The following is a 144,179-nucleotide window of genomic DNA, read 5'->3' on the forward strand; positions in this document are numbered from 1 at the left end:
AAATGCAAAACCATTAGTCAAATGGAAGGACCTCCTCTCAGGACAATGAAAGGGTCCTGACCCATTATTAACTAGCGGTCGAGGATGTGCTTGTATTTTTCCACAAGATGCAGATTCTCCAATTTAGATCCTGGACAGGCTGATTCACCATGTTGTAGACCCCCAGACATCCAGTTCCCCCATTCCTTCGATCACAAAAGAGGAGCCCGCTGGAAGGGGAGGCAAGATCAACATCGAGATCCCAGCGAGACCGACGGGGCTGCTGCAGTGCGAACTCCAACCAGAAAATAATTCTACTTATTCTGTTTTGGCTTGTCTACCCTCTCCTTATGTTTTTCTCTTTACCAACGATTCTGGAAAACTTAATGTACATATGACTTTCACTGGTGGAACCAATGTAGTGACTTGTGAACAATGCATGCTCTCATCTTGTTTAAACCCTCAATATAATGTTTGCTCCTTTGTAGTGTTACAATGTCCACCTTATCTTATGATGTAACCACTTATTGATATAACTATAGTCTTGCTGTGTTACAACAACTACAGGATTTAATGTGATCGCGATGATTTGTGGGCTTATTTATTTTAGGAATATCAGCTTTAATAGCAGCAATTACTTCTGTTACTGTGGCAGCAATATCATTAACTCAACAAGTGCATACTGCCCAATATGTTGATACCATGTCTAAAAATGTTTATTTAACTCTAGCAACACAGGAAGCTATAGATAGGAAATTAGAGATGAGAGTAGACGCCTTAAAAGAGGCAATAATGCATATTGGGACTGAGTTACAGGCTTTAAAAGTGAAAATGGCCCTGTCCTGCCACGCTGATTACCGGTGGATATGTGTGACATCTTTAAAGGTAAACGAGACATATTATGAATGGGAGAAAATCAAAAATCATATCTCAGGTGTTTGGAACAGCTCTGACATTGGCCTGGACTTAGGGAAACTTCATAATCAAATACAGACTCTGGAGCACTCTTGACTGGATTTTACCACCGCTGGAGCAGCTAATGACCTTTTTCACACTTTCTCTAACTTCATTTCAGGAAAAAACATTCTGTCTAATATCCTTGGATATGTCACTGCTGGTGCTTTAATTTTGCTTCTCATAATCATTCTTCCTTGTATTGTCAGGATTCTTCGGCAGAACATTCAGAAGCTCGTGACTGAGCTGCATCTGGCTGTTTTAAGAAATAAAAAAGGGGGAGATGCCGGGAGCCGGCATATTGCATATTGCATAATGCATATTGAGTGCAACACTTTCCACAGCATCATCTTTCAGGATCTGGAATAGCTCAACTGGAATTCTATCACTGCCGGGAGCCAGTGTGAGGAGCTCCACCCATGACAAAGGTCATGAGGAAGGAGGCTTGGCATACGCAAAGGCGAGATTGAGCCTCAGGGGTCCCCCTGGAAATTCCCGAGCATTTACCCCCAAAACCAGAGCCTGCCTACTTTCTGCTTTGTGCTTTCACCTACACCTCTGACTTTATGGGGGGCTGTCCCCCACTACCTCTCTGAAAAAAGAGTTAGCTTACAGCTTCAGTTAATAATTCCTGGATGTGACAGTGTTTCAACCTACAAACTCCTTTGGAAATCCTCTAGCCTGCCTGAATAGGTTTTTCTGGCCACATGTGATTGCTCAGAGCCTCCCAGCTGTGAGAGGCATGAAATGTTCTAAACTGTCTAAATACAGATTCCTTTGAGCAGTTGAAAGATTGATTAGAAATTGTATTGGTGAAGGGTTTTTCACTTGTTGGGCCAATGTTTGCTGCTAAGTCTCCATATCCCTTACCTGCTGTGTCCCTGGCAGTGTATTGATTAATATAATTGGTGTAAATAGTAGCTTTAATGTTTGTAACCTGGGACCCTTGAGTTAATTCTTTTTCTTGTTATAGCCCACCACACCTTTGCTCTGTAGGAATGCAACTTTATCTAATGCTTTTGAAGGGTGGCTCCTGACCAATCACCTTTAGAGAAAAATAAGTGTTCTGAAGAAAGGGTCTTAAAATGTTAACAGGCCTCTGGGCCAGAAGATAATGCAAATCACCTAAACTTTTGCATATGAAAAGTTTGCAGGAAGAAAGCCTGGCTTACTGCATGACTCTACCCCTTCCCCCATTATCCTCTATGCATAACTTAAGGTATAAAAACTACTTTGGAAAATAAAGTGCGGGCCTTGTTCACCGAAACTTGGTCTCCCCATGTCGCTCTCTCTCCCAAATTCTGGCTGAGTCTCCATCTGGAGCGCGGAACCCGCCATGCTTGCTAATTATGCCTGGGCTTCTAAGATCCGACCAGGGAGGCCTCAGTGTCTCCTCTCCTTCGGGAGAACGGAAGGATGCCTGCGGCTTACGTAAGTGGTGCAAACTTCTTGTCTTGAAGTTTTATTGGTCTCCCGCATAAACCAAGCTACTCAGCCTCTTTTCTCCACTGAATTTTCCTACTGAGCTATCCTCATCCTATTACTCTTTATATCTGTGACAAAATATTTAAATAAATAGGTCGCCGACGCCGTCCCCACTTCCAATACCCTGGATCAGCTGGGGCTGGTCCTCGGCAAGTGTGGAGATTCCTTAAAAAACTGGAAATAGAACTGCCTTATGATCCAGCAATCCCACTGCTGGGCATACACACTGAGGAAACCAGAAGGAAAAGAGACACGTGTACCGCAATGTTCATCACAGCACTGTTTATAATAGCCAGGACATGGAAGCAACCTAGATGTCCATCAGTAGATGAATGGATAAGAAAGCTGTGTTACATATACACAGTGGAGTATTACTCAGCCATTAAAAAGAATTCATTTGAATCAGTTCTAATGAGGTGGATGAAACTGGAGCCTATTATACAGAGTGAAGTAAGCCAGAAAGAAAAACACCACACAGTATACTAATGCATATATATGGAATTTAGAAAGATGGTAACAATAACCCTGTGTACGAGACAGCAAAAGAGACACTGATGTATAGAACAGTCTTTTGGACTCTGTGGGAGAGGGAGAGGGTGGGGAGATTTGGGAGAATGGCATTGAAACATGTATAATATCATGTATGAAACGAGTCACCAGTCCAGATTCGATGCATGATACTGGATGCTTGGGGCTGGTGCACTGGGACAACCCAGAGGGATGGTATGGAGAGGGAGGAGGGAAGAGAATTCAGGATGGGGAACACATGTATGCCTGTGGCGGATTCATTTCAATATATGGCAGAACCAATAAAATATTGTAAAGTTTAAAAAAAAAAAAAAAACAAACCTAAAAAGACAAATACTTCATGTTAAAAAAATGGGTAAAGGAGTTAAATAGACATATTTCTGGAGAAAATATACAAATGGTCAATATATATATTAAAAATGCTGAACATTATTAGCTATCAGTTCAATTCAGTTGCTCAGTTGTGTCCGACTCTTGGTGACCCCATGAATTGCAGCACGCCAGGCCTCCCTGTCCATCACCAACTCCTGGAGTTCACTCAGACTCACATCCATTGAGTCAGTGATGCCATCCAGCCGTCTCGTCCTCTGTCATTCCCTTGTCCTACTGCCCCCAATCCCTCCCAGCATCAGAGTATTTTCCAATCAGTCAACTCTTCACATAAGGCGGTCAAAGTACTAGAGTTTCAGCTTTAACATCATTCCTTCCAAAGAAATCCCAGGGCTGATCTCCTTCAGCATGGACCGGTTGGATCTCCTTGCAGTCCAAGGGACTCTCAAGAGTCTTCTCCAACACCACAGTTCAAAAGTATCAATTCTTCAGCACTCAGCTTTCTTCCAGTCCAAATCTCACATCCATACGTGACTACTGGAAAAACCATAGCTTTGACTAGATGAACCTTTGTTGGCAAAGTAATGTCTCTGCTTTTCAATATGCTATCTAGGTTGGTCATAACTTTCCTTCCAAGGAGTAAGTGTCTTTTAATTTCATGGCTGCAGTCACCATCTGCAGTGATTTTGGAGCTCCCAAAAATAAGTCTGACACTGTTTCCACTCTTTCCCCATATATTTCCCATAAAGTGATGGGACTGGATGCCATGATCCTAGTTTTCTGAATGTTGAGTTTTAAGCCAACTTTTCTACTCTCCTCTTTCACTTTCCTCAAGAGGCTTTTTAGTTCCTCTTCACTTTCTGCCATAGGGATGGTGTCATCTGCATATCTGAGGTTATTGATATTTCTCCCAGCAATCTTGATTCCAGCTTGTGCTTCTTCCAGCCCAACATTTCTCATGATGTACTCTGCATATAAGTTAAGTAAGCAGGGTGACAGTATACAGCCTTGACGTACTCCTTTTCCTCTTTGGAACCAGACTGTTGTTCCATGTCCAGTTCTAAGTTTTGCTTCCTGACCTGCATATAGGTTTCCCAAGAGGCAGATCAGGTGATCTGGTATTCCCGTCTCTTTCAGAATTTTCCACAGTTTATTGTGATCCACACAGTCAGGGAAATGCAAATCAAAATCATGAAATAATAGGATGATTATAATCAAAGATGGACAATTACAAATGTTAATAAGAATTTAGAGAAATTAGAACCTTTTTAAATTGCTGGTGAAAATTTAAAATGCTGTAGCCAATACAGAAAAGTTTTTTGCTTCCTCAAAAAGCTAAAATAAAATCACCAGTAATTCTAGTCCTAGACTTATACCCTCCCCCAAATTGAAAAGAGGAACTTGAACTTGTACAAAAATATTTATTGAAGCATTATTCAACCTTTGGGAGATACAACTCACTTTTCCATTAGATGAAGTGCTGTGCTTAGTTGCTCAGTCATGTCCGACTCTTTCTGACCCCATGGACTGTACCCCACCAGGCTCCTCTGTTTATAGGGATTCTCCAGGCAAGATGCTGAAATGGGTTGCCATGCCCTCCTCGAGGGGATCTTCCCAACCCAGGATCAAACCCAGGTCTCTCGCATTGCAGGCAGATTATTTACCATCTGAGCCCCCAGGGAAGGGATAAACATAATGTGATGTGCACATGCTAAGGAATATTGCTGCTGCTGCTGCTAAGTCACTTCAGTCGTGTCCGACTCTTTGCGACCCCATAGACCACAGCCCACAAGGCTCCCACATCCCTGGGATTTTCCAGGCAAGAACACTGGAATGGGTTCCATTTACTTCTCCAATGCATAAAGTGAAAAGTGAAAGTGAAGTCACTCAGTTGTGTCTGACTCTTAGCAACCCCATGGACTGTAGCCTACCAGGCTCCTCTGTCCATGGCATTTTCCAGGCAAGAGTACTGGAGTGGGGTGCCATTGTTTTCTTCGCTATGGGATATTACTCAGTTTTAAAAAGAAAGTTCATTCTGATATATGTGACAACACTGATGAACCTTGAAAATACAATGCTAAATGAAATCAACTATAAATGAAAGGATAAATATTTTATGATCCCATGTTTGTAGAATTATCTAGAATAGGCAAATGTATAGAGATTTGGAGTAATTAGAGGGTAGTGTTTCATTGAATACACTGAACCCTTTGATTGTGTGGATCACAACAAATTGGAAATTCTTAAACAGATGGGAATTCAAGACCACTTACCTGTCTCCTAAGAAACCTGTATATGTGTGTGTGTGCAGGTCAAGAAGCAACAGAACTGGACATGGAACAACTGACAGGTTCAAAATTGGGAAAGGAATGTGACAGAGCTGTATGTTGTCACTCTACTCATTTAACTTCTATACAGAGTACATGACATCACCCTAATGGCAGAAAGCAAAAGGAAACTAAAGAACTTCCTGATGAAGGTGAAAGAGGACAGTGAAAAAGCTGGCTTAAAACTCAACTTTGAAAAAACTAAGATCATGGCACCAGGTTCAATTATTTAATGGCAAATAGCTGGGGGGGACCAGTGGAAAATGACATAATGTATTTCTTGGGGTCCAAAATCATGCAGACGATGACTACAGCCATGAAATTAAAAGTCACTTGCTCCTTGGAATAAAAAAAACAGGGACAAAGTTAACATATTAAAAAACAGAGGCATCAGTTTGCCTACAAAGATCCATACAGTCAAAACTGGGTTTTTCCAGTAGTCATGTATGGATGTGAAATTGGACCATAAAGAAGACTGAGTGATGAAGAATTGATGCTTTCAAAATTGTGGTGCTGGAGAAGACTCTTGAGAGTCCCTGGACTGCAAGGGGATCAAACCAGTAAATTCTGAAGGATCAACTCTCAATAGTCATTGGAAGAACTGATGCTAACTTGAAGCTCCAATACTTTGGCCACCTGATGCAAAGAGACAACTAATTGGAAAAGACCCTGATGCTGGTAAAGATTGAAGGCAGGAGGAGAAAGGGGCAATAGAGAATGAGATGGTTGGATGCCATCATAAATTCAATGGACATGGTTTAGAGCAAACTCCAGGAGATAGTGAAGGATAGAGAAACCTGGGCATGCTGCAGTCTATGGGGTCACAAAGAGTCAGAGACAACTAAGTGACTGAACAACTACAGCAACAAAAATGCAGAGTATATAATGTGAAATACTGGGTTGGATGAATCACAAGCTGAAATAAAGATGACCTGGATAAATATCAACAACCTCAGATATGCAGATGACCCCACTCTTATGGCAGAAACGGAAGAGGAGCTATCTGCCATGAAGTGATGGGACCAGATGCCATGATCTTCATTTTTTGAATATTGAGTTTAGGCCAGCTTTTTCACTTTCCTCTTTCACCTTCATCAAGAGCCTCCTTAGTTCCTCTTTGCTTTCTGCCATTAGGGTGGTATCATCTGCGTATCTGAGGCTGTTGATACTTCTGGCATCATCTCTTTCCCACTTGCTGAATCTGAATTGGCCACTCGACTTAATTTGGCCAAAAAGGAAATATTTGCACAGTAGGGGTGCCTTTAATTGATGGCATGAGATAAAAGAAAGGATGGCCTGCTAGACACCAGACAGGTGAACAAGGCCATCCTAAATCTTAGTGCTACCAGCTGACTTTCCATCTGACAATAGATGAAGGAGAGAATCCAAAAATGATCATCTGACTGGATCTAGCCCAGAAATATCTTCCTTGGTGGCTCTGTGGTAAAGCATCTGCATCCCAATGCAGGAGACACTGGAGATGCAGGTTTTATCCCTGAATTAGGAAGATCCCTAGTATTAGGAAATAGCAAGCCTCTCCAGGACTTTTGCTTGGACAATCCCATGTACAGTGGAGCCTGGTAAGGTGAGCTACAGTACATAGGCTTGCAAAGAGTTGGACAGGACTGAGTACCACCACCAAAATCAGACCAGAAATACTGGTCAACTAATCCACAGAATCAAAGATTAGTAAATGCTTTTCCTAGCCACAAAGTTTTTGGTATGATTTGAGTGCACAGCAAGCAAATTGATAATAGTGTTCACTACATTTTTTTTTTTTTTAATGTATGGTATATACAATGAAGAAATGAATAATAGTAAATAGCAGGTTAACAGTTATTAAAATTTTCTCATGAAAAGATGGGTAAGGATTTTGAGTATATTAATGATGGTAGGTTGGAGGAAAAAAGAATAGACATGATTCAAAGTTAGACTCACAGGATTCATGATTAATTAGATAGTTTTAAGGAAAGCAAACTGTCAAATGTGACCTGAAGATTTCAGTGTGGGCTAAATTGGCCCAGTTAGATAGTATAAGCAGAGAATCAAAGAAAATAATTTTGATTGAGCTAATGATATTCAAGTTAGTCTTCCTCTCAGAAGACCTTCATAAAACAATTGCTCCATGTGAGCCTAAATATAATTTATTTGGATAAAATAAAGATTTTATGATACTTTATTGAGGAGAATTGAACTTCTCTCTCTCTCTCTCTCTCTCTCTCTCTATATATATATATATATATATATATATATATATTTATATATTTTAGGTGTTTAAGAAGGAAAGACTATTCAGAGTCCTATAATTCACTTAACATATACATTAACACTGAATGGATACAGTGGGCTCTTAATTTATTTGGTCTTGCTTGGAATTTGAATAAAATGGACTTGTCACTTAAGGCTAAAGTTAATCTTAAAAAAAAATACCGAATTTTAAAAAATTTTCCTATTTTACTCCAACTTTATATCCCATGGTTGGGATCAGGAAGAATGCTTTTGTATCTGTTTGTGACACAGAGTAAAATGACTGACATAATTCTGCCATCTTTGACTATACAAGATCTCTTTTAGAGAAAATTACTCAACTTCATGATTAAAATTAGTAACGCTTTCACTGCATGCATTCTTTTTCAAATTTGTCATTCACTCTACCTGGCAAGAGTGAGACCTAAGCCACTCTGCAGGAAATGACTAATGACAGATTAGTGTCAGGAGAATAGTAAAAGGTGTTTATTAACACTGATTTGTGACTGCTGATTGACTAACCAATCATGAGCACATCTAAATGTTAAGTGACTAAAAAAGTCAATTAGAATTATTCCAGACCTATATATGTTCTGTATTTTCATAAAACATATAAAAACCAGGTTATATGCCCTACTGGCTATTCCTTGAAATTTATGAATGTTTTCCCAAAGCTGATCAAAACACCATGTAAACTTTGTATGTATGTGTGTGTTCAGTTACTCAGTTGTGTCTGACTCTCTGTCATTTTGTACTCCAAGGGATCTTCTTGACCCAGAAGTCAAACGTGCATCTCCTACATTGACAAGTTAATTCTTTATCACTGGTGCCATCTTGGAAGCCCAGTTAAACTGACTGGACTTAATCTGTGTCCATGAAGTAAAAATGTTTTCTATTGATTTAGCTATCATACTTTTCATAAGGCTTTATCAGGAATCCCTGAAAACTAGCTATATCATGCAGATGCTTTAAAGAGTGCAAATCCATGTGAGTTGAAAGATATAAATACAGTGGTCACATTAACATTTTTTTTTCCTTCTCATGCAGTGTATGGAACAAAAAAATGGAACTCTCATTGTAATCCTTAATACTTAAAATATGGATAATGGCCTGTCTTACTATGAAGATGTCTTGTGGAATTTAAAAAGTAATTTAAGTGCATGACTGGAAGAATTTCTCATGAAGCTCTTCTTCCAAAAGATATTTTTTGAGACAGGCAATATACTTGTAGCTGGTAAGAAAAATTTAGAGATATTTGTCAGTACACAGCTAATACCTCAGCAGTTAATGAACTTTCTTTTATTTCCTCATAGATATGGAAATGCTGTATTAAAATATCATTTATATTATTTTATAATGAGTTTGGAAAAATCAGCAGTGGCCACAGGATTGGAAAAGGTCAGTTTTCATTCCAATCTCAAAGAAAGGCAACGCCAAAGAATGTTCAAACTACCACACAACTGCACTCATCTCAAACACTAGTAATATAATGCTCAAAATTCTCCAAACCAGGCTTAAACAATACATGAACCATGAATTTTGAGATATTTCAAGCTGGATTTAGAAAAGACAGAGGAACCAGAGATCAAATTGCCAGTATCTGTTGGATCATAGAAAAAACAAGAGAATTCCAGAAAAAACATCTGCTTCTGCTTCATTGACTATGCTGAAGCTTTTTACTGTGTGGATCACAATAAATTATGGAAAATTCTTAAAGAGATGGGAATACCAGACTGCCTTACCTACCTCCTGAGAAACCTGTATGCAGCTCAAGAAGTAACATGTAGAACTGGACATGGAACAACAGACTGGTTCAAAACTGGAAAAGAAGTACATCAAGGCTGTAAATTATCATTCTGTTTATTTAACTTATATGCAGAGTACATCATGCACAATGCCAGGCTGGATGAAACACAAGCTGGAATCAAGATTGCCGGGAGAAATAACAATAACCTTAGATATGCAGGCTATGGCATAAACCACCATTATGGAAGAAAGTGAAGAGGAACTAAAGAGGCTCTTGATGAAAGTGAAAGAGGAGAGTGAAAAAGCTGGCTTAAAATTCAACATTCAGAAAAATAAGATCATGGTATCCGGTCCCATCACTTCATGGCAAATAAATGGGGGAGCAATGGAAACAGTGATCAACTTTATCTTCCCAGGCTCCAAAACCACTGCAGATGTTGACTGCAGCAATGAAATTAAAAAAGGCTTGCTCCTTGGAAGAAAAGCTATGACCAACCTAGACAGTATATTAAAAAGCAGAGATGTTACTCTGACGACAAAAGTCCATCTAGTCAAAGGTATGGTTTTTCCAGTAGTCAAGTAAGGGTGTGAGAGTTGGACCATAAAGAAATCTGAGTGCTGAAAAATTGATGCTTTTGAACCATGGTGTTGGACAAGAAGACTCCTGAGTGTCCCTTGGACTGCAAGGAAATCAAATCAGTCAAGCCTAAAGGAAATCAACGCTGAATATTCATTAGAAGGACTGATGCTGAAGCTGAAGCTACACTACTTCAGCCACCTGATGCTAAGAACTGACTCTTTGAAAAGACCCTGATGCTGGAAAGATTGAAGACAGGAGGAGAAGGGGATGACAGAGGATGAGATGATTGGAAGGCATCACCAACTCGATGGATGTGAGTTTGACCAAGCTCCAATACTTGGTGCTGAGCAGGGAAGCCTGGTGTGCTGCAGTCCATGGGGTCTCAAAGAGTCGGACACGACTGAGCGACTGAACTGAACTGATAATGAGTTACCTTACATAAATTGAGATTTATCAGTGAGGTGATTTTGAATATTAAATATCAGTAAGGAAAATTAAAATAAAGCATTAAATATTATAGTTTGTTATACTTCAATCAGTTTCATATAGTATATAAATGTATTTCAGAGCACAAAAATTTTACTTGAGCATTATTTGAGGGCCATTTTTTTCTTCTACATTCCAAACATCTGAGAATGATGTTTATGAGAAGAGAAAGTTGTGCTTTAAAAAACATTGTATTCATGCTAAATAATTTAAACTTCCCTCTGTTTAATCCATATAAGGTTCTTTATATTATTTGTTTGAGCATCTGTTTAAATTTTCATGCTTCATTTTACTACCATTATTTTGAAAATTATAATCCCTTTTTTCCTAAATGAAAACATGTATTACATATTCTTCAGGAGTACTCTTTGGAGTAATGCTTTGCTTTCACAGAGTCATTCTGTTACTGACTTAGCAAATTATCTCTGAACATCCAATTTTCTGCTTTGAAAATGTGTACAGTGATCATTTAAAATATTCCATAATTATGCATCTTTAAAATGATGTCATTAATTGCCTTACTATATGATAATCATTTAGAGAAACATGTGAAGTATTTTGGTCAACTTTATTCTACTTCAGTTTTAGAATACAATATTTTGTTGTTTTTTTTTTATAGTTGAATATTTCTAATTAATGTGTTTGAGACTCTGAACACTCTTAAGTTCTTTCTCAATGAGACCTGATCAACAGCTTTGTTTGTGTGCAAGGTTTAAACACATTGCTGGACAGCCCAAGTGTTTGCTAAATGTTTTCCAAGAGAGAGAAGAAAGGGGAAAAAAAATCATCATTTTTAATTTTATGTTTAATGAACTTTGATAAGCCTCTATTCTTTTAGGAGAGTTAAAATACAAGAGATTACACAGTAACACATTACTCCAAAATGAACACTTTCAATCTGAAAAAAAGTTCTGATATAAAAGGGAAACCTTAAAATCACACCTAAATCTATCTGTACTAAGGTCTGTGCTTTTCTGGAGAAGGAAATGGCAACCCACTCCAGTATTCTTGCCTGGAAAATTCCATGAACAGAGGAACCTGTCAGGCTACAGTCCATGGGGTCTCAAAGAGTCAGACACAACTGGGTGACTTTCATTTAACTTCACTATGCTTTTCGTACATCAATTATTTATATTGTTATCATATACAATTTTAAAAGGGATTAAATATGGCCAATCAAAAGATGTATCATCCAAAAATTCATCTGTTTCACTCTTTAAGGACATGTTTTAGGAAATCAGTTGTATTTTGATTGTGATTATAACTTATCACTGACATAACAATATACATGAATGAAAGAATTAGTGAAAGGAAATGTTAACTATTGACTTATGTATAATTTTGAATATTTAACTGAACACCACATCTGAAAAATCACAGTTCATCTAAAATGTGATGGATATTGGAAATATATTAGGAGGTTATGCTAAGTCGCTTCAGTTGTGTCCGACTCTTTGTGACCATATCTAGTGTCACCCACTAGGCTCCTCAGTCCATGGGATTCTTCAGGCAGGAATACTGGAGTGAGTTGTCATTTCTTTCTCCAGGGATCTTCCTGACCCAAGGATTGAATCCATGTCTCTTATATCTCCTGCCTTGTAGGAGAGTTCATACCACGAGAGATTATGAGGTATTACTTAATGGAATTACATGAAGAAGCTTGAAGTCTTTTTAGGGTGCTTCAGTTAATAATTTTGATAGTTATAGGAAAGTATGTATATAATAAATGGCTCAAATGCATCTCACAAATAAATCTATTTTACTGTATGAATTAATATAAGCTAAAATCTTCCATACCAGCCTTGGATAGCCTACCTCCAATTACTCTTCTACTTGTTAGAATAAACCTTTTGTATTTAAACTACAAAAGTATATTATAAGCTAAACAGATTTAGGCCTTTTTGTCTTCCTAAATACCTAGTTTAATGGAATATTTTGGGAAAATCAGTGCTAAAATTTAAGAGTTCTTATTATGTGATGATAGTATAAAAAAAAGTACAATTTGTGACACTATTGTTTATAGTTCCAGCATTACATTTTGAATAAAAATTGTAATTTTTGCTGTCTCGTATACAGGGGTATTGTTACCATCTTTCTAAATTCCATATATATGTGTTAGTATACTTATTGGTGTTTTTCTTTCTGGCTTACTTCACTCTGTAGAATAGGCTCCAGTTTCATCCACCTCATTAGAACTGATTCAAATGAATTCTTTTTAATGGCTGAGTAATACTCCATTGTGTATATGTACCACTGCTTTCTTATCCATTCATCTGCTGATGGACATCTAGGTTGCTTCCATGTCCTGGCTATTATAAACAGTGCTGCGATGAACGTTGGGGTACACATGTCTCTTTCCCTTCTGGTTTCCTCAGTGTGTATGCCCAGCAGTGGGATTGCTGGATCCTAAGGCAGTTCTATTTCCAGTTTTTTAAGGAATCTCCACACTGTTCTCCATAGTGGCTGTACTAGTTTGCATTCCCACCAACAGTGTAAGAGGGTTCCCTTTTCTCCACACCCTCTCCAGCATTTATTGCTTGTAGACTTTTGGATCACAGCCATTCTGACTGGCGTGAAATGGTACCTCATAGTGGTTTTGATTTGCATTTCTCTGATAACGAGTGATGTTGAGCATCTTTTCATGTGTTTGTTAGCCATCTGTATGTCTTCTTTGGAGAAATGTCTATTTAGTTCTTTGGCCCATTTTTTGATTGGGTCATTTATTTTTCTGAAATTGATCTGTAGGTGTTGCTTGTATATTTTTGAGATTAGTTGTTTGTCTGTTGCTTCATTTGCTATTATTTTCTCAGTCTTTTGGACTCTGTAGGAGAGGGAGAGGGTGGGATGATTTGGGAGAATGGCATTGAAATATGTATAATATCATATATGAAACGAGTCGCCAGTCCAGGTTCAATGCATGATACTGGATGCTTGGGGCTGGTGCACTGGGACAACCCAGAGGGATGGTATGGGAAGGGAGGAGGTAGGAGGGTTCAGGATGGGGAACACATGTATGCCTGTGGCAGATTCATTTTGATATATTGCAAAACCAATACAATACTATAAATTTAAATAAAATAAAATTTTAAAAAAAGGAAAAAATCTGCAAAAAGATAAAAAAATTGTAATTTTTGTGAAAATCAAATTTCAGCTTTATATAAATTAGACAGTTTATAGTCACTCAAATTAACATAAAATGTACCACGTAATGTTCTCATTATCACTTGCCATAACTTATATTCACTAATTCACCAGCAAAATGAGCTACATCACATTATTAGAATAATCGAAGTTGTTTTTATTTTAACTGACTGATTTACAGTGTTTACTAGAATAAGCTACATAGGACCATCATTCCCTGTCCCATTCAGTAGAAGCTTCTCCTGAAAGCCTTTGACTATTACTTCTATTTTAAGATAAAATCTAGTTCAATTCCTTCTAAACTTTAGATAGGATAAAACTGATGTTTAGAGGACCTACATGATGTTTCTATAGATAACAGAGCCATTTAGTGGCAGAGAGAGGAAATTTTCCAAAGTCTAACATGCTCAGAGTTTATAGTTTTCAATCCTAAATAGACCACTTCAGGAAGGGAAGAATCAAAGTATTAAAACAAACACGTTATACTCATTAAAAAGGAAGGAGGATGAAAAATAGTTGAGTGAAGTGTTTAAGAATATTTAGTTTTGTATCTCTCTTTAATTTTACATATAAGTACATTCTCAGCACATACATATAAGTACACTCTAAGGTAACCATATGAACAAAGTAGGTGGTTAAACATAACCTCTGCTTTGACAGATCTGTTTGAATACCCTGTGGCCCCCCACTTGCCTAAGAAGAGGATGTGAAAGTTTCCCCAGGCCAAGGCCTTTCCACAGTGCTTTTTCACTCAGGATTACCAGGCAATTCTAAGTGACTCCCAGTTGTGTGCAACCCAGAAAGAGCTAAGGAAGAGGGCACAGTTAGCTTGGGGACACTGTGCCTGAACACATATTTGGGGTGAATCAAGGCTGCCAGTTTGAGCCAAAGCAGCAATTCCTGCTCTGCTATCCCCCAGCAAATGCCAGACACAAAATGGGCTCATAATTGCTCTCCTCTGGCCTGAGACCCACATCAGACATGCTCTCCCCAATCCTATCCATATTCCAATATTCTTGTTTGGTTAGCCAGGGGTAGGGGAAATTTATAAAACAGTGATACATAAACTGTTTTGTTGGAACAGTGTTTGCACTAAGTGAAGTATCCGAAAGCCCTGACCCTGTGCCTTGCATCTTTTATCCAGATCTAAGGATATTTATGAAATGGCCTTTGAGAAAATCCTCCAGTTTAGAAACCACAGGAATTATTTGGAAATAATTCCTTAAATTATTTGGAAATATTTCCTTAAATACATTACTTGTTGTTTAGTCTCTAAGTTGCGTCCAACTCCTTATGATCCCATGAACTATAGCCTGCCAGGCTCCTCTTTCTGTGGAATTTTCCAGACTAGAATACTAGAGTGGGTTGCCATTTCCTTTTCCAGGGGACCTTTTTGACCCAGAATCAAACCCGCATCTCCTGCATTGGCAGGAGGATAATTTACCACTGAGCCATTATGGAACCTAAATACGTTACTGACATTTGCTAAATTTACTTCATGCTACTTTCCTGATCTAATGACTAAAACAAAAGATCTTACTGATTCATAGTTTGCTTGTTTTATTTTGCTTTTTTCCCTTTTTAGGGTATCCCAACTTGGGAATTTCTATGTCTTAGAAACAAGTCTTAGTGCTTGTCCACTCTTTAATCTTAATGGTGTCCAACTTATTCTCTGCCTTAATGCAATTTGAAACATAACCTGGAAGGACAAACCCTTGTTATCTTGCCAAGTAGCAGTTTTTTTTTTTTTTTTTAATTAATTTTTATTGCAGTAGAGTTGCTTTACAATGTATACATGTATCCTCTAATATTTAGATTTCTTTTTGATTTAGGTCACCACAGAACACTGAGTAGAGATCACTGTGCTATACAGTAGGTTCTCATTAGTTATTTATTTTATGCATAATAGTGTACATATGTCAATCCCAGTCTCTCAATTCATCACATCCCCCTACCCCTTTAGTATCTGTTAGGTTTTTTTCTCTACATATGGGTCTCTACTTCTGCTTTGCAAATAAATTCATCTGTACCTTTTTTTTCTAAATTCCACATAAAAGTAATAGTATACAACATTTGTTTTACTCTTTCTGACTTCAGTTGAGTTCAGTTGCTCAGTCATATCTGGCTTGTTGTGACCCCATGGACTGCAGCACTCCAGGCTTCCCTGTTCAGCACCAACTGCCAGAGCTTGGTCAAACTCATGTCTATCGAGTTGGTGATGCCATCCAACCATCTCATCTGCTATAGTCCCCTTCTCCTCCTGCCTTCAATCTTTTCCAGCATCAGGGTCTTTTCAAATGAGGCAGTTCTTCACATCAGGTCACCTAAGTATTGGAGCTTAAGCTTCACCATTTGTCCTTCCAATGAATATTCAGGACTGGTTTCCTTTAGGATTGACTGGTTTGATCTCCTTGCAGTCCAAGGGACTCTAAAGTGTCTTCTCCAAAGCCACAGTTCAAAAGCATTGATTCTTCAGCACTCAACTTTCTTTATGGTCCAACTCTCACATCCATACATAACTACTGGAAGAAAACATATCTTTGAAGAGATAGACCTTTGTCAGCAAAGTAATTTCTCTGCTTTTCAATATGCTGCCTAATTTGGTCATAGCTTTTCTTCCAAGGAGCAAGTATCTAATTTCTTGGCTGCAGTCACCATGTGCAGTGATTTTGGAACCTAAGAAAATAAAGTTGATCACTGTTTTCATTGCTCCGCCATTTATTTGCCATGAAGTGATGGGGCTGGATGCTATGATCTTGGTTTTATGAATGTTGAGTTTTAAGCTAGCATTTTCACTCTCCTCTTTCACTTTCATCAAGAGGCTCTTTAGTTCCTCTTTGCTTTCTGCCATAAGGGTGGTGTCATCTGCATATCTGAGGTTATTGATATTTCTCCCTTCAACCTTGATTCCAGCTTGTGCTTCATCCAGCCTGGCATTTCTCATGATGTACTCTGCAGATAAATTAAACAAGCAGGGTGCCAATAAGCTTTGATATATTCCTTCCCCAGTTTTGAACCAGTTCGTTGTTCCATGTCCAGTTCTAAGTGTTGCTTCTTGAACTGCATACAGATTTCTCAGGAGGCAGGTAAGGTGGTCTGATATTCCCATCTCTAAGAATTTTTCACAATTTGTTGTGATCCACCAAGTCAAAGGCTTTGCAATAATCAATAAAGCAGAAGATGTTTTTTCTGGCACTCTCTTGCTTTTTCAACTATCCAATGAATGTTGGCAATTTGATCTCTGGTCCCTCTGCCTTTTCTAAATTCAGATTGAACATCTGGGAGTTCTTGGTTCATGTTCTAATGAAGCCTGGTTTGGACAGTTTTGAGTATTACTTTGCTAATGTGTCAGATGAATGCAATTGCGCAATAGTTTGAACATTCTTTGGCATTGCCTTTCTTTGGGATTGGAATGAAAACTGACCTTTTCCAGTTCTGTGGCCACTGTTGAGTTTTCTAAATTTGCTGGCATATTGAGTGCAGCACTTTCACTGCACCATCTTTTAGGATTTGAATTAGCTTAACTGGAATTCCATCACCTTGACTAGTTTTGTTCATAATGATGCTTCCTGAGGCCCACTTGACTTTGCAGTCCAGGATATGTGGCTCTAGGTGAGTGACCAGACCACTGTGGTTATCTATAATTAAGATATTTTTTCACTGACTTACTTCATTCCATATAACAATTTCTAGGTCTATCCATATCTCTCCAAATGGCACTATTTCATTCTTTTTTATGGCTGAATAATATTCCATCACATGCTTGTACCACATCATCTTTGAGCATTCCTCTGTTGATGGACATTTAGATCCAGCAACAGCTTTTCGGAGAAGAACTTTGTCAAAGAGAAGAAGTTTGCAGAGAAGAAATCTGTAATCTGTAAGTTTATTTAAGTAAGCATTTATGACCAGCCTAGGAATCAGGTTCTCCCAGATTCCATTTCATCTCTTATTCTTCTCTTAAGCTTTGATTTGGCTGACATTGTTTTTAGTTGGGATTTCAGTGAGAGTCTAGCTCTTTCAGTCCAAAGTGATCAGTCCATGGACTGAAAGAAAAGACGGGGAGGTTTGTATCTGCCAAATCTTCATTTATCTCTGCTTCTAAGGAATCAATTTCAATTTAAACCCATGTCTTAATTTTGTGACATCTCTGAAAGTATTGAAACTTTTCTATACCATGATTTCCATTGAAAAACACACAGTAAGATAATGCCTGAGTTAGAAGGTAAAAGATCATGGTTTAGACTTTGTAGGCTTTCATTATGATTACTAAACTTACCTCAGCACAGTGGGTCTTTATTCTTTCTGTTCATCATTCCAGCAATTTAATCTTTAATTATTCTCAGTTCAGTTTAGACACTCAGTCATGTCCGACTCTATGCGACCCCATGAACCAAGCACGCCAGGCCTCCCTGTCCATCACCAACTCCCGGAGTCCACCCAAACCCATGCCATTGAGTTGGTGATACCATCCAACCATCTCATCCTCTGTCACCCCCTTCTCTTCCTGCCCTCAGTCATTCCCAGCATCAGGGTATTTTCCAGTGAGTCAGCTCTTCACATAAGGTGGCTAAAGTATTGGAGTTTCAGCTTCAACATCAGTCCTTCCAATGAACACCCGGGACTGATCTCCTTTAGGATGGACTGGATGGATTTCCTTGCAGTCCAAGGCATTCCCAAGAGTCTTATCCAACACCACAGTTCAAAAGCATCAATTCTTCAGCTCTCAGCTTTCTTTATAGTCCAACTCTCACATCCATATATGACCACTGGAAAAACCATAGCCTTGACTAGACTGACTTTGTGGACAAAGTAGTGTCTCTGCTTTTTAATATGTTGTCTAGGTTGGTCATAACTTTCCTTCCAAGGAGTAAGTGTCTTCTAATTTCATGGCCTGAATCACCATCTGCAGTGATTTTGGAGCCCAGAAAAATAAAGTCATCCACTGTTTCCACTGTTTCCCCATTTATTTGTCATGAAGTGATGGGACTGGACGCTATGATCTTAGTGTTCTGAATGTTGAGCTTTAAGCCAATATTTTCACTCTCCTCTTTCACTTTCATCAAAAGGCTCCTGAGTTCTTCTTCACTTTCTGCCGTAAAAGTGGCGTCATCTGCATATCTGAGGTTATTGATATGTCTCTGGCAATCTTGATTCCAACTTGTGCTTCCTCCAGCCTAGTGTTTCTCATGATGTACTCTGCATATAAGTTAAAAACTGGGATGACCCAGAGGGATGGTATGGGGAGGGAGGTGGGAGGGAGGTTCAGGATGGGGAACACGTGTACACCCATGGTGGATGCATGTTGATGTATGGCAAAACCAATACAATATTGTACAGTAAAAATAATAATAATGATAATAAATTAATTAAATAAAAAAAAAAGAAACAAAAAATAAAAATAAAATAAAGACAATAAACGTATTAAAAAAAAAAAAAAAAAGCAGGGTGACAATATACTGCCTTGACGTACTCCTTTTCCTATTTGGAACCAGTCTGTTGTTCCAGTTCTAACTGTTGCTTCCTGAGGTTTCTCAAGAGGAAGGTCAGGTGATGTGGTATTCCCATGTTTTTCAGAATTTTCCACAGTTCATTGTGATCCACACAGTCAAAGGCTTTGGCATAGTCAATAAAGCAGAAATAGATGTTTTTCTGGAACTCTCTTGCTTTTTCGATGATCCAGCAGATGTTGGCAATTTGATCTCTGGTTCCTCTTCCTTTTCTAAAATCAGTTTGAACATCTGGAAGTTCACTTTTCATGTATTGCTGAAGCCTGCCTGGAGAATTTTAAGAATCACTTTACCAGCGCGTGAGATGAATGCAATTGTGTGGTAGTTTGACCATTCTTTGGCATTGCCTTTCTTGGGGATGGAATTAAAACTGACCTTTTCCAGTCCTGTGGCCAATGTTGAGCTTTCCGAATTTGCTGGCTTATTGAGTGCAACACTTTCACAGCATCATCCTTCAGGATTTGAAATAGCTCAACTGGAATTCCATCACCTCCACTAGCTTTGTTCGTAGTGATGCTTCCTAAGGCCCACTTGACTTCACATTCCAGGATGTCTTGCTCTAGGTGAGTGATCACACCATTGTCATTATCTGGGTCATGAAGATCTTTTTTGTACAGCTCTTCTGGGTATTCTTGCCACCTCTTCTTAATATCTTCTGCTTCTGTTAGTTCCATGTAATTTCTGTCCTTTACTGAGACCATCTTTGCATGAAATATTCCCTTGATATCTCTAATTTTCCTGAAGAGATCTCTAGGCTTTCCCATTCTTTTGTTTTCCTCTATTTCTTTGCATTGATTGCTGAGGAAGGCTTTCTTATCTCTCCTTGCTATTCTTTGGAACTCTGCATTCAAGTGGATATATCTTTCCTTTTCTCCTTTGCTTTTCCCTTCCCTTGTTTTTACAGCTATTTGTAAGGCCTCCTCAGACAGCCGTTTTGCTTTTTTGCATTTCTTTTTCCTGGGGATGGTCTTGATTTCTGTCTCCTGTACAATGTCATGAACCTCCGTGCATAGTTCATCAGGCACTCTGTCTATCAGATCTAGTTCCTTAAATCTATTTCTCACTTCCACTGTATATTCATAAGGGATTTGATTTCGGTCATACCTGAATGGTAGTGTCTGTCTTGTTGGGACCCCAAAGACAGTAACCCACCAAGCATCTTTTTCCATAGTATTCTCCATGCAAGAATAATGGAGTGGGTAGCCATTCCCTTCTCCAGGGTATTTTCCTGATCAAGGGATCAAATCCACATCTCCTGCATTTCAGGCAAATTCTTTACCATCTGAACTACCAGATATTTAAGCTATGCTCACTCTCAAAAATAAAGCATTTAAGGTTAAATTCCAAGGGTATATTATCTAGGAATTCAGATGATAAGCTAAGATGTCTCTCACTCATGCTCTGAACTCTGGTTCTCTGATCCTGATTAGTTTGCAAACAGGCTTTTTTTTTTTTTTTTTTTAAGTGAAATTGTGTAAAGAAACATGATACCCGGTGAAGGAAAAATAAATTCTGAACAAGCAAATACAACAGCTGCCACTGCAGATGCAACATCCCCTTACATGCTCTTGTCTTGTTCTTTTCACATTTTTATCTACCCTCATAAACTCATTAAAACAAGGTATCAGTCATTGTAGGTGACAAATATTTCCCTTAAAACATATTTTTTTCTGACTAGTGGAATAATTGATTTTGGGGTTATTTCTTTCTTGTTATTTTACTTAGAAAATAAAGAATTGCCAATTCATGTCTTTTGCCCATTTAAATGTTTTTATCTTTGTAATAGATGAGAGGAGAAAAAGGAGAAATATCAATAGACTCAGATATGCAGATGACACTACCCTTATGACAGAAAATGGAGAGGAACTAAAGAGCCTCTTGATGAAAGTGCAAGAGGAGAGGGGAAAAGTTGGCTTAAAACTCAACATTCAGAAAACTAAGATCATGGCATCTGGTCCCATCATATCATGCCAAACAGAAGGGGAAACAGTGGAAACAGTGACAGACTTTATCTTCTTGGGCTCCAAAATCACTGCAGAAAGTAACTGCAGCCAATAAATTAAAAGATGCTTGCTCCTTGGAAGGAAAGCTATGACCAATATAGACAGCATATTAAGAAGCAGAGACATTACGTTGCTGACAAAGGTCATCTAGTGAAAGGTATGGTTTTACCAGTAGTCATTTATGGATGTGAGAGTTGGACCATAAAGAAGGCTGACTGCTGAAGAATTGACGCTTTGGAACTGTGGTGTTGAGGAAGACTGGTGAGAGTCCCTTGGACTGCAAGGAGATCAAACCAATCCATCCTAAAGGAAATCAACCCTTAAAATTCATTAGAAGGACTGATGCTGAAGCTGAAGCTCCAATACTTCGGCAATCTGATGTGAAGTGTTGACTCATTGGAAAAGACCCTGATGCTGGGAAAGATTGAAGGCAGGAGGAGAAAGGAACGATTGAGAATGAGATGGCTGGATGGCATCACTGACTCAATGGATATGTGTTAGAGCAAGCTCTGGGAGATGGTGGAGGACAGGGAAGTCTGGCGTCCTGCAGTCCATGGGGTTTCAAAGAACCAGACACAACTGAGCAACTGAACAGCAACAACAAGATATACAATAGATACTTTTCCTGAATTTTTGTCTGCTACTATTTATTTTATGCTGGAAGTTTTATCTTTGTCAATCATATTCATGTATATCAATATATTTGTTCATATTGTTTCTGTCTTTTTAAAGTCCTGTACTTTTATATCATGAAAGAATTCAATTTGATATACTTCCAATGTTCTTATGTTTTTTAACATATTCATTTTTCGTGTTAAAATTTATATTGGCTTGTGGAATGATATATGAATATGATTTTTCTCAAGCCTCTTAATCAATATTATGCACTTAATAGTCTCCTTATTTCTATCAATTGTACATGCTACTTTATGATCAAATAAATAATATATGTAAGTTTTATTTAACCTCATCTTACATTTTTGTCAGTTTGCCAGAAACACAAGTTTTTAATTACGTCAGCTTTAAAATTCCTTAAAATATCTATGTAAATATTTCCAGGAATTATTATATTAGTAAGAAAAGTTTTTGTTTAGCATTCTAGCTGGAATATTATTAGATTTATATCTTAATAAAGAGTAAATGATATCTTTAAAATAGTTTCATTTTAAGTCCAGAAATATGAGTAAGTGTCTTTTTAAGTTCATCTGCAAACTTCTCTACTTTCTTTATGTTGATATCGCACGTGTCTTAAAAATCATTCGCAGACATTTTATGAATTACTTTTTATTATAAATAATTTACTCTTTTAGCTGAAAGACAAGTCTTTTCAAGCCAAAAGATTTTTGTTACCTAACCTTTTACTTTTTAATTAAGGACTGACATTTCTATGTTCACAATACTGTCACTTGCTTTCCTCTATCAGGTATGAAAGACAAAAGTTCCTCAGGTTGAATGTCAATCCTATGCACTTACTTTAAACTCAATTCAAATGCTCTTGATTCTTGTTTTTTAGTATTGAATTTGCATTAATATATATTGCAGTTCATTTTATTCATATTCTAATCAACGCATCAAATTTCTGCCTGTTATTTGGACTCTATTTGAGATTCTATTCCCCAATGAAGCCATTGAAACAGATGAGAAGAATTTATATTTAATTTCACATTTGTGGTAAATCATAATAGTGCCAGTTGATATCCTCACATGTCCTGTCTGTTGCCCCTGTGTCATTTTATTGCCCTACTAATGTTGTGAAGCAAACAATCACAAAACCCCAGTGGCATATGATTATAAGTACTGATTTTGCTCACAAATGTGTTCTGATCTGGGCTGGGCTTGACTAATCTCTAGCTCATGTGTCTACAGACAGATGCAGGTCTTTGAGGTGACTCCCTTGACCTAGATAGTGGGTTCATGAACATATCTGGTGGTGGGCCAGTCTTCCTGAAGCTGGCCTTCCTCAAATGGATCAGCTAAAGTGACTCACCTCTCCTCCATGTGCTTCATTCTCCAATGGGCTTGTCTGTACCCATATTGAAAGTAGTAATGAATTTTAGTCATTGTCATTAATCTACCACATCTTAGGATATAAAAAGGCAAAGCTTTATTGTTAAGACAGGTTAGTAATCCAGTTTTTTGCCCTGAGAACAGTTTAGATGATCTGAGTGAGATCATATCTTCTAGTTCACATGCAGAAAAGCAGTCTCCTACTGATGTGTTTTATTGTTTCATCACCAGTGAGACTGAAGAAGTTCTTAGGAAAGGACTGATTGTTATGTATCCATGGTAACATGTAGCACCCATGTAGTTTAATAAATAATGACAACTTGCCTCAGTGAATATACTTTGCAGTGTCAGTCCCTCACTTTTGAATGTCAGTCAGTCAGCAGTAGAGTCACACCCATGAACAAGTCTCTGAATACCAATCAGTGAACAAGAACAATCTTACCAGAATAACCACACATCTAGAGATGAGGCCAACTCACATCTCCAAAAGTAAACCAACCCATAAACTCCATATGTGCCAAAATTCATATATAAAAATGCCGTCTGCTCTGCTTAGAGTAGCATTACTCTTCCTGAGTAAGCAATGCATTCATCATTGTCTTTTTTTACATGTTGAGTGGGGATCTTGTCAACATGGTTGAGAAGTAGCTATGTGGTACCACTATACTTCTGGCTGTAGTGGTCATCAGTCTCCTACGACATCTATACTGCAATTGACTGTATGAATTTGAAGACAGAATTTTACTAAATAATATTTTTCAATATAGACAATATAAGAAGTGATTTAATGACATTTAATAGCTCAATATTATATTTAGTATAGTAAGTATATTCCTGATGTTCAAGCTGGTTTTAGAAAAGGCAGAGGAACCAGAGATCAAATTGCCAGCATTCACTGGATCATAGAAAAAGCAAGAGAGTTCCAGAAAAACATCAATTTCTGCTCTATTGACTATGCCAAAGCCTTTGACTGTGGATCACAATAAACTGTGGAAAATTCTTCAGGAGATGGTAATACCAGACCACCTGATCTGCCTCTTGGGAAATTTGTATGCAGGTCAGGAAGCAGCAGTTGGAACTGGACATGGAACAACAGACTGGTTCCAAATAGGAAAAGGAGTTTGTTAAGGCTGTATATTGTCACCCTGTTTATTTAACTTATATGCAGAGTACATCATGAGAAACGCTGGACTGGAAGAAACACAAGCTGTAATCAAGATTGCTGGGAGAAATATCAATATCTTCAGAATATGCAGATGACACCACCCTTATGGCAGAAAGTGAAGAGGAACTCAAAAGCCTCTTGATGAAAGTGAAAGTGGAGAGTGAAAAAGTTGGCTTAAAGCTCAACATTGAGAAAACGAAGATCATGGCATCCGGTCCCACCAATTCATGGGAAAGATGGTGAAACAGTGCAAACAGTGTCAGACTTTATTCTTCTGGGCTCCAAAATCACTACAGATGGTGACTGCAGCCATGAAATTAAAAGACGCTTACTCCTTGGAAGGAAAGTTATGACCAACCTAGATAGCATATTTAAAAGCAGAGACACTGATGTATAGATCAGTCTTATGGACTCTGTTGGAGAGGGAGAGGGTGGGGAGATTTGGGAGAATGACATTGAAACATGTATAATATCATCTATGAAACGAGTCGCCAGTCTAGGTTTGATGCACGATACTGGATGCTTGGGGCTGGTGCACTGGGACGACCCAGAGGAAGGGTATGGGGAGGGAGGAGGGAGGAGGGTTCAAGATGGGGAACACAGGTATATCTGTGGCGGATTCATTTCGGTATTTGGCAAAACTAATACAATACTGTAAAGTTTAAAAAAAAAAAAAAAAAGCAGAGACATTACTTTGCCAACAAAGATTCGTCTAGTCAAGGCTATGGTTTTTCCTGTGGTCATGTATGGATGTGAGAGTTGGACTGTGAAGAAGGCTGAGCACCAAAGAATTGATGCTTTTGGACTGTGGTGTTGGAGAAGACTCTTGAGAGTCCCTTGGACTGCAAGGAGATCCTACCAGTCCATTCTGAAGGAGATCACCCGTGGGATTTCTTTGGAAGGAATGATACTAAAGCTGAAACTCCAGTACTTTGGCCACCTCATTCAAAGAGTTGACTCATTGGAAAAGACTCTGATGCTGGGAGGGATTGGGGGCAGGAGGAGAAGGGGACGACAGAGGATGAGATGGCTGGATGGCACCACTGACTCAATGGATGTGAGTCTGAATGAACTCTGGGAGTTGGTGATGGACAGGGAGGCCTAGTGTGCTGTGATTCATGGGGTCGCAAAGAGTCGGACACGACTGAGCGACTGATCTGATCTGATCTGATATTAAGTGTAGTATATAGTAAGTAGTATAGTAAGTTTATAGTAATAATATAGTAAGTAAATACAGTATATAGTAAGTAATGAATATTCATTATATTCATTTCACATATTTTAACTAAAATTGTTAACTTTACATTCAAATAAAAAGAGTATTTTTTGTGACTTTATTGTCTTTTTGCATTTCATCACAGGTAACCAGATTTTTTTTAGGGGTCCTACATTCTATATCTATTAAAAATAAAGTAAACTATGGCTTTGTAATAGAGCCTGAAGTCAGGTAGGTTGATTCCTCCAGTTTCATTCTTCTTTCTCAAGATAGCTTTGGCTATTCGAGGTTTTTTGTATTTCCATACAAATTGTGAAATTATTTTTGCTAGCTCTGTGAAGAATACCGTTGGTACCTTGATGGGGATTGCATTGAATCTATAAATTGCTTTGGGTAGTATACTCATTTTCACTATATTGATTCTTCCAATCCATGAACATGACATATTTCTCCATCTATTAGTGTCCTCTTTGATTTCTTTCACCAGTGTTTTATAGTTTTCTATATATAGGTCTTTAGTTTCTTTAGGTAGATATAGTCCTAAGTATTTTATTCTTTCCATTGCAATGGTGAATGGAATTGTTTCCTTAATTTCTCTTTCAGTTTTCTCATTATTAGTGTATAGGAATGCAAGGGATTTCTGTATGTTGATTTTATATCCTGCAACTTTACTATAATCATTGATTAGTTCTAGTAATTTTCTGGTGGAGTCTTTAGGGTTTTCTATGTAGAGGATCATGTCATCTGCAAATAGTGAGAGTTTTACTTCTTCTTTTCCAATTTGGATTCCTTTTATTTCTTTTTCTGCTCTGATTGCTGTGGCCAAAACTTCCAAAACTATGTTGAATAGTAATGGTGAAAGTGGGCACCCTTGTCTTGTTCCTGACTTTAGAGGAAATGCTTTCAATTTTTCACCATTGAGGATAATGTTTGCTGTGGGTTTGTCATATATAGCTTTTATTATGTTGAGGTATGTTCCTTCTATTCCTGCTTTCTGGAGAGTTCTTATCATAAATGGATGTTGAATTTTGTCAAAGGCTTTCTCTGCATCTATTGAGATAATCATATGGTTTTTATTTTTCAATTTGTTAATGTGGTGTATTACATTGATTGATTTGCAGATATTGAAGAATCCTTGCATCCCTGGGATAAAGCCCACTTGGTCATGGTGTATGATCTTTTTAATGTGTTGTTGGATTCTGATTGCTAGAATTTTGTTAAGGATTTTTGTATCTATGTTCATCAGTGATATTGGCCTGTAGTTTTCTTTTTTTGTGGCATCTTTGTCAGGTTTTGGTATTAGGGTGATGATGGCCTCATAGAATGAGTTTGGAAGTTTACCTTTCTCTGCAATTTTCTGGAAGAGTTTGAGCAGAATGGGTGTTAGCGCTTCTCTAAATTTTTGGTAGAATTCAGAAAGCCCAGAGATAAATCCACGCACATATGGACACCTTATTTTTAACAAAGGAGGCAAGAATATACAATGGATTAAAGACAATCTCTTTAACAAGTGGTGCTGGGAAATCTGGTCAACCACTTGTAAAAGACTGAAACTAGAACACTTTCTAACACCATACACAAAAATAAACTCAAAATGGATTAAAGATCTAAACATAAGACCAGAAACTATAAAACTCCTAGAGGAGAACATAGGCAAAACACTCTCTGACATACATAACAGCAGGATCCTCTAAGACCCACCTCCCAGAATATTGGAAGTAAAAGCAAAAATAAACAAATGGGACCTAATTAAACTTAAAACCTTCTGCACAACAAAGGAAACTATTAGCAAGGTGAAAAGACAGCCTTCAGAATGGGAGAAAATAATAGCAAATGAAGCAACGGACAAACAACTAATCTCAAAAATATACAAGCAACTCCTACAGCTCGACTCCAGAAAAATAAATGACCCAATCAAAAAATGGGCCAAAGAACTAAATAGACATTTCTCCAAAGAAGACATACAGATGGCTAACAAACACATGAAAAGATGCTCAACATCACTCATTATCAGAGAAATGCAAATCAAAACCACTATGAGGTACCATTTCACACCAGTCAGAATGGCTGCGATCCAAAAGTTTACAAGCAATAAATGCTGGAGAGGGTGTGGAGAAAAGGGAACCCTCTTACACTGTTGGTGGGAATGCAAACTAGTACAGCCACTATGGAGAATAGTGTGGAGATTCCTTAAAAAACTGGAAATAGAACTGCCTTAGGATCCAGCAATCCCACTGCTGGGCATACACACTGAGGAAACCAGAAGGGAAAGAGACACATGTACTCCAATGTTCATCGCAGCACTGTTTATAATAGCCAGGACATGGAAGCAACCTAGATGTCCATCAGCAGATGAATGGATAAGAAAGCAGTGGTACATATACACAATGGAGTATTACTCAGCCATTAAAAAGAATACATTTGAATCAGTTCTAATGAGGTGGATGAAACTGGAATCTATTCTACAGAGTGAAGTAAGCCAGAAAGAAAAACACCAAAATATATACTAACACATATATATGGAATTTAGAAAGATGGTAACAATAACCCTGTGTACGAGATAGCAAAAGAGACATTGATGTATAGATCAGTCTTATGGACTCTGTAGGAGAGGGAGAGGGTGGGGAGATTTGGGAGAATGGCATTGAAACATGTATAATATCATGTATGAAACGAGTCGCCAGTCCAGGTTCGATGCACGATACTGGATGCTTGAGGCTGGTGCACTGGGACGCCCCAGAGGGAGGGTATGGGTAGGGAGGAGGGAGGAGGGTTCAGGATGGAGAACACAGGTATACCTGTGGCAGATTCATTTCGGTATTTGGCAAAACTAATACAATATTGTAAAGTTTAAAAATAAAATAAAATTTAAAAAAAATAAATACTTTACTTTTCTTCAGTTAGACTTTATCTTATCCAGATCTAAGAACCTTATCTAAAATCCCAGCATGAACTTTAAAATGCTTTATCCTAAACTAGAAATGCATGTATCCTGGTTTGATTTGGTGAAATTTCTGAAAGGCAATCTGCAGTGATCACTGTCTCATACTTTCATTGGGATATTTAAATAATGTTATCTGTTGTAAGAAGAAATGATTGTCATTTCATTCATATAGACTTGATTGATGGGTCAAATATTATTTTTACTTTTTATTTGATAGCTACTATTTATCTTTGCTCCTTTTCCTTTTCTATTTTTAAATCTATCTTTCAAAAGATTCTCCTAGTCAGTCTTCCCTTAAAATCAAGAAGACAATAAGAATGCCTTCTTGTTGAATGTCCTAGCTTGCAGCCTCACACAAGTTAAGCCCTGTTATTTAAGACATCCAAGATCAGAATTAAGAAGCAAGTTACAGGTTCTCTCCCTCAATCTCATAAATGAATGATATTATCTGTATAATTCTAGTCTACTTAATGCACATAAGTAATAATATATAATAATAATAGAAACAAAATTAAATAAATATGTTGACTGCACAACTCAATTCTAATCCTTATATGATATGAGAAAGAAACTTCATGATTAATATTTGCCCTAATGTAAATTAGGAGGCTTACCTGGTGGCAATGTGGTAAAGAAATGGCCTGCCAATGCAGGAGACATAGATTTGATCCCTGGATTAGGAAGATACCCTGGAGAAGGAGATGGCAACCGGCTCCAGTATTCTTGCCTAGAACATCCCATGGACAGAGGAGCCTGGCAGGCTACAGTCTAAGGGGTCCCAAAAGAGTTAGACTAAACAACAACCACAACAAAATAAATTAATGCCTAGCATGTCTTTTTGTTGAATTGCAATTCCTCTGGATTTTCAGGCTAGTTTTACTACTACATGGATGCTTCTATACTAGAAGAGCCTCAATTAACTATGATTTTTAAAATTAAGACATACATTTTGTATCTCTCAAAGATGCTATAAACATGAACTTATTATTATTTGATCTTAAATGAGATCTCTTATGACCATAAGGCATAGTTTCTTTTATATTTTTTTAAAAACAAAATGTAAGGTACCAATGTTCTCTCACCTGTTAACCTATAGATAAAAATTAACAAATATGTAAATATTCATAAATGTGTAAATACAGAGTTGTAGCAAATTGTCCACTCTGAATCCTTGCTTTAAATTCAAATAAAATGTGATACCTAAACATATTTTCTTATTTTTTATGATTTTGAGAAAATGATATCAATATGTCATTTTGATACAGTCATTGCCCATAAAATGTAATCAGTTGGCCTCTGGTAATGCCATTGTAAGCTGCATTGGGGTCAGGAAAAAGTAACTGAAAATGGTAACTATCTTTGTCCATGTCACACTGAAGGATTGATCAGTGGCAAAGTACAAGGCTGAGTCTTTCTCTGTTTACAAAGCAGGAAAAGCATTGTCCTTTGGCCCTAGAGGCAGGAGGAGCAGCAACCTTAAGTGGGGAAGCTAAAAAACAGACAGATGCATGTTGTGCGATCCTAAAAGTCCAGAAACTAACAACAGCAACATGGCAGTTTGGTTGGAGAGAAAATGTGCTGTGAAGTCCCTCTTAGGCAGAGCCTGCTTTAGTTTTCTGGGAGCAGATCTAAACTATGCTCTGGAAACTGACAGATCCAATAAATTACATTTCTGGCACCAGGGACTGGTTTTGTGGAAGACACTTTGTACATGGACCTGGGGTGGGGGAATGGTTTCAGAGTGATTGAAGTGTGTTACATGTACTGTGCACTTTATTTTTATTCTTATTACATCAGCTCTACCTCAGATCATCAGGCATTAGATCCCAGAGGCTGGGGACCCCTGCAGTAAGTAGGAAAATATTTGACCCCAGAAATGACAAATACTAGACTAATTTAAGGTATTCTCTATTTATAAAGGGAAAAATAAATGACTACTACAAGTGGTAATTATGAAAACATGAAGGTTTTCAGAAGGTAATATACTGGTGAACTCCTAATAGCAACATCATCAGTGCCATGGAGTTTTGTATTGCAAAGTGGACAGTTATTAATACAGTTATTAAAATTGAATCATGGCAATTGTTTGATACTTGGTTAGACCACATCCATGGTAATAGATTGTGTTGTTATTATTTACATTCTGTAAAAGGGGGTATTACATTAAGTTTTCTATTCTGTCTTGAGCAGCTGATGAGTCTTAATTTTAATCAGTGTCTCTTATGAAAATAAGTAAAAAGATGGCAGGTTACTGAGAGAACACAGAATGGGCAATTAAAGCCCGCGCCAAGCAATTTACTATTGACAGAGGCATTTAGCCCTTAAGATCTTTGGGTAGCAATTTCACTACAAGAAGAGACGTTAGAACTAGAGCACATGTGTTATTTCTATTTAAGTCAAGTTTAATGTTTTCAATCAAAAGTTGAATCCCATATAATAGGATATTTTTTTAAGCTGGTGGTGTTGAGCCAGATACTGTGCTGTGCATTTTCTAGCCATTACCTTATTGACTCATCATATCAGTTCTATGGAAGTTGTAACCAGAATTACATTTACTTTTCAGTGAAGAGTGTGATGCACAGAGACATTTTCTAACTTGCCTAAAGTAACACTTGCTAAAAGACAGAATCAGAATTTAACCCACACAGCATCCAGGATTTCTGTTCTTGTGGAATATTCTATAGTTGCTCAAAATATTCACCTATTCTCTGTCCTTTACTATTTAGGAGAGGTCCAGTAACTTGCCTTGGTTAAGGAATTTGAGTAAAAATCACATATGCCACTTACATTCAAAAATTTTAAGTACTAGCCTAGGGACAGCCATGCATAATTTATTTTCTCTTTCCATGAGACCATGAGATTATAAATAAAGGTTATTCAGTCAGCCTGAATCCCAACATGAAGACAGTGGGGAGTGGAATTAGTGCCAGTCTGAGATGAACTTGTTTTCATAAGATGAAAACATTCAGGGTTATAAACCACACTACAAATTTTTACTGTTTATTACTGCAACATAGTCTAGGTCAACTCAACTGACACAATCAAAACCATCAACTATTTGGCTTTTTTATTATACAGAATGCGTATACCTAATGCCAAATCACATTTAAGATTGTATTAATCAATACCGGTATCAAATAAGAAGGACACTCACTATTTAATAACATGAAGGATAATGTATATTAACTAGGATAAATGTCAAGACTCTTCCGCTTGATCTACTGATCTGAATTAGAGAAAGTCAAATAAATGGACTAAGCCCAAAGAAGAGAATCTTGATGTTACACGGTAAAATAAAGAATATTTAAACAACTCCAATAAATCAGATTTTTGCAGCTGAGTTTCAGGAACAAATGTCCTCAATGTATATCAAGTTGATTCTCTTTTATCTGGACATGTATTACCTGCATGCACTATGATTTTAATCCCCAGGAGGAGAAGGACTTGCTTTATTGGTTATAATTTGAAAAACTCTTCAAATGTTCTAGTACAGGACACTGGATCATGCAACTGTGCTACTGAGGATGAGGTGGTCTAGGCAACTCATTTAATGAAAGTTCTTCTCACCTCCAACACACACACAGAACAGCCCACTGTGCCCAGAGAGAGGGGTCCACATGAAGATGCTGCAGCCCTCACAGCAGCGCTGTAAACAGTGATGAAGTTCCAGTTGCCAGGTGAGGAAAAGATAGATCCTTAAGCAAGTAATTCATCATTGTGTGGCTCCATCAAAGGATAATTTTGAAAAGACTCTCAGGAATATAGAGGTCTTCTCATTACAGTAATGAATGATCATTTATAAAAGTGTTGTCATTAATTTGAACTCAATGATTTCATTTTCTTAATAGGCAATTATGACAGTTATGAATAGATTTCTGATATTAATAAATTGTCATTCCCTATTTCCCATTTGCTTACTTAAAAAAACTTAATTTATGCATTGTAATGTTTGTAGTTAATCAATATATTTCCAGATTCTACATGAAACTAGAGACGATCTTATGATACAGCTCTGGCCAACCTACAGAAGTGTAAAAGTTACAAAGAGGAGCTTTGAAGAAAATAACTTTAAGACTGTATATTTCGCATAGACTCTGGATTGTGGCAATTTCATTTCTCTTCTTCCTGGAATGTAGATACAAAACTGGGGAAACTGAGCATCTCTTAATACTTTGAGAATGGGAATTATCTGATAGGATTGTAGTGGAGACCTAGACCGTTAATAACAAACTCTTATTAAAGAACCAGACCTGATATGGTTTTCATCTAATCAGTTCAGTACAGTTCAGTTGCTGAGTCAGGTCCAACTTTTTGTGACCCCATGGACCACAGCACCCCAGGCTTCCCTGTTCAGCACCAACTCCAGTAGCTTGCTCAAACTCATGTCCATTGAGTCGGTGAGGCCATCCAACCTTCTCATCCTCTGTCGTTCCCTTCTCCTCCAGCCCTCAATCTTTCCCAGCATCAGGGTGTTTTCCAATGAGTCAGTTCTTCACCCAAGGTGGCCAAAATATTGGAGCTTCAGCTTCAGCATCAGTCCTTCTAATGAATATTCAGGACTGATTTCCTTTAATATTGACTGGTTTGATCTTACAGTCCAAGGGACTCTCAAGAGTCTTCTGCTACACCACAGTTCAAAAGCATCAATTCTTCAGTGCTCAGCTTTCTTTACAGTTCAACTCCCACATCCATACATGACTACTGGAAAAACCATAGCTTTGATTAGATGCACCTTTGTTGGCAAAGTAATGTCTCTGCTTTTTAATATGCTGTCTAGGTTGGTCAAAGCTATTCTTCCAAGGAGCAAGATTTTTAAAAATCATGGCTGCAGTCACCATCTGCCGTGATTTTGGACCCCCCAAAATAAAGTCTGTCACTGTTTCCACTGTTTCCCCATCTATTTGCCATGAAGTGATGGGACCAGATTCCATGATCTTAGTTTTCTGATTGTGGAGTTTTAAGCCAACTTTTTCACTCTCCTCTTTCACATTCATAAAGAGCCTCTTTAGTTCTTCATTTTCTGACATAAGGGTGGTGTCATCTGCATATCTGAGGTTATTGGTATTTCTCTTGGTAATATTATTCCCACTTGTGCTTCATTCAGCCTGGCATTTTGCATGATGTACTCTGCATATAAGTTAAAAAAGCAGGGTGACAATATAAAACCTTGACTTATCCCTTTCCCAGTTTGGAACAAGTCTGTTGTTCCATGTGTAGTTCTAACTGTTGCTTCTTGACCTGCATACGAATTTCTCAGGAGGCAGGTAAAGTGGTCTGCAATTCCCATCTCTTAAAGACTTTTCCAGTTTGTTGTGATCCACACAATCAAAGGCTTTGGCATAGTCAATAAAGCAGAAGTAGATTTTTTTCTGGAATTCTCTTGCTTTTTGATGATCCAGCGGATGTTGGCAATTTAATCTGTGGTTCCTCCACCTTTTCTAAATCCAGCTTGAACATCAGAAATTCACAGTTCATGTACTGCTGAAGCCTGGCTTGGAGAATTTTGAGCATTACTTTGCTAGCATGTGAGATAAATGCAATTGTGAGGTAGTTTGAAGGTTCTTTTCCACTGTCTTTCTTTGGGATTGGAATGAAAACTGATATTTTCCAGTCCTGTGGCTACTGCCGAGTTTTCCAAATTTTCTGGCATATTGACAGCAGCACACTAACAGCATCATCTTTTAGGATTTCATGTACTCAGTGACTGCTCATTTATATGTAGCCATATAAATACCAATATGTTCTGGTCACCCTTAATGAAAGAAGTTTATTAAACTCTGAAAGAGTTATAGTCTCTTTAATTTAAGGGTGAATTCTAGTTGAAAGAGTTACTTACAAGGAGATTCTTTATAAATTATAAATGTGGCCATGGATCTTGCCTTTACATATCAAACAAGCCTTATTGAAAATACAAGGTGTTATTTTATGCAAATGACAATGTCATATTAAGCCGAGAGTGTGTTCATCTTTTTACCTTTGGGAAAAAATCTAATATCAAAATCCAGTTTTACATCTATAGATGATTATATAAGTCTATTTTTCCCTGAGTTCATAATTTCCAGATGATATTAATTTTTCCTTTCTCACATCTTAATTCCAATTCAGACCTTCCATAGTCTTTATACAAGTATTATGTTTAACAAACTCCAGTACACACAGCACAAAATGAAGGATTAATGAATAATCATAATAAGCATTCTAATTTAAGAAAAGGACAAGTTTTTCACAAAGATGTGCTAAAAGTGAAGAAGAGTACTCCTGACATTCCCAAAGCTGAAAGCAAAAGAAAGGACAAGAAGGCAGTACTCAAAGGCTTTCACAGACACACAAAACTGGAAGCCTACATGTCACCCACCTTCTAGAGACCCAAGTTTGTGCAGCTCTGAAGGCAGTCCAAATATCCTTGGAAGTGCACCCCAAGGAGAAACAGTCTTGTCCATTACACCAGCACGAAGTTCCCCTGATCGCTAGATCAGTTATGTAAAAGGCAGATGACAACAAGAGATAAGATGCATCATGATGGCAACCCCAAGGGCACCCAATCCAGGAGGCTGTGGAGAAGCCCTATGACATGGATGTGGTCAAGATCAGGACCCTTATCAAGCTTGATGGAGAGAAGAAGGCATATGTCCCACTAGATCCTGACTAATGTTTTGGATGTTGCCAATAGAATTAGAAAAGGTATGGACTTTACAAAAGCAGAAGATATTAAGGAGAGGTGGCAAGAATACACAGAAGAACTATACAAAAACGATCTTCATGGCCCAGATAATCACGATGTTGTGGTCACTCACCTAGAGACAGATATCCTGGTATGTGAAGTCAAGTGGGCCTTAGGAAGCATCACTACAAGCAGAGCTAGTGGAGGTGATGGAACTTCAGTTGAGCTATTTCAGATCCTAAAAGATGGTGCTGTTAGGGTGCTGCACTCAATATGCCAACAAATTTAGAAAACTCAGCAGTGGCCAGAGGTCTGGAAGAGGTCAGTTTTCATTCCAATCCCAAAGAAAGGCAATGCCAAAGAATGCTCAAACTACCTCACAATTGCACTCATCTCACAATCTAGCAAAATAATGCTAAAAATTCTCCAAGCCAGGCTTCAATAGTACGTGAACTGTGAACTTCCAGATGTTCAAGCTGGATTTAGAAGACAGAGGAACCAGAGATCAAATTGCCAACATCCATTGGATCATCGAAAAAGCAAGAGAGTTCCAGAAAAACATCTACTTCTGCTTTATTGACTATGCCAAAGCCTTTGACTGTGTGGATCACAACAAAGTGTGGAAAATTCTTCAAGAGATGAGAATACCAGACCATCTGACTTGTCTCCTGAGAAATCTGTATGCAGATCAGGAAGCAACAGTTAGAACTGGACATGGAACAACAAACTGGTTCCAAATAGGAAAAGGAGTACATCAAGACTGCACTTTGCCACCCTGATTATTTAACTTATATGCATTGTGTATCATGTAAAATGCTGGGCTGGATAAGCACAAGCTAGAATTATTATTGCCAAGGAAAAATATCAATAACCTCAGATATGCAGATGACACCAAACTTATGGCAGAAAGCGAACAAGAGCCAAAGAGCCTCTTGAAAGTGAAAGAGGAGAGTGAAAAAGTTGGCTTAAAGCTCAACATTCAGAAAACTAAGATCATGGAATCTGGTCCCATCACTGCATGGCAAATAGATCAGAAAACAATGGAAACAGTGACAGACTTTATCTTTATGGGCTCCAAAATCACTGCAGATGGTGACTGCAGCCATGAAATTAAAACATTCTTGCTCCTTGGAAGAAAAGTTATGACCAACCTAGACAGCATATTAAAAAGCAGAGACATTACTTTGCTAACAAAGGTGCATCTGGTCAAAGCTGTGGTTTTTCCAGTAGCCATGTATGGATGTGAGAGTTGGACTGTGAAGAAAGCTGAGTGTTGAAGAATTGATGCTTTTGAACTGTGGTGTAGGAGAAGACTCTTGAGAGTCCCTTGGACAGCAAGGAGATCCAACCAGTCCATTCTAGAGGAAATCAATCCTGAATATTCATTATAAGGACTGATGCTGAAGCTGAAATTCCATTATTTTGCCACTTGATGCAAATAACTGACTAATTTGAAAAGACCCTGATGCTTGGAAAGACTGAAGGCAGGAGGAGAAGGGGACAACATTGGATGAGATGGTGGGATGGCATCACCGACTCAATGGACATGAGTTTGAGTAGGCTCCAGGAGTTGGTGATGGACAGGGAAGCCTGGTATGCTGCATTCCATGGGGTCAAAAGGAGTCAGACACAACTGTGTGACAGAACTGAACTGAACTGAACAGATTTAGGTACTTCTAAACTTATTTATAACACAGAAGCAGACTCATAGACTTCAAAAATATAGCCACGGCCTCCAAAGGGGAAAGGTAGGGTAGTGAGGGATAAATTAGGTGTTAGGATTAACATGCACACATTATTGTATATAAAACAGATAAGCAACCAAGATCTACTGTATGGCACAGAGAACTATACTCGATATTCTGTAATAAACTATATGGAAAAAGAATCTGAAAAGGAATGGATATATATATATATATATATATACACACACATATACATATGTGTGTGTGAATCACCCTGCTGTACACTTGAAATTAACACAACATTGTAAATCAACTATGTGCATGCTAAGTTGTTTCAAACACGTCAGACTCTTTACAACCCTATGAACTGTAGCCCATCAGGTCCTTCTGTCCATGGAATTCTCCAGGAAAGGATACTTGAGTGGGTTGCCATTTCCTTCTCCAAGGGATCTTCCCAACCCAGGTATTAAACTCATGTCTCTTGCATTTCCTGAATTGGCAGGCAGGTTCTTTACCACTATTGCCACCTGGGAAGCCACTATACTAAGTAAAGTTAAAAAGAAAAAGCCCAAATACAGCTGGCCAATTCTAAATAAATTTTTTTTCATAATAAAATAAACACACACATGCATACAAAAAGTAGGAACAGGGGGTGGGCACAAATCCATAGCATATACTACATATGCCAAGGTCTTCTTGCTGTGAACTGAATACTTTCACCAGAAATTTTTCAGTCTTTAGAATTTTCCCTGACTGCTTTTTTGCCCTTCCCTCATGTTTGTATCTAAAAGAACTTCCCTGTTGGCTTAGACGGTAAAGCATCTGTCTACAATATGGGAGACCTGGGTTCAATCCCTGGGTCGGGAAGTTCCCTGGAGGAGGAAATGGCAACCCACTCCAGTGCTCTTGCCTAGAAAATCCCATGGACAGAGAAGCCTGGTGTCCATGGGGTCACAAAGAGTCAGACACGACTGAGCAACTTCACTTTCACTTTCTTTCTTTAATGTTTGTATCTAAAGGAGTGTAGACGAGGTCTTCATTTTCCTGGGCTGGATGGTACTAATAGTGAGCCTTTCTTTTTCAGTTACAAGAACTGAGTTGTAGTCAGAGGTTAAAAAATTATAGATTCCTGTTTGTCAATTTCTATAGATTTCACTAGGTGTGTAAGTGTCTTTTCAAATAATTCAGAACTAGTAACTGCAATTACAATAGATATCAGTTCATATCTTTAACATGCACCTTATTTGAAAACAAAAACAAAAACCAAACAGCCTTCTCCCTACCATTAGCAGGTGTTTTTCTTCTACAATGGTTAAAGGGAAAAATTAGTGTTTTTTTCTCCTTATCCCAGTCTGAGAATAAAATTTACAATATTTGCAATTGATGGCTATATTACAGAAGAATGAGCACAGTTTAAAACAAGAGCATAACAAAATCTTCACTATCTTCCTTCTGTATTTTAATTCATCCCATTCTAGACTTTATAGTGTGCCATTTAGAATGACCTACTCTGAAATCCAATTTCAGTATTATGAAGAGTTTGTGTATTGTGTGATATAAAAATGACTTTTCATCTATATTAACAGTGGAATATATATTTATGTAACAGAATGTTATGCTAATACCTCATCAGGTATGTCTTGATCTGGGAGCTCAAGTAATTATATTAAAGCTTTACCTCTGTATTTTGTGGGTGCCCTTTGAAGTTCTTGCATTGAATTTGATGATAAATGCTCTTTAAATGGCCATCATGAGCTTAATGTTACCCTCTAGATGGAACTCCTAACCTGAAATAGAAATGACCTTTCACAAAGCCTACACATTAATTCCAAGGAATATTTGGGTTATCTTGGCTTGTAATTTTTTCCTACCTTTGTATAAGGGGTTGGGAATGATCTAATTCATGATCTGTTCAAATTACAGAAAGTATTGCCTCTTTATAATTGAGCCTCAGATAAGGTTAGGAAATGTGATTTTTCTGTTTAGTTTTATTGAGGTTTAATTGACATATAAAACTGTGAGCTATTTAAATTGTACCTCATGGTGACTTGATATATATTGTCAAAAGATTCTTCCCATCTATTTAATAAGTACATTCATTACTCCACTTTTTTTTTTTCTTTCGTGTGTGTGTGTGTGTCAATATTTTAGTAACTAGGAATCAAGAATCACTAGAACAAGGAAAAATATCAAGGCACCAGTCCATAAAAAGGGGGCCAGTGTCTGAATATCTATGTCAGTGGAAATAGCCTTAAAGAGACTGAGAAGGACTGGATCTTTATTTCTTTTAATGTTTAAAATTAATTGTATTGGAATATCGTTGCTTTATAATGTTATGTTCATTTTTATTGAACAGAAAAATGAATCGGCCATACATATGCATATATCCCCTCCCTTTTGGACTTCCTTCCCATTTAGGTTACCACAGAGCGGTAAGTAGAGTTCCCTGTGCTGTGCAGTATATTCTCACTAGTCATCTATGTTCTCATTAATCATCTATGTTGCACATCGTATCAGTAGTGTATGTGTGCCAGTGTCAGCCTTCCAATTCATTCCATCCCCTTTTCCCTGTTGGTATCCATGCATTTGTTTTCTTAATTTGTGTCTCCATTTCTGCTATCAAATAAGATAATCTATACCATTTTTCTGGATTCCCCATGCATGCATAAATATACAATATTTGTATTCTTCTTCTGACTTATTTCACTCAGTATGACATTTGTTAGGTCCATCTATGTCTCCACAAATGATCCAATTCTATTCCTTTTTGTGGCTGTCCATTGTATATATGTACCACATCTTAGTTATCTATTCCTCCATTGGTGGACATTTAGATTGTTTCCACGTCCTGGCTATTGTAAACAGTGCCTTTAAAATCAAAGTTCTTGCTGTCTAAATCATTGTCAGCACATTTTAGCACTCTGACAATGTCATTCTATTGTCTTCTAGACTCTACTTTTCCTGATTTGAAGTCAGCTGTTAATATTTTGCTCCCAACTATATTTTCCTCTTACTATTTTTACTAGTTTCCCTTATTTTTGACTTTTGCCAATTTTACTATGATGTGTATACATATGCATGTTAATTTTCTACTGCTACTTTAATACATTACCACAAACTTAATGGCTGAAAACAACACAAATCAATTATCTTATAGTTCCTGAGGTTATAGTTTTGAAAGGCATCTTACCAGACTGAAATCAATGTGTGGGTGGTGCTCTGTTCCTTCAGGGGAGAATCTATTTCTTTTTTTTTTCCAGTTTATGCAATCCATCTGCAGTCCCTGACTTGTGGTTCTTTCTTTCATCTTCAAAGCAGCTCACTCCAGCTTTACTTCCATTGTCATATGCCATTTTTATTTTTATTTAATTATGTTTTAATTGAAGGATAGTTGCTTTACAGAATTTTGTTGTTTTCTGTCAAACCTCAACAGCCATAGGTATGCATATGTCCTCTCCCTCTTGAACCTCCCTCCCATCTCTCTCCCCATCCCACCCCTGCAGGTTGATACAGAGCCCCTGTTTGAATTCTCTGAGATATACTGCCAATTCCCACTGGTATCTATTTTGCATATGGTAATATAAGTTTCCATGTTACACTATCCATAAATCTCATTATTTCGACCCATCAAGCTCCCTTTTATTGTGTAGGGCCATCGTGGATAATGCAGAATAATCTTTATATTTCAAAATTCTTAATTCAAGTACTTCTGCAATCTCTTTTGCCATGTAAAGTAACTTATTAATGGATTCTGGAGGTTAAGACATGAACATCTTTGGGGAGTACTATATCTAGAGTGCCACAATGTGGTGTGCTGTTTTTATTTTACTTTGAATTTATTGAGTTCATGGGGCTGTAAATCAATGTTTTAAACAAATCTGGACATTTTTAGTCATTATTATTTTGAGTTTTATTTCCACTCCCCACCCCCACTTTTGAAACCATTATTTCACACAAACTTTGGAACACTTAATATATTCTAACAGATTTGTGAGTTTCCATTCATTTTCTTTTCATCTTTATTTCTTTGTTCTTCAGAGTGATAACTAATCTATAATTAAGTTTACTGCTTCTTTCTTCCACAAACTCAGGTTTCCTTTTGATTCTAACTTGTGAAATTTCCATTGCCATTATTATAACTTTTGTCTCTAGAATTTCCATGTGGTTCTTTCTTAAAGTTTTCTGTTAACTTTTTTTATTTATTAATTCAATAATGGAATAATTTTCTTTCCTTCTTTGAACATAATTGTAATGTTTTCTTCAAAGAAATTTCTTCACTAAATTATTGTCTGGACCCATTTAGAATCAGTTTCTGGTCACTGCTTTTCTTCCATTTATGAGTTTCATATTTCAGTTTTGTTTGAAAAATGCAAATTAAAACTACAGTGAGTAACTGCATTAAACAGGTCAGAATGCCATCGACTCATCAGTCCAGGTTTGATGCAGGATACAGGATGCTTGGGGCTGGTGCACTGGGATGACCCAGAGGTATGGTATGGGAAGGGAGGTGGGAGGGGGGCTCAGGATTGGGAACATGTGTACACCCGTGGTGGATTCATATTGATGCATGGCAAAACCAATACAATATTGTAAAGTACTTAGACTCTAATTAAAATAAATAAATTTTTTAAAAGTCTACAAATAACAAGTGCTGGAGAGGGTGTGGAGAGACGGGAACCCTCCTTCACTGTAGGAGGGAATGTAAGTTGGTACAGCTATTATGGAAAACAGTATGGAGATTTTTTTTTTTTGGAGATTCTTCAGTAAACTAAAAATAGAATTACAATATGATACAGCAATCCCACTTCTGGCAGATAAACAAACATAACTATAATCCAAAAAGACATAAGTACACTTATGTTCATAGCAGCACTATTGACAGTACCCGAAACATGGAAACAATCTAAATTCCATTGACAGATAAATGGATAAAGTAGATATGGTACAAATATACAATGGAATACTGCTCAGCTATAAAAAAGAATGAAATAATGCCATTTATTGAAACATGGATGGACCCAGAGATTGTCATACTGAGTGAAATAAGTCAGAAAGAGAAAGAGAAGTATTATACAATATTACTTATATGTGGAATCTAAAATATGGTGCAAATGAACTTATCTGCAAAACAGAAATAGATTCATAGACACAAAGAACAGAATTGTGGTTGCCAAGGGTAGGGGGAAAGGGAGAGGATGGACTGGGAGTTTGGTATTGGGAATAGATGTGAACTATTACATTTAGAATGGACAAAGAGCAAAGGCCTAACGTGTAGCACTATACTCTCCATCCTGTGATAAACTATAATGGAAAAAAAAATAGTTAAAAAGATTGTATATATATGTATAACTGAGGCACTTTCCTATATAGTACAGGACAATGTACAACGTTGTAAGTCACCTATACATCAATAAAAAAAGAAAAATAATAGAGTATAATTTGCTACCTACCTTAAAAGGTAAATAATAAAAATATTATGAAATTAAATGTATAAATGAACATTTGGAGTAATGGCATATCTGACTGCAGATAAATCATCACTAAAATTGAGGTAAGTTATTACAGATTAATATTATTATTGGCTTATTATCCCCTTACATTATTTAAGGAAATGATAATAATATTATCTTTTTTTTTAATTTTATTTTATTTTTTAACTTTACAATATTGTATTGGTTTTGCCATATATTGAAATGAATCCGCCACAGGTATACATGTGTTCCCCATCCTGAACCCTTCTCCCTCCTCCCTCCACATACTATCCCTCTGGGTCATCCCATTGCACCAGCCCCAAGCATCCAGTATCGTGTATCGAACCTGGACTGGCGACTCGTTTCATATATGATATTATACATATTTCAATGCCATTCTCCCAAATCATCCCACCCTCTCCCTCTCCCTCTCCCACAGAGCCCAAAAGACTGTTCTATACATCAGTGTCTCTTTTGCTGTCTCATATACAGGGTTATTGTTACCATCTTTCTAAATTCCACATATATGCGGTAGTATATTGTATTGGTGTTTTTCTTTCTGGCTTACTTCACTCTGTATAATAGGCTCCAGTTATTATCTTGATTTCTATTTTATTTTTATTGGACCATTCACTGGGCATTTGTATAGTAAATTTAATAAAGCTCTGATCATTAGCAGTCATTTGCTTTAGTAACAATAATTTACACTCAGGGTGTCTCTTAAGTAATGAAATAATATAAATTAGACACAGAAACCAGGAAAAACATAACATATCTATAGTGAAATAGTTAGCTTAGAATATCTCAAGCTAAAAAAAAAAATAATATCTCAAGCTAACCATTATCAGAACACTATTAGTTTAGCTTATTATTATTATTATTATTTTTGGAATTCCTTTGTTTATCATGCTGGCAAGTGCTGTGACAGCCACAAGTAGGTTTAGTACTTAAGGACACATGAAAACCCAACAGTGTACAGCAATAGGTTCTCAGAAAAATCTCAGGGGATATCATTTCTAATCATGACTCCATCACTGACAGTTCATCTATTTGATTATGAACAGGTCTGTTTCTCTCCCAATATTTTCTTTTGAAACATTATACATCAGAAGTAATGGTAAACTATAAATAATCACTCCAAGAAAAATCACATATGTTGTTCAACTTGTTTCTACAATTTTTATTTAAACAATTATATTTAAATTGCACAATTAAAACTTACCACAGAATTTGAATCAATGAGAAAAATGGTTACTATATAGTATATAAAATATAAAGAGTATAACCTCTTTCATTTGATCCTCCATAGACATTTTATACACTAATAGAGAGAAGAAATCCCATGATCTATTTTATGCAGTTCCACCAAAGACTTAATTTTAAATTCTCTAAACACTGAGTCCTCAGGGCCTTTTGGAGAGTTTAATTATTTGAGGGACTATATCTGAGATAATTTTACTTGCTCCATTTTACCTCTACAATGAAGAGAAACGAGTACCAGTAAGTATTGCACCTCCCTCTGTGGGATGGCAAATATAAAGTTAAGAAAATAAATTGCCTTCTCTGTGCTATCTGTTGAAGTACTGCTTAATAGTAGGGGGTCTCCCTCTGATCTCTGGTTAACCGCCTTTAGAAACAGTTCACTGCAGTTCTGAAGTGGGGCTCTAGGAATGTTATGATTGGGGCAGAATACAAGGATTCTACTTAGTGTGATAGCTTGAGGAAAACCCAAGAAGATTAGAGTATCAGAGGCTATTTATTATAGGAAAAATAACCAAAAAAGCAGCCCAAATTTATCATATTCTAATACATTTTCCCCTCAGGTATATCATGGATGCAAGCAAACTTCAACAGCAGTTTTTTTTTTTTTTTTTACAATCAAGCTATTATGATTTTCATTTTATTATTCATTTATTTTACATGGAAAGCTGCAAACAAGTTTACTCACAGTTTTTGCATACCCATTAGGCACTGATGAATGATACTGTATTCTTTCCTCACTTTAACCTCAGACCATTTTTCCTCCATAATCAAATCAACTCTGCCACTCATAAATTTGAGAAGAATAATCAGAAAATGATTTTTTTAAAGTACAGGATAAAGAGTTTTGCTCTTAGGTAATAAAATAATTGATATCATATCAATTATTTTTGCTAGGCTCCTGCTGAGATTTTGAATATACTATTTTTCTCACTTTAAACCTCATCTTCTAGTTTAGAAAATCATAGCACAAACAAGTTTGATCAGCTATAATTGCCAAATTCAGGTTTTAAAGCTCAATAAGTCTGACTATAAGATTCATATAATTGTAACATTAAACAAATTACTAACAGGATGAAATATTTTATCATGTACCATCATATAATGATGGGCTGACTAAAAATTAGGGCCTATATATGGATCTTTTTATATCTATCTGTATCTCTATAATTTGGAGACAGATATATATATATAATTTGAAGTCTATCTATATTTATAAATTATAGTTACTATAGTTTAAAAAAATAGGGCTTCCTTGGTGGCTCAGTTAGTAAAGAATCCACCTGGAAAAAAAAAAAAAAATAATAATACTGGAGTGAATTGCCATGCCTTCCTCCAGGGTATCTTCCCAATCCAGGGATCATACCCAGGACTCCCATATTGCAGGCAGATGCTTTAATGTCTGAGCCACCAGGGAAGCCCCTACCTCATTTAAGAAAAAGCATATAGGAGTAACACTGGGATCTAGGGAAGGCATAGATCCTTTTAATCCTCACATTAAACTTGACACAAGAAGTATAGTTTATAAAATTACTGTCATACTGTTCAGTTCAGTTCAGTTGCTCAGGTGTGTCTGAATCTTTGTGACTCCATGAACTGCAGCATGCCAGGCTTCCCTGTCCATCACCGATGGCTGGAGCTTTCTCAAACTCATGGTCACTGAGTCAGTGATGCCATCCAACCATCTTATCCTCTGTCATCCCTTTCTCCTCCTGTCCTCAATCTTACCCAATATCAGGGTCTTTTCCAATGAGTCAGTTCTTCACATCAGGTAATGAAAATATTGGAGTTTCAGCTTCAGCGTCCTTCCAATGAACACTCAGGACTGATTTTTAGGATGGACTGGTTGTATCTCCTTGATGTCCAAGGGACTCTCAAGAGTCTTCTCTAACATCACAGTTCAAAAGCATCAATCCTTTGGCACTCAGTTTTCTTTATGTTTGAACTCTCACATCCATATGACTATTGGAAAAAACATAGCTTAGCTTTCACTAGACAGACTTTTGTTGGTAGAGTAATGTCTCTGCCTTTTTTTAAATTTTATTTTTAAATTTTACAATATTGTGTTAGTTTTGCCAAATATCGAAATGAATCCACCACAGGTATACCTGTGTTCCCCATCCTGAACCCTCCTTCCTCCTCCCTCCCCATACCTTCCCTCTGGGTCGTCCCAGTGCACCAGCCCCAAGCATCCAGTGTCTCTGCTTTTTAATATGCTGTGTAGGTTGGTCCTGCTTTTCTTCCAAGGAGGAACTGTCTTTTCATTTCATGGTTGCAGTCACATCTGCAGTGATTTTGGACCCCCAAAATTTTATAATTTATATGAGTACTGACAAACTGTACTTCCAACTTAAAAGCATTTGGTCTGTGAAAGTACAGTTAAGAGAATGAATATATGTGCAAGCTACACTAATAGAAAATATATAAAAGCTATACATATAATAAAGATAGTATCTATCCTTTGTTAGATTGTGTAAAGTGTTGTCAAAACTCAAGAGGTAAAAATGATCCAATTAGAAAATGAGCAAAGGATAAGAAGGGACATTTCCCCACAGATGATATACAGATGGCAAATGAGTTACATGAAAACATGTTCAACTTTGTTAAACTTTGGGAAAATGCAAATTAAAACCACAACGGATATCACATCCCTATCTCTAGGGCTTCTAAAAAACAGCTAGCAACAATTCTAAATGTTGGTAAGAACAGACAGCAACTCAAACATTGCTGATAGGAATATGAAACGAGGAACTTCTAGAAAACAGTTTAGTTTCTTAAATAACTCAGCATGCAACTACCATACAATCCAATAATCGCAATTTTAGACATTATTCCTAGAGAAATAAAAATATGTATCAACATAAAAACTTGAAAATAAATGTTTATAAAAGCTTTAGTCATAACAGTCAAAAACTGGAAACAACTTAGATCTCTCTCAAAGGATAAATAGTTAAACAAAGTGTCCTACAGCGAGTGATGTCAGCATCAAGACAGTATGAGAGTCCCTCCTATCTGCCCCATCATTTAAGAACTAAAATTCAGCATCCATCTATGAACAAAGGTATCTCTGTTGGAGATACTGAAGCCAACACCATCTTCCAAGGGACCTGGGAGAAGTAAGGACCTGAGAAGAGTATCACCCACCTGTGCACCAGGCAAACAGAACTCAGTAAAGCAGCAAAACTAGTAGGAATCTGTGAACCTGATCAATCTTTTTTGGCCACAGTCATGGAAAACTGGAGAGTGCTAACTTGGTCACATACCTGCAGACAAAGGAAACTTTGTAGAAGTCCAAGTTACTAAGGACAGCTTCCAGCACTTCACTGCAATAAAAAAGATATATACAAGTTTGGACACACTGGAGAGGGTAAGGAGAACTTTGTCATCATCACCTGTCCCCCAGGAGGTGCAGTGTGCAGTTGAACTAGTCAATGGTGACTTTTCCCCTGGGAGATGGGAGAGCATAAGTGAGCTCCTGACTTCCCTAGTTTGCAGGACACTGCTATAAAAACTCATTTCTCTCCCATAGCACCAAGTATGAAGGTGGAATCCCCAGGACTAGGAGGAGGAAGGGGTTCCTGAGAGAGGAAGATAAGAATACTATTGTTTGTTAAATGGATGTGGTCCCTCTTGTGTTCTGACCTCTAGCAGGAAACCCATCCATGAGTCACTGGAAAATCCTCACACAAGGATGACCCTTACCAGGCCTGCATGGCAACAGTGATGTGCTAACTGTCAACCCAAACGGCCTCCCACTCTGAGACCAGCTCCTTGTGTTTTCTTCTGTGGGCTGCAGGGAGAACGAGTTTTGGTAGAAAGGGAGTACACACAGAAAAAAGGCCAGGGTCTGTGGTCAAAGAAGAAACATACAAATGAACTGAAGTGCTGCCTTTAAGAAAACAAGAGATAGGTTTTTCAGCAGCTGGTCTGGTAAGTAGTAAGATCTAGAGAAAATATAAAAGCTTAAGAATTCTTTCACAAGAGGGAGCAAGAAGCATGGAATAGGTGTATCCAAACAAGGTAGGAGAAAGACCTAGATATAAATTGGACCAATGGCAAGTATTAATATCTCCCACCTGAAGAAAACTAGTAAAGATCAGAGAAGGTCACAGAGAGGACTGAAGGACTGAATGATAAAAGACCCACTTCAACTTTAAAGAAACAGAGAAATAAACCATGCAGACGGAAAAACTTATTCAGTGCAGTTCAACTCATCAAAAATGTAACAACTGTAAATATATATACACCCAACATTAGAACACCTGTTTATAGTAAGTAAATATTAATAGAACTGAAACGATAGGCAATGATACATGAATAGTAGGGGATTTGAATATCTCCCTTTCAACAATCAATAGATCATCCATACAGAAAATCAACAAGTAAATGTTGGACTCGAACTGTACTTTAAGTGGATCATATATACATCATATATATATTACACATATATGTATATTCATCCAACAGCAGCAGAATACATATTATTCTCAAGTGCACATGGAACAGTCTCCATGATAGATCCTGAGATTGGGCAAAAAAGTCATAGAAAGTTTAGAAATATTAAAATCAAATCAAGTGTCTTCTCTGATCACAATGGTATGAAACTAGAAATCAACATTAAGAGGAAAAGTTGGAAAATTTACAGACATGTTGAAATTAAACAACACACATTGAAACTAAACAACACGCTCCTGAAAAACCAGTGGATCAAAGAAGAAATCAAAAAGGGAACTCAGATAATACTGAGAAAGAAATGAAAATGGACACACCACACACCAAAACCTAAGAAACACTGCAAAAGTAGTTCTTAGCAAAAGTTTATAGCAATAAATGCATATATTAAGAAAACAGAGATAACTCAAACCACCTAAGTAAGTTGCTGACTGCTGATCTCCATCCCAATAGGGCACTGCCTGTGACATTACAGTCATTAAATATCCTGAATACCATTCCTGCACAAACTTTATAACAGAAAGTCCAGGTGAATATCTGTGAAGTCTTGTCATTGTCTAAAGTAGAGTCATGGGCTAACTTGACTCACAAAAATACCATAGGTTATGTGGCTTGTAAACAACAGACTTTATTTCTTATAATTCTGGAGGCTAGCAGTCCAGTATCAGGGTGCCAGTATGGTGAGAGTCTGGTGAGAACTGAATTCCTGGTTTGTAGAAAGCAGCTTCTAGTTGTAACCTCACAAGGTGGAAGGGAGGAAGGAGATCTTTCAGAATTTACCTACAAAGGCACTATTCAAGCCCTCCTATTCATGAGGGCTTCCCATTCACACCCTAATCAAATCCCAAACTTCATTTCCTATAGCATCATCTTGAGGGTTAGGATATCAATATAAGAATTTTGGGAAGACACAAATATTGCAACATGTAGACATGTCCAAAAATAATTACAGTAGTTTTTGGAAAAGATAATAGCAAACCCTGGAAACAAAGAATTATTTATAAAATAACAGATTAATTAAATTACTATGAATTTATATGCTGTTATACTATATAAAAGAAAAAGTCACAGAAAAAAAATGTAGTGTGATATTTATATGAAAGGCCTTAACATGGAATGCATTCCTTAGAGTATGAAATGGCAACCCACTCCAGTATTCTTGTCTGAGAAATCCCATGGACAGAGGAGCCTGGTGAGCTACAGTCCATGAAGTCACAGAGTTGGACACAGCTGAGCGACTGAGCACACAACACGGAATGCAGTCTGATACATTTAAAATTCTACCATGGGTGCCAGTGTCCTCCATCATATGATATTTTTTTTCTAAATTAAGAACAACTCTTGATAAAGATTCAGGTCAAAGTACAAACTTTGATAAACTTGATAAAGATTTGATAAAACTTGCTAAAGATTCAGGTCAAAGTACAATGTAAATGCATTCCTGGAAAATTCAGTGAAAAGAATTAAAGCTGTGCAAAAGCATGTTTTCATAGGTTATATTACATTAGGATTTATTGTTGTTTCATCACTTCAATCATGTCAGACTCTTTTTAACCCCACGGATTGTAGCCCTCCAGGCATTTTCAAGCCAAGAAGTCTCGAATGAGTTGCCATTTCTTACTCCAGGGGATCTTCCTGATCCAGGGATCAAACCCAAGTGTCTTGCCTCTTCTACATTGGCAGGGGGATTCTTTAACACTGAGATACCAGGGAAGCCCAAATTAAGATTTAGGATCAGAAAATTATAAACTATTTTTTCACAAAATGTTCATATTTTCTACACAAGTGAATATATGACTCTCCTGATCATTTCAGGAAGGCTAGAGTTAGAACTTCTGGTTCTTGACAACTGACTATCAATAAGGATCCCCAATCATTATAATAACCAAAGGACACCTAACTTTTCCAACATGACCTCAGGTGATTATCAGCTGCAAGGAGGACCACTTCACTAGTTACCAAGTAAAATCTAAGTGATGTAGGTTTTTTTTAATGAACAGAATATGGCAAATAGTGATGCAGCTAGAGTGAAACATTGATAGATAAGTAAAGACCTATGGACAGGCTAAATGTTAGACATCTTTCCTTGGGAAATTTTTATTTTGGGGTTGCCATGGGAATAAAATTGGAGAAAATACTTTATAGTTAAAAAAATATCTTCATAAGCTTGTCTCCCTGAGACTAATTTGTTCTGGGCATTGCTTGACATCCATGGTTTGGTAGCTTGAAATGTAGGCAATAACACATCCTGAAGCTGTTTGAACCAAATCATGTCCTCTCTACTCTATACTATCCTGAGATATAAGGTTGCCAGGATTAATGTCAAGATGAGCACTTCTGGCAACAGCTGGGGTTTCCATCCCCTGGTATCCAGTAAATCTGGTCTAATGGTTCGAAGAAATGGTATGTAGAAGAAGAAACGGGCTCAGAATGCATCAGACATGACTGAACGGCTGAACAACAACAGTCTACATTAGAAATGAGACACTTAAATAAAAATATATGGCATTAACTTAGTAGACATCAAATACTTAAATTTGCAAGTGGACAAAGCAATAATCTTTATTGCACTGTAGATAAATATTTTATCAAAACTTAAGTAAACAGAACCATGGTGCTCTGGTCTTAGTGTCGGTTGCTTCTATTCTAGTTTTGGAAATCGTAGAAATAGCTTGTAAACAGAAATGAAAGGAATATATCTGCTCAGGGTGATCTGTTTTCTACGATCTGGGTATGGTTTGCTGTTTTAAAACCACCTATATCACAAAAAGAAACAATGATAAAGAGGTGCTCATAATGGTGTCATTAACATGAGTGCTCCATGAAAACTTTTAAGCACCTCCACATAGAGTCCTATACCAAGCATCAGGGCCAACACAGCAAAGATCTGAAGAGGAGTGTTATTCACCTCAGATGGCCTCAGAAGAGCTACCAGTCAGTTGTTGGTGGTGGTGGCCATAATACTGAGTCCAGTGAATAAAAGACCAGGGTCTTGAGGCTTTAAGGATGTTTAGCATTTGCCTATGATTGCCTGTTTGCAGAACTGCCCTAATTTTGGGGAATTTATTGCCACAGAGATAAAAAGTCTAATCTGAAATATTCTCTGGTTATTCAATCCCTAAAGAAACTCTTGGGCCCTCAAAAATACCACAACAGGATAGAGGCTGTAAAAGCTTTGTAGCCACCAAGACAGGTGTACACTCAACGCCTGCTTCTGTTTTTGCTGTGGAGGTGACTGAGCTATAGATCATCCCAAAAGCAGAATCAAGGTCTCTGGAGAAAGTTGGCGATGAGATTTCTTCCCCCAAAGGAAGCAGGCAGTACCAAATGGGCTAACGAGGAATTATGTCTCCCGCACAGAAAGATCTGTACTATTTCAGCTTGGTGGAATTTGATCAGGGCTGAGGAGCACTGACTGCTGTTTCCCATAGCAGTCTCCTCCAAATAGGTCTTTTCAGTACAATGTTGATTTTTTAAAAATGTTTATAAGTGTTATAGTGACGGGATATGGAACTCAAAATTATGAAAGTGTACTTTTAAATCAAACTACACTTAATAGAAACAAAAAGTCAGACAATTTTCAGTAGCAAATTCCTCGAGAGAATGGAAATCTTAATGTTTTTAATGCAAGTGATTAGATGCCTTATAGAAACTTGTATTTATGTTTTAAATAAAAATTTATTTTTAATTTACTCATTAATCTTGATAGCTCAGATGGTAAAGAATCTGCCTGCAATACAGGAGACCCGAGTTCGATCCCTGGGTCAAAAGGTCCCCTGGAGAGAGAAACAGCAACCCACTCCAGAATTATTACCTGGAGTATTCTCAGGACAGAGAAGCCTGGTAGGATACAATCCATGGAACTGCAAAGAGGTGGACATGACTGAGCAACTTTCATACACATTAACCTTGCAATTTTCAACAAGGTTAAAAATTAATTGGTTGAAAATTACAATAATAACTTGTAATAACTGTATCAACCAATAACATATTTCTCATATTATCTTGGTATTGGAAAAATCCTTACTGCCATTCTACCAAGGACCTATTGTAGTGAAAATTTAAAGTTTTTGACTACAGCAAATATATTTTTAAAAGACCATACAGACCTTCCATTATTGCTTCATAAATGGAGACGTAGGACCCATCACTTCATGGCAAATAGATGGGGAAACAGTGGAAAACTTAATTTGGGGGACTCCAAAATCACTGCAGATAGAGACTGAAGCCATGAAATTAAAAGATACTTAATCCTTGGAAGGAAAATTATGACCAACTTAGACAGCATATTAAAAAGCAGAGACATCCCTTTGCCAACAAAGGTCCGTCTAGTCAAGGCTATGGTTTTTCCAGTAGTCATGTATGGATATTGCTGCTGCTGCTATGTTGCTTCAGTCATGTCCAACTCTGTGCCACCCTATAGATGGCAGCCCACCAGGCTGCCCCGTCCCTGGGATTCTCCAGGCAAGAACACTGGAGCGGGTTGCCATTTCCTTCTCCAATGCATGAAAGTGAAAAGTGAAAGTGAAGTCGCTCAGTCGTGTCCGACTCCTAGCGACCCCATGGACTGCAGCCTACCAGGCTTCTCCGTCCATGGGATTTTCCAGGCAAGAGTACTGGAGTGGGGTGCCATTGCCTTCTCCAGTATAGATATTAGAGTTGGACTATAAGGAAAGCTGAGCACCGAAGAACTGATGCTTTTGAACTGTGGTGTTGGATAAGACTTTTAAGAGTCCCTTAGACTGCAAGGAGATCCAACCAGTCCATCCTAAAGGTGATCAGACTTGAGTGTTCATTGGAAGGACTGATGTTGAAGCTGAAACTCCAATACTTTGGCCACCTGGTGCAAAGAGCTGACTCATTTGAAAAGACCCTGATGCTGGGAACAATTGAGGGCAGGAGGAAAAGGGGAAGACAGAGAATGAGATCATTGGATGGCATCACTGACTCGATGGACTTTGTTTGGGTGGACTCTGGGAGTTGGTGATGGACAGGGAGGCCCGGCATGCTGCGGTTCATGGGGTCACAGACAGTCAGACACAACTGAATGATGACTGAACTGAACTGAACTGAACTTAAAAGTTCTCTGTGGGCTTCCCAGGTGGCACATTTGTAAAGAATCTGCCTGCCAATGCAGGAGCACAGGTTCAATCCCTGGGGAAGATCCTGGAATAGGAAAAGGAAACCGACAGCAGTATTCTTGACTGAACTGAAGACTCCCTGGAATTTCAGGCTCTCCTTGAAGGAATATTGTAGCATATTATAAACTTAAGCATATTATAAAAATATCTTAAACTTTAAGTTGAGGAGCATGAAAAATGAACATTCTCTGGCAACAACCATACTAACCGATTGAAATTTTTATTTCATAGACTCAAAATCTACATTTGTACAAGCTCTTAAGGTTATCATGAGGTCCATTGAAGTTAGAGAATAATCATATTAAAATGTAAAGTCATCTTTTGTTGCTGTTGCTTTTTTTTAATCTGTCATTTCATTTTCTGAAATTAAAATTAAGCACCGTGGCAAACTCCACTTAAGCACCGTAATAAATTCTAGGAGAAGACAGATTGTGCCGACACTTTGCTACTCATATGCTTTGTTTGCCCCTGTGTTTGTATTTGGAGAAGGCAATGGCACCCCACTCCAGAACTCTTGCCTGGAAAATACCATGGATGGAGGAGCCTGGTAGGCTGCAGTCCATGGGGCCGCTAAGAGTCGGACAAGACTGAGCGACTTCACTTTCACTTTTCACTTTCATGCATTGGAGAAGGAAATGGCAACCCACTCCAGTGTTCTTGCCTGGAGAATCCCAGGGATGGGGCAGCCTGGTGGGCTGCCATCTATGGGGTCACACAGAGTCGAACACGACTGAGGTGACTTAGCAGCAGTAGCAGTGTTTGTTTCCTCTTCTTTATTTCCTCCCCTCTACCTGATATTACAGATTTATTAAGAAACATGATTAAAAATAGGATCTAACTTGACTGTAGCTGGAGGAAATCTCTCTCTTCCTAGGGGCATGACAATCTTTACACACAACAGGAGTATTTGGAGGTGGCAGCTAAAGATGTAGTGTTTTATATCTTATTTCTCTACTCCTAGTATGTTATGTGTGCATTCCCTCATCAAATTTCTTTTTAAAAATATCTTATAGTACCATAAATTGTCATAAAATCTTAAACTTTTCTCTTTTAACATGATTTTTTAACACTGATATATCTTATCTGAATGTTAACGACCTTTAACTTTGGGTCTTTGAGTTAGTTTTAAATTTCATGTTTATATTCTTATTTTTAAACATCTGTTTAATTTATTAAAATATTAATGTGAATAAATTTTATAATTAAAAGGAGCCATACACCCCAATGTTTACTGCAGCACTATTTATGATAGCCATGACATAGAAGCAACCTAAATGTCCATCTACAGAGGAATGGATAAAGATGTGGAATATTACTAGAATATTACTCAGCCACAAAAAATAATGAAATAATACCATTTGCAGCAACATGAATGGATCTAGAGGTTATCACACTATGTGAAGCAAGCCAGACAGGAAAAGACAAATATCATATGGTACTTTATATATAGAATCTAAAAAATAAATACAAATATCATATGGTACTTTACATATAGAATCTAAAAAAGAAATACAAATGTATTTGTTTATAAAGCAGTAAGAGACCCACAGACATAGAAAACAAACTTGTGGCTAAGCAGAAAGAGGGAGAAGGATAAATTAGGAGTTTGGGATTAACATATACACTCTACTATACACAAAATAGATAAGCAATAAGGACCCACCATATAACACAGGGGATTATACTCAATATTTTGTATTATCTATAAGGGAAAAGAATCTGAAAAATTACATATACACACACACATATATAAAGCTGAATTTCTGTGCTGTACACCTAAAGCTAATCAAACATTGTAAATCAACTATACTTTAATAAAAAGGACTAATGTTTTTATAATTAATGCCATTTCCATCCTACATTTCTTTATCTATAATTTTCCAATACTTTACTATCCACTTCTAATTTAAAAATACTTTTCCATCTTTTATGAGGCAAGAATATACAATGGATTAAAGACAATCTCTTTAACAAGTGGTGTTGGGAAATCTGGTCAACCACTTGTAAAAGAATGAAACTAGAACACTTTCTAACACCATATACAAAAATAAACTCAAAATGGATTAAAGATCTCAACGTAAGACCAGAAACTATAAAACTCCTAGAGGAGAACATAGGCAAAACACTCTCTGACATACATCACAGCAGGATCCTCTATGACCCACCTCCCAGAATATTGGAAATAAAAGCAAAAATAAACAAATGGGACCTAATTAAACTTAAAAGCTTCTGCACATCAAAGGAAACTATTAGCAAGGTGAAAAGACAGCCTTCAGAATGGGAGAAAATAATAGCAAATGAAGCAACCGACAAACAACTAATCTCAAAAATATACAAGCAATTCCTACAGCTCAACTCCAGAAAAATAAATGACCCAATTAAAAAATGGGCCAAAGATCTAAATAGACATTTCTCCAAAGAAGACGTACAGATGGCTAACAAACACATGAAAAGATGCTCAACATCACTCATTATCAGAGAAATGCAAATCAAAACCACTATGAGATACCATTTCACACCAGTCAGAATGGCTGCGATCCAAAAGTCTACAAATAATAAATGCTGGAGAGGGTGTGGAGAAAAGGGAACCCTCTTACACTGTTGGTGGGAATGCAAACTAGTACAGCCACTATGGAGAACAGTGTGGAGATTCCTTAAAAAACTGGAAATAGAACTGCCTTATGATCCAGCAATCCCACTGCTGGGCATACACACTGAGGAAACCAGAAGGGAAAGAGACACGTGTACCCCAATGTTCATCGCAGCACTGTTTATGTTTTCCTTTTATGTGTTTACACTAATTTTTTTTCCATGTTTTATACGTTGCTCTGTTTTTAATAAAGGATAGCAAGGAAGAACATGACAGCAGTTGTTGTGAAGAAGATAGCTGACTGTGAATTAGTCTTCTTACTTCAGGTTTTCTTAGCACACAGCTCTTTGGTTTTTCCCTTGGTTTTTTCAATATACTGAAAAATATCACTATGACTCTGGAGACTCACTGTTCATCCCTGCCCTACTGTACTTCTTGAAATTGTAACATCTGTTTATTAAGGGTTTTATTTTCAGATATTTCAGCCTGCCTAATCATTACAAATACAGCAACATAGTTAATCTCTATTCTCATTAATAAGGGCAATGAAGATTATAAAGTTGGCAAAATATCTCCAAAAGGGTCTTACAAGCAAGGTATTTTAAAGATATGTTCTATCAGACATTCAATCAAAGATACAACCAGTGTTATTTAAATGATGTTACCTCTTGAGAGGGAGGAGAGACAAGTCTAGACAATTTTGGTGGTTGGTTTTTCTGCCCATTTTAGTAGTTTAGTGGAGAAACAGTTCAGCAGGTTGAGCTGAATCAAGAAGACAGTAGGCTGATTCCAGTTGCTGAGCTCAGGAGAAATATTCATGAAGATATCTCCTGGATCAGGGACTTCCATTGTCCCATGACTCCTAGTGTCTCCTACCCCTATCTGCATAAATAAGTGGGATGACTATGAGTGTCTCTCAGTTGGGATATTGGCCATGGTACCTGCAGACCATCTTGTGAGTACTGATAATCTGGGACTTCATGTATGCCCTACCAATTTATTACTAGTAATTTTTTTTTTTTTTTTTTGGCAAATAAACTCACTCTGTATTTCCATGATGTAGTGCTAGTGGTACTTGTTCTGATGGCCTAAGTAAGCATGTCAGGAAAGCATTACTTTTTACCTTTGCAAGTGATGTTTCTTAAAGACTATTAAGAACTTGGGATGATCCGGCTTACAAATACACAAATATGCACATGCTTACCCACAAAAACAAGCAGTTTTTCATTTATATACAAACCTAAAGAAGTTTCTAAGCTTTCACTGAATTTATACTTATAGGATTACTGGCATTTGTCATTGTCTTAAAAACTGGCTTTTCTAATCATGATATTTATTTTCAACTGAAATATGTGACCTATGGGAACAGTTTACAAGCAATGAGAGTTAGCATTTCCTTTCTCTGCTTTTACTTCTTACAAAAAGTAAAAATATTTGATTCTGTATCCTTATATCTGGGGCTTCCCTGGTGGTTCAGTGATAAAGAATCTGCCTGCCAAGCCAGATACTCAGGTTCAATTCTTGAGTAGGGAAAATCCCCTGTCGAAGGAACTGGCAACTCACTCCAGTATTCTTGCTTGGGAAATCCCATGGACCAAGGACCCTGACAGGCTATAGTCCGTGGGGTTGCAAAGAGTCAGACACGACTTAATGACTAAACAACAACAAATTCTCATTTCCACATGTCTATGAAACTGACCTTTGTAAACATATTTTAATTTAACAATGAGAAATTAAATTCAGGTTTATGTTCTGAGATAGTCTGCCTACAGAGTATAAGGGGAACTGTTTATGGCTTATCTGCCCAGTTATATCAATGCAAACAGTTATACAGGATAATTTGTACAATTTTCTCTAATGATATGCAGAAACTCATAAATTCTGTGATCTTGAAATGTTTACAACATGGCCCATTTAAAAAGAGCACCTATATTATAAAGGTCATGATAAATTTTAAAAAATTAAATGAGATAATTTAAATGTATTAAAAGACCCACGTTGCTGTCTATATATCTTAACATAGGTGCTGAACTGAATGACTCCTCTTTTTGTGTGTCACAAATGGCAACCCACTCCAGTGTTCTTGCCTGAAGAATCCCAGTGACGGGGGAGCCTGGTGGGCTGCCGTCTATGGGGTCGCACAGAGTTGGACACGACTGAAGCGACTTAGCAGCAGCAGCAGCAGCAGAATTTAATGTTAAGATTTGATTTCCATAATGGCTATACATTTGGCCCTCTGTCAAGTTCTCTCTGCAAAAGGTTGTCTGCTTCATTACTAAAAGTAAAAAAAAAAGGGCAAAAATATACAATGGAAAAAGACAATCTCTTTAACCAGTGGTGCTGGGAAAACTGGTCAACCACCTATAGAAGAATGAAACTAGAACACTTTCTAACACCATACACAAAAAATAAACTCAAAATGGATTAAAGATTTAAATGTAAGATTAGAAACTATAAAACTCTTAGAGGAAAACATAGGCAGAACATTTTCTTACATAAAAGACAGCAAAATCTTCTATGACCCACCTCCCAGAGTAATGGAAATAAAAACAAAAACAAACAAATGGGACCTAATTAAACTTAAAAATTTTTACACAGTGAATGAAACTATAAGCAAGGTGAAAAGACAGCCTTTAGAATAAGAGAAAATAATAGCAAATGAAACAACTGACAAAGAATTATTCTCAAAAATATACAAGCATCTCATGCAGTTCAATACCAGAAAAATAAACGACCCAATCAAAAAGTGGGCCAAAGAACTAAACGTATATTTCTCCAAAGACATACAAATGGATAACAAACAGATGAAAAGATGCTCAACATCACTCATTATCACAGAAATGCAAACCGAAACCACAATGAGGTACCATCTCATGCCTGTCAGAATGGCTGCCATCAAAAAGTTTACAAACAATAAATTCTGGAGAAGGTGTGGAGAAAAGGCAACCCTCTTACACTGTTGTTAGGAATGCAAACTAGTACAGCCACTATGGAGAACAGTGTGGAGATTCCTTTAAAAATTGAAAATAGAACTCCCATACAACCCAGCAATCCCACTGCTGGGCATATACACTGAGGAAAACAGAATTGAAAGAGACACACTGTACTCCAATGTTCATTGAAGCACTGTTTATAATAGCTAGGACATGGAAGCAAGCTAGATGTCAACCAGCAGATGAATGGATAAGGAAGTTGTGATGCATATACACAATGGAATATTCCTCATTGGAACATAAAAAAGAATGCATTTGAATCAGCTCTAATGAGATGGATGAAACTGGGGCCTATTATACAGAGTGAAGTAAGTCAGAAAGAGAAACACCAATATAGTATATTAACACATATATATGGAATTTAGAAAGATGGTAATAACGATCTTATATGCAAGACAGCAAAAGAGACCAGATGCAAACAGACTTTTGGACTATGTGGGAGAAAGCGAGTGTGGGATGATTTGAGAGAATAGCAATGAAACATGTACATTACCATATGTAAAATATGACAAGTTTGATGCATGAAACAGGGCACTCAAAGCCAGTGCTCTGGGACAACCCAGAGGATGGGGTGGGGAGGTAGGTGGGAGGGGTGTTTAGGATGGGAGGACACATATACACCCATAGCTGATTCATGTTGATGTATGGCAAAAACCACTACAATATTGTAAAGTAATTAGCCTCCAATTAAAATAAATAAAATTTTAAAATAACTAGATTACTTTAACGGCAAAAAGTAAAAGTAACTGTTAGCTGTGGTTTTTCAAATAGCTAGGTTTCCAACTCACAGTGATTGATTACTCAACAAGTGTAAGTGTTTTTATATATTATCCCCCTTTTTGTTAATTTTTCATTGTTTTAATGACAAAAATTAAGGAAAATGTATAAGTAGTGACTTTCAAATCTGAGCTTTAATCAAATGTTTAATCAAGCTAGAGTGAACACAATATAATAATAATCAGGATGAATAACTTTATAAGTATAGCCATAGTTATCTTATTTTTATGTAAATTTACATCATATATTTACCAGTCACTCAGTTGTTCCCCACTCTTTGTGACTTCATGGATTGTAACTCACCAGGCTCCTCTGTCTTTGGATTCTCCAGGCAAAATACTGGAGTGGGTAGCCATTCCCTTCTCCAAGGGATCTTCCCGACCCAAGGATCAAACCTGGGTCTCCTGCTGCTGCTGCTGCTAAGTTGCTTCAGTCGTGTCCAACTCTGTGTGACACCATAGATGGCAGCCCACCAGGCTTCCCCGTCCCTGGGATTCTCCAGGCAGTCCAGGCTGATTTTTAACAGTCTGAGCCACCAGGAGAGCCCATATTTACCAGTAGGAACAACTGAAATTAGCTGTAGTCTGTAATAATAAAATCATATTTAGAGAAAAATCTTACAAATCCTAGGCAGAATTTGCTCTCATAGAGGGAAATTTCATTAAATGTATGAATTTTTTTTAATTAATTTTATTTTATTTTTAAACTTTACATAATTGTATTAGTTTTGCCAAATATCAAAATGAATCCACCACAGGTATACATGTGTTGAATTTTTAACCTGCTCTTCATAAAAAAATAGATTCAGTCCTACACCATTGGCTTATTTGTAAGTACATATTGCAAATACTTATTTTCAGTGATTAAGAAGTTTATCATTTACATTAGTATTTATCATATACTTCCTTAGCACACTTACCATACTTCATAAAAGACCTCAGCAAGGTAATTTTTACACCTGAATAGAGGCATCAAGTTTTAACAATGATATTCACTATAGTCAGATATTGAACTGTGTTTATGTTGTGCTGTTACTATCATCATCTTCAGTGCAGCTCTTATTTCAATGTTTTCTCGTGGTCAGTTGTTCCTGCTTTGTGTTCAGGGTAGGGACTGGAGTCCTAGGATTTCTCTCCATTTGACTGCTGCCTGCTCAGCTTTCAGCTATTACTGCTCTCCTGACCACAGGCAGGGTCTCTCTTCATGATGTTGGCCCTCCACCCTGGGTAGCTTCAGGGTTGTTTGTACTTGATGCAAAGTCTGTGATGAGGGCGACAATGTTCTCTATTGACTTGGGTTAGCTACAGTCTTAGAGAGATTCCCATTTTGGGGGGCTGATGTTATTGGAGCCTTCCCTTCCCCCAGTCCATTCTATTTCAATGACATCTCCATCTTTGTAAGACAGGGTATTCCATTGTCCTCTGAAATATGCACTCTGATGTGTTCAAGACAAGGTGAAACCAGAGACAGGCAGGCAAAGAGAAAAGATCACAAGGACACTGCAAGAATGTGGCTGTTTGCCAACCAAAGAGGGAGGCTTCAGAAGAAACCAACCTGACTGACACTTCTATCTGGACTTCTAACTTCCAGAACTGTGAGAAAATACATTTCTGGTATTTAAGCAAAACAAAAAAGATAAGCTATGTTTTTGTAGGTTACATATTTGTGTCTATAGTCTACAGTTAGCTTATTGGAAGCAACATCATTTACAGTGTTGTATGCCTTAAATCTCTGGTTGCTTTTTAGTTTTTTTCTTTTACTTAAATTCTAGAAATGTGATTATGGTGCATCTTCTTCATGTGGCTTTCTTCATGTTTCTTCATCTTAGAGCTATGTTGAACTTAAGATTCTTTACCATCTGAGCCACCAGAGAAGCCCGTATGTTTGACAGTCAGCTTAATGAACCCCCAAAGAGAGCCAAGTCCAAAGCCACAGAAACTGTTAATATGTTACATGGAAAATGAGAATTAAGATGGCAGATGGAACTAAGGAATTAAGGAAAATAATCTGACTTTAAGGCAAGGACATTATCAATGATGATCCAGAAGGTCCAGTGTAATGTTAACATTAAAAACAAAAGGGAGGACAGATTTAAGAAGTTCCTGAGCAGACAAAATTATTTAAGCTACATAAATGAAACTAAGCTGTTTATTTTATGAAAGTAAATGAAACATTATTTTTGTAAATAATGCTTTTTGATAATCATAAAGGCAATTGTAGTTATCTCCCTAAAAATGGTATGCCATAATCACTTTTAACCAATCCCATGAAATCTGGAAACTCTCTTTATAATAGCCAATCATTATGTATTGTATGGATTAAACTAAAGATCCCACATGTTGCAGCTAAGACCCAACACAGTTAAATACATTGTTGCTATTTAGTCTAAGTCATGACCAACTCTTTGCAATGCCTTGGACAAAAGTACTGAATATAGGCAGGAATACTGAAGTAGGTTGCCATTTACTTCTCCAGGGGAATCTTCCTGACCCATGAATTGAACCCACATCTCCTACATTGGCAGATGGGTTCTTTACCACTGAGTCACCATGGAAGCCCAAAATAAATAAATAAATAGTTAAAAAAAAAGAACAAAATTCTTCATTTTCACTTTATACTCATTCTGAAGCTTCATGGTCTTGAGCTCCACATCAGTTTTTATTTTCAGAAGTCCCTATTTTTGAACTGATGTTAAATGCACAATAGATCCTTAATAAATCCTATTTATTAAGTTAGTGGTTTTATTTTTCACTATTTCTATATTTTTGAAAGTAATTTTAAGGGTATTTAAAAATGGAAACTGAAAAAAATAAAAATGGAAACTGAAGATAGAAAAGTCATCAGAATGACACAGTATGAGAAATGTTCAGTGACCAATGATGGCTTTGAAGATGGAAAAGGAGCACCAGCCAAAGAATGAATGCAACTTTTAAGAGCTGGAAAGAGCAAAAAATAACCCAGTTCCTCCCTCACACCTCCACAAGGGAATGTAATACTGCTGACATCTTGATATTAGGCCACTGATACCCAGTTTGGACTTCAGATCATTAGAAATTAAATATAAAACATTTGTGTTATTTTAAGCCACAGATCTGTGATAACTTGCTACAGCAGCAATGAGAAACTAATTCAGCGATTTTTAATTTTTTTCAAAAACAAATGCATTTTTCTTCAAATTGTATATATGCGTGCATGCTAAGTCGCTTCAGTCATGTCTGCTTCTGTGCAACTCTATAGACTGCAGCCTGCCAGGCTCCTCTGTCCATGGAATTCTCCAGGCCAGAATAGTTGGGTGGGAAGCCATGCCCTTCCCCAAAGGATCTTCCTGACCCACCAATAGATCTGAGTCTCTTGTCTCCTGCACTGGCAGGAGGGTTCTTTACCACTAGCGCTACTTGGGAAGCCCTCAAATAGTATAATCGTTATTAATTCAAATATATTTTCCACTTTCCTCCTCCAACACTTCCTCCTCCTCCTCCAACTGTCATCTTCTTCTGGGATTCCAAATGTATGATGTTAGACAACTGATTAACCTACAACTCACTGGTGCTCTGTTCACTGTTCCTTTTTCTGTGTTTTAGTCTGTTATTTCTCTGTCATCTATTTGAATAATCTCTTTTGTAATGTCTTTAAGTACAGTAATATATTTTTCTATAATGCCGTTCAGTGTACTTTTCATTTAAGATATATTTTTCACTACTAGTAGTTTCATGTTGCTCCTCCCAAAGTTTTTTGTCTACTTTGTCTATATTCACAATAAGGGTATTATTACCCAAGTCTGTCTTTCCTATCATCTGAATGGTTTCTCTGTCTGTTCCTGTTGACTGATTTTATTCTGCTTATGAGTCTATTTTTATACTTCTGTGGATGACTGGTGACTTTTTTATTTAGTTCTAGCCATCTTAGATTTTACTCTGGTCGGTGCTAAATTTTGTTATACTTCTTAAAATATAAAAAGTTAATTTAATGTATTTGATTCTTTAAAGAGCTCCTTTTAAGCTTTTTTTAGGAGAGGTCCAGAGCATCCTTTACTCGAGTACTGATTTTACACCTCAAGTAAAACAAAAATATTCTATGAGGTGCCACATGACAGGAGGCTTTTCTTTCTGGTTGATTAGAGTATGAACTATCACCAAGTCATGTTAGTTCCAGGGACTCTCCTGCCTACTTGTTTTCTGTTGTTCCTTCCCCAGCTGAGGAGCTTTCTTTCTATTCATGCACAGGTGAGAACTCTGTGCAGGACCCAAATAGACAGTTAAATGCAGATGTCCTGGGCTCCCCTCTTGTCCCAGCATCCTCCTCTCCACTATGTTGTCATCTAAATGTGACATATCTAAGTCTCCTCAGCTCGGCAAGTCCACCAAGCTCTGTGTGAGTTTCCCCTCTCTGTTTTGTAACACGTAGAACTGTGGTGTTGAAGAAGACTCTTGAGAGTCCCTTGGACTGCAAGGAGATTCAAGTAGTTCATTCTAAAGGAGATCAGCCCTGGGTGTTCTTTGGAAGGACTGATGCTAAAGCTGAAACTCCAGTTCTTTGGCCACTTCATGCAACGAGTTGACTCACTGGAAAAGCCTCTGATGCTGGGAGGAATTAGGGGCAGGAGGAAAAGGGGACGACAGAGGATGAGATGGCTGGATGGCATCACTGATTCGATGGATGTGAGTTTGAGTGAACTCAGGGAGTTGGTGATGGACAGGGAGGCCTGGCGTGCTGCAATTCATGGGGTTGCAAAGAGTTGGACACGACTGAGTGACTGAACTGAACTGAAGTGAACTGAAACCTGTAAAATCTCTCTAGGCAATAACCTGACCAAAGGAGGATTCACCAACTTCATGTCCTTTTGCTACAGAAACAATTTCCTGTGTTTCCTGGTTTCTAGTACTTGAATCTGTTTATCATAATTTTTTAAAAAACAACTTAAAGGGAAAGGGCAATTCTAGGTCCTGCTATTGGAATTGGCACTAGTGGTAAAAATTTGCCTGCCAGTGCAGGAGCTGAAAGAGATGTGGGTTTAATCCCTGGATTGGAAACCTCCTATAGAGAAGGAAATGGCAACTGTTGGGAAGTGTAGTGCAAAATAGCCGTAAAAGGAGAAAGTCCTTGGGAAAATGGCGAAGGGCCAGAAGTACTTAGCTTTGCACTGCGGACAGAAAAACATCTCCTGCCTTTGGTTATGCTCAGTGCCAAGAGTTAATAATAAATAGGGATGTTACTTATGTGAGCGGGTTGTGGGATAAGCCCATGAGTCATTTAGAGCGCACTCTCCTTGAAATGTTTTTACTGATTATGTGTTAACTCCACATGCGCTCTGCTGGCCATATACTTTAAGCTCTTTGTTCCTGCTTCTATGAAAAAGCTTGACTGCAGAAATAAACTTGTCAGTCCTTGCAAGAGACTGTCCGAGTGTCATTCTGTTGCTTCCAAGTCCCGGGGAAAAAATCCCCAACAAGTGGAACCCGAACAGGGACTTGAGAGGAAGGCTGAACAAAGTGACGAGCCCCTGCAGAAAGAGGTAAGCAGGATGGGACAACATAGCAGTAAAATTCCTTTCATTTCTATAATGCATCAGTTTTTGAAACAAAACAGTGTTAATGTTTCAAGAGATCAGTTGAACGACTGCTATCATATTTTACTGGAACAATTCATGGTTCCCAGAAGAGGGGACACTTAATCTAGATATATAGAAAAAGGTTAAAAGTAATGTTTTGCGAGCATGTCAGCAAGGGTTACCTGGTAACTCATATGGGCTATCATAGAACAAATTGAAGGACATAACATTGATTTGGAAGTAAAAACTATTCAATCTTTACATGAATATGAGCTTTAGGAACAAGATATGCAAGGTGCTTTGAAATATAAGAATGTTATGCTCAATCAGACAGAATCCTTAGAAAAACAACTTAGAGACATATATATACAGGATATGTCAAAACTGAAGCCACTTGGAATGGAGGTCATTTCATTCAACGGACAGCCCAAATCTAAGGTTTTTCCTTCTGCTCTGCCTGTAACAGCAATTGCTAACTTTGCTCATACTAATCATTTCACTCCTCCTCGGGAGATGCCTGCTTGCACTTTCGCTTTCCCAATGCAATTTAATCAACCTGCTCAAGACCAAAATACTTGGGCTAATATAGATTTTGGCATGTTGTCTAGCTTTAAGAAAGCATGCACTCTGCATGGACCTACTTCTCCTTACTGTATAGAATCTCTCAGAGGATGGGCTGACCATTGGATGCCATATGATTTTTTTTTTTTTTCAAATAGCAAAGATGGTTTTAAATCCTCAACAATTACTGCAATGGCAAATGTGGGTTAATGAGGAGGCCCGACAGCTGATGATTTACAAGCAATCTCATGGTAACCCTGCCAATTTAACCTATGATATACTCACTGGAACAAGAGCCATGGCCGATATGATTGCACAACTAGCTAATATTACCCCTTAGATGTTACATTTCATTAAAGAAACTGCCTGCAGGGCATAAGCAAAGGTTGATAGCACTAACTCTGATGGTTGATTTATTAAGATTATTCAAGGACATGAAGAGGAATATTCTCAATTTATAGGAGAATTAAAGGATGCGATTGAGAAATCTATTAAGGGTGTGACTTTACAAAATATTATTTTAAAACAACTTGCTTTTGAAAATGCTAATGAGGAATGTCAATCCATGCTTAGACCAATTCGAGAGACTGGCTCTCTTATGGAATATTTGAAAGCATATAAACATATCAGTCCCATAGAATAAAATTGGTGGCATTGGAAATCTTTAATGTACAAAAGACTGCTAATGCCAAATGTTTTAACTGTGGGAAGCCCAGCCATATGAAAAAACAATGCCGCATGCCAACACAGGCCAGAAAAAATAATACTACTTCTAATAAGAAGAGATCCCCAGGAGTATGTCCAAGATGTAAAAGGGAGTTCCATTGGCTGAATGAATGTCATTCTAAATTTGATAAGGATGGAAACACCTTGAATCCCGATGCACAACAACAACAACAAAAAATCAGGGACACTGATAAAGGGGCCATCCTCTAGCCCCACTACAAAAGGAGGATCTAATGTTATGACGCTACAAGCAGCTACATCTAAAAGTGCTTGCATTGATATACCTAGTCCTTATGATATGGAACTAATAGAATTATACAACCCCCACAAAATTCCCACTGGATATTATGGCCCCATTCCACCCGGGAAAATAGGACTGATTTGGGGACATAGTAGCTGCACAATGAGAGGTTTAATGGTATTGACCGGTGTTATGGACAAAGATTATGAAGGGGAAATATATATTATGGTAAATGTTGTGAAAATGGGAAATGTATACTTACAAAAAAGGGAACATTTTGCACAATTATTACTTTTAACATATGTCAAACCAATGAAGGCATCTGATAAAATTCAACAAGGAGGCTTTGGCAATACCAACCTTACTGCTGCACTATCTGCCTTATTAAAGGAACATTGGAAACCCATGCTTACTTTATGCATATGGGGAAAAAATTTCACAGGCATGTTAGAAACCGGAGCTGACATTTCAATCATTAGAGCTGCAGAATGGCCCCTTGATTGGGGTAAGGTTATGGCTCCTTCTAGACTATTAGGAATAAATAAAGCTGATGCCACACAAACTTTTGTCAGTGCATCCTATTTACAAGTGTATGGCCCTAATCAAATTGTAGCTTATCTTAAACCATATATTACTAATATCCCAATCAATTTATGGCGACAAGATTTTCTTGAACAAACGAAAGCCACAACTTCTTTAAATGAACCTTTTAATGGGAGCCATTGAGTTAACAACGCTGCTCCTCGATTGGGAATCTAATACCCCAGTATGGACACCTCAATGGCCCCTAACTAAAGAAAAATTGGCAGCTCTTATGCAATTAGTTAATGAACAGTTACAAAAAGCTCATATAAAACCTTCATTTTCCCCGTGGAATTCCCCTATTTTTATAATAAAAAAGAAATCAAGAAAATGACAAATGTTGATAGATTTAAGAAATGTTAAAAATACCATGTTACCTATGGGGCCCTTATAACCCAGATTGCCCTCCCCTTCTATGGTACCAAAAGGGTGGTCTATAGTTATTATTGACTTACAAGACTGCTTTTTTACTATACCTTTGCACCCTAAAGATAGAAAATATTTTGCCTTTTCAGTTCCTTCTATAAATCACATGGCTCCTGTTAAAAGATTACAGTGGAAGGTGCTACCTCAGGGAATGATGAACTCCCCTACCATTTGCCAATATCTCATATTTGTTTTATTACAACCCATTAGAGATAAATATCCTACTGTGTTTATAATTCATTACATGGATGATATACTTCTTTCTATGGAATCTGAATTCTGTTTGAAACAGTTATATAATGAAGTTACTACTACTTTTCAAAATCATGGTCTGCTTGTAGCACCAGATAAAATTCAATGGAAAGCACCCTTTAATTATTTAGGACATGTTATAGAATAATCTAAAATCAAACTTAAAAAATTCAAATTTCTGTGCAATCTCTATGCACGCTGAATGATTTTCAAAAATTGCTAGGAGATATTAATTGGCTACGGCCATCTGTCAGCATCCCCACCTATGCCTTACAAAATCTATTTAAAATTTTAAAGGGATCCCCCAACCCTAATAGCCCTAGGCAGCTAACAAAAAAAGGCCAAAGAACTGGCCTTAATGGAGAAACACATTCAACAATCTTTTTCAACTTGGCTAGATTATGATCAACCAGTTTCTTTAGATATATATCTTTAGATATATTCCCCATTGAACATTCACCCACTGCAATTATAGCTCAACGTAGCCCAATAGAATGGGTATACTTACACACTAAACAGTTTAAAAAAAATTGTAGCATATATTGAGAAAATAGGGCACTTAATTGTGTCAGGAAGAAGCCATGTACAAACTTTGACTGGATTTGATCCATATGCAATACACGTTCCCTTGACAAAAAAGGAATTGCAAATTGCCTTACAGTGTAACCTGACCATGCAAATGGCATTAAGTGATTTTCAGAATGTTATCTCATTTCATTTACTGAAAGGAAAATTATAGGACTTTCTACAATGTAATAAATTCATTGTAACTAATATCATTGCATCCCAGCCTATTATCAATGCACCCACCTATTTCATTGATGGCAACAAGAAAGGCATAGCAGGGATTGTCAGCCCTGATATCAAAGAGAAATTACCCACTACCTATTCTTCAGTACAAAGAGTTGAGTTATATGCTTTATATGCTCTTTTGTCGCTTCAACCATTATCCTTCAATGTATATACTGATTCCAAATACCTTGCTTCCCTTTTTCCTGATTTTGTTACTGCCCTTTTATACAACCTAGATGAAGAATTATATACTCTCTTTTCACAGACTCAAGCTTTAATTCGCTCATGTATGGAACCTTTCTTTATTAAACATATACATGCTCATTCAGGTTTACCTGGCCTTCTGGTCGCAAGAAATGATGCTTTTAACAGGCTCATAGCTCCTATTTTTACGTCTGCCAATGATGAACATGCTAATCTTCATACCAATGCTAACAGATTGCACTCTAAATACCATATTCCTCTCACTAAAACATGGCATATTATTAAAACCTGTGATGTCTGCCCCCCTCTGCACTTATGAACTATGATTTCAGGAGTTAATCTCCGGGGGCAACAACCTAATTCCCTTTAGCAATCTGACTTCACTCACTGCTCCTTAAAGAAAATTTTCTTTGCTTTTTGTCTCAATAGATACATTTTCCAACTTTATCTGGACAGTACCTGTCTCTTCAGAATCCAGTAAACACACCATTTCCGCACTCTTACTCACCTTCCCCGTTATGGGGATTCCTTCTGTCTTGAAAACAGACAATGGACCTGCATTCACCTTGCATTCATTTCATTCATTTTTATCAGAATGGAACATAACACATATTACAGGAATACCCTATAATCCTCAGGGTCAAGCCATTATTGAAAGAGCCCACCACACCCTAAAAACTCATTTATTAAAACAGAAAGAGGGAATATGGAAGAGGAGATACACTTCTTATCCCATGAACCTTCAATTACTATTATCTTTAACTCTTTATTCCCTGAATTTTTTAAACTTAACAAAAAATAATTCTGATACTCGTGCAGATAGACATTTTGCAGAAGACAAAAACAGCAAATTAGAAATCAATACACCAATATGGTATAAGCAATTTAATCAGTGGCTGCCAGGAATCTTACGACTCCTAGGCAAGGGTTATGGTCTTGTCATTGAAGATGGAGAGGAAATCTGGGTTCCCCTTCGCCATGTCTGCTACCGAGAAGGACTCCAAGACCGGACTCCCTTGGGAAGTGATGAAGTTGACGCGAAGGGTCTCGTCAATGACCCTGGAGGAGCCAATGAGGAAACGCCATCGTCTGAATCCTTACCCAACATGGGCTCAAGTGAAAACCTGACTCGTCAGGCTGAGCAGACACTGAAGAGTACTGGAACTCCTATGACTCCAAATAAGCTGTTTCTGGCAATGTAAACTGTCCTGAAGAGCAGGAGGAACATCATAATTGCTCCTGGTTTAATAGATCAAGCAGTGGAGGCTTTCATAAATCTAAGGCAAGTTTCTGGACTGATAAGGACATATTGCTGAATTGGTATAACGGGGGCTTATTGTTGTCCCCATTGTGGGTCCAAAGCAATGGCATACTTGGAAAATTCCAGCAGCTTTAGAGCACTTTGCTAATGTTTATGGGACTACGGGTGTGTTTCTTCCTTCTAATTATACCTTCCTATACAATAGTACTGGCTATATTCAATCGTGTGTTCACCTTCCGTACTTGTTTATTGTAGGGCATTTTGATATTGACTTATCAGCCAAGATTGTCAATTGTACTGCATGTGCATTGTATACCTGCCTTAATCACATCATTTCATATCACAATGCTAGCATTGCACTAGTTAAACAAAGATCTGAGTTATGGCTTCCCATAAACTTAACTGAGCCTTGGACTGATTCTGTATTTCTTTCTGTACTGTTGAAAACTGGGTTTAGGCAATCTAAGTGCATCCTTGGGTGGATTGTTGCAGGCATCTTAAGCCTTATCTCCATTGTGACTGTAGGAACTTTGTCTGGTATGGCTTTACATAATTCTATACAAAATTATGATTTTATCACTGCTTGGCACAAAGACTCTCATGATCTGTGGACTTGACAAGCTCAAACAGATCAGCAATTACAAACACGAATTAATGAGCTACAAACTGTGGTTATCTACTTAGAAGATCAAATGCAGCAACTGACTTTCTGAATATATATACGCTGTCACTGGAATTTTACTTCTTTTTGTCTGACTAACATGCCCTATACTAGCACTGAATATCCTTGGAAAAAGGTTACGGCGCATTTGCAGGATCTCACAAATAACTCAAGTTTAGACATCAATTTGTTGAAACAACAAGTTGCTAATTTTCAAGTTAGGGTACCTAAGGAATTGTATAGTACTCAATTCTATGATACTTTAACCAAAACCCTATCGTCTCTAGACCCTCGAGCTTGGCTTTCAGGAACCAATATTTTTATATATGTATTAATCACCCTGCTCTTTTTGTCATTGATTATAGGATACAGAAATCTCTACTCAAGACTCCACGCCTCCCACAATGGAGTCCAACTAGCAGCCGCCATGCTTAATTTAAAAACAAAAGGAGGATATGTTGGGAGGCCTAGAGCAAAATAGCCGTAAAAGGAGAACGTCCTTGGGAAAATGGCGAAGGGCCAGAAGTACTCGGCTTTGCACTGCGGACAGAAAAACAGAAAAATCTCCTGCCTTTGGTTATACTCAGCGCTAAGAGTTAATAATAAATAGGGATGTTACTTATGAGAGCGGGTTGTGGGATAAGCCCATGAGTCATTTAGAGCGTGCTCTCCTTGAAATGTTTTTACTGATTATGTGTTAACTCCACATGTGCTCTGCTGGCCGTATACTTTAAGGTTTTGTTCCCGCTTCTATAAAGAAGCTTGACTGCAGAAATAAACTTGTCAGTCCTTACAAGAGACTGTCCAAGTGTCATTCTTTCAGGTTCGTCACTTCCAAGTCCCGGGGAAAAAATCCCCAACAGCAACCCACTCCAATATTCTTGCCTGAGAAATCCCATGGACAGAGGAGCTTGGTGGGCTACAGTCCATGGGGCTGCAAAGAACTGGACATGACTGAGCACTGTTGGAATTGCATGGTGGCCAGAAACACAAATGCAGATTTTTCTTTTATTGTTCATTCAGGAAGTATACACTAGTTTCAAGTAGCCTAAATAGAATGAAATTAAAATAACAAATCTAAATGTTACCAAAAGTCTTAATATATATTAAATCCAATATAATTTCATTTTTTATAAAAGCCTAGATTAGAAACTGGAAAAAAATGTACCACTCTAGAATAACACATATATGCTAACTTATGTTACAGAATATATTAATAAGCCCCAAGAGTACATCTATTTCCCAAGAAGAGCAGAAATGATATACAATGACACATTAAAAAACACTGAATTATGAATGAATGAAGAGTTCATTTAAGAGTTCACTTATTCTCCAAATAATTTAAGCCATGTCTACATAAATAGAAAAAATTTATTAATTTTGATCTATCTAAAAGTATCAAAAAGTAAGATATCTAGTGGGGCCAGTCAGCACAAGTGTATTATTTTGCAATTTTAATTACCATTGTGTATAAGATTAACCTATTACAATAGCTATTTTTACATTATAATAATAACCATATGAATAAAATAAACATCAATTGTAAATTGTGTTCCAAACATCAATTGTAAAACTTTTTCCATTTATAAGGCTATTTTTTTTTTTTTAGGAATAGGGGGGCAAATTAACTACTTAAGAGATATCATTAACAAATAAAGTTAAAAGAAGAACTAAGCATTAGTTTTTAAGTTACATTAAAGACAATTATTGGGGGCTTATCTGGTAGCTCAGCTGGTAAAATATCCACCTGCAATGCAGGAGACCCCAGTTCAGTTCCTGGGTTGGGAAGATCTGTTGGAGAAGGGATAGGCTCTCCACTCCAGTATTCTTGGGCTTTCCTGTTGGCTCAGCTAGTAACAAATCTACCTGCAATGTGGGAGACCTGGGTTTGATCCCCAGGAGAAGGGAATGGCTACCCATTCCAATATAATTATATTGACAAAGGTAGTAATCTACCAGTAAGATAATCTTACAAAAATGACACATAAGCTTTGTAGTTATCTCCTATCTTATCTGACTTGCATAATTATAAGGCTATATAAATTTATAAGCTCAGAAATTAGCAGTGCAGACATAACTGTATATGGGATATTTTTCTAAGAATATTAATATATAAATTGTATCTAAAGATAAAAACATTAAATTGTTTGAATCTCTCTATACTCTTCATGATGACTATTATATGAAGCAAAATGAAGAGATGATCAAATTAACTCACTGGGATTTTAAATCATACTACTTTCTAGCCGCTGGAACTAAAGTAGAGCCAGCTGATTGACTCTTTGAATAAAAAAACACAAAGAACCATGGAATATAATGAAACAAAGTGAATATTTTTTTCTGTAAAGGATTCCAATGTTTTGGCAGTATCTATACCTTTGTCTCGGAGAAGGCAATGGCAACCCACTCCAGTACTCTTGCCTGGAAAATCCCATGGATGGAGGAGCCTGGTAGGCTGCAGTCCATGGGGTCGCTAGGAGTCGGACACGACTGAGCGACTTCACTTTCACTTTTTACTTTCATGCATGGAGAAAGAAATGGCAACCCACTCCAGTGTTCTTGCCTGGAGAATCCCAGGGATGGGGGAGCCTGGTGGGCTGCCGTCTATGGGGGTCACAGAGTCGGACACGACTGAAGCTACTTAGCATACCTTTGTCAAATATTGAATAGTGTTATAAATCAATCATTCGAGTAGGAAAAGGAAATTATTCTAATCATAGATCTTAATGATGAGTAGGATTTTTCTTTTTATATTGTCTCTTTCCTGATCATGATAGTCTGTACTTTCTGGTGAATTCAAAATGTATTCACTAAAGGCAAATATTTGTGCTTTCAGACTGCTTGAAATGAAATCAGTAAAATGAGTTTAGAAATAATGATGGGGAGAGGGAGGAAGAATGAGGAGAAATTATTCCACATAAAAAAAATAGAGTAGTCTCAAGCCTGAATATTCTTTAGAGGGTCAAGTTTGTCTTTTTCTTGTAAATATATGACTTGTGACAGATTCTCTTTTAAATATTACAGTATTTATTAAGACATGGGAATACCAGACCACCTTGCCTGCCTCCTGAGAAACCTGTATGCAGGACAAGAAGCAACAGTAAAAACTGGGCATGGAACAACGGACTGGTTTCAAACTGGAAAATATGCAAGGCTATATATTGTCACCCTGCTTGTTTAGCGTATATGTAGATATATCATGCAAAATGCTGAGCTGAATGACTCACATGCTGGAATCAGATTTGCTGAGAGAAATATCAGCAACCTCAGATATGCAGATGATACCACCTTAATGGGAAAAAATGAAAAGGAACTAAAGATCCTTTTGATAAAGGTGAAAGAGGAGAGTAAAAAAGCTGGCTTAAAACTCAACATTCAAAAACTGAAAAATGGCATCTTGTCCAATCACTTCATGGAAAATACATGGGAAAGAGGGGAAAGGGTAACAGATTTCATTTCCTTGGGCTCCAAAATAACTGCAGATGGTGACTGCAGCCAGGAAATTAAAAGATTCTTGCTTCTTGGATAAAAGCTATGACAAACCTAGACAGTGTATTAAAAAGCAGAGACATCACTTTGCTGACAAAGGTCCATGTAGTCAAAGCTTCGGTTTCTCCAGTAGTCATGTATGGATGTGGAGTTGAACCATAAAGAAAGCTGAGTGCTGAAGATTTTATGCTTTTGAACTGTGGTGCTGGAGAAGCCTCTTGAGAGTCCCTTGGACAGCAAGGAGATCAAATCAGTCGATTCTAAAGGAAATGAACCCTGAATATTCATCGAAAAGACTGATACTGAAGCTGAAGCACCAATATTTTTACCACCTGATGCAATGAGTTGACTCACTGGAAAAGACCATGATGCTGGGAAAGATTGAGGGCAAGAGGAGAAGAGGGTGACAGAGAATGAGATGGTTGGATGGTATCACCAAGTCAGTTGACATGAATTTGAGCAAATTCAGGGAAATAGTGAAGGACAAGGAAACCTGGCATGCTTCAGCTCCTGGAGTTGCAAAGAGTTGGACACAACCTACTGACTGAACAACAACAATGATCAGTTCATAGTTAAATTTATATTCAATTGTATCTGCTTATTTTGGAAATGTCCAAATTGTAGCAGAAATATTCTTGCCTGGAGAATCCTAGGAACGGAGGAGCCTGGTGGGCTGCTGTCTATGGGGTCGCACAGAGTCGGACATGATTGAAGCAACTTAGCAGCAGCAGCAGATTGACTTATTCCAAATACCTTTTTTTCTCTACACTCTCTGTCTGAGATTCAGTGTTAATGTTTTGTTCCTATATTTCAATGTTTGGATTATCAAAGATATTTATACTTAGTTACTTTCCATCATCTTGTTCTTCATTTTTATTCCTTGCACCCAACAATTAATCTGCAGCCTTTTTAAAGCCTCTGTGGGAGAAAAAGTCTGTTTTCTAGGCCACACAATTCCAGATACCCCATGGGCACTAGACATCATGCATGCATGCTCGGTCACTAAGTCATCTCCCACTCTTTGCGACTCTGTGGCTTGTAGTTCACCAGGCTACTCTAAATAGTTCTTTCTCCATAAGACACAGCAAGCTGGTGCATCAGGATTCACTTCTAAATAGTCATCGATTTTACTGGTGTAGATGGGACAAAGATCAGAGAAGGAATGCTCATATAACAATTTTAAAACTAGCAACCTTTACAGGATCATCAAGTTGATGATCAAAGTAATTATTAAAATAAACAAGTTGTTTAGCTACCAACATCAGAATCCATTCTAGCAAGTTTCAGCAGAAAGGGACATGGGAAGGATGTTAGGAGGGTCACAAGATAGTTAAAGACCTTAGAACCAAGCTTGACTATTAAATAGCTAGGAAGAATTTGAGCAAGATTTATGTTGATAAAATATGAATAAAGTGCATAATTTACAATTTTATATCTTGAAGAAATATTACAACATGACTACAACTAGGTAAATACCACTAACATATATTCATCCATGCTCAGTCACTCAGTTGTGTCTGACTCTTTGCAACCCTTTGAACTGTAGCCTGCCAGGCTCCTCTGTCCATGAGATTTACCAAGCAAGAATACTGGAGTGGGTTGCCCATTTTCTCCTCCAGGGGATCTTCCCAAGCCCAGTTCTCTTGTGTTTCCTGCATTGCAAATGGTTTCTTTACCCACTTAGCCCCTGGGGAAGCCCAAATACCACTACAGCATCAAGTATAACTTCTTCATCACCCACAAGACTCATTTTCCCCTCTCCACATTGCAGTTCCATTTCTCCTTCCCAAATTTAACTGCTGCTTTGACTTCTAACTCCATAGTTTCTCATTTTTTAAAACTATATAAAGGGAAACATGGAGAAGGCAAGGGCACCCCACTCAAGTACTCTTGCCTGGAAAATCCCATGGATGGAGGAGCGTGGTAGGCTGCAGTCCATGGGGTCACTAAGAGTCGGACACGACTGAGCGACTTCACTTTCACTTTTTACTTTCCTGCATGGAGAAGGAAATGGCAACCCACTCCAGTGTTCTTGCCTGGAGAATCCCAGGGACGGGGGAGCCTGGTGAGCTGCCATCTATGGGGTCACACAGAGTCAGACACTACTGAAGCAACTTAGCAGCAGCAGCAAAGGGAAACATGCAATATGTAGTGGGGCTTAAAATAAAATAAAATAATTAAACATCATGTTTTGAATGTTTCATCCAGTTTGTTGGATGTAGCTGGAGATTAACCATTTCCATTACTGTGTGTTGCTGCTAGATCATAGAGTCTGCCTACTTGTAACATCAATAGATATTGCAAAATGCAGATTACACCATGAAAAGTAATGTTTTTGCTTTATGTTTGCCTTAGAAAACCATAAATACTAGAGTGGAAATGAGAATGATAAAAGAGTACTCAAGGAATATTGGGCAAGGAATAGTAGTTATGTATTTGTGATCAAGTGGAAACTTTATTTTACTTTGCAAATATTCCCTTTGTTAAACCCAGCACCTTTATAGACTATCAAATTTTAAGCATAATTTCAAGATATATGTGTTGTTAATATTCACAAAAGTAACCACCTTTTCTATCTATTTGAGTTTATTTAAACGCATTAACTCTCATACAATTTATAATCACACACTTCTTCCTTTTTTCAGCAGTATTAATACCAAAATAAAATTTTCTTCTAAGAAAGACTTAAAATTCTGAGCATAGTAATCTCAGTTTCTGTAATAAATCTAATGATGTCTGTTAATTTTAAGGTTTTCAGAAGCAGTCTGAATTAATTGCCCTTCATCTCCCCTGGAATTCTTAGCCAAGGAAGTAAATTTTAACATAACCAAGAGAGTGTTTAGAGAAACTAGGTGATTATGTGAGATTTATTGTTTATCATTTAATTATTGTTTGAATTTAATGACTACTGTTGATATTAATCAGTGTTTAAAATTAAAATACACAGATTTAAAATACTTTTTTTTTAAATTTTATTTTATTTTTAAACTTTACATAATTGTATTAGTTTTGCCAAATATCAGAATGATCCACCACAGGTATACATGTGTTCCCCATCCTGAACCTTCCTCCCTCCTCCCTCCCCATACCATCCCTCTGGGTCATCCCAGTGCACCAGCCCCAAGCATCCAGTATCGTGCATCGAACCTGGACTGGCAACTCGTTTCTTACGTGATATTTTACATGTTTCAATGCCATTCTCCCAAATCTTCCCACCCTCTCCCTCTCCCACAGAGTCCATAAGACTGTTCTATACATCAGTGTCTCTTTTGCTGTCTCGTACACCGGGTTATTGTTACCATCTTTCTAAATTCCATATATATGCGTTAGTATACTGTATAGGTGTTTTTTTTTTCTGGCTTACTTCACTCTGTATAATAGGCTCCAGTTTCATCCACCTCATTAGAACTGATTCAAATGTATTCTTTTTAATGGCTGAGTAATAATCCATTGAGAATATGTACCACAGCTTTCTTATCCATTGATCAAAGTCAATTTTCATAGAATATTATAGGAAATATAAATATGAAAATCACATTTAAAAACATATTTAATAATTTCCTCTATCAGATCATAAATTTGTTATCAGTTACGACTTTCATCTCAAACTTAGTTAGAATTGGGCTGCTGAAGAAATAATTGTGGATAAAACACATAAATAAAGCAGTGTTCTATGCCATATACAATAATAATGCTTCTTTGAATTATTAGAAGCATTCACAAGATTCTACAAAGTAAATGTGTGAAGGATACTTCAGTTCAGTCACTTAGTCATGTCCAACTCTTTGCAGCCTCATGAACCACAGCACGCCAGGCCTCCCTGTCCATCACCAACTCCCAGAGTCCACCCAAACCCATGCCCATTGAGTCAGTGATGCCATCCAACCATCTCATCCTCCGTCATCCCCTTCTTCTCCTGCCCTCAATCTTCCCCAGGATCAGGGTCTTTTCAAATGCGTCAGGTCTTCACAACAGGTGGCTAAAGTATTGGAGTTTAAGCTTCAACATCAGTCCTTCCAATGAACACCGAGGACTGATCTCCTTTAGAATGGACTGGCTGGATCTCCTAGCAGTCCAAGGGACTCTCAAGAGTCTTCTCCAACACCACAGTTCAAAAGCATCAATTCTTCGCTGCTCAGCTTTCTTTATAGTCCAACTCTCACATCCATACATGACTACTAGAAAAACCATAGCCTTGACTAGACAGACCCTTGTTGACAAAGTAATGTCTCTGATTTTTAACATGCTGTCTAGGTTGGTTATAACTTTCCTTCCAAGGAGCAAGCGTCTTTTAATTTCATGGCTGCAATCACCATCTGCAGTGATTTTGGAGCCCAGAAAAATAAAGTCAGCCACTGTTTCCACTGTTTCCACTTCCTCCACTTTAGTAAGCATACTTACTAAATTAAAAATTTTAATTAAAATATCATACACCAAAATATTTTAACAATTATAAATTGATAGTTCTTATGGGGGTGCAATGAAGTGTCTCTTGCTTTACATAAATTAGTTCATATATTTAAAACAACACTGTGATTCAGTTTGTATCATTCCCACTTTAGACAGTTATAGTAGTTTATCAAAGTTTATACAGTTAGTAAGTTAGAAGTGTGACCTACATGTAATTTACATTGAAATTCCTCAACCTTAGATACTTTATGTCCATATTTCTTAAAATGCTTCTGAAAATGAATTTATTTCTTTACCAATGTATTTTTAATCTGTGTAAAGTCATCAATGGCTTGAAAAAAACTTTGTTAAACTGCATTTTATTTTAAATGTAAAAACAAATGTCTTTTTTAGTTTGTGGATTTCTATTGCTCTTAGTTGTTAAACACATCACAGTGTCACAAAAGCTACCTAACCTATGTACCAAAATAAAATGCATGGTGACATCTAGTGACTTCTACATTTTAGGAAGCTGCAGTTTTTTTTTTTTTTAAACTGGAACATAGTGTATGTATTAAAGTACATAATTATTTTTTATTTTTATTTTATTTTTAAACTTTACAGTATTGTGTTAGTTTTGCCAAATATCAAAATTAATTATGTATGTAAAGTACATAATTATTTTTGAAACCATAACATTTAGTAGAATATTTTCTTAACTGATTGTGACTGTTTTAGAGAACTTTTTCTTTCTTTTTTTTTTTTTTAATAAAAACTCATTGTGACTGAAATGGGACATTGCACATAGCACAGTTAACTGGTAGCACTACTAGGGTGGTGATACCCCAAAGAAGTGTGTATCTCCAGATACACACTGGAGAAGCTTAATGCATTTGGAAACCAGAAAGCAAGCTGGTTCTCCACTGATATTTATACTAAGAGTGGACAAACTGAATGAAGAACAAAAGCAAAATGTCAACCTTTATATCATGTTTTCTGATCCTCTCTTGATTTAAAGAGATACAGTGTACCAGTTTTGTGTAATCTTTTCTCTTCATTGTACTTATCCTCTTTATCTCAGCTTGTGTGTGCTTAGTTGCTCAGTCATGTCCAACTCTTTTCTAGCTTGCCTGACAGGTTTATCTAGACTCTTGCAGCTATGCATGTGATTGTTCACAAGCTCCCCACTGTGAGAGACGAGGAAAGCCTAAAACATTCTAAAAATATACAGCCTTTCAAAGGTTTAAAAACTATTAGAGTAGTGCTGATGTAGGATTTCACTGTTAAGCCAATGCTTGCTGCCAAGTTCCCATACCCCTTATCCATTGTGCACCTGGGAGTGCATTAGTTAACATAGTTGGAATGTAAGAAAAACAAGTAGTAGCCTTGGAATTAACCACATCAGACCTATGAGCTAATTGGTTCTTTCTTTGTTGTAACTCACTGCACTTTTGCTCCGTGAGAATGTAACTCTGTTTAGCACTTTCTGAGGCTGACATAGATTAGAAATATAAAGAAAAAACACTTCAAGGGAAAATAAGTTTTCTGGTTGAGTAGCCTTTATCAAAAAAGGGTCATAAAATGTCCACAGGCCTCCAAGGCCAGAAGATTATGTACACAACATTGTTTATGGGAAAGGTATGCATAAAAAAATCCTGGTTTCGATAAAGACAAAACAGATGTAATGTTTGGGCTGACTCTGTATGACTTTACATCTTTCATTTCCCTGTATGTACAAATCAGGGTATAAAAGTTCCTTTTGAAAATAAAGTTATGGGCCTTGCTCACTGAAGCTTGGTCTCCCTGTGTCATTCTTTTTTCCTTTTCTCTCTTTTTCTCTCTCTGTTTTTCTTTCAGGATGATTCCTTGGAACACAGGAGCTTTACTGGCTTTGCGTGTAAACCAAGGAAGATCAAGTCTCTGTTCTCTCCACTTTGCTATCCTTTCGCCTATGCCGTCATCCTGAGGGTACCCCTGGATCCTGCTGGGGCTGGACCCCGGCAAGGGGAAGAGAACGTATTTTCTCATCTAGTTCAATCTCATTCTGATATGCATCTTTTGAAAAAGAAGGAGTTGCATACACACAAAAAAAGTCTTCCTTTTAAAATGTGTTGCATAATCAGTGTCAGTGGATTCATGGGACTTGGTTGGGACTGTTAAGAATATCTTTGGAAAAAAAAATATCCTTGAAGTTCATTAATTTTCAAGGAGCCGTTCAAGTGCTACATGAAGACCTGGGGACCTTGGTGGCCGACTTAACAAAAAGCTGGTATGAAGGGACCACTCAGTTTCCTAGTGAAGCAAAACAGAACTGCTCAGAGGGCAGGATATGCTTATCAAGAGCTGGAGAAAGGAAGAAGAAGAAGATGCTGTACTAAGTTGCTTCAGTCATATCCAACTCTTTGTGACACTATGGGCTGTAGCCTACCATGCTCCTCTGTCCATGGGATACTTCAGGAAGGAATACTGGAGTGGGTCGCTTTGCCCTCTTCCAGGGGATCTTCCAGACCCAGGGTTCAAACTTCCATCTTTTAGTCTGCTGCGTTGTCAGGAGGGTTCTTTACCACTGGAACCCCCTGGAAAGTCTAAGAAGAAGATACTGTGTTCATGTATAGAGACTAATCATAGTGTGATGTGCTCTGTTAATTATAAACTGGAAAGAAAACTGTCCTGGAAACAATATCCCAGTCCTTCTAAACTTGGCAAATGTGAGAAATATGATTTATTTTCTCTCTTCTTAAACAATTTGTATTGGGTCAAAAATTTAAAGTGAGATATTGAATCAAAACTAAGTACTCTTTAGTCTATACATATGCACGTTTAGACAATATGTGGAATGACTAAAAAGATATCAAATTAGGAAATACTATTCTTGGGACTTACTTGCTCCTTGAAACTGTATTTTTTAAATAATATTAGTTCTATAAAAAATAAAAGGTGTGAGGGGTATTTTTTTGCAAAGCAAATTACTTCCATCCTTCATGTTTCTGAAATTTAAACTTAGTTTTCACTGGCATAAACATTTAGGTAAAGAATATCATTAAGGTATGGATATGACTGGTGATAGAAGCAAGGTCTGATGCTGTAAAGAACAATATTGCATAGGAACTTGGAATGTCAGGTCCATGAATAAAGGCAAAATGGAAGTGGTCAAACAAGAGATGGCAAGAGTAAATGTTGACATTCTAGGAATCAGTGAACTAAAATGGACTGGAATGGGTGAATGTAACTCAGATGATCGTTATATCTGCTACTGCAGGCAGGAATCCCTCAGAAGAAATGCAGTAGCCATCATGGTCAACAAAACAGTCTGAAATGCAGTACTTGGATGCAATCTCAAAAAAGACAGCAGGATCTCTGTTTGTTTCCAAGGCAAACCATTCAATATCGCAATAATCCAAGTCTATGCCCCAACCAGTAACGCTGAAGAAGATGAAGTTGAAAGGTTCTATGAAAACCTACAAGACCTTTTATAACTAACACCAAAAAAAGATGTCCTTTTCATTATAGGGGACTGGAATGCAAAAGTAGGAAGTCAAGAAACACCTGGAGTAACAGGCAAATTTAGCCTTGGAATACAGCATGAAGCAGGGCAAAGACTAATAGTTTTGCCAAGAAAATGCACTGGTCATAATAAATACCCTCCTCCAACAACACAAGAGAAGACTCTACACATGGACATCACCAGATGGTCAACACCGAAATCAGATTGATTATATTCTTTGCAGCCAAAGATTGAGAAGCTCTATACAGTCAACAAAAACAATGCCAGGAGCTGACTGTGGCTCAGATCATGAACTCCTTATTACCAAATTTAGACTTAAATTGTAGAAAGTAGGGAAAACCAATAGCTCATTCAGGTATGATCTAAATCAAATCCCTTATGATTATACAGTGGAAGTGAGAAATAGTTTTAAGGACTTAGATCTGATAGATAGAGTACCTGATGAACTGTGGAATGAGGTTCGAGACATTGTACAGGAGACAGGGATCAAGACCATCCCCATGGAAAAGAAATGCGAAAGAGCAAAATGGTTGTCTGTGGAGGCCTTACAAATAGCTATGAAAAGAAGAGAAGTGAAAAGCAAAGGAAAGATATAAACATCTTAATGCAGAGTTCCAAAGAATATCAAGAAGAGATAAGAAAGCCTTCTTCAGTGATCAATGATAAGAAACAGAGGAAAACAACAGAATGGGAAAGACTAGAGATCTCTTCAAGAAAATTAGAGATACCAAGGGAACATTTCATGCAAAGATGGGCTTGATAAAGGACAGAAATGGTATGGACCTAACAGAAGCAGAAGATATCAAGAAGAGGTGGCAAGAATTCACAGAAGAATTGTCCAAAAATATCTTCATGACCCAGATAATCACGATGATGTGATCACTGACCTAGAACCAGACATCCTGGAAAGTGAAGTCAAGTGGGCTTAGAAAGCATAACTACAAACAAAGCTAGTGGAGGTGATGGAATTCCAGTTAAGCTATTTCAAATCCTGAAAGATGATGCTGTGAAAGTGCTGCACTCAATATACCAGCAAATTTGGAAAACTCAGCAGTGGCCACAGGACTGGAAAAGGTCAGTTTTCATTCCAATCCCAAAGAAAGGCAAAGCAAAAGAATGCTTAAACTACTGCACAATTGCACTCATCTCACATGCTAGTAAAGTAATGCTCAAAATTCTCCAAGCCAGGCTTCAGCAATATGTGAACCGTGAACTTCCTGATGTTCAAGCTGGTTTTAGAAAAGGCAGAGGAACCAGAGATAAAATTGCCAACATCCACTGCATAATGGAAAAAGCAAGAGAGTTCCAGAAAACCATCTATTTCTGCTTTATTGACTATGCCAAAGCCTTTGACTTTATGGATCACAATAAACTGTAGAAAATTCCGAAACAGATGGGAATACTAGACCACCTGACCTGCCTCTTGAGAAATTTGTATGCAGGTCAGGAGGTAACAGTTAGAACTGGACATGGAACAACAGACTGGTTCCAAATAGGAAAAGGAGTACGTCAAGGCTGTATATTGTCACCCTGCTTATTTAACTTATACGCAGAATACATCATGAGAAATGCTGGACTGGATGAAACACAAGCTGGAATAAAGATTGCTGGGAGAAATATCAGTAACCTCAGATATGCAGATGACACCACCCTTATGGCAGAAAGTGAAGAGGAACTCAAAAGCCTCTTGATGAAAGTGAAAGAGGAGAGTGAAAAAGTTGGCTTAAAGCTCAACATTCAGAAAACGAAGATCATGGCATCCGGTCCCAACACTTCATGGGAAATAGATGGGGAAACAGTGGAAACTGTGTCAGAATTTATTTTTTTGGGCTCCAAGATCACTGCAGATGGTGACTGCAGCCATTAAATTAAAAGACGCTTACTCCTTGGAAGGAAAGTTATGACCAACCTAGATAGCATATTCAAAAGCAGAAACATTACTTTGCCAACAAAGGTCCGTCTAGTCAAGGCTATGGTTTTTCCTGTGGTCATGTATGGATGTGAGAATTGGTCTGTGAAGAAGGCTGAGCACCGAAGAATTGATGCTTTTGAACAGTGGTGTTGGAGAAGACTCTTGAGAGTCCCTTGGACTGCAAGGAGATCCAACCAGTCCATTCTGAAGGAGATCAGCCCTGGGATTTCTTTGGAAGGAATGATGCTGAAGCTGAACTCCAGTACTTTGGCCACCTCATGCGAAGAGTTGACTCATTGGAAAAGATTCTGATGCTGGGAGGGATTGGGGGCAGGAGGAGAAGGGAATGACAGAGGATGATATAGCTGGATGGCATCACTGACTCGATGGACGTGAGTCTGAGTGAACTTCGGGAGCTGGTGATGGACAGGGAGGCCTGGCATGCTGCGATTCATGGGGTCTCAAAGAGTTGGACACGACTAAGCGACTGAACTGAACTGAACAATGGTATTGGCCCAAAGGACAATTTTTGAGGATTGATAAAATCAGAGTATTAATATTTTTGAGAGAAGTGTTAAGAGTTATGTGGTCCTGTTCACACTCATGCCATCTTCTCTTCTATTATGTCTCCTGAAGTTTGTTATTTAGCTTCTACTTGAGGGCTTTCAAAATGCAGTAGTTTACAATATAGCACATTTCATAATTATTCTTTTCAGAAAATAAAGTTAACATGAAACAGTCGCTCAGTCGTGAAATTTGTAAGTGGAGAGTGAAAAAGTTGGCTTGAAGCTCAACATTCAGAAAAAGAAGTTCATGGCATCTGGTCCCATCACTTCATGGGAAATAGATGGGGAAACAGTAGAAACTGTGTCAGACTTTATTTTGGGGGCTCCAAAGTTACTGAAGATGGTGACTGCAGCCATGAAATTAAAAGACGCTTACTCCTTGGAAGGAAAGTTATGACCAACCTAGATAGCATATTTAAAAGCAGAGACATTACTTTGCCAACAAAAGTCCATCTAGTCAAGGCTATGGTTTTTCCAGTGGTCATGTATGGATGTGAGAGTTGGACTGTGAAAAAAGCTGAGCACCGAAGAATTGATGCTTTTGAATTGTGGTGTTAGAGAAGACTCTTGAGAGTCCCTTGGACTTCAAGGAGATCAGCCCTGCATGTTCTTTGGAAGGAATGATGCTAACGCTGAAACTCCAGTACTTTGGCCACTTTCACTTTCACCAAGAGGCTTTTTAGTTCCTCTTCACTTTCTGCCATAAGGGTGGTGTCATCTGCATATCTGAGGTTATTGATATTTCTCCCGGCAATCTTGATTCCAGCTTGTATTTCTTCCAGCCCAGTGTTTCTCATGATGTACTCTGCATATAAGTTAAATAAGCAGATAATTGGCCCTCCCTCCACACTCTTCAGTTCAGTTCAGTCGCTCAGTCTGACTACCCACAACATTCATGCGAGATTCTAGCTTTCCTGAATGCAGTTTTGAGATATAAGGGCCTCATCAAAGAACACACTGTGTGTGTGATTCATGGGATTGTAAAGAGTCAGACACTCTTTTAGAATTTGTAAGCCTGAGGTGTACATTAACAATAACAGTTATCTTTGGACTCAAGTTCTAAATCAATGTTAGATTTATTTTCCTATGTAGTTGCCTATTTCCCTTTTGTTGTGTTTTCAGTAATATTTCAATGAATATATCAGGTTTCAGTATACCAAAGTAATGTAATTTCACCTAAGTAAGGCTCAGTAGTAAAGAATCTGCCTGCAATCCAGGAAAGGTAGATTTGATCCTTGTGTCAAGAAGATACCCTGGAGGAAGAAATGACAACCCACTCCAGTATTCTTGCCTGAGAAATCCCATGAACAGAGAAGCCTCGTGGCTTACAGTCCATAGGGTCACAAGAGTCAGACGTGACTTAGCGACTAAACCACCACCACTGAGAGTATATTTCTTACCAGTTTTGCCCCACTTTTTCCATCTAGGCATTCTGTGCTCTCTGTTTCTCTTAGTGAAATAATGTCTAATGAAAAGGTACAGAGTGAGGGATATGGAGAGAGATGTGTGGTGTGGAAAAAGAGAGGAAAGTAGTAAAGAGGAAGGGGGAGAAGAGAGGGAAAGAAAAATAGGAATGAGTTCTTGCAACCTAATAATATAACACATTTATTTGCTCAGATGATGGATCTGAAAAATAAACATAAACAACTTTTGCAACAGAAAATCTTTTTTCATACATTATCTGTATTTGGGCTGGAAAGAGAAGAATGCTGAGTGGAAGCAATGAAAGAAAAGGGCTCTAGGCCCAGGCAAGTGAGATAAATTCTGGAAGACTTTGTGGAGAAAAATGGAGAGACTATCATGAGATGACCAGTCCTTAGACCTGTAAGTCCATCCCCAGCACCTGAGAGCCAGGTCAGCTCCCCCAAGGACTCCCTCTTCATGAGAACATGTAAACTACATGAATCCAAGAAGTTCCTCGGATTATTTTACCAGTTGGCTTCTAGTTCAAAGCAGATCCCCTACCACTTGCTGAATGTTTAATCTACACAGCCATTCCCTAAAACCTGAACTTCCTTCCACCTACTCAGTGTATCAAACAATCCTTCCATCACCAGGAACATGTAAAAGTCCCTCAAGAAAGTGAACAGGTACCTAGACATCTACGATTACACTCAGAATAGTGCTCCAAATTCTCAACCAATAATTAAGTCCTCCAAAATCTGGAATGATAATCCCCAGGTACGAGTCTACTTTCAAAGCCAGTATCAGGGTCATATTGATTGGCACTAGCTGAAATCTTTTTCAGAACTGACACAGGGCAAAACCATACCCTTATCATACAAGTTGAGGGAACTGGATATAATCCTGAAAGCAATTGGCAACACTTGCTCTGTTTTAAATAAGAGGCTAGAATAATTTTATTATTATTATTATTTTTAATTTTAAGAATGTTGCTCTGATTCTAGTGTGGAAAATGGAGATAGCAAGTTGAGGTTAAGAGACATTCTAAGTAGAAGAAAGACCTGGAGGAAAAGAGGTTAAAATTTTAATTGACATATGTCACCTAGAATAAGGTACTTAATTTCTTGGAATTTAATCATAAAATGAAAATAATCATTGACACACAATTATGTTTTAAGATTTCATTTGTATGGTTCCTATGACCATCTGACATTGTGCAAACACATAATACAAAACTTCTACCACCAAAGTGTTAATTCTGTAAGGGGAGAGAGTACATGTATGCCCATATTAAGCACATAAATGCTTTTTCAATTAATGATGAATATCTGTATGTACAATATTAATTAATGTATAATACTATTTAAAATAGGATCAATTACCATGAACTTCTAAAATTTATTTAAAAATTTTATTTCCTTGTACAGTTGATCCTTGAACCACACAGGTTTGAACTTCATGGTTCTAGTTTGTATGTTGTTTTTTTCAATAGTAATACTACAATACTACATAATTCACAGCTGGTTGAACCCACAAATGCAAAACCACAGATATGAAAGAGTGAATACTAAGGAACCAGAGACACCAAGGACAGATTACAAATTATGTACAAATTTTGGACTGTGCAGAGGGTTGGCATGCCTCACTGCATGTTGTTCAAGGAACAACAGAGTTTAATGACTTTTCATAAGAATGTATAATCTAGAACACATAGTTGAGTGTATAATTAAAGAATACATGAGGAAGATAGTAGGCTTTTAGTGACTCTTCTTTGGTGCTTAAATACATGATGTGCACAGACTTAAGATAAATGGTAAGATGTATAAATGGAAAGAATCTATTCAATGATAAACATAACTTTCAAAATGTCAATGTCTTGAATGTCATAATTATTTGATTCTAATACATAGCAATTAGTAAATTTTCCCATAAGACTTAATTTTTCATACAGGTAGATAATTAATGACTTTACTATCATCCCCTAAATTAATATTGTTTAATGCTCAATCTTTCAAGCTTGGATGAAAACTTCCTTTTGGAAAAAAGAAACGTTTCAATTAAAAAATGTGGGATTATTATATGTTATGTCTCATTTGAAAACGCAATTTTTCAAGAGTATATTCTTTAATTATATTTTAAAGTATGACTGCATCTATATAGGAAACACAGTGAAACTCATTGCCAATTTATTCCAAAACTCATTTTTTTTTTGCAAATGGATGATAACTTAGAAGTTCATTACCAGTATCCATGACTGTCTGAAAAGAAATTTCCTATATGTAGAATGATATTAATTTCCAAGGATAGAAATTTCTTAAGTCTAAATGATAGCGTACCTCTCTGAAACAATGAACATGTATTCAATTTTATAAAAATAGATATGTACACTAGTGGTGTTATTTTATTCTATGCAAGTCAAATATTCTTTCAAGTAATAAACAAGCCACAGGTATATTTAATAGAAGAAAAATTTCTTAAAATAAAATTAAATATTCATTTTAAATATTTATTAAATAGTTATTAATAAAATAAATTGTTTTTATTATTAAGTATTTATTCTCTAGTTACTGTTTGTATACTTTCTAATAAGGAACCAACATAGTGGTTAAAATTACAGACATATTCAAGGACCCAAGACCTCTAGTAATCTCTGTGCTCATTGCTAAGATGATAATAACAGTACATTTTTCATAAAATTATTAGTAAGATAAAATGTTTGTATATAAATCCTTAAGGGTGCCATATATATGTATAACTCCAGAAATAAACTTATGATTATTATTAATGGTTTATATAATACAATTATATCACTGACATTTTCACAAACCCAGTTATAAAACTAGGGAAAGAGTATGTGAAAACAATGTATTTTAATGTCATGTGCCATGAAAATTAAGCAGACATCTTATGGCAGACAAATGTGCATGCTAATTATTATTAGCATACTCATTAAAGCTTCAATATTCTAGCTAACTCACTGTAAAGGAATTTAATTAGTTTGATCCTGTAAGACATCTTTACTCCCAGAGTGTCACACAAAGACTTTTCCATCACTGCTGTGGAGTAGCTACTAATTTGTTTGGCATAAAGTATGTGGACACCTTATCTTTGACAAAGGAGGCAAGAATATACAATGGATTAAAGACAATCTCTTTAACAAGTGGTGCTGGGAAATCTGTTCAACCACTTGTAAAAGAATGAAACTAGAACACTTTCTAACACCATACACAAAAATAAACTCAAAATGGATTAAAGATCTAAACATAAGACCAGAAACTATAAAACTCCTAGAGGAGAACATAGGCAAAACACTCTCTGACATACATCACAGCAGGATCCTCTATGACCCACCTCCCAGAATATTGGAAATAAAAGCAAAAATAAACAAATGGGACCTAATTAACCTTAAAAGCTTCTGCACATCAAAGGAAACTATTAGCAAGGTGAAAAGACAGCCTTCAGAATGGGAGAAAATAATAGCAAATGAAGCAACTGACAAACAACTAATCTCAAAAATATACAAGCAACTCCTACAGCTCGACTCCAGAAAAATAAATGACCCAATCAAAAAATGGGCCAAAGAACTAAATAAACATTTCTCCAAAGAAGACATACAGAGGGCTAACAAACACATGAAAAGATGCTCAACATCACTCATTATCAGAGAAATGCAAATCAAAACCACTATGAGGTACCATTTCACACCAGTCAGAATGGCTGCTATCCAAAAGTCTACAAATAATAAATGCTGGAGAGGGTGTGGAGAAAAGGGAACCCTCTTACACTGTTGGTGGGAATGCAAACTAGTACAGCCACTATGGAGAACAGTGTGGAAATTCCTTAAAAAACTGGAAATAGAACTGCCTTATGATCCAGCAATCCCACTGCTGGGCATACTCACTGAGGAAACCAGAAGGGAAAGAGACACGTGTACCCCAGTGTTCATCACAGCACTGTTTATAATAGCCAGGACATGGAAGCAACCTAGATGTCCATCAGCAGATGAATGGATAAGAAAGCTGTGGTACATATACACAATGGAGTATTACTCAGCCATTAAAAAGAATACATTTGAATCAGTTCTAATGAGGTGGATGAAACTGGAGCCTATTATACAGAGTGAAGTAAGCCAGAAGGAAAAACATCAATACAGTATACTAACACATATACATGGAATTTAGAAAGATGGTAACAATAACCCTGTGTATGAGACAGCAAAAGAGACACTGATGTATAGAACAGTCTTATGGACTCTGTGGGAGAGGGAGAGGGTGGGAAGATTTGGGAGAATGACATTGAAACATGTAAAATATCATGTAAGAAATGAGTTGCCAGTCCAGGTTTGATGCACGATACTGGATGCTTGGGGCTAGTGCACTGGGACGACCCAGAGGGATGGTATGGGGAGGGAGGAGGGAGGAGGGTTCAGGATGGGGAACACATGTATATCTGTGGCGGATTCATTTTGATATTTGGCAAAACTAATACAATTATGTAAAGTTTAAAAATAAAATCAATCAATGCAAAAAAAAGACAAGAAAAGCTCTTTAAAATTGGCTTTCACTAAACAGAAATTCAGAGCTGAGCTGTGTTCAGAGTTGGGAATTCAGTAACACACTGATGACACCAAGGACCCTGATTATTTTTCACCCAACTTTGTTGCCTTTAAGGTGGCAGCCTTGCCCTCAGCCTGGCTCCTTTCACAGACATAAAGTTTGCTAAGGTCATGCCAGTTCAGTTCAATTCAGTTGCTCAGTTGTGTCCAACTCTTTGCAACCCCATGAATCACAGGATGCCAGGCCTCCCTGCCATCACCAACTCCAGGAATTCACTCAAACTCATGTCCATCGAGTTGGTGATGCCATCCAGCCATCTCATCCTCTGTTGTCCCCTTCTCCTCCTGCCCTCAATCCCTCCCAGCATCAGAGTCTTTTCCAATGAGTCAACTTTTCACATGAGGTGGCCAAAGTTTTAGAGTTTCAGCTTTAGCATCATTCCTTCCAAAGAAATCCCAGGACTGATCTCCTTTAGAATGGACTGGTTGGATCTCCTTGCCATCCAAGGGACTCTCAAGAGTCTTCTCCAACACCACAGTTCAAAAGCATCAATTCTTCAGTGCTTAGCTTTCTTCACTGTCCAACTCTCACATCCATATATGACCACTGGACAGACCATATCCTTGACTAGATGGACTTTTGTTGGCAAAGTAATGTCTTTGGTTTTTAATATGCTATCTAGGTTGGTCATAACTTTCCTTCCAAGGAGTAAGTGTCTTTTAATGTCATGGCTGTAGTCACCATCTGCAGTGATTTTGGAGCCCCCCAAAATAAAGTCTGACACTGTTTCCACTGTTTACCCATCTATTTCCCATGAAGTGATGGGACCAGATGCCATGATCTTTGTTTTCTGAATTTTGAGCTTTAAGCTGACTTTTCACTCTCCTAAGGTCATGCCAAAACACAGTAATTATCTGAGGTATAAAGGGAACTAGTTTTTCTGTGGGTATCCTTAGAAAGAAAGAAGAGAGAAAGAAAAGCATGACCAGAAATACAAGCTGACTTCTCTTTAAATGTCACTGGCCAAAACTGGATCCTAACCCCTCAACCAATTACTGGTGAAGGGAATGGAAACCAATCCAGTCTTACATCCCAAAAAAAGAATGGTGAAAGTATAAACACATTAATAAAAAGATGATTATGTTACTAAAAAGAAACAGTGAACTACATTTGTTAGACAACAGTACCTGCTTACATAATCAGGAACAGCTCTTTCTCCCAAAATCAGATATGACATTGTACATTATCAGTTTTATATTTGATTAGTTAGATAAAAAATGGTAGACTTTGTCAAAGCCATTTGTAATACAATCTATCAAATCGATAAAATAAAATGAGATAAATGCATTAATAATTTATGAAATTAATTATTCATCTTTTTCTTGCCATAAAATTGACAATTACATCCCAGATCTGAGTTAGGTGTTTAATATAATTTGGTAAACAAAACACATATGGTGGACATATGATACTAAGAATCTTATAGTGATAAACCAAACATTAATATACAATAGAGATATAAATAGAGAATATAAATGATATGAAGGATAATTACAGGATACTATGAGAGAGTGAAATATGAGGGAGGGGGAAAGGAGATATGCTAGACTGTGAGATCTGAGGGATTTCAATTGATCTCAAATGAGAAAATGACATTTGAGTCCTGAAAGATGAGTTGTTGTTCAGTTGCTAAGTTATGTTCAACTCTTTGCAGCTCCATAGCGCATTCTCCTCTGTCCTCCACTATCTTCCAGAGTTTGCTTAGATTCATGTCTATTGAGTCAGTGATGCTATGTAACCATGTCATCTTCTGTCACCCACCTTGTCCTCCTGCCCTCAATATTTCCCAGCATCAGGGTCCTTTCCAGTGTGTTGGTTTTTCACATCAAGTGGCCAAAGTATTGGAGCTTCAGCATTGATCCTTCCAATAAATATTCAGGGTTGATTTATTTAAGGATTGACTGGTTTGATCTCCTTGCAGTCCCACGGACTCTCAAGAGTCTTCTATAGCACCACAGCCCAAAAGCATCAATTCCTTGGTGCTCAGCCTTCTTTATAGTCCAACTCTGACAATGGTACATGACTACTGAGAAAACCATAGCTTTGACTATATGGACCTTTGTTGTATAAGTAGGTATTGACATTCCTTTCTTGACCAAACTTTATTCAGGTTCTATAAACTTTTCAAAGGCCCACTTTGTGTCTTTCTCCGTGTCATCCAATCTTCACCAGACTCCTGATAGGTCAGTTTAACCAGAGTTCCCCTCACCCCAAGGCTTCCTCTTAGTTCTATTTTCCATCCACTTACCCCCTTACCCTGCTTCTGGGTTGTAAATCCCCTCTGACCCACAGTGTATTCAGAGTTCAGCCCAAAGTCTACTTAAAATTCCAGCAGTGTCCTACACCTGTCCTGAGAGCTCTTCCCCTTGAGTAAAGTCTGATTTATTGTGCTTTAACTGTGACTCTACTTTTCCTCCACAACTCCAGGTCTAGGCTATAGCTAGTGGGTATCTTAGACCACATCGTTGTTTAGCTTTCCTCACTTACTCTACACTACTTTTCCCTATACCCTTATGCTGAGACCAATCCTTCATTTAAAATTTAAAGGATCAGCTAGAATAGGATCTATACTACTACTGTTCCACTTTCTTCCCTTTTGTTCTCTTAAATCATTTCCAACTAGATTTTTTCTAAAACTATTTGGGTAAATGTCATAAATGATATGCAGATTTCCCCCCAAAATGATCCATCTTGAATTCTCATTTTACTAGAATTTTCAGCACTGCTTAATTCATCACCAATTCTTTCTTTAAATATTTCTTTTTTTCAATTAGCAAAATATTATTCTCCCCCATTTTCTTGCTGCTTCCTCATGCCCACTGCTTCACAAATACCTTGCTTTTCTCTTCCATCTTCTAGACTTCTGTTGGAGTAACTCAGGACTCAAAAAATGGCCTCTTTTCTGCCTCTATTGTTACTGCACAGGAGATTGGAAACAAGCTTTAAATACCTTCTTTAAGCAATTCACTTCCACTTTATATTTCTACTCTTCCCATAAATTATAGAATCCCTGTTTATCATCTTTACTTGGATTTGCAATAATCGTCTAAAAACAAGAAACTCAAATATTCTAAGAAACTTAATTATCTGTCTTCAAATCCACCCTTCTATAAAATGTCCACAACACTGCAATACCACAATTCTCCCACTAGCCAAGGTACAAAATTTGATATTATCCCTGACTGATTCTTTCTCACAGATTTGATAAAAAGTCAGCCAAGAAATGCTGCCTAAATAACTTCATCATCACAAACCCAGGTCAAGCTTTTCTTCTCTCTCATCGTTGAATTTGATTCCTTGTTTCCTCCCCTGGCAGAGACAAGTTACTGTCTACATAGTAACAGGAATGATACTTTATAAGTAAGCTTCATTCACAATTATGGTCAGGACCCTTCCATATAGTTAATTTCACATAGAATAAAACTCAAATGTCTTGAGGTGTTCCATGATTCCTGAGCTCATTTTTGCTCCTCCCTCCCCTCTCTCTCCCCGTTTCCCCTCTCATTTTGTTCTAGAACTCCTCTAAACTTCTTGGCTTTACCCAAACAGTTAAGCCTGATTCCTACCCAACATTTTGCAAATGATATTCTCTCTTTCTTGAAGTGATGTCAAAAGGAAAAGTGAAATTGTGTAAGAAATACAAAGAGAAGGTATTGTTCTTTTACACAAGTGGTCAGGAAAAGATGAACTGATTGGTTGACTTTTAAAATGAAAGAGACGCATTTAAGTGAACACAATACACACATATATATTTACATCGAAACCATCATTGCGGTGTGCCTACTTTTTGCTGTTATTCAGTCACTAAGTTGTGTCTGACTCTTTGTGACTCCATGGACCGCACCATGTCAGGCTTTCCTGTCCTTCACCATTTCCCAGAGTCTGCTCAAACTCATGCCCATCGAGTCGATGATGCCATCCAACAATCTAACACTCTGTTGTCCCCTAATTTTCCTGCCTTCAATCTTTCTCAGCATCAGTCTTTTCCAATGAGACGACTCTTTGCATCACGTAGCCAAAATATTGGAGCTTCAGCACCAGTCCTTCCAGTGAATATTCAGGATTGATGTTTTTTAGCATTGACTGGTTTGACCTCTTTGCTGTCCAAGGGACTCTCAAGAGTCTTCTCCAACACCACAGTTCAGAGACATCAATTCTTCAGCTCTCAGCCTTTTTATTGTCCAGGTCTCACATCCATACATGACTAGAGAAAAACCATAGCTTTGACTAGATGAACCTTTGTCAGCAAAGTAATGTCTCTGCTTTTTAATATGCTGTCTAGGTTGGTCATTGTTTTTTTTTCAAAGGAGCAGATCAGATCAGATCAGTCACTCAGTTGTGTCAGATTCTTTGCCACCCCGTGAATCGCAGCACGCCAGGCCTCCCTGTCCATCACCAACTCACGGAGTTCACTGAGACTCACTTCCATCTAGTCAGTGATGCCATCCAGCAATCTCATCCTCTTGCCCCAATCTCTCCCAGCACCAGAGTCTTTTCCAATGAGTCAACTCTTCGCAGGAGGTGGCCAAAGTACTGGAGCTTCAGCTTTAGCATCATTCCTTCCAAAGAAATCCCAGGGCTGATCTCCTTCAGAATGGAATGGTTGGATCTCCGTGCAGTCCAAGAGACTCTCAAGAGTCTTCTCGAACACCACAGTTCAAAAGCATCAATTCTTCAGCGCTCAGCCTTCTTCACAGTCCAACTCTCACATCCATACATGACCACAGGAAAAACCATAGCCTTGACTGAACGAATCTTTGTTGGCAAAGTAATGTCTCTGCTTTTGAATATGCTATCTAGGTTGGTCATAACTTTCCTTCCAAGGAGTAAGTGTCTTTTAATTTCATGGCTGCAGTCACCATCTGTACTGATTTTGGAGCCCAGAAAAATAAAGTCTGACACTGTTTTCACTGTTTTCCCATCTATTTCCCATGAAGTGATGGGACCGGATGCCATGATCTTCGTTTTTTGAATGTTGAGCTTTAAGTCAACTTTTTCACTCTCCACTTTCACTTTCATTAAGAGGCTTTCAAGTTCCTCTTCACTTTCTGCCATAGGGTGGTGTCATCTGCATATCTGAGGTTATTGATATTTCTCCCGGCAAACTTGATTCCACCTTGTGTTTCTTCTAGCCCAGTGTTTCTCATGATGTACCCTGCATATAAGTTAAATAAGCAGGGTGACAATATACAGCCTTGACGAACTCCTTTTCGTATTTGGAACCAGTCTGTTGTTCCATGTCCAGTTCTAACTGTTGCTTCCTGACCTGCATACAAATTTCTCAAGAGGCAGATCAGGTGGTCTGGTATTCCCATCTCTTTCAGAATTTTCCACAGTTTATTGTGACACACCGTCAAAGGCTTTGGCATAGTCAATAAAGCAGTAATAGATGTTTTTCTGGAACTCCCTTGATTTTTCTATGATCCAGCGGATGTTGGCAATTTGATCTCTGGTTCCTCTGCCTTTTCTAAAACCAGCTTGAACATCAGGAAGTTCACAGTTCACATATTGCTGAAGCCTGGCTTGGAGAATTTTGAGCATTACTTAACTAGTGTGTGAGACGAGTGCAATTGTATAGTAGTTTGAGCATTGTTTGTCATTGCCTTTCTTAGAGATTGGAATGAAAACTGATCTTTTCCAGTCCTGTGTCCACTGCTGAGTTTTCCAAATTTGCTGGCATATTGAGTGCAGCACTTTCACAGCATCATCTTTCAGGATTTGAAATAGCTCAACTGGAATTCCATCACCTCCACTAGCTTTGTTCATAGTGATGCTTTCTAAGGCCCACTTGAATTCACATTCCAGGATGTCTGGCTCTAGGTCAGTGATCACACCATCGTGATTATCTGGGTCGTGAAGATCTTTTTTGTACAATTATTCTGTGTATTCTTGCCATCTCTTCTTAATATCTTCTGCTTCTGTTAGGTCCATACCATTTCTGTCCTTTATCAAGCTCATCTTTGCATGAAATGTTCCTTTGGTATCTCTGATTTTCTTGAAGAGATCCCTAGTCTTTCCCATTTTGTTGTTTTCCTCTATTTCTTTGCATTGATCACTGAAGAAGGCTTTCTTATCTCTTCTTGCTATTCTTTGGAACTCTGCATTCAGATGTTTATATCTTTCCTTTTTCCTTTGCTTTTCATTTCTCTTCTTTTCACAGCTATTGTAAGGCCTCCCAAGACAGCCATTTTGCTTTTTTGCATTTCTTTTCTATGGAAATGGTCTTGATCCCTGTCTCCTGTACAATGTCACGAACCTCATTCCATAGTTCATCAGGCACTCTATCTATCAGATCTAGACCCTTAAATCTATTTCTCGCTTCCATTGTATAATAATAAGGAATTTTATTTAGGTCATACCTGAATGGTCTAGTGGTTTTCCCTACTTTCTTCAATTTCAGTCTGAATTTGGCAATAAGGAGTTCATGATCTGAGCCACAGTCAGCTCCTGGTCTTGTTTTTGCTGACTGTATAGAGCTTCTCAATCTTTGGCTGCAAAGAATATAATCAATCTGATTTCAGTGTTGACCATCTGGTGATGTCCATGTATAGAGTCTTCTCTTCTGTTGTTGGAAGAGGGTGTTTGTTATGACCAGTGCATTTTATTGGCAAAATTCTATTAGTCTTTGCCCTGCTTCATTCTGTATTCTAAGGACAAATTTGCCTGTTGCTCCAGGTGTTTCTTGACTTCCTACCTTTGCATTCCAGTCCCCTATAATGAAAAGGACATCTTTTTTGGGTGTTAGTTCTAAAAGGTCTTGTAGGTCTTCATAGAACCATTCAACTTCAGTTTCTTCAGCATTACTGTTTGGGGCATAGACTTGGATTACTGGGATATTGAATGGTTTGCCTTGGAAATGAACAGAGATCATTCTGTCGTTTTTGAGATTGCATCCAAGTACTGCATTTTGGACTCTTTTGTTGACCATAATGGCCACTCCATTTCTTCTGAGGGATTCCTGCCCGCAGTAGTAGATATAATGGTCATCTGAGTTAAATTCCAGTCCATTTCAGTTCGCTGATTCCTAGAATGTCGACATTCACTCTTGCCATCTCTTGTTTGACCACTTCCAATTTGCCTTGATTCATGGACCTGACATTCCAGGTTCCTATGCAATATTGCTCTTTACAGCATCGGATCTTGCTTCTATCACCAGTCACATCCACAGCTGGGTATTCTTTTTGCTTTGGCTCCATCCCTTCATTCTTTCTGGAGTTATTTCTCCACTGATCTCCAGTAGCATATTTGGCACCTACTGACCTGGCAAGTTCCTCTTTCAGTATCCTATCATTTTGCCTTTTCATACTGTTCATGGGGTTCTCTAGGCAAGAATACTGAAGTGGTTTGCCATTCCCTTCTTCAGTGGACCACATTCTGTCAAATCTCTCCACCATGACCCGCCCGTCTTGGGTTGCCCCACGGGCATGGCTTAGTTTCATTGAGTTAGACAAGGCTGTGGTCCTAGTGTAATTAGATTGACTAGTTTTCTGTGAGTATGGTTTCAGTGTGTTTGCCCTCTGATGCCCTCTTGCAACACCTACTGTCTTACTTGGGTTTCTCTTACCTTGGGCATGGGGTATCTCTTCACAGCTGCTCCAGCAAAGCGCAGCCATTGCTCCTTACCTTGGACGAGGGGTATCTCCTCACCGCTGCTCTTCCTGACCTTCAATGTGGGATAGCTCCTCTAGGCCCTCCTGCGCCCACGCAGCCACAGCTCCTTGTATGTGGAGTTGGTCCTCCCGGCCACTGCCCCTGGCCTCAGTCATGCAGTTGCTCCTCCCTGCTGCTGCCCTTGGCCTCGGGCTTAGGGGCGTGGGGGCATCTTCTAATTTCATGGGTACAGTCACCATTTTCAGTGATGTTGGAGACTGAGGAAATAAATTCTCTCCTTGTTTCCACTGTTTCCCCATCTATTTGGCATGAAGTGATGGGAACAGATGCTATGATCTTGGTGTTTTGAATGTTGAGTTTTAAGGCAGCTTTTTCACTCTCCTCTTTCACTTTCATCACAAGGCTCTTTAATTCCACTCTGCCTTCTGCCATAAGGATAGTGTCATCTGCATATCTGAGGTTATTGATATTTCTCCTGACAATCTTGATGCCAGCTTGTGCTTATCCAGCCCAACATTTAACATGATGTACTCTGCATATAAGATAAATAAGTCGTTTGATAATATACAGCCTAGATGTACTCCTTTCCCAATTTGGAAGCAGTCCATATCTTGTTCTAACTGTTTCTTGTTGATCTGCATATAGGTTTCTCAGGAGGTAGGTCAGGTGGCCTTGTATTCCCATCTGTTCAAGAATTTTCCACAGTTTATTGTGATCTACACAGTCAAAGGCTTTAGCAAAGTCAATGAAACCGAAGTAGGTATTTTTCTGGAACTCTCTAGCTTTTTTTATGATCCAATGGATGTTGGAAATATGATCTCTGGTTTCTCTCCCTTTTCTAAATTCAATTGTACATCTGGAAGGTTTTGGTTCACATACTGTTGGAGCTAGTTTGAAGAATTCTGAGCATTAATTTACTAGTGTATGAAATGAGGGCAATTATGCAGTAGTTTGAACATTTTTTGGCATTGCCCTTCTTTGTGTTTGGATTGAAAACTGGCCTTTTCCAGTCCTGTGGCCACTGCTGAGTTTTCCAAATTTGTTGGCATATTGAGTACAGCTCTTTCACATTATCTTTTAGGATTTGAAATAGCTCTGCTTGAATTCCATCACCTCCACTAGCTTTGTTTGTAGTGATGCTGCCTAAGGCCCACTTTACTTCTCACTCCAGGATGTCTGGCTTTAGGTGACTAGCAAGCTCTGTTTCCATATTTTAAACTCTCTTTTGTGAAAATGAGAAACCTGACTCCCATTTAATATAAATTAAAAATCAGTCCTACTGTATGCAGCAAACCTCCTGTGTCCATAGTCACCTTGCCCACCACACACAGTTCAAACTCCCTGCCCCCACCCCAATCTCCTGTTTACCTGCTTGGCTTCTTCCACCTCTGCCTGGCTGCCTCCATCCTGTCCATGTTCTTTCTACCAGGTTTCCCCCTTCCATGGCATCCTTGCCAGCATGCTTGCATCCTTGGTCTGTGGTCCGTGGTCTCCCACCTCCAGGTAAGGCATGCACTGGCCCTCCTATGAAGGTGTGCTCCTTACCACCCATCTCTAACACCTGCTCTGGGCTGCCTACCATGGCTCCCTGCCCACTCTCCCCATATGTGTGCTATTTTGTGAGTCTTCTCCTAATGGCTTTAACCTGAACTAGATTTTAAATGCTATCATGCAGAGATAATGTTAACCAAAGATGAGCGTGAGCAGTTGTCTTATGCAGAGATAACCCTAACGAAATCTGTTAGGCTCAGAGCTCTCCTCATTTAAAAAGGGAAGGGATACAATAAAAAACACATTATAGGACTGGTGAAAGCAGCTTGAAATATGAAGTAATGGAGAACGTTTTGCTCAAGATGTGATAACAAGGATATGGGTTACACAGTATTTAAAGAAATTACTGAGTATAACTATATTACATATTTGCATTAGGTTCTCTCCAAAATTTGTTTTTTGCATTAGTACATCATGAGAAACGCTGGGCTGGAAGAAACACAAGCTGGAATCAAGATTGCTGGAAGAAATATCAATAACCTCAGATATGCAGATGACACCACCTTGATGGCAGAAAGTGAAGAGAAACTAAAAAGCCTCTTGATGAAGGTGAAATAAGAGAGTGAAAAAGTTGGCTTAAAGCTCAACATTCAGAAAACGAAGATCATGGCATCTGGTCCCATCACTTCATGGCAAATAGATGGGGAAACAGTGGAAACAGTGTCAGACTTTATTTTTCTGGGCTCCAAAATCACTGCAGATGGTGACTGCAGCCATGAAATTAAAAGATGCTTACTCCTTGGAAGGAAAGCTATGACTAACCTAGATAGCATATTCAAAAGCAGAGACATTACTTTGCCAACAAAGGTCCGTCTAGTCAAGGCTATGGTTTTTCCAGTGGTCATGTATGGATGTGAGAGTTGGACTGTGAAGAAGGCTGATGCTTCAAAAGAATTGATGCTTTTGAATTGTGGTGTTGGAGAAGACTCTTGAGAGTCCCTTGGACTGCAAGGAGATCCAACCAGTCCATTCTGAAGGAGATCAGGCCTGGGATTTCTTTGGAAGGAATGATGCTAAAGCTGAAACTCCAGTACTTTGGCCACCTCCTGCGAAGAGTTGACTCATTGGAAAAGACTCTGATGCTGGGAAGGATTGGGGGCAGGAGGAGAAGGGGACGACAGAGGATGAGATGGTTGGATGGCATCACTGACTTGATGGACGTGAGTCTGAGTGAACTCCAGGTGATGGTGATGGACAGGGAGTCCTTGCGTGCTGCGATTCATGGGGTCCCAAAGAGTCGGACACGACTGAATGACTGAACTGAACTGAACTGAACTGTGAAAAAGCTCTCATGTAAGACAACTGACAGATTAATTGAAGAAGAGAAATAATAATAAATGATCATTTAAAAAGTAATTTAAAACAGAAAAAAAGAGAAGGCTGAATGAGATCAAAAGAATGTAATGTACCTAAAACTCTAATGCTTAAAAAAGTAATTAACAGCTGAAACTCAGAAAATTCAATCAATAGTGTATTAAAATTTTTTTGAAAAAAAAAAAAACACTCTCACTCTTCTCAACCCTTCTGATAAAACAGCAGATTTCATTCTTTGGTTTCTCTGCTACAGCTCACCACCCTGTCCCATGAACCCACAGTGATAAGCATCCAGCCTGATCAATCATAATACTGAAGTCTAGCAATAATGAATGTTACAGGTCCTGCACATATCATCCCATGAGTGAAAGGTCTTCCATGGAATTCTCATTTAGAAGTTTAGAGACAAAAAAAAAAAAAAAGACTGCAACTACATTTATTTGTTTAACTTTTAAAAAATTATATATTTTTAGTTATAGGATAATTGCTATACAATATTGTGGTGGTTTATACCATATATTCACATTAATCAGCCATAGATATGCATATGTCCCCTCCCTCTTGAGCCTCTTTCCCACTTCCCTCTCCATCCCACCTCTCTAGGTTGCCAAACAGCATTGAGTTTGAGCTTCCTGCATCATACATCAAATTCCCAGTGGCTATCTATTTTATATATGTTATTATATATATATTTAAATGCTGCTGCTGCTGCTGCTAAGTTGCTTCAGTAGTGTCCAATTCTGTGCGACCCCAGAGACAGCAGCCCTGTCCCTGGGATTCTCCAGGCAAGAACACTGGAGTGGGTTGCCATTTCCTTCTCCACTGAAGAAAAGTGAAAAGTGAAAGTGAAGTCGCTCAGTCGTGTCTGACTCCTAGCAACCCCATGGACTGCAGCCTAGCAGGTTTCTCCACCCATTGGATTTTCCAGGCAAGAGTACTGGAGTGGGGTGCCATTGCCTTCTCTGATTTAAATGCTACTCTCTCAATTTGCCCCACTCTCTTCTTCCCCAGCTGTGTCCACAAATCTGTTCTCTATCCTGCATCTCCATTGTGGAGAACGATATGGATGTTTCTTTTAAAAAAATCTAGGAATAAAACTACTATATAACCCAACAATCCCACTACTGGGCACATACTTGAGAAAACCATAATTGAAAAAGACACACCTATCCCAGTGTTCATGTGGTATATATATATATACTATGTATATATGTATATACTCAGCCATAAAAGGGAACACATTTCAATCAATTCTAATGAAGTGGATGAACCTAGAGCATATAGAGTGAAGTAAGTCAGAGACCAAATTGCCAACATATGCTGGATCATCGAAAAAGCAAGAGAGTTCCAGAAAAAACATCTATTTCTGCTTTATTAACTATGACAAAGCCTTTGACTGTATGGATCACAATAAACTGTGGAAAATTCTTCAAGAGATGGGAATACCAGACCACCTGATCTGCCTCTTGAGAAATTTGTTTGCAGGTCAGGAAGCAACAGTTAGAACTGGACATGGAACAGACTGGTTCCAAATAGGAAAAGGAGTATGTAAGGCTGTATATTGTCAGCCTGCTTATTTAACTTGTATGCAGAGTACATCATGAGAAACACTGGGCTGGAAGAAGCACAAGCTGGAATCAAGATTGCTGCAAGAAATATCAGTAACCTCAGATATGCAGATGACACCACCCTTATGGCAGAAAGTGAAGAGAAACTAAAAAGCCTGTTGATGAAGGTGAAAGTGGAGAGTGAAAAAGTTGGCTTAAAGCTCAACATTCAGAAAACGAAGATCATGGCATCTTGTCCCATCACTCCAAGGGAAATAGATGGGGAAACAGTGTCAGACTTTATTTTTCTGGGCTCCAAAATCACTGCAGACGGTGACTGCAGCCATGAAATTAACAGACATTTACTCCTTGGAAGAAAAGTTATGAGCAACCTAGATAGCATATTCAAAAGCAGAGACATTACTTTGCCAACAAAGGTTCGTCTAGTCAAGGCTATGGTTTTTCCTGTGGTCATGTATGGATGTGAGAGTTGGACTGTGAAGAAAGCTGAGCACTGAAGAACTGATGCTTTTGAACTGTGGTGTTGGAGAAGACACTTGAGAGTCGCTTGGACTGCACGGAGATCCAACCAGTCCATTCTAAAGGAGATCAGCCCTGGGATTTATTTGAAAGGAATTATGCTAAGGCTGAAACTCCAGTACTTTGGCCACCTGATGCGAAGAGTTGACTCATTGGAAAAGACTCTGATGCTGGGAAGGATTGGGGGCAGGAGGAGAAGGGGACGACAGAGGATGAGATGGCTGGATGGCATCACTGACTAGATGGACATGAGTCTGAGTGAACTCAGGGAGATGGTGATAGACAGGGAGGCCTGGCGTGCTGCGATTCATGGGGTCGCAGAGTCGGACACGACTGAGTGACTGAACTGAACTGAAGTCAGAAAGAGAAAAGCAACTATATTTAGATAGTGAAGAAGGTTGCTTCTGGCTCCATTAATTATCACACAATAGTTCTCTACTCTGAGAATAATAATCACGAATGCATGCCAAGAGGTAAAAGACGGATGGAAAGAGAAAAGAGCAAAAGTCATTTCACATGGTAGGTCTAGCCTCCAACTCCTGAACCCCTGACTCCTTAGATGTTCTGAGCCCCCACTGAGTCTATTATATATTCCAATGTGTGCTGTTCCCACCTGCCCTCTGCCTCTTCTCTGTGTCTCCCCAAAATTTTTTCTTGCTCTCAGAACTTGTCTTTCACAAGGCAGGCTGAAGAGAGTAGGCATTTCTGCAGTCTCATTTCAGCTAAGCTATAGACAGAACCCTAGCTTATGGCTTCTGAAGAGAAACCTACTGATAAAATGAGAAAAATGTCAAAATAAAATTCTCCCATTGCTTAAGATTTGCATGTTGAGGGCGGTCCTAAGATGGCTGAGGAATAGGATGGGGAGACCAATTTCTCCCCCACAAATTCATCAAAAAAACATTTAAACACAGTAAACTCCACAAAAGAACTTCTAAATGCTGGCAGAGAACATCAGGCACCCAGAAAAGCAGCCCATTGTCTTTGAAAGGAGGTAGAAAAATATATAAAAGACAAAAAGAGAGACAAAAAGGTAGGGACAGAGCTCCATCCCAAGAAGGGAGTCTTAAAAAGAGAGAAGTCTCCAAACACCAGGAAACACTCTCACTGCCGAGTCTGTGGTGAGCCTTGGAACCACAGAGGGCAACATAACTGGTAGGAAAAATAAATAAATACTTAAAACCCACAAATTACTTGCCCAATGGTAACTCCCCCAGTGGAAAAGCAGCACAGACACCTGCACAGGCCACTAGTAATTGGGGGCTGGGCAGGGAGGCACGGGCTGCATTGCTTAGAGTAAGAATCGGGCCTGAATGCCCTGAGGGCAATCTGAGGGAACTAACTTGGGGTAGCAAACCAGACCTGGGATAACTACCACGTGAAAAGCCCTAACCTAAGGCACCATCAGGCCTACTCACAGAACAAAAGACTGAGTAAAGCTAGCCCCCTGCAGACCATCCCCCTCTGGTGACAGGCAGCCAGAGCCAGAAGAGGCCAATCACAGCCCCAAAGAGGCATTATCTACCAAATTGCAAGCAGGCTTCTTTGCTAACTAAGACTTCTTGGGATTCTGGGCGGTCAACACCTGCCTGAGAAGGTGCGCTCATTGTACACCCAGAAAACCGAGTGGCAGGGACGGAGGAAGCAATAAGTCACAGCGAGCATGCTCGCCAAACACATCACCTGAGCTTCTCAGACCTGGGAAGGGCACAAAATGCAGGCTCAACCGAGTCTGCACCTTTGAGGACTACCCTAGTGCCTGAACCTGAGCAGCTTAGACCTGGGAGGTGCATGCAGCTCAGGGCTGGCCTTGGAAGGTTCCCAGTGGAACACCTTAGAGCCTGAGCAGTGTGGGCAGGGAGGGCACACGTGCCTTGAGCGGGGGCAGGCCCAGTGTGGCTAGGACACTGAGCACACACCAGTGTTATTTGTTTGCAGCATCCCTCCCTCCCCACAGCGAGACTGAACAAGTGAGCCCAAAAAATGTGTCCACCACTGCCCCCTTGTGTCAGGGTGGAAATCAGACACTGAAGAGACCAGTAAACAGAAGAAGCTAAAACAGAGGGAACCGCCTTGGAAGTGACAGGTGCAATAGATGAATACCCTGTAGTTAGTACCGACTACATAGGAAGGGGCCTATAGATCTTGAGAAATATAAACCGGACCAAGGAACTATCCGAAAATGAACTGACCCAACACTGCCCACAACACCAGAGAAAGTCCTAGATATATTTTTACTATCATTTTTTTTAAATTTTTAAGCCCTCTATTACTCCTTTAATTTTCATTTTTATAACCTACTATTACTTTGCAAAAAGAAGAGACCCTATTTTTTTAAAGCAAACTTCATATATATATATATATTATAATTTTTGTGATTTTTTTCTTTCTTTCTTTTCTTTAATATGATATTTTTTAAAATCCAACCTCTACTCTAGATTTTTTAACTTTACTTTTTGGTATTTGTTATAAATTTTGTACCTTTAAGAACCCAATATTCAGTACCCATTTTGACTTGGGAGCGAGATTACTGGCTTGACTGCTCTCTCCCTCTTTGGACTCTCCTTTTTCTGTACCAGGTCGCCTCCCTCTGCCTTCTCTTCTCTACCCAACTCTGTGAATCTCTTTGTGTGTTCCAGACGGTGGAGAAAACTTAGAGAACTGATTACTGGCTGGATCTGTCTCCCTCCTTTTGATTCCCCCCTTTATCCTCCTGGACACCTCTGTTTCCTTCCTCCGTCTTCTCTTCTTTGTATAACTCTGTGAACATCTCTAAGCAACCCAGACTGTGGAGTGCACATAAAGAAGTGATTACTGGCTAGCTTGCTCTCTCCTCTTTTGATCCGACCTCATCTCATCCTGGTCACCTCTATCTCCCTCCTCCCTCTTCTCTTCTCCATGTAAGTTTGTGAACGTCTCTGGGTGTCCCCACTGTGGAGAAACTTTTCATCTTTAACCTAGATGTTTTATCAGCGGTGCTCTATAGATGAAGAAGTCTTGAGGCTACTGTAAAAATAAGACTGAAAACCAGAAGCAAGAGGCTTAAGTCCAAATCCTGAGAATACCAGAGAACTCCTGACTCCAGAGAACATTCATGGATAGAAGCTCATCAAATGCCTCCATACCTACACTGAAACCAAGCACCACCCAAGGGCCAACAAGTTCCAGAGCAAGACATACCACACAAATTCTCCAGCAACACAGGAACATAGCCCTGAGCTTCAATATACAGGCTGCCCAAAGTAACTTCAAACCCACTGACATCTCGTAACACATTACTGGACACTTCATTGCACTCCAGAGAGAATAAATCCAGCTTCACCCACCAGAACACCAACACAAGCTTCCCTAACCAGGAAACCTTGACAAGCCACCCGTACAATGAGGAAACTCCACAATAAAGAGAGCTCCACAAACTGCGAAAATACAGAAAGGTCACCCCAAACACAGCAATATAAACAAGATGAAGAGACAGAGGAATACCTAGCAGGTAAAGAAACAGGATAAATGCCCACCAAACCAAACAAAAGAGGAAGAGATAGGGAATCTACCTGATAAAGAATTCCAAAAAATGAAAGTGAAAATGATCCAAAATCTTGAAATCAAAATGGAATCACAGATAAATAGCCTGGAACAAGGATTGAGAATATGCAAGAAAGTTTTAACAAGGACCTAGAAGAAATAAAAGAGTCAATATATAATGAATAATGCAATAAATGAGATAAAAAACACTCTGGAGGGAACAAATAGTAGAATAACTGAGGCAGATGATAGGATTAGTGAAGTAGAAGATAGAATGGTAGAAATAAATGAATCAGAGAGGAAAAAAGAAAAAACAATTAAAAGAAATAAGGACAATCTGAGAGACCTCCAGGACAATGCTAAACGCTCCAACATTAGAATCATAAGAGTCCCAGAACAAGACAAAAAGAAAGACCATGAGAAAATACTTGAGGAGATAATAGTTGAAAACTTCCCTAAAATGGGGAAGGAAATAATCACCCAAGTCCAAGAAATCCAGAGAGTCCCAAACAGGATAAACCCAAGGTGAAACACCCCAAGACACACATTAATCAAATTAGCAAAGAATAAACACAAAGAACAAATATTAAAAGCAGCAAGAAAAAAGCAACAAGTAACATACAAGGGGATTCCCATAAGGATAACAGATGATCTTTCAACAGAAACTCTTCAGGCCAGAAGAGAATGGCAGGACATAGTTAAAGTGATGAAAAAAAATAACCTACATCCCAGATTACTGTACCCAGCAAGGATCTCATTCAAATATGAAGGATAAATCAAAAGCTTTACAGACAAGCAAAAGCTGAGAGAATTCAGCACCACAAAAACACCTCTCCAACAAATGCTAAAGGATCTTCTCTAGACAGAAAACATGAAAAGGGTGTATAAACTTGAACCCAAAACAATAAAGTAAATGGCAACAGGATCATACTTATCAATAATTACCTTAAACGTAAATGGGTTGAATGCCCCAACCAAAAGACAAAGACTGGCTGAATGGATACAAAAACAAGACCCCTACATATGTTGTCTATGACAGACCCACCTCAAAACAGGGGACACATACAGACTGAAAGTGAAGGCTGGAAAAAGATATACCATGCAAACATAGACAAAAAGAAAGCAGGAGTAGCAATACTCATATCAGATAAAACAGACTTTAAAACAAAGCCTGTGAAAAGAGACAAAGAAGGACACTACATAATGATCAGAGGATCAATCCAAGAAGAAGATATAACAATTATAAATATATATGCACCCAACATAGGAGCACAACAATATGTAAGACAAATGCTAACAAGTATGAAAGGGGAAATTAACAATAACACAATAATAGTGGGAGACTTTAATACCCCACTCACACCTATGGATAGATCAACTAAACAGAAAATTAACAAGAAAATACAAACTTTAAATGATAAAATAGACCAGTTAGACCTAATTGATATCTATAGGACATTTCACCCCCCCAAAAATGAATTTCACCATCTTCTCAAATGCACGTGGAACTTTCTCCAAGATAAATCACATCCTGGGCCATAAATCTAGCCTTGGTAAATTTTAAAAAAATTGAAATCATTCCAAGCATCTTTTCTGACCACAATACAGTTAGATTAGATCTCAATTACAGGAGAAAAACTATTAAAAAATCCAACATATGGAGGCTGAACAACATGCTGCTGAATAACCAACAAATCACAGAAGAAATCAAGAAAGAAATCGGAATATGCACAAAAATGAGTGAAAATGAAACCACAACAACCAAAAACCTGTGGGACACTGTAAAAGCAGTGCTAAGTGGAAAGTTCATAGCAATACAGGCATACTTCAAGAAACAAGTCAAATAAATAAACTAACTTTACACATAAAACAACTAGAAAAGGAAGAAATGAAGGACCCCAGGGTTAGTAGAAGGAAAGAAATCTTAAAAATTAGGGCAAAAATGAATGCAAAAGAAACAAAAGAGACCATAGCAAAAATCAACAAAGCCAAAAGCTGGTTCTTTGAAACGATAAATAAAATTGACAAACCATTAGCCAGACCCATCAAGAAACAAAGGGAGAAAAATCAAATCAACAAAATTAGAAATGAAAATGGAGAGATCACAACAGACAACACAGAAATACAAAGGATCATAAGAGATTACTATCAGCAATTATATGCCAATAAAATGGAAAACTTGAAAGAAATGGACAAATTCTTAGAAAAGTACAACTTTCAAAAACTGAACCAGGAAGAAATAGAAAATCTTAACAGACCCATCACAAGCACAGAAATTGAAACTGTAATCAGAAATCTTTCAGCAAACAAAAGCCCAGGTCCAGACAGCTTCACTGCTGAATTCTACCAAAAATTTAGAGAAGAGCTATGGCAGAAAGTGAAGAGGAACTAAAAAACCTCTTGATGAAAATGAAAGTGCAGAATGAAAAAGTTGGCTTAAAACTCAACATTCAGAGAACGAAGATCATGGCATCCGGTCCCTACACTTTATGGGAAATAGATGAGGAAACAGTGGAAACAGTGTCAGATTTTATTTTTAGGGGCTCCAAAATCAGTACAGATGGTAACTGCAGCCATGAAATTAAAAGACGCTTACTCCTTGGAAGGAAAGTTATGACGAACCTAGATAGCATATTCAAAAGTAGAGACATTACTTTGCCAACAAAGGTTCGTCTAGTCAAGGCTATTGTTTTTCCAGTGGTCATGTATGGACGTGAGAGTTGGACTGTGAAGAAGGCTGAGCGCCGAAGAATTGATGCTTTTGAAGTGTGGTGTTGGAGAAGACTCTTGAGAGTCCCTTGGACTGCAAGGAGATCCAACCAGTCCATTCTGAAGGAGATCAGGCTTGGGATTTCTTCGGAAGGACTGATGCTAAAGCTGAAAGTCCAGTACTTTTGCCACCTCATGCAAAGAGTTGACTCATTGGAAAAGACTCTGATGCTGGGAGGGATTGGGGGCAGGAGGAGAAAGGGACGGCAGAGGATGAGATGGCTGGATGGCATCACTGACTCAATGGACGTGAGTCTGAGTGAACTCCGGGAGTTGGTGATGGACAGGGAGTCCTTGCGTGCTGCAATTCATGGGGTTGCAAAGAGTCAGACACGACTTAGTGACTGAACTGAACTGACTGAACTAACAAATATAAAAATAAAAGTCATATGATCATCTCAATAGATCCAGAGAAAGCCTTTGACAAAATTCAACATCCATTTATGATAAAAACTCTCCAGAAAGCAGGAATAGAAGGAATATCCCTCAATATAACAAAAGCTATATATGACAAACCCACAGCAAACATTATCCTCAATGGTAAGAAATTGAAAGCATTTCTCCTAAAGTCAGAAACAAGACAAGGGTACCCACTTTCACCACTACTATTCAACATAGTTTTGGAAGTTTTGGATACAGCAATCAGAGCAGAAAAAGAAATAAAAGGAATCCAAATTGGAAAATAAGAATTAAAACTCTCACTGTTTGTAGATGACATGATCCTCCACATAAAAAACCCTGAAGACTCCACCAGAAAATTACTAGAGCTAATCAATGAATATAGTAAAGTGGCAGGATATAAAATCAACACACAGAAATCTCTTGCATTCCTATACACTAATAATTAGAAAATAGAAAGAGAAAAAAAAAGGAAAAAAATCCATTCACCATTGCAATGAAAAGACTAAAATACTTAGGAATGCCTCTTGAGAAACCTATATGCAGGTCAAGAAGCAACAGTTAGAACTGGACATGGAACAACAGACTGGTTCCAAATAGGAAAAGGAGTAAATAAAGGCTATATATTGTCACCCTGCTTATTTAAACTATATGAAGAGTACATCATGAAAAACGCTTGGCTGGAAGAACACAAGCTGGAATCAACATTGCCAGGAGAAATATCAATAACCTCAGATATGTAGATGACACCACCCTTATGGCAGAAAGTGAAGAGGAACTAAAAAGCCTCTTGATGAAAGTGAACGAGGAGAGTGAAAAAGTTGGGTTAAAGCTCAATATTCAGAGAACGAAGATCATGGCATCTGGTCCCATCACTTCATGGCAAATAGATGGGGAAACAGTGGAAATAGTATCAGACTTTATTTTTTGGGGCTCTGAAATCACTGAAGATGGTGATTGAAGCCACTAAATTAAAAGACGCTTACTCCTTGAAAGGAAAGTTATGACCAATCTAGATAGCACATTAAAAACCAAAGACATTACTTTGCGAACAAAGGTCCGTCTAGTCAAGGCTATGATTTTCCAGTGGTCATGAATGGATGTGAGAGTTGGACGGTGAAGAAAGATGAGTGCCGAAGAATTGATGCTTTTGAACTGTGGTGTTGGAGAAGGCTCTTGAGAGTCGCTTGGACTGCAAGGAGATCCAACCAGTCCATCCTAAAGGAGATCAGTCCTAGGTGTTCATTGGAAAGCATGATGCTAAAGATGAAACTCCAGTACTTTGGCCACCTGATGCAAAGTGTTGACTCACTGGAAAAGACTCTGATGCTGGGAGGGATTGGGGGCAGGAGGAGAAGGGGACTACAGAGGATGAGACGGCTGGATGGCATCACTGACGTGATGGACGTGAGTTTGAGTGAAATCTGGGAGTTGGTGATGACAGGGAGGCCTGGCGTGCTGCAGTTCATGGGTTGGCAAAGAGTCAGACACGACTCTGCAACTTAACTGAACTGAACTGAACTGAACTGAAAAAAACTAAAGACCTATATATAGAAAACTATAAAACACTGGTGAGAGAAATCAAAGAGGACACTGATAGATGCAGAAATATACCACGTTTATGGATTGGAAGAATCAATATAGTGAAAATGAGTATACTACCCAATGCAATCTATAGACTCAGTGCAATCCCTATCAAGCTACCAACGGTATTTTTCACAGAGCTAAAACAAATAATTTCACAATATGTATGGAAATACAAAAAACCTCGAATATCCAAAGCTATCTTGAGAAAGAAGAATGGAACTGGAGGAATCAACCTGCCTGACTTCAGGCTCTACTACAAAGCCACAGTCATCAAAACAGTATGGTACTGGCACAAAGATAGAAATACAGATCAATGGAACAAAATAGAAAGCCCAGAGATAAATCCACACACCTATGGACACCTTATCTTTGACAAAGGAGACAAGAATATACAGTAGAGAAAAGATAATCTCTTTGACAAGTGGTGCTGGGAAAACTGGTCAACCACTTGTAAAAGAATGAAACTAGAACACTTTTTAACACCATACACACAAATAAACTCAAAATGGATTAAAGATCTAAACATAAGACCAGAAACTGTAAAACTCCTAGAGGAAAACATAGGCAAAACACTCTCTGATATAAATCACAGCAGGATCCTCTGTGACCCACCTCCCAGAATATTGGAAATAAAAACAAAAATAAATAAATGGGACGTAATTAAAATTAAAAGATTATGCACGACAAAGGAATTTATAAGCAAGGTGAAAAGACAGCCTTCAGAATGGGAGAAAATAATAGCAAATGAAGCAACTGACAAAGAACTAATCTCAAAAATACACAAGCAACTTCTGAAGCTCAATTCAAGACAAATAAACGACCCAATCAAAAAATGGATCCAAGAACTAAACAGACATTTCTCCAAAGAAGACATACAGATGGCTAACAAACATATGAAAAGATGCTCAACATCACTCATTATCAGAGAAATGCAAATCAAAACCACAATGAGGTATCATTTCACGCCAGTCAGAATGGCTGCTATCCAAAAGTCTACAACCAATAAATGCTGGAGAGGGTGTGGAGAAAATGGAACCCTCTTACACTGTTGGTGGGAATGCAAACTAGTACAGCCACTATGGAGAACATTGTGGAGATTCCTTAAAAAACTGGAAATAGAACTGCCTTATGACCCAGCAATCCCACTGCTGGGCGTACACACTGAGGAAACCAGAATCGAAAGAGACACGTGTACCCCAATGTTCATCACAGAACTGTTTATAATAGCCAGGCCATGGAAGCAACCTAGATGTCCATCAGCAGATGAATGGATAAGAAAGCAGTGGTACATATACACAATGGATTATTACTTAGTCATTAAAAAGAATACATTTGAATCAGTTCTAATGAGGTGGATGAACTGGAGCCTATTATAGAGTGAAGTAAGCCAGAAAGAAAAACACCAATACAGTATACTAAAGCATATATATGGAATTTAGGAAGATGGTAATGATAACCCTGTATGCGAGACAGCAAAAGAGACACAGATGTATAGAACAGTCTTTTGGACTCTGTGGGAAAAGGAGAGGGTGAGATGATTTGGGAAAATGACATTGATACATCTATAATATCATATATGAAACAAATCGCCAGTCCAGGTTTGATGCAGGATACAGGATGCTTGGGGCTGGTTCACTGGGATGACCCAGAGGGATGGTATGGGGAGGGAGGTGGGAGGGGGTTCAGGATGGGGAACACGTGTACACCTGTGGTGGATTCATGTTGATATATGGCAAAACCAATACAATACTGCAAAGTAATTAGCCTTCAATTAAAATAAATAAATTTATATTAAAAAAAAGAGAGAAAAAAAAGATTTGCATGTTGTTAATAATGATTGAATGCTAATAAAGACCTACTGTTTAGCACAGTGAACTCTACCCAATACGCTGTAATGACCTATATGGGAAAAAATCTAAAAAAGAAAGGATGTGCATATATATTAATGCTTCACTTTGCTGTTTGGCAGAAATAAATGCAACATTATAACTCAACTATACTTCAATCAAAATTTAAACAAAAAGAAAAGAATTATTGGGTGCTAGAGACAGGAATGAAGAGATAGAATCACAAAAATGTTGACTTTTGAGCCTCAATACCATGGAACTTCTCAGATCATCTAATCTGAATATTATGTTCAATTTAAGAAAATGAAACCTCCATTATTTAAGCATTTTTAAATACATATCTTATTACATATAGCTATTTGAATGCTAAATGATATGTCTCTTCATTAATTTTAGCCTAAAAATAGAAGCCTACCAAAAATATAAAATTATGGCAGGAAAAGCAGTTTGTCTACAAAGATGTTACTAGGTAGCAAGGTGTGAACAAGAAAACTTAAGAGATATAGCATTGCCACAATGTAAAGCACCCAAAGGAGAAATTAACAATAAAGGTGGAGGAATGGGGACATTTCAAAACAATACAGATCCTACCACATAATTTGTAGATTTCCCCAAAATTGTGGGTGCCCATGTTAAACATGGGGAAATCTTGTCTAAAAATGAAAACATTTTTTTAATTACAAAATTATATATATATATATATATTTTTTTCCTTTCCTCTGAAGTTACTGTCTCAAATTGGGAGGATGCATTTTATTAACAATATGCTTATTAAAAAAAAAAATATGCTATAGACTATTTGCATCCCCCTAAATTCATTTGTTGAAGTTTAATCCTGGATGTGAGTAACTGGAGGTGACGCCTTTGGAAGGTGATTAGGTCATGAGCATGGACACCTCAAGACTGGGATAAGTGGCCTTATAAAAACAGGAGTAAGCTCTCCCTCATTCTGCAATGTGAAGACACAAGAAATGCCTACTATATCTGAACCAGGAAGGGGGTTTTCACTAGACTCCAAATCTGCCAATGCCTTGATCTTGGACTTCCCAAGTTTCAGAACTGTGAGGTAAGTCACTGTTGTATATACTATGGTACATGGTTGTTATTGTTATTCAGTCATTCAACCATGTCTGGAACTCTTTGTGACCCCATGGACTGCAGCACACCAACCTTCACTATCCTTCACTATCTCCTGGAGTTTGCTCAAACTCATGTCCATTGAGTTGGTGATGCTATCTAACCATCTCATCCTCTGTCACCCCCTTTTCTTCCAGCCCTCACTCTTTTCCAGCATCAGGGTCTTTTCCAATGAGTCAGCTATTTACATCAGGTGGCCAAAGTGTTGGAGCTTCAACTTCAGCATCAGTCCTTCTAGTGAAAATTCAGGGTTAATTTCATTTAGGATTTATTGGTTTGATCTATTTGCTGCCCAAGAGATTCTCAAGAGTCTTCTCCAGAACTACAGTTCAAAAGCATCAGTTCTTTGACACTCAGCCTTCTTTATGGTTCAACTCTCTATGGGGCATATAAATATAAATTTAAGACATTATTTAATATTGTCCTAGGAAAAGAAAATTTAAATTTTAAACATTTGTATGTATTATATTCTTCATCTTTACATTGTGTAATGAGGAGTTTAAAGGCAAATTACAATGCTGAATGACTTTCACTTTTTTTATTAGAGCATCCAACTTGTATGCAGAATTACAAATTGCACAATTTATGTTTTCTAGCTACTCCCAAGGGTAATTCCAGAAGGCCTGAAGAGACAAATGGAAGCCAGATCAGGAAGGTTGGACAAGGGAAAAAATATCATTCCAGACATGGAACGTGCTGAGAGAATACAGTTTAAGGAAGCATAATTATTCTTTGGCCAATAAGACTATCACAGACTTCGAGAGCCCCTCAACTGGCTTGACTATGGCCTAAAAGCTGAAGTATTCCACCTCCTGCCAGCATCCAGCCTCTGGATGGACAGACTGTAGCCCAGCTAAGGGTGGACACATGAAAACTTGAGTTAGTTGTTTTCCTTTTCCAAGAGCCCATTGTCCTGACCTACAGCAGAAACAACCCAAGGGATCTTAACCTCTGCTCCGGGACAGACTAGCTGGTTTCCTGGATTGGGGTTGGGCTGTAAGTTAGAGCTTCAACACTTCCAGAACACAGTCTCTGAATGGCTGCCAACCAGAGATGCAGGTGCTACCAGCTCAGATGGTCATGTTCCACTGAGACATCCAGGGCACAGGTACACAACTTGAACTCTCCTCTTCTCAGTCCTGGGCAGAGAGTGAGGGCAGAATGCACATCCTTCTCATGCCAAAGGGACCTAGTTCACCTGCAAGCAGGCCATCTAGTTATCTTTGGGCTCCTAGGAGGAGGGGAAAGCCAAGTAATGCCCAGGGATCCAAAGGATGTGGGAATAGGCATGGATAGTGTCCCAAGGAAGAGGAGGCAGGGAGAGGGACCCTGTGTGAGTGAAGTCTCCAAGCCTCCAGTACATCATTGTCCCATCAGATTTCAAGTAGGGAACACAAATTTCAAGATAAAATCATCAAGATGTTAAGATTTTGACAGCAGAGTCTTAAACCAAGCATGGAGGCCTCCTGAATGTGGCCTCAGGTGAGACTACAGAGGTTTTAAGCCCCAGAGTGCCATTCTGCCCAGAAGTCAGTCTTAAAGAACTCTCAGTGGACAGAGCTGGAAAAATGTGAACAAGATAAATATTTAAAAAATTAGAACCCTAAGTATAAAATAAATATTCATGAGTCCATGTTGGTAATAAGCAAACAAAGGATAGATCTTTGCAGGAGAATTATAAATAATACATGTATAGCTGCATCCATTCTTTCCCAACTCATCCTTAGGTAGAGTTTAATTTACTTTGCCTTCATCATGGGCTGGATGTAGTGACTCAATTAAAGAAAAGATTATGGTAAGAGGAACTTTACATAAATCTGGCAAAGGCCATTCTAAACAAGGGCCAAATGTTATCATCACCAACAATAAATAGAGGAAAGAACATCTTACAGAACAAATGTGGGAAAGAACTGGTGATGACAGTTTTGAAAAGTACCCAGTCAAGGGACATCTTGCAGTGTCTCTGTGTCAGGCTTCCCTGGTGGCTCAGCAGTAAAGAACCCACCAGCCAATGTAGGAAATGCAGGTTCAATCCCTGGGTCATCAAGGTCCCCTAGAGGAGGAAATGGCAACCCTGTGCATTATTCTTGCCTGAGAAACCCTATGGAGAGAGGAGCCTAGTGGACTATAACCAAGAGGTCACAAAGAATCAGATGCAGAAACAAAGAATATACAAAAGTCTCTACAAGAGAAATAAAGGGCACATTTCACACATGACAGGATCCTCACTCAGTGGATATGGTGTCCTGTCATGACTTTGTGATAGAATTCTGATAGAATTCTATCTGTGATAGAATTGCCAGCCCTTTCTGTTCACACTCCTGCCAGATATTTAGTTAAAAGTTTAGCTAAGTTCTGGAGTGAAGGGATTTTGCAGATGTAATTAAAGTCCACAGTTAGTTGAAATTAAAGAGATGTTAGGAATTCCTTGGTGGTGCAGTTGTTAGGTCTCTGTGTTTTCACTGAAAGGATGTAGTTTGATACCTGGTTGGGCTCAAAAATCACTGAAGATGGTGACTGAAGCCATGAAATTAAAAGATGCTTACTCCTTGGAAGGAGAGTTATGACCAACCTAGATAGCATATTCAAAAGCAGATACATTACTTTGCCAACAAAGGTCCATCTAGTCAAGGCTATGGTTTTTCCAGTAGTCACGTATGGATGTGAGAGTTGGAGTGTGAAGAAAGCTGAGTGCTGAAGAATTGATGCTTTTGAACTGTGGTGTTGGAGAAGACTCTTGAGAGTCCCTTGGACTGCAAGGAGATCCAACCAGTCCATTCTAAAGGAGATCAGCCCAGGGATTTCTTTGGAAGGAATGATGCTAAAGCTGAAACTCCAGTACTTTGGCCACCTCATGTGAAGAGTTGACTCATTGGAAAAGACTCTGATGCTGGGAGGGATTGGGGGAAGAGGATGAGATGGCTGGATGGCATCACTGACTCGATGGATGTGAGTCTGGGTGAACTCTGGGAGTTGGTGATGGACAGGGAGGCCTGGCGTGCTGCAATTCATGGTGTCGCAAAGAGTCGGACATGACTGAGTGATTGAACTGAACGGAACTGAACTGGGAAACTAAGATCCTTCAAGAATCACAATGTGGCCACAAATAAATAAAATAGGGAGATTGTTTCGGTAGGCCAGATCTAGTCACGTGAATCTCTTAAAACCATAAAGTTTTCTTCAACTGGTTACAGAAAAGGAAGTCAGGTAAACATGCTCTGTCTGGGCTGAAAGAAAGCAAACTTTCATGTTCCAAACTACCTTTCAGGGCCATGGAGCAAGGAACAGCCTCTAGTTGCTGAGAAGGTCACTGAACAACAGCTAACAAAATGGGAATCTTAATTCTGCAACAGGATGCAAATGAATTCTGCCAACCACCCATGAGCTTAGAGAAGAGCCCGAATCCAAATTAAGAACTGCATCCCTGATCAACATCTGGATTTCAGATCCAGTGCTGCCATCTTTGGATTTCTGACCCCTGGAAAATGTGTGATAATAAATGTGTGCTATTTAAACATTTTAAAAAATAATTTATAACCCAGTAATAGAAAACAAATGCACTATCTATTTCCTTAGTCAAGCTAAGGGAACCCACAATCTTATTCATGATTGGAAGCTGCTGTATAATAGTCCACTTCATGCAATAATAGTCATCATTTTGGAATTTTTTAATTAAAAATGCATCAGTTCAGATCAGTTCAGTCATGCAGCCATGTCCGACTCTTTTCAACCCCATGAATCATAGCACGCCAGGCCTCCCTGTCCATCACCAACTCCCAGAATTCACTCAAACTCATGTCCATCGAGTCAGTGATGCCATCCAGCCATCTCATCCTCTGTAGTCCCCTTCTCCTCCTGCCCCCAATCCCTCCCAGCATCAGAGACTTTTCCAATGAGTCAACACTTTGTATGAGGTGGTCAAATTATTGGGGTTTCAGCTTTAGCATCATTCCTTCCAATGAACACCCAGGACTGATCTCCTTTAGGATGAAAGGATCTTCTGGCAGTCCAAGGGACTCTCAAGAGTCTTCTCCAACACCACAGTTCAAAAGAATCAATTCTCCGGGGCTCAGCTTTCTTCACCATCCAACTCTCAAATCCATACATGACCACTGGCAAAACCAGAGCCTTGACTAGATGGAACTTTGTTGGCAAAGTAATATCTCTGCTCTTCAATATACTATCTAGGTTGGTCATAACTTTCCTTCCAAGGAGTAAGCGTCTTTTAATTTCATGGCTGTAGTCACAATCTGCAGTGATTTTGGAGCCCAGAAAAAAAAAGTCTGACACTGTTTCCACTGTTTCCCCATCTATTTGCCATGAAGTGATGGGACCAGATGCCATGATCTTCGTTTTCTGAATGTTGAGCTTTAAGCCAACTTTTTCACTCTTCACTCTCCTCTTTCACTTTGATCAAGAGGCTTTTTAGTTCCTCTTCACTTTCTGCCATAAGGGTGGTATCATCTGCATATCTGAGGTTATTGATATTTCTCACAGCAATCTTGATTCTAGCTTGTGCTTTTTCCAGCCCAGCGTTTCTCATGATGTACTATGCATTTAAGTTAAATAAGCAGGGTGACAATATACAGCCTTGATGTACTCCTTTTCCTATTTGGAACCAGTCTGTTGTTCCATGTCCAGTTCTAACTGTTGCTTCCTGACCTGCATATAGGCTTCTCAAGAGGCAGGTCAGGTGGTCTGGTATTCCCATCAATTTCAGAATTTTCCACAGTTTATTGTGATCCACACAGTCAAAGGCTTTGGCATAGTCAATAAAGCAGTAATATGTTTTTCTGTAACTCTCTTGTTTTTTTGATGATTCAATGGATGTTGACAATTTGATCTCTGGTTTTCTAAAACCAGCTGGAACATCTGGAAGTTCACGGTTCACATATTGCTGAAGCCTGGCTTGGAGAATTTTGAGCATTACTTTACTAGCGTGTGAAATGAGTGCAATTGTGCAGTAGTTTGAGCATTCTTTGGCATTGCCTTTCTTTGGGATTGGAATGAAAACTGACCTTTTCCAGTCCTGTGGCCACTGCTGAGTTTTCCAGATTTGCTGGCGTATTGAGTGCAGCACTTTCACAGCATCATCTTTCAGGATTTGAAATAGCTCAACTGGAATTCCATCACCTCCACTAGCTTTGTTCGTAGTGATGCTTTCTAAGGCCCACTTGACTTCACACTCCAGGATGTCTGGCTGTAGGTGAGTGGTCACACCATCGTGATTATCTTGGTTGTGAAGCTCTTTTTTTGTACAGTTCTTCTGTGTATTCTTGCCACCTCTTCTTAATATCTTCTGCTTCTGTTAGATCCACACCATTTCTGTCCTTTATTGAGCCCATTTTTGCATGAATTGTTGCCTTGGTATTTCTAATTTTCTTGAAAAGATCTCTAGTCTTTCCCATTCTGTTGTTTTCCTCTATTTCTTTGCATTGATCACTGAGGAAGGCTTTCTTATCTCTTCTTGCTATTCTTTGGAACTCTGCATTCAGATGCTTATATCTTTCCTTTTCTCCTTTGCTTTTCATTTCTCTTCTTTTCACAGCTATTTGTAAGGCCTCCTCAGACAACCATTTTGCTTTTTTTGCATTTCTTTTCCATTGCTATGGTCTTGAACCCTGTCTCTTGTACAATGTCATGAACCTCATTCCATAGCTCATCAGGCACTCTGTCTATCAGATCTAGTCCCTTAAATACATTTCTCATTTCCACTGTCTAATCATAAGGGATTTGATTTAGGTCATACCTGAATGTTCTAGTGGTTTTCCCCACTTTCTTCAATTTAAGTCTGAATTTGGCAATAATGAGTTCATGATCTGAGCCACAGTCAGCTCCCAGTCTTGTTTTTTGCTGACTGTATAGAGCTTCTCCATCTTTGGCTGCAAAGAATATAATCAATCTGATTTCGATGTTGACTACCTGGTGATGTCCATGTATAGAGTCTTCTCTTGCGTTGTTGGAAGAGTGTGCTTGCTATGACCAGTGCATTCTTGTGGCAAAACTCTATTAGCCTTTTCCCTGCTTCATTCTGTACTCCAAAACCAAATTTGTCTGTTAGTCCAGATGTTTCTTGACTTCCTACTTTTGCATTCCAGTACCCTATAATGAAAAGGACATCTTTTTTGGGTGTTAGTTCTAGCAGGTCTTGTAAGTCTTCATAGAACTGTTCAGCTTCAGCATTACTCATCAGGGCATAGACTTGAATACTGTGATATTGAATGGTTTGCCTTGGAAACGAACAGAGATCATTCTGTCGTTTTTGAGATTGCATCCAAGTGCTTCATTTTGGACTCTTTTGTTGACCATGATGGCTACTCCATTTCTTCTAAGGGGTTCCTGCCCACAATAGTAGATATAATGGTCATCTGAGTTAAATTCACCCATTCCAGTCCATTTTAGTTCACTGATTCCTAGAATGTTGACGTTCACTCTTGCCATCTCCTGTTTGACCACTTCCAATTTGCCTTGATTCATGGACCTGACATTCCAGGTTCCTATACAATATTGCTCTCTACAGCATTGTACCTTGCTTCTATCACCAGTCACATCCACAACAAGGTGTTGTTTTTGCTTTGGCTCCATCCCTTCATTCTTTCTGGATTTATTTCTCCACTGATCTACAGTAGCGTATTGGGCACCTACCGACCTAGGGAGTTCCCCTTTCAGTATCCTATCATTTTGCCTTCTCATACTGTTCATGGGGTTCTCAAGGCAAGAATGCAAAAGTGGTTTGTCATTCCCTTCTCCAGTAGACCACATTCTATACATTAAAATTATAATTACATTCTGTACATTAAAATAAAAAAATTATGGATCCTATGTTTTCTTAAGTTCTAATCACATCACGTTAATATTAAGAAAATCATACAAATAGAAAGAAAATCTATGAATAGGCTATGAATATAAGGGAACTTTCATAATAAGATAAAGAATATCTGTCATGCATTAAAGCCAAAATCATATGTAAAACTGACAATAGAATAACAAGACTCTGTTGGCAGAAATGACCACTTTTGTTTAAAATGGCTTTTATGTCCCAACAATTCAGTCATAAAGAAAAACAAATAACTGTATAAATATAAAAAATGACAACGAATAAGATGGTGATGGCTTGTTCCAAACAGCTCTGACATTTCAAAAAAAATCAGTTACAAAGAAAATAAGAACACAAATCATTGTTTCTTACAGAAGAAATGCTTATTTGCCTGCAAAATCCCTGAAAATTACATGAACATTCTAAAGATTAATAAAGGAATTCATTATAATTTTGATTAAAATATAATTGAGAGAATAAATTGTTAGCATAATGAACATAAATCCTATTCATAATAGCAATCCAGATATAAAATACATAGAAAATTATATCTAAAAAGTCATATTGTTGTGTAAATTAAAAGAAGGCAATCATGGGAATGAAGATACATTCTTAAATTTCTGTATTAAAGATTTTGATACATATTCAATGATTTTTTATTCTATTTTTTACTTCAGCTATGTCAGTTTATCACTATTGGGATTTGTAGGGTTCCTCTATTATTAATCTCAATTATTCCCTTCCATCCCCTCTATTATACTCAGTTATTTTCCTATTACAATAGGCTACCTTTACTTTGTGCTAATTGTATAAACAGGGTTTCCTTGGTGGCCCAGTGTTAAAAAACAATCCACCTGCCAATGGAGGAGACATGGGTTTGATCCCTGGGCTTGGAAGATCCCCTGTAGTAGGAAATGGCTACCCACACCAGTATTCTTGCCTGGAAAATCCTATGGACAGAGGAGCCTGGTGGGCTACAGTCCATGGGGTTGCAAAAGATTCAGACACAACTTAGTGACTAAAAACAACAAATGATTATATACATCTTTTTTAGGTATATTCTGACACAGTGTGTATTTATATTTTATGGGCATTACATCACACCCAACTTTTTAAAGAGAAATCTGGTTTTAAAGCACAACTCTATTGTTATATTTACATCTAATATCTTGCTTCTAATTTCTGGACAGTAGTTCACAGTAGGCACCCACCATATTTTACCCATCTAGCCTTGCCTGGAGAATTCCATGGACAGGGGAGCCCGGTGGGTTATGGTCCATGGGATCACAGGGAGTTGGACATGATTGAGCACACAGCATGGCACCCTACAATGATGGAAACCACCTCACCTCCAAATCTCTACATCACATATAACGTTCAGTAAACATATTTGTAAATATCCCCTTTGGAAGACCATAGGGCTTTATTTGTGTTATTTATCCTGTCACAGTATTGCTAAACAATAAATATGTCTGTACTTAATTTCACTAAGTGATGCTAGACTGATCTCCAGAATGGCTGTTCTGTGCTCTCCTTCCAGCCACCAACACGTTACCGTCCCTATTCCCATTATTCACCAACATTAAGTGTGTTAATTTCTTATTTTTGCCAATCTAGTATAAGGTTCTTATTTTTATTTTAATTTGTATGTCTGAATCTTAATCCAAATATTGTTATCATGTAAAATTTTTCTTTTATAAAAATTGCCTATTTATTCTATTTATGTTTTTCTCTTAAATTGTCCTTTTCTTATTGATTTTCAAAAATTTGTGTATTACAGATATTAGTCATTTTTTCAGTTTTAAACATTGTGAATATCTTTTTAAATGATATCACTGTTAATTTTAACTTTGGGATATTCTTTATTAAATAGAAATGTTTATTATAATTCCATTCATTAATATTTTGCATTATGTTCTGCTTTTGAAATTTTGTTTTTTCAGTTTTATTTTATTCTATTTCATTTTACTGTGGTGAAGCACCTAACATGAGATGCTCTATCTTAAATTGCTGTTAAGTGTAAGGTACAGTATGGCAACCCACTCCAGTATTCTTGTTTGGAAAATTGGAGGAGCCTGGTAGGCTACAACACTTTCACAGTATTGTTACAGCAGATATGTAATCATATTCATCTTGCTGAACTAAAACTGTAACTTTTGATTACCAACTCTTCTTTCCCTCTTTGTCTTAGCTCCTGGAACCAGCATTTCACACTTGAATTCTATTAATTCGACTATGTTGTTTTTGTTCAGTCATTCAGTCATGTCTGTCTCTTTGTGAACCCATGGACTACAGCACGCCAGGCTTCCTTGTTCTTCACCATCTCCCTGAACTTGCTCAAACTCATGTCCATTGAGTCAGTGATGCCATCTAAACATCTCATCCCATTGCCCCCTTCTCCTCCTTCCCTCAATCTTTCCCAGAATCAGGGCTTTTCCCAAGCAATCGCATAGAAGTGGACTCATTCACTTTGTCTTCGGGTAGTGGCTTATTTCAGTGAATTTTAACTTACGAAATCCTTCCCCAACCTCAGTTCAGTTCAGTTGTTCAGTCATGCCTGACTTTGTGGCCCCATTGACTGCAGCACGCCAGGCCTCCCTGTCCATCACCAACTCCTGGAGTTTACTCAAACTCATATCCATTGAGTCGGTGATGCCATCCAACAATCTCATCTTCTGTCCTCCCCTTCTCCTCCTGCCTTCAATCTTTTCTAGCATCAGGGTCTTTTCAGATGAGTCAGTTCTTCACAACAGGTGGCCAAAGTATTGGAGTTTCAGCTTGAGATTCAGTCCTCCCAATGAATATTCAGGACTGATTTCCTTTAGGATGGACTGGCTGGATCTCCCTGCAGTCCAAGGGACTCTCAAGTGTTTTCTCCAACCACAGTTCAAAAGCATCAATTCTTCGGCCCTCAGCTTTCTTTATAGTCCAACTCTCACATCCACACATGACTACTGGAAAAACCATAGCTTTGATGAGAAGGACCTTTTTGGTAAAGTAACATCTCTGCTTTTTAATAAACATCTTTTAATTTCATGGCTGCAGTCACCATCTGCAGTAATGTTGGAGCTCCAAAAAATAAAGTCTGATACTGTTTCCACTGTTTCCCCATCTATTTGCCATGAAGTGATGTGACCAGATGCCATGATCTTAGTTTTCTGAATGTTGAGTTTTAAGCCAAATTTTTCACTCTCCTCTTTCACTTTCATCAAGAGGCTTTTTAGTTCCTCTTCACTTTCTGCTATAAGGATGGTGTCATCTGCATATCTGAGGTTATTGATATTTCTCCCGACAATCTTGATTTCAGCTTGTGCTTCTTCCAGCCCAGCGTGTCTCATGATGTACTCTGCATTTAATTTAAATAAGCAGGGTAAGAATATACAGCCTTGGCGTACTCCTTTCCCTATCTGGAACCAGTCTGTTGTTCCATGTCCAGTTCTAACTGTTGCTTCCTGACCTGCATACAGATTTCATAAGAGACAAGTCAGGTGGTCTAGTATTCCCATTGATTTAAGAATTTTCCAGAGGGTGTTGTGGTCCACACAGTCAAAGGCTTTTGCATAGTCAATAAAGCAGAACTAAATATATTTCTGGAACTCTCTTGCTTTTTTGATGATCCAATGAATGTTGGCAATTTGATCTCTGGTTCTTCTGCCTTTTCTAATCCAGCTTGAACATCTGGAAGTTCATGGTTCACATACTGTTGAAGCCTCACTTGGAGAATTTTGAGCATTACTTTCCTAGCATATGAGATGGGATCAATTGTGCAGTAGTGTGAGCATTCTTTGGCATTGCCTTTATTTGGGATTGGAAAGAAAACTGCCTTTTCCCAGTCCTGTGGCCACTGCTGAGTTTTCCAATTTTGCTGGCATATTGAGTGCAGTACTTTCAGAGCATCATCTTTTAAGATTTGAAATAGCTCCACTGGAATTCCATCACCTCCACTAGCTTTGTTTGTAGTGATGCCTCCTAAGACTCACCTGACTTCGCACACCACGATGTCTGGCTCTAGGCTGGTGATCACACCATTGAGATTATCTGGGTCATGAAGATTTTTTTTTTTTTTTGTACAGTTCTTCTGTGTATTCTTGACACCTCTTCTTAATATCTTGTCCTTCTCTTAGGTCCATACCACTTCTGTCCTTTATTGTGCCAATCTTTACATGAAATATTCCCTTGGTACCTCTAATTTTCTCTAGAGATTTTCTCTAGAAGAGATCTCTAGACTTTCTCATCCTATTGTTTTCCTCTATTTCTTTGCATTGATCACTGAGGAAGGCTTTCTTATCTCACCTTGCTATTCTTTGGAACTCTGCATTCAAATGGGTGTATGTTTCCTTTTCTCCTTTACCTTTTGCTTTCCCATCCTATGTCAATGATATATTCTATATTTTTATGCATGGACAGATTGTTCTGAGCCAAAGGTCAGTCCAACTAAACAGACTTACAAATTCAGGACTCAATACACATTTTAACATTGTGGAAATGACAACTGTTCAAAGTACCTTTTCAATCATTTCATGCTTGTAAGAGTAAAATTTTTAGGAACACTGGCTGTGTATAAAAAGTAAAAAAAAAAAAAAAAAAAAAAATTTAAAAAGAATAGTTTATATTTTCTGTTGAAATAGCCCAAACATATTTATATTAAACGTGAATCTTTCCCCAAGTCCTCAAGAAGCCCCACTGAGAAGCTTAAATGCACCAAACATGCAACACTATAAAATCTTTCAGAATTTTAATCTGCTAAAATTTATATAGGAATCTAATGTCTGAAACTACAAATATATATTTTTTAGGCATCTTATTTAAAATTTCTGAGATGTTTGAGGTGAAAACATCTATCTTCTTCCTCTACCTGCCTCCCAAGTGCATGGTGTTCTCCATACCTGCAATTGTGAACAAGAGTTTCTGGTATCAGGTGTTGCAGTAATGCTTTTAAGAGAACTAGGGGGAATCCTGTGGCCAGACATGTTTACTTATACTAGTAAAATATGAGTTACTAAGTCTAAATATGAAAGACATCAAAGACAGACTGTGAAAGCAAAAGTTTATTATATAGAAAAGGGAACATACTTTTTACATATGGCTTGGAGTATTTGATTTTTTTTTCTCTATTATAAGGAGTGTAACTTTATACATGTAATCCTGGACTCTACGAATAAATACAATTCTGAGCAATTTTTAGATGAAATAGTCACTCTTCTGAGACACATTTTAGTTTTTAAATTTTCTTAAAATTTTCCTCATTTAAGATAGATGGCCATCTAGCTGAACATTAATAACAAAGATTCCCCATGTCACTCTCTTCATTGATTTGCAAATGCAATCATTCTTGTTCTCCTTTGAATGTAGAGGATTGCGTTGCATTGCCTTACAGGCTGCAATTCTCATCAGAGAGTTGTGCAAAGAGCTAATACCCAGAAGAGAACTAATAAAAAAATGTCACATTTTATATGTAAAGTTTATTCTATCCTCAACTAGAAAAGAAGAGTCTACCTTTCTAACTAAAGTGTAAGTAATACAATTAAAGTCACTGTAAAGTGCCGAAGAATTGATGCTTTTGAACTGTGGTGTTGGAGAAGACTCTTGAGAGTCCCTTGGACTGCAAGGAGATCCAACCAGTCCATTCTGAAGGAGATCAGCCCTGGGATTTCTTTGGAAGGAATGATGCTAAAGCTGAAGCTCCAGTACTTTGGCCACTTCATGCGAAGGGTTAATTCATTGGAAAAGACTCTGATGCTGGGAGGGATTGGGGGCAGGAGGAGAAGGGGACAACAGAGGATGAGATGGCTGGATGGCATCACTGACTCGATGGACGTGAGTCTCAATGAACTCCAGGAGTTGGTGATGGACAGGGAGGCCTGGCGTGCTGCGATTCATGGGGTCGCAAAGAGTCGGACACGACTGAGCAACTGATCTGATCTGATCTGAAGAGTCCGTATAAGAAAAAGAAGAAAATCTGGATCTAAGAGTCAAATTTGTTGTTGTTCAATCACTAAGTTGTGTCAGACTCGTTGTGACCCTATGGACTGCAGCATGCCAGGCTTCCCTGCCTTCCACCATTGGAGTTTGCTCAAATTCATGTCCATCGAGTCAGTGATGCTTTCTAACCATCTCCTCCTCTGCCACCCTCTTCTACTTCTGACTTCATTTCAATCTTTCCCAGCATCAGGGTCCAAGAGTCAAATACAACAAGTCAAATGACTTAAAGATATTGGTGAATTCAAAACAATGGAGAAAAATGGAATTCTTTTCAAATTTTAAAGAAAAATTAATATATATTACAGTTTTCTGTATTCCTTAAAGAACTGCCTCATAAGCAGAATGTCAGAGCTTATATATATATATATATGTGTGTGTGTGTGTGTGTGTGTGTGTATTCTAATTTTGTAGCATATATTTTTCAACGTGCTTGATTATGACAGATCTTAAAAATGAAACAGATTTTAGTGATAAAAGATTATAGTGAATATATAGGTTATAGTTAACATTATAAAAGAGAAATAAACTTGGAAAGTTTGTTTAAAGCACCCCAAATGAGTATCTGGACCAATTAAATCCTTTTTTCAATATGTAACAGAGAATTGGAAAATCAGAAGATAAAAGTATTAAAACGTTATTAAGTCCAGGAGAAGCCTGGACAAGTGATTTCATTACTGTTTGTTGTCTTGAGTTCTTAACTAAAATCTAGTGCTGCTTGTCTATCAGCTAATGGTCAGAGTAACAGTAACAAACGTGCCCTGGTGGAGAAAATCTAAAACAGCATTGTTTCAAAAGTCTCTCCATACATGATATTATACATGTTTCAATGCCATTCTCCCAAATCATGCCCCCTTCCCTCTCCTACAGAGTCCAAAAGACTGTTCTATACATCAGTGTCTCTTTTGCTGTCTCGTACACAGGGTTATTGTTACCATCTTTCTAAATTCCATATATATGCGTTAGTATGCTGTATTGGTGTTTTTCTTTCTGGCTTACTTCACTCCGTATAATAGGCTCCAGTTTCATCCACCTCATTAGAACTGATTCAAATGTATTCTTTTTAATGGCTGAGTAATACTCCATTGTGTATATGTACCACAGCTTTCTTATCCATTCATCTGCTGATGGGCATCTAGGTTGCTTCCATGTCCTGGCTATTATAAACAGTGCTGTGATGAACATTGGGGTACACGTGTCTCTTTCCCTTCTGGTTTCCTCAGTGTGTATGCCTAGCAGTGGGATTGCTGGATCATAAGGCAGTTCTATTTCCAGTTTTTTAAGGAATCTCCACACTGTTCTCCATAGTGGCTGTACTAGTTTGCATTCCCACCAACAGTGTAAGAGGGTTCCCTTTTCTCCACATCCTCTCCAGCATTTATTGCTTGTAGACTTTTGGATCACAGCCATTCTGACTGGTGTGAAATGGTACCTCATAGTGGTTCAATGCACGATACTGGATGCTTGGGGCTGGGGCACTGGGACGACCCAGAGGGATGGTATGGGGAGGGAGGAGGGAGGAGGGTTCAGGATGGGGAACACATGTATACTTGTGGCAGATTCATTTCGACATTTGGCAAAACTAATACAGTATTGTAAAGTTTAAAAATAAAATTAAATTAAAAAAAAAGTCTCTCCAACATCATTTTTGAGAAAAAGAGAAATCTATATGGAAAGTAAAGATACATACACACACACACAAACCCAAATCTATTTCAGTACAAATTTACCAAAGGGTGTCTTTTCTTCCTATACATTGCTGTGAAAATTTCCTTAGTCTCAAATTCAGTTTAAATTAATGAAAATAAATGCTTATTGGCAAAAAATTAGGATATTTCTGTTTTTGTTTTGTTTTATAAGCTTCGATTGCCACTTGTTCAGCTGGTTCTCTTCAAAGCTGTTCAAATGATGTCTTGTATTCTAATTTAGAAAAGTTGAATTTAGGATTTGGGTGCAATTTTAGGGCAGAGACATTTAAGTTTCTGATTTCAACTCCCTTTTAGAAAACTCAGCTGAAAGAGATGGGGAAACAGTAGTCATATAATTATGCTTTTTACATAAAAGCTCCATGACTGGAATTTTTCTGTGAAAAATTGCCATATCATAATGTGTACTGATTTATATTTATCTTTTTTAATGTATTGTTTTCTAATTCTGAATCATTAAATGTTAAAATTATGGTTAATTTAGTTGTAGTGCTACAGGAAGTCATAACCACTTAAAGCATTTAAAATATTAATTTCAATAAAAAAGTCTTGCAAGGTTGAAATTTTGGACATGGGCAATGGTGTTCTTGATGCTACATTTGCTTTCTTGGTAGATTAGGAATATTTAGAACTCCCAGTAGTTGTTCAGGGCACAAAAACACCATAAATCTCTCCTAAAGTGTAATTTAATACTCTGAAAATAAGAGTGTCTATTCTCCAAGTCCAATACTTACTCTCTTGATTAAATTTATATCCTAGTGAGAACAAAGTTAGTAATCTTCTCAATCCTTTTTACTGTACTAAAAGTAGAGAAAAAGTTAACAAATAAAGGATAGATCAGGCTGCCTAATGTTAAAGGTACAGATGAATGTGGGAGAGATGATACCTGTCATATAAAGGGCCTGGCTCCCTGCCCTGACAGGGCCTCAGGCTGCAAACTCAGATGTGGTTCCATGATCTACTTGTAGTATTTTCATTGCTTGAAGGAGTGTGAATTTTGGGGAAATGGCTTGCATTACCCAAATTCAAAAGAGACTAACCTACTGACCAAATGACAAGTCACTAATGTGTAAAGAGGAATGTAAAATAATAAACCACTAATGCATAAAGAAAAATATAAACTGACAAATTATTAAGAAATTGAGAAAAATGTAAAATGATAAATCATTGATGTATAACAAGAAAAGCAACTCTCAAGGAAAGTATAACATTCATTTCCCTTACTTAAGACAAATACTCCCACAGAAAAATACTCATGAAAAACATAAAAAAGTTATAGTTGGATCATGGCAAAAATTATCACTTAAGACCAGAGATAACTGCATCTGCTGAGTAGGGATGTTCTAATGGACATGACTGAAGACAAAAAAAAAAAAAAAAAAATCCATATTCTTTTGAGTTTTACTTCTTTAAAGATAATATGGTTACTATTACCTTTCAGTTCATACAGCCTTCTTTTAGACGGTATATTATAATAAATTGAGAGGAACCAAGTTTGGTTAATTCAAATCTTTCATAGAATCTTGATATAGGGAGGGCGGGTAGTGTAACTGGTCAAAACGGAACTGAGGACTTCCTTGGTTGTCCAGTGGTTAAGAATCTGCCTGCCAATGCAGGGGACACAGGTTTGATCCCTGGTTCAGGAGGATTCCACATGCCACAAAGCAACGTGTGCCACAGCTACTGAGCCCAAGCACCTAGAGCCTTTGCTCCACAATAAGGGGAGCCTCTGAAAATGAGAAGCTCAAGCACTGTAACAAAGAATAGCCCTTGTTCTCAGTAACTAGAGAAAAGCCCATGCAGCAAGGAAGACCCAGTGTACCACAGATAAATAAATAATGCTTTTTTTTTTTTTTAATGGTTGAAAAGATCTTGAGGTCTCCCTCTCTTCTACCCTACAAACTCTCCCACTCACCACTGTCCTGTTTAGTCTCTAGAGAATTCTGGAACTTTGCCAACCAAGATGGAAAACCACTGGATTAAAGGAAGCAGTATCCTCTGATGCCCAGGGATGAAATCTTATTTGCCCAGGATTTCTTTGCTCATAAAACAAGATAATGATATCATGTTCCTGTACCAGTTTGGATGAGCTAGTTTACCTTTTAGTAACAACAATTCTTAAATCTTAGTGATATCAAAAAAGTCTCATCACGATTTTTCTGCACTGATTTTGTTCTTACTCAGTCACTGAACACCACTGGAAAGAGGAAAAGGAGAGGATGTGGATGCACACACAGGTTGTAGAAACTTCTACCCAGAAGTAACATAGATTAATCCTGCTTACTTAGTCTTTACCAAAGACAGGAAGCCAATATCAAGGGTGACGGGAGTACAATACTGCTGAGAGGAATACTAATCATTCTAACACATACCCTAATATTAATTAACCTTTACTACAAACTTAAGAGGTGGTCAAGGAAATAACCTAAGTAGCTTAGGTAAAATATTGTGGCAATTATTCTGTTTATTCTGAGGTCTATGTTGGATGGAAGGGAAAAGTTGGAGATCATTTTGGAACACTTCAGAGCAGTTGAGTTTTATCTTTCAGCAGTGGTTGCTCAAGTGGGAAGTAGAATGGACACATGTCCAGCAGTGTTAGAAAGAGGACATAATAGTACTTACTGACAACTTTCTTGCTTTATTGAGTTCTACCTTGTTTTCTTATTTTCTTTAATATTAAGTATGTTTATTGTCTCACTGGTCTGGAGAAATCAAATGGGCAATTTAATCAGAGCAACATCTTAGAAACGATGGAAAATTTGCACTCCACAGAGATCTGGGCAAGTTGGCAAACACTGGGTGCAAAATATCTGATGTTAGAAATGGTGCACTTGTTCTTCCATAATCAGTCATCAATGCCATTGAGAATTGACTACTGAAAATAGAGAGTATTTGGTGGACTTGTCAATGTCCATCCATCACTTAGACCTAAACACACATTTAAATGAAAAATCACTGAATTACATATTTTGATATATATTGTAGTTATAAAGTATGATATACATAGATTGCTGGGAAAGATTGAGGGCAGGAGGAGAAGGGGGACCACAGAGGATAAGATGGTTGGATGGCATCACCAACTCAATGGAGATGAGTTTGAGCAAACTCCAGGAGATAGTGAAGGACAGGGAAGCCTGGCATGCTGCAGTCCATGGAGTTGCAAAGAGTTAGACACAACTTAGCAACTGAATGACAGCAACAATATATGTATAGATAATCTTTCAAATTTTTAAAAATAATTTTCATCTGGATTAGTATTTTTAAAATGTGACCCAAAGTGGTATTTCACATATCCCCTTCATGGTCTGTACAACACTAAAATTGGATGGACTCGAAAGAAAATCATATCCTCAGACACCAGGGACCCTACCCTGCTTCAGATAGAGGAGCTACACTTATTTCTATCTATGTATGTCTATTTACATTTTTGGGGTTTCTATTTGAAGAGAGGCACCATAACTAACAGCAAAAACAAATCAAAAATTAGAAAAAAAAAAATAAGTGAATTCTATTAACCTGTATGACATGAAGTACTCTAAAGAGTCTGATAGTATGATGATTAAGACTGAAGCCTCGCATGCTAGTCTGCTTGAATTTATTAAAAACAGGTCTGTTTTTTAGTAGATTCAAGCCTTTTGCTTAGCCATTGAATTTATTCAGAAGAATGGTAAATAAAGACCATTTTCAAGTTCATATTTACAAATCCAAAGAACACACAAAAATATTTACTAAAATGTTAATTAACTCTTAGGGAGAAGATTGGAAACAAAATGCATTTCCAAATTAAAAGGTGACTTAAGCTTAAAGTAAAATTTAAGTAAAGCTTAAATAAATAAATAAAATGTTAAGTGACATCACCAAATACAAGTAATTTTTATGTAAGAAAGGGAATGTAAAGAGTTTTTAAAATTCAATTAATATTTCAATTGTTTCTGATTCAGGATTCCTAAAATTTTATTTAATTTTGGACATTTTTATATTTTTAGTGTTGTACTACACTTTTAAAGTTTGTGGGGATTACATTACTGGAGGTAAATCTTTTTCTTAAATTCTTGTTTTATACAATATGATCAATTAATAGCTTTGTCTTAAATAAAAATAGTTTGGAATTGACTCTATTTCTGAAGAAGTGGAGCCTCTAAAATTTATATTTGCCCTGTAAATTCAAGATAAATTCTAGTTCAAAGTTTAAAGAAGAGGAGGATTTCACAGCAACCTCTACTTCCCTTGCAGCCAAAAATATTATAAAATATCCTTTAAAGGTAAGTTCCTGCATAATCTGTAAATATTCAGTACATTTGAGAGGAATGGCAACAGCATGCTGGCATAATGGCATACAGTAGCATCAAGAAGATGCCTAGATTTCTAGTTTCTGCTGAGTATATAAAAAGCTGGAAAAGACATTGTTTCCAGCATTTCATCAAGGAAAAAACATATACTCTATAAAGGTCATAATTTTTTCTTGAGCTCATTAAAAATCTAAAGTCAAAAATAATCAATTAGTTTGAGATAGAAGCAAAGACAAAGCCCTGAAGGAGAGACAGAGATAGGAGCCTCCCTGGATCAGAGAACAAGATGAAATGAAGGCTCTCTTAGAAAAGAGTAAGGAGGTTTCAGCAACACTTTCACAGGATTTCTGAAGGTCAAGTATGGACTTCAGTGAGAAACTAGAGACTCTGGTAGTTGTGAGGGGGAGTTTTGCCTCACTAGCAGTTTCTTCTCCTTTAACTTCGATTGGTATCACAAATGACACTGAGAGCCAGGCAGGGTACCAGAGGGTTTCCTGGAGAGCTGGAGGCTTCCTAGAAGAAAGCTACAAAAGAAGGACATGCCTCCACTCCATCATTTCCCCTTGGAAGGAACACTTTGCTCACAGTGACAAGAATATTCAATGTCCGGGTCTTAATCAAGATGTCACATGGGATGGTGGGGTAAGAAACTGGCTTAGACCTAGGCTGACACAGTCTTTTAAAAGGACTGGAAAATCCTTGTGACAGAAGACCCATAAAAGATTCAGGCAAGAACTGTTTGCCATGGAAAGAGGATGGAAATCACTGAGAAAGACCATTTCCAACCCAGAGAGATAAGGCCTGCTCACTAATGAGACTGAATGAATACAATAGAGGAAACCCTCCAGAATGAAAAAGTTTATAAATGCTAATCTAAGTATATCAATAATTGCAGGAAACATAAATAAATGTAAACATACAAACTAAAATACAACATTTGGTATACTGGATTTAAGAAAAAAATAAAGACTAATTATATGCTTTCTATAGGAAATTCACATAAATATAATAAAAATACAAACTAAAGGTGTAGACTTTAATGTTTCTGTTTCAATCAATAGAAACAATAAAATCAGTAGCAATTTGGAAGATACAAACAAAACTATCAACCAGTTAGAGCTAACATATTTATACAACTCCCTACCAAAAAGCAAAATAATACACTTTATTTTTAAGTAAGCATAGGACATTAATAAAGATAGGCCCAAGTCTGGGTCATGGTCAAGTATCTGACATCATATAAAGTATATTTTGTGGTCACAATGAAATTATATAAAGAATCAATGACAGGGAAAAAAAATACTTAGAAAATTCCTAAATATGTAGAATCAAATATCACTCTTACAACTTACTTACACATCAAAAAAGAAAGTATCAAATGAAAATTAAAAAATATTTTATGCTGATTGAAAATGAAACCACAACATATAAAATTTTATGTGATACAAGCAGTACTATTTAGAAAGGAATTTAATAAAAAAAGAAGAAACATTATTATAAAGCAATATTCTAAGCTTTCATGTAATACCTAAAGGGAAAATGAGGATGTTAAACCTAATGAAAAAGAATAAAGAAAATAATAAGACAAAAGCAGAAATGAAAATATAAAAACAATAGACGAAATCAACAAAACCAATAAGAGGTTGCTTGAAAAGAACAATATAGCAGATAAACCAAGCCAGAATGACCAAGAAAAAAAAAATAAGTGAAAAGCATAAATTCAACATAGAAGATATAGCACATCTTACAGATGTTAAAGTGATGACAAGGATGTATTAGACTTATGTCATCCTGCTGCTGCTAAGTCACTTCAGTCGTGTTGGACTCTGTGCGACCCCATAGATGGCAGCCCACAAGGCTCCCCCATCCCTGGGATTCTCCAGGCAAGAATATTGGAATGGGTTGCCACTTCCTTCTCCAATGCATGAAAGTGAAAAATGAAAGTGAAGTTGCTCAGTCGTGTCCGACTCTTAGCGAACCCATGGACTGCAGCCTACCAGGCTCCTCCTCCCTTGGGATTTTCCAGGCAAGAGTACTGGAGTGGGGTGTCGTTGCCTTCTCCGTATGTCATCCTACATCTGTTTAATAAACTGAATTCCTAATTGAAAACTTTCCAGAAACACCAGTCTTTTCAGGCCAAGGTGTCTTCGATGGAGATTTCTACAAATTCACAGAAATAATAATACCAATTCTATTAAAACATTTACATAAAGTAAAAGTGCATTTAAAACTTTCAATTTATTTTATAAGGCTTGCATTTGTCTGATATAAAAATTAAACATAAACATTACAGCATAAGTAAAGTGAAGGCAACTGTCACTATTGAAAACAGAAACAAAATTTTCAACAAAATATTAGTGAATCAAATCTAGCAATATATTAAAATAAACATAGAAATATTATCATGACCAATGGGTTTTATCTGGGGAATGCAAGGCTGATTCAACATTTAAAAATTAGCATGATTCAATAAGACCAAAACAGGAGGTCAGGCAGAAATATGCATGTTAGAATTGCACATTAAGATTTCATAACACAGAAGTCAGAAAACAAAATGTTCGACTAAAGTCACTTATGCCGGAGTCTCAAATAAAAACCCCAAATCTAATATGCTGAAATTAGTAAATGTGTATATAAAGAAAATTTGGCCCTAATATACATATTTGAAAATTTCTTACATTATTTCACATATTTTCATTGAGAAGTTGGGAGGGGAGACACATACATAGTCATTTGATTCTCTTATTATTTTTACTAAATTGGAATTTTAGTTTTAACTCTTTAATGCTCTTACTTCAACTTTTACTTCAGTTTTTTCCCATACCAAGAGTTGGCAGCAGCCCTTTGTATTAAAATATCATTTTATCATAAACTGGACAACTAATATTCTAGAAGCATACTTAGGTCATTTATTTAAGGAAGTAAGAAAAAGAGGAAGTTGTGTGTCTGAAGAGCACTTAGTAACATTTAGTTCATACCATAATATTGTAGGTTATTAAAACAATGTAAAGAATTTGAGACAGATGCCTTGGTCCAAAGTTGGCCACTGTCTGGTTGGCAGTGTAACTTAGCTACATTGACTAAAGACCCACTGCTACCCTCTAAAAGTAAATCAGAATATCTGACAACTTCTAAGACTAGTATGTTGACAAAACACAGAAACATTTGTAGTCAAAGCTACGGTTTTTCCTGTAGTCATGTATGGATATGAGAGCTGGACTATAAAGAAATCTGAGAGCCAAAGAACTGGTACTTTCAAATTGTGGTGCTGGAGAAGACTCTTGAGAGTCCCTTGGACTGCAAGGACATCAAATCTTTCAATCCTAAAGGAGACCAGTCCTGAATATTGATTGGAAGGACTGATGCTGAAGCTGAAGCTCCAGTACTTTGGCCACCTGATACAAAGAACTGACTCACTGGAAAAGACCCTGATGCTGGGAAAGACTGAAGGCAGGAGGAGAAGGGGATGACAGAAGATGCGATGGTTGGATGGCATCCCTGACTCAATGGACATGAGTTTGAGTAAGCTCCGGGAGTTGGTGATGGACAGGGAAGCCTCGTTGCTGTAGTCCATGAGGTAGCAAAATGTTGGACACGACTGAGCGGCTGAACTGAACTGAAGTGGTAAAGAACCCCCTGCCAGCGTAGCTGATATAAGAGATATGGGTTTGATCCCTGGGTCAGAAAGATCCCCTAGAGGAGAGGACTGCAACCCACTCCTGTATTCTTGCCTTTAGAATCCCATCAACAGAGGAACTTGGCAGGCTACAGTCCATACAGTTGCACAGAATCAGACAAGACTGAAGCGACTTAGTATGCATGCATATATCTAAAAACATTTTTTTTGTTAAAGTTGGAACATATTGAGAAAGGCTATGCATGATATTTTCTGTTTTCATTTTTTTGTCTGTGTGTGCTTTCTTAATAAAAGAATCATTTGTTAGCAAAGAAGAATCAAGGGCTTAAAGTTACAAGTAATTATGATTTCCTTTACTGGTGTGTATGAATGAAGTTAATTTAAAAATTTTGTTTTTCCCAGAACCCCAAAGTCAGAAAGTGTTCTTATTTTTTTTAACAAAAATTCCTTCTTAATAACAACAACTAAAAAAGAGACAAATAAAATTTCCCTTTCAGAAGAACTAATTAACATAAAGTAGGTCTCAGAGACTGCTAGCATTGCATGGAGTATAGGCAACTTGGAAAAACTAATTAGGATTTGTTATTTAAACAGTACTGACTAAAATAGACTTTGAATAAATGCATTTTTGGAAACTCTTCCTTTTATGTGTATAACTTATGGATAAGCTCATTTGTCCATGTCAGTAATTTTTGAGTCCTTCAACATTAAATGCTATAAGTTAAATACTTAGATATTTGAAGTTTTAAAACAAAATGTATTTTTCATATAATTAGTTAAAATATATTCACATTTTAGTTTCTAATAAAGAAATTAATCAGGTCAGAGTGTGTTGAGGTCCTTTAATGGACTGGAATCTGGTAGTCTGGAGTCGATGATAAGAAAGTAAAAGAGAGAGAGAAAGAAAGAAAGACACGGGGACTCAAGCAAAGGTATTTTATTCAGCACTGTGTGAGTATTTATACTGTCTTACAAGGTAGCTATTTTCAGCAGAGATAAAATCAAAACTTATAAGTGACCAAGGAAACATGAGGTCATCCACATGAAAGAGAGAGAGGGTTGTAAATAATCACTTTAACCATATGGTTCATAAAAAGGAAAAGGGTCATAAATAGTTACTTATCACCGTATGGAAAAACTAACAAAGGAAATACATGCATTCCTAAGCCCCGGGAGTAGTTTGTTACTCCACTTAATTCCTGAATATTCAGAAATTAATAAGGGTCAGAGGATTCAAGAAAGATCCAAAACAGCACACAGGAAGCCTCCTGTTAAATGCTTCCTGACAAGAGTGAAAGAGTGTTTTGATTTAAACTTGGAGAAACTTGTATAACTCATTCTGTGGCTTTTATTTTTAATTAGAGCCATATTACAACAGAGAATTAGGTGGGGAATAATAATTACAAAAATATAAAATTTTGCAGAATATGAATATAAAATTTAGTAAGATTTGGTTATTAGATTCTGTTTAAACTCTTACCAGGAGAGAGTGAAGGACAGGGGAGCCTGGCATGCTATAGTCCCTGGGTTCCCAAAGAGTCAGACATAACTAAGGGACTGAACAACAATACAACTCTTACCACTAGCAGAACAGTAAGTTAAAATACTCCCAAATTGACTTTCATATGCCAAATAATTAATTCCCTGTATCTATCTGTTTTTATGTTTTATTTGAATTTTAACTCATATTTAGTAAATTGTACTCATTTCAACTGTACAGTTCAGCAAACTTTTAACAAGTGTTCATACCTGTGTACCTTCCACATAGTCTATTTCTTGAATCTTTCCTTTTTCTCTTATGCTTCTTTGCATTCAACACCTTCCCAACATGTTAACTCTTGGAAGCCACTGGTATGGTCTCACTAGATTTGATTGTTCTAGAATTTTATGTAAGCAGAATCATGTGAAAAGAAGTATCATGGATCCTGACTTCTTGTACTTTGCATAGTGCTTTTGAAATTTATCCACATTCATATAGCTAATTTGTTCTTTTAATTACTGCTGAGGAGTATTCCATTGTAGGCTAAACTGAAATGCGTTTACCCATTCATGAACTGAACTAATTCATGAGTTAACAGACATTTGACTGTTTCTTTTAGAAAGTTATTATGAAAATTTATGTTCAAATCTTACGTAAACATGAATGAAATTTAAAAAGCTTCAGTTCTTATAAACCTTGTGGGCAAGCCTTTTTGCATTGCTATCGTTTTCTGAAAGTAGGTCCTGGTTTTCATTATTTTTCCCCCTTACAGTAAGTTTACATGGAATTAAAACTCAATCCTTAACTGATTTTTTGGTGAGCTGTTCCTAAGCTGAAGCTGGTATGCTTCAGAATTAATTTTCTAATGACACAGAACTCCAGATTCTGTTGTTTTGTTTTTGCCATAGTGTTCACAAATATAGCTGCTGTACTTTGTGAAATTTCCTCGCTCAACTTTTTTCCTCCTCCACTTTTTCCTGGATCTTTCCCCTTTCTTGTCCCTTTTTTGGTGTCTAAATTTCTTAGTTTTGTTCCACTTCAAGTAGTTTCTTTTCAGTGAGTATCCTAAAAGAATTTCTTATCTTAAAATACATAGTTAGCTGATCAGTTTTGAGAGTTTCTTGTAGTTGTACAGATCACATCATGGGGAACTGGGACTTTCATATGCCATATTGAGTTCCACTGTTTTTTTCTCTGTAAATAAAATATTAACAATGAACTTCCTGTATGTGTTTGCCTATATCTGGTTTTGAGGCTCATGGGGAAATTTCATTGCAAATAGTATTCATAGGTTTTATATTGTGGATATATAACTGCCCTCTCATTTTTTGTCAGGATTTAGAAAACTCTGCTGTGCTCTCCTGGAGAAGGCAATGGCACCCCACTCAAGTACTCTTGCCTGGAAAATCCCATGGATGGAGGAGTCTGATAGGCTGCAGTCCATGGGGTCGCTAAGAGTTGGACATGACTGAGCGACTTCCCTTTCACTTTTCACTTTCATGCATTGGAGAAAGAAATGGCAACCCACTCCAGTGTTCTTGCCTGGAGAATCCCAGGGATGGGGGAGCTTGGTGGGCTGCTGTCTATGGGGTCGCACAGAGTCGGACACGACTGAAGCGACAGCAGCAGCAGCAGCTGTGCTCTCCATCTGCCCAGAATCTCGTTATTTTCAAATGCCTTCATCCAGTTGGCTCAGAAAGTGCTTTAGTCACTGGTTTTAGTTCCCAAAGTCATTTTCTTTCATTTTTATGGGACTTCTAAGATGCATGTGATTAGCTATGGTCATTCTACCAGTAAATCATTAATATTGAGACAGGTTTCTTCTCTTCGATGACTTGCATCAGTGTCACCTTTAATAGGCACAAAGTAAAAATAGTTCTGCAAAGTTTTCAAGGAGTCATACTTAAATGGGACATATATGACCTCCTCCATAAGATCTGTATGGTATTAGAGAGTTCCTTATTTCTGTTGTTTAAAACTCTTATTAGCCACACTTTTTAGCTTCTAAGCCTATTCCTTCATATTTGAGAGTAAAGCCAATGTTCAAACCAGCAGAAAGAAAATGAGTGTAAAATTCAAACAATACTTATAAATTTAAAAAATCTACAGAAGTTAATTCAGCATGTTTGGATAGGAAAACCATTCACAAAGTGAGAATATACTTAGTTTTACTATATATAATAGCTTGTTTTAAAGTATTTATTATGGGGCTTAGTTTTGTTACCAAAATGCAAGTTCACATGCCAGACTACACAGTGAGGCCAAACAGTAGCAAAATACCAGAGTTTGGAGCAGAGAAACATTTACTGAGGTCCATGCAAGGAGAGGGGTGGCTCATGAATTTAAAGCATCAAACTCTCAGCAAAGCCCTTTTTGAGGACAGAGGAAGGAGGGCCATGAGGAGTGGTTGTAAACAACGGTGTCAGATCCCTCTTTCTGGAGGTCAGGTCATGGTCAGGTAACACGTTCCTGTAAATTGCTATCTAACAAGTGTTATCCTCCATCCTGACAAGAATGGGCACATCCCAGGGCACAACTTTCCCCCTCCAAGTTCCGGTCCTGCTGAGAGGAGGCAGCGCTAAGCTGACAGCACCCTCAGGGCCAGGTACTCAGACCCTGCTCAGCTGTCATCGCTGAGGGAGCTGCACGCCCAGCCCAACTGGCCTGGTTTCTCAGGCCGCCCATATAGGGGGTGGTGGTGGATGGGAGCTGGTAGGGGGCAGGTCTCACAGAAAGCATCCCAGGCAGAAGGCTGCTGCCATGAGGTGGCAGAGATGGGAGTGGCCACTGCCTCAAGGCCTGGGTCTGGCCAGTGGGTGGCCTTGATGAGGGCTCTAGAGACCAGCAGGACACAGTCCTCTACCTGTAACCTGGTTCCCCAGCTCACCCATTTTCCCAAGGCTGGATGAACTGGAGGGCCCCGGGGAGAAGGTCAGGATTCACTTCTTACCTCACTCTCCTCTGAGTGGTGATCATTGACGACTGACTGATTGGGATCTCTAGCAGTGCTAACTGACAGTTGCTCACTTGAGGGGAGAAGCCAATTGCCAAGTTTACTAATGGCTGAGCAGGACAACAAATGTTTGCTCGTTGACAGTTGCTCACTTAGGGGTAGGGCCCAAGGTTGCCTTGACCAATGGCTGTATGACATGAATGCAGGCTCAGTCACGTCCAACTCTTTGAGACCCCATGGACTGTAGCCTGCCAGGCTCCTTTGTCCGTGTAATTTTCTAGACAAGAATACTAGACTGGATTGTCATTTCCTATTCCAGAGAATTTTCCCAACCCAGAAGTCAAACCTATCGGTCATGGTCAGGTAACATGTTCCTGTAAATCTCTATTTAACAAGTGTTATTCTCTGCCCTGACAAGAACAAGTTTTATTATCCTGAGTTTCCTGCATTGGCAGGCAGATTCTTTATCCCTGCACCACCTGAGAAGCCCTAAGGGACCATTAATGGTCTTCTAGGTAACTACTGCCTGGTTACAGGGTGGGTGGGTAACAGCCCACAGCAATGCCCCAGTGCTAAGGTCTGCACACAGCTGTGCTCTATTATAGTCTAGCCAACTCATCCAGCATAAATCGATACTTAATATTCTAGGGAGGGTTTCCCTGGTGACTGAGTGGTAAATAATCCATCTGCAGTGCAGGAGATGCAGGAGATGAAAGTTCTATCCTTGGGTTGGGAAAGGGAGGGCAACCCACCCCAGTATTCTTGCCTGGAAAATCCCATGGATAGAGGAGCTTGGCAGCTCTGGTCCACGCGGTTGCAAAGAGTCAGACACAACTGAAGTGACTGAGCACATATCCTAGGAAGAAATGCTACACAGACACATGTTGATAATTCCTTCTCTTTGGTCTGAACTAGTGGGTTTCTTATTGAACTCTCATGATCAGTTCACATTCTCATATCTTAGGTGAACTATAACACATCCAGGGTAGAAAAAGAGAATATGTACAGTACTGTACAGCAGCCTTGAAATTGAACATCTTCAATATCTTCATTAGCCAGCCTAATTTATTTCAAACTTATCAACTACTTGTTGACACTTTTTACTCATGATAATTCTGTGATTTATTATGATATCAGTTTAGCACAAAAGTTTGACAAAGTTTTACAGTATCTTATTCTCAAATTTCTCCAGTCCTTCACCACAATAGATGAATTAATATTTGGCTTAAAAAAGGAAATAAACAGCCATATATGTTGAACACTTCTGTTTTCCACTTACAAATTATTTATATGAGTACATGAGAAATATTTATGTTTGCCAATATAAAGGGAGATAGATTAAAAAATAGAATGTAACTACAGATTACCATTAAATAAAAAGAATGGTTAGATCCAGCAGACCAAAAAAAACTCAAATCTGTTGGATATTCCAGTTATAGAAATGTGTATTATTCTCATATGCTGGATGTTAGTAGAGTTGTCAAAATATGTGTCAACATTTTAAAGCAAAATAGCAAGCAGGTGACTCAATAAATAATTGCTACTAACTCAATAAATTCTTAGAGTTAGAGATGGAATTTATTTTCTTCTTCCCAAGATCATGCTCACTGCACTTTCATGCTGACATCTTCTCCTTAGCCAGGAAACATCTGCCAAAAGGCTTTGCAAATAATTCCAAATGTGCCAAAAATGCAGATAAATATGTATATATATTAAGAAATATATGACTATAGGACACATATGTAATACATATTATAATATGCAATATATAGACATGGAGATAGTTGGATAGCATCACCAATTCATGAAACTGGGCAAACTCTGGGAGATAGTGAGGGGCTAACTCACTATCTCTAACTAAATCCTGTTAGTGCAGTAACAAATGTACATACTTACTATGAAATGCTCTTCTATATACTCATGAAGATTTATTTTACAATCATTAGGAGGAAAACAAGCCAAAAATTCAGTTCTCATGTTGATAGTGAGGGGCTGGAAGGCCTGGAGTGCTGCAGTCCATGGAGTCACAAAGAGTCGGACACAGCTTAGTAACAACATATGGAGTAGGAAATAGCACCCCACTCCAGTATTCTTTCCTGGAAAATTCCATGGGCAAAAGAGCATGGAGTCAGAGAGTCAGACTTAGCTGAGTGACTGAGTGCACGATATAAATGAGTATGTGCTGGCTCAGTCTCTTCAGTCGTGTCAACTCTATGTGACCCCATGGACTGTAGACCACCAGGCTCCTCTGTCCATGCGATTTTCCAGGCAAGAATGCTGGAGTGGGGTGTCATTTCCTCCTCCACAGGATCTTCCCAACCCAGGGATCAAAGTCATGTCTCCTGTGTCTTCTGCATTGCAGGCAGGTTCTTTACCTCTGAGCCTCTAGGGAAGCCCCAATATATATGTATACTTACATGTATTACTCTTGGAGGAAATTTTATCTGTAAGCTTTACTGACTTGATTAATCACCATATGAAAACTCTTCAGCTCACATTGCTGTTATTCTAGGAATATTCCAAGAAAAGAAGAGAAACATTAAAATCCATCAATATTTTCTTCCTGTGAAGTTTTAGGCCCTGGACATATGGGAACATGCCAACTTGCGTGGTTGAACTAAACAGCTGAAAAGTAAATCCTATTAGTGCAGTAACAAATGTACATACTTACTATGAAATGC

The sequence above is a fragment of the Bos mutus genome, chromosome 16 (genome assembly GCF_027580195.1).
Source record: "Bos mutus isolate GX-2022 chromosome 16, NWIPB_WYAK_1.1, whole genome shotgun sequence".
NCBI lineage: Eukaryota > Metazoa > Chordata > Mammalia > Artiodactyla > Bovidae > Bos > Bos mutus.